Source organism: Dasypus novemcinctus, chromosome 4 (genome assembly GCF_030445035.2).
Source record: "Dasypus novemcinctus isolate mDasNov1 chromosome 4, mDasNov1.1.hap2, whole genome shotgun sequence".
Taxonomy (NCBI): Eukaryota; Metazoa; Chordata; class Mammalia; order Cingulata; family Dasypodidae; genus Dasypus; species Dasypus novemcinctus.
The window spans coordinates 102,920,555-103,042,450 of record NC_080676.1 but is presented as its reverse complement, the minus strand read 5'-3'; the positions used below and the strand labels follow the sequence as shown (position 1 = coordinate 103,042,450).

Below are 121,896 nucleotides of genomic sequence, written 5' to 3'. Positions count from 1 at the left end.
AGATTTTTGTTGCTGTCTTGTCAACATTTTTTCTTGACGGGTTTAATCAGTTCCTTAGCTTCTTTGTCTAGTCTTGGAGATTAATTAGCTGTTGTTTTTGCGTAAGTGTTATATCTTCTCTTTGTCACTTTGTTCTTCTTATTCCAATTTCTTATTGCTAGTTAGGCTCACTTTAAAGGAAAGTATTAGTGCTGGGGAAAGTCAATTGTGTAAGGAAGGAAAAAGTGTGAAGTAGTATTGGTGATATATGTTTACAAAGCAACAATATGAGTTCTGGGAGGATGGAGCTTAGATCATGTAAATTGTGTAGAGTTATAGTAGTAGGAAAGTACCTATAATGAGGTAGACGACTGAATATGGGAGGAATGTGGTACGTACTAAGAGGCTATTGTTTTCGTGAGAGAGGGAAAGAGAAAAGAAAGGTAATAGTTTCAGGGACGAATACCAGATGGAAAACTAAACAAAGGTATTAGAAATTAAGAGTTAGACACTTTGTGGATCAAAGAAAGGGAGATGGAATATAGGAGAGATAGCAGATGGTGGAGGATATCAAGTTGTAGGGGAAAGGGGATAGTGTAGATAGGCTAAATCTATTCACAGAGAAATGAGGCAGTGGAGGGTGAGAAAACCCAGCAAATGTGAGGTATTTCCTGTAGGACCTTCCCACCAAATCGATGTCCAGACACTTCCTGCCCTGAAAAAATCCTGAAAAAGCCTGGTCCCGGAGAACCTCCAGCGGTGCCCAGCTGCCTCTTCCCAGGAGAGACGGGAAGGCAAGCTCACTCAGCCACCATCTTGCCGGAAGTCTGCCACATATCTATCTTTATGTGTCTTTTGTCAGGGCAGTAGCTGAGGAAGCTTCTGGGGGTGGCAAAATCACTTTAGAGAATAATTTTCTGGTGGGTCTGCACATGGCGGTGGTATGTGGATGTCTGGCAGTAGCTTTCTTTGCAAAGGGAACACGTGTAGGGCGTACCTTCGGAGTGGATCCTCTCATGAGTTAGCGTTGGTTTTTAGCTGAAGGATCTTTCATGAGTTGCACCTGAAGGGCTTCTCTGCCATGTGAATCTTCTGGTGCACATGGAGGTCTGATGTCTGGAAGAAACGTTTGTGACACTCGGTGCAAACAAATGGTCTCTCATTCCTGTGTCTTCTCTGGTGGGCTTCTAGCTGAGAGGGATACCTAAAGATCCTGGAACAGTCCTCACATTTGTATGATTTTGGGGGACTGTGGACTCTTTCTTGGTGTATCCCACATCTGGATGTTCCATCATTGCTCTGGTGGGTAGGGATAGGCTCCGGTATGGCCTGGTCGGACCTGGGGAGAAACTGTGGTTCCACTTCCATAGGGACATCTTGATAAGAGGGTCTTTCTAGGGATCCTTCCTGGGATTTGGGTGAGCCAAGCTTTGTTCTTCTGGAGTTATGCAGGTTCTCCCAAGAAATACCTCCCTCTTCAGACTTATTGCAGTTCTCTTCCTGAGTGATAATTGGGGAAGGTACTTGATTGCTTTGACTCATAATATTGTCAATTTCTTGAGTAATTTTCCTGGAAATATTTGGGTCACCTTCTTTTAGTTCATCTTCTTGTTCTGTTTGCAGGGGAGTATCTTAGGCATACCAGCATGGCATCCTCCTGCTCTGTCCTGTTGAGCTTCCTGCTAATGACTGTCCCTTGAGCTGAATAATTACTTCTCTTAAGGACATATTCTCAGAGAAGAGGGCTTCCTGTCCCCGCATGTGAACATGGACAAAGCCAGGCGGATTCATGCAGTCATCAGTCACGTCTTCCATGAATCTATCCAGGTTTCTTCCACTTGACTCCCATTTCTTCTTCAAAGAGGCCCTGTTTCTGCTGTGTCCATTCAGCATAAACTGTTCCAGGACCAACTGAGAAATGATTTCATCCTTGGTGTGTTTTTCAGGCTGCAGCCACAAGTGGAAAAATTTATGGAGTCTTTGCACTTCCTTCCTCACGCATGAATTATCATTTTGAAATGAGTTGAGCCGAGTGATCTGGAAATCAAAGATCTCCTCTCCCTTCTGGACACCAGATCTTTGGGTGGGTTCAAACTCTATATTTTCTGATCCACAATCATTCCTGGATGGCTCACGTTGAAAGGAGGTCCTGAGATCTAAAGCCATTCTTAGCAAGGTTTCTCAGAGACTCAGCCTTGAGGATTCAGTCTCTGCTGACTTGAGATCTGCTTCAACAAGTCGGGGTGCTTAAAATCAGCAAGCTAGAAACAGTAGACCACCATCTCGTCTTAAGTTCCACCCCTGCAGACATCGGCTCATATCCTTCCTCCACCCTCCGATTTCCTGTAAGCCTATCGTTCAGTCTCTTGCTATCTAGGGCAGCTTGTTTATTTCATATCATTGAGGTCATGTAGTATTTGTCCTTCAATGTCTGGGTTGCTTCACTCAACATAAGGTTCTCAAGATTCATCCATGTTATCACATGTGTTTGTAGTGTGTTTGTTCTTACAGCCGAGTAGTATTCCATTGTGTGTATATACCACATTTTATTGATCCACTCATCTGTTGATGGGCATTTGGGTTGATTCCAACTTTTGGCAATAGTGAACAATGCTGCTATGAACATTGGTGTACATATATCGGTTTGTGTCCTTGTTTTCAGTTCTGCTGGGTATATACCCAGCAGTGGTATTGCTGGGTCATATGGTAAATCTATGGCTAGTTTTTTGAGAAACCGCCATACTGTCCTCCAGAATGGTTGGATCCTTCTGCATTCCCACCAGCAGTGGATGAGTGTTCCCCTTCCTTCACATCCTCTCCAGCACTTGTATTCTTCTGTTTTTTTCATAGCTGCCAATCTTATGGGTGTAAGATGGTATCTCATTGTAGTTTTGATTTGCATTTCCCTGACAGCTAGAGATTTGGCACATTTTTTCATGTGCTTTCTTGCCATTTGTATTTCTTCTTCGGAGAAGTGTCTGTTTAAGTCTTTTTCCCATTTTTTAAATGGGTTGTTTATCTTTTTATTTTCAAGATATAGGAGTTCTTTATATATGCAAGTTATAAGTTTCTTATCAGATATATGATTGCCAAATATTTTCTCCCACTGTGTGGGCTCCCTTTTTACTTTCTTGACAAACTCCTTTGAGGTGCAGAAGGCTTTAATTTTGAGGAAGTCCCATTTATCTATTAGTTCTTTTGCTGCTCGTGCTTTTGGTGAGATATTCATAAATCCATTACCTATTACAAGGTCCTGTAGATGTTTCCCTACACTGCTTTCTAAGGTTTTTATGGTCTTGGCTCTTATATTTAGGTCTTTGATCCATCTTGAGTTGATCTTTGTATAAGGTGTGAGATGGTAATCCTCTTTCATTTTTCTACATATGGCTATCCAGTTCTCCAGACACCATTTGTTGAATAGGCCACTGTCTCCCAATTGAGAGGGTTTGGTGGCTTTATCAAATATTATGTGGCTATATATGTGAGGTTCTATATCAGAGCTTTCAATTCAATTCCATTGGTCTATGTGTCTTTCCTTATGCCAATACCATGCTGTTTTCACCACCGTAGCTTTATAGTATGTTTTGAAGTCAGGTAGTGTGATTCCTCCAATTTCGTTTTTCTTTTTCAGTATGTCTTTGGCTATTCGGGGTCTCTTTCCTTTCCAAATAAATTTCATAGTTAGTTTTTCTAGTTCCTTAAAGAAGGCTGCGTTGATTTTTATTGGGATTGCATTGAATGTGTAGATCAATTTTGGTAGGATAGACATCTTAATAATGTTCAGTCTTCCTATCCATGAACAAGGAATAGTCTTCCATTTATTTAGGTCTTCTTTGATTTCCTTGAACAATCTTGTATAATTCTCGTTGTATAAGTTCTTTACCTCTTTAGTTAAATTTATTCCTAAGTATTTGATTTTTTTATTTACTATTGTGAATGGTATTTGTTTCTTGATTTCCTCCTGATCTTGCTCATTATTGGTGTACAGAAATGCTACTGATTTTTGCGCATTGATCTTATAACCTGCGACTTTACTAAACTCATTTATGAGTTCTAGAATCTTCGTTGTAGATCTCTCAGGGTTTTCTATGTATAGGATCATGTCATCTGCAAATAATGAAATTTTGACTTCTTCCTTTCCAATTTGAATGCCTTTTATTTCTGTTTCTTGCCTCAGTGGTCGTGCAAGTACTTCTAAGACAATGTTAAATAGGAGCGGAGACAGTGGGCATCCTTGTCTTGTTCCTGAGTTTAGAGGGAAGGAGTCTAGGATTTCTCCATTGTAAACAATATTGGCTTTAGGTTTTTCATATATACTCTTTATCATGTTCAAAAAATTCCCTTGTATTCCAATCTTTTGGAGTGTTTTTATCAAGAAAGGGTGCTGTATTTTGTCAAATGCTTTTTCTGCATCAATAGATATAATCATGTGATTTTTTTCCTTCAATCTGTTTATATGGTGTATTACGTTGATTGATTTTCTTATGTTGAACCATCCTTGCATACCTGGGATGAATCCCACTTGGTCGTGGTGTATAATACGTTTAATGTATTGTTGAATACGATTAGCAAGTATTTTGTTAAGTATTTTTGCGTCTAGGTTCATCAGAGAAATTGGTCTGTAATTTTCCTTTCTTGTGATGTCTTTGTTTGGCTTTGGTACTAGGGTAATGTTGGCATCATAGAAGGAGTTGGGTAATGTTCTTTCCGTTTCGATGTTTTGGAATAGTTTCAGCAGGATTGGTGTCAGTTCTTTCCGGAATGTTTTGTAGAATTCACCTGTGAAGCCATCTGGCCCTGGGCTCTTCTTAGTTGGGAGATTTTTGATAACTGATTCTATCTCTCTGCTTGTGATTGGTTTGTTAAGATCATCAATTTCTTCTTTCGTCAATATGGGCTGCTTATGTGTTTCTAGGAATTTGTCCATTTCCTCTAGATTGTCATTTTTGTTGGAATATAGTTTTTCAAAATATCCTCTTATGATAGTCTTTATTTCTGTTGGGTCAGTGGTGATATCGCCTTTCTCATTTCTTATTTTGTGTATTTGCATCTTCTCTCTTTTTTTCTTTGTTAGTGTTGCTAAAGGTTTGTCAATTTTGTTAATCTTCTCAAAAAACCAGCTCTTGGTCTTGTTTATCTGTTCAAGTGCTTTCTTATTTTCTATTTCATTTAGTTCTGCTCTTATCTTTGTTATTTCCTTCCTTCTTCTTCCTGTTGGGTTACTTTGTTGTTGTTTTTCTAATTCCTTCAAATGTGCAGTTAGTTTTTCGATTTTTGCTCTTTCTTCTTTTTTGATATATGAATTTATGGCTATAAACTTCCCTCTCAGTACTGCTTTTGCTGCATCCCATAAATTTTGGTATGTTGTGTTATCATTATCATTTGTTTCAAGGTAGTCATTGATTTCTTTTGAGATTTCCTCTTTGACCCACTGTTTTTCTAAGAGTGTGCTGTTTAATTTCCAAATCGTGGTGTGAAATCTGGGCTTCTGTCCCTTGCAAATCTCCAGCTTGACTCCACTGTGGTCAGAGATAATGTTTTGTATGATTTCAATCTTTCTGAATTCGTTCAGCCTTTCTTTGTGGCCTAGCATATGATCTATCTTGGAGAATGATCCATGTGCGCTTGAGAAAAATGTATATCCTGCTGTGTTTGGGTGTAGCGATCTATATATGTCTATTAGATCGAGCTCCTCTAATATACTATTCAGATCTTTTGTTTCTTTGGTGATTCTCTTTTGAGATGTTCTGTCCAGAGTTGATAGTGGTGTATTAAAATCCCCCACTATAATTGTAGATGTATCTATTCTTTCACTTAGTTTTTCCAGCGTTTGCCTGACGTATTTAGAGGCACCCTTGTTAGGGGCATAGATATTTATGATTGTTCGATCTTCTTGACAGATTTTCCCTTTCACTAAAATGTAGTATCCTTCTTTGTCTCTCACAATTGTTTCACATTTAAAGTCTATTTTGTCTGATATTAATATAGCTACTCCTGCCTTTTTTTGGTTATTGTTAGCTTGTATGATTGTTTTCCAGCCATTCACTTTCAATCTCCAAGCGTCTCTGGGTCTAAGATGTGTCTCTTGTAGACAGCATATGGATGGGTTATATTTCCTTATCCAATGTCCCAGTCTGAATCTTTTGATAGGTGAGTTTAATCCGTTGACATTCAGTGTTATTACTATCAAGGAATTATTTGTGTTAGCCATATTTTGATTGGATTTGTGTTTGTCATATTTTGTTTGTATATTTTTTTGGTCTTTTTTGTTGTTGTTGTTGGTCTTATACTCTCCTCCAACTTTGCCTTTCCTGTTTTTTCCTTTCTTCCTGCAGAACTCCCTTTAGAATTTCTTGAAGGGGAGGTTTCTTGTTGGTATACTCTTTCAGTTTCTGTTTGTCTGTGAATATTTTGAACTCTCCATCATGTTTGAATGCTAGTTTAGCTGGATAGAGTATTCTTGGTTGGAAGTTTTTTTCCTTTAGTACCTTGACTATATCATACCACTGTCTTCTTGCCTCCATGGTTTCAGAAGAGAAATCAGCACTTAATCTAATTGAGCTTCCCTTGTATGTGATGGTTTTCTTTTCTCTTGCTGCTTTTAGGATTTTCTCTTTGTCTTGAGCCTTGGATAATTTGATAAGTATATGTCTTGGGGTGGGCCTGTTGGGGTTTATGACTTGTGGAGTGCGCTGTGCTTCTTGGATATGTACATCTGTCTCTTTCAGTAGATTTGGGAAGTTTTCAGCCATTATTTCCTGCAACACTCCTTCTGACCCCTTTCCCTTCTCTTCACCTTCTGGAATGCCTATAATACGTATGTTTGAGCGTTTTGCATTGTCATTCAGGTCCCTAAATCCTAATTGGATTTTTTCTATCTTCTTATTGACCCCTTCTACTATCTGTTTGATTTCTGAGGTACTGTCTTCCACATCACTAATTCTCTGCTCTGTCTCTTCTAGTCTGCTGATATTTGCTGCAAGTGTATTTTTGATTTCTTGAACTGTGGTGTTCATTCCCATCATATCTGTTATGTTTTTGCGTATGTCTGCAATTTCCCCTCCAAGTGATGTCTTCATGTTGTTAACCTCTTTCATTACTGCATCAAATTTGTCGGTGATAAATGTTCTGAGTTCTTTCATTGCTTGTGCCAAGTTTTGCTCCCCTTCGTGATTATTGGTTTGTTGATTGGATTCAGTCATGTTTTCCTGATTATTGGTTTGGTTTGTAGATTTTTGTTGCTTTCTGGTCATCTCTTTATTTTGACGAATTTAATCAGTTCCTTAGCTTCTTTGTCTGCTTTTGGAGGTTAATTAGTTGTTATTTTTGCATAGGTGTTATATCTTCTCTTTGTCACTTTTTTCTTCTTACTCAAGTTACTTGTTGTTGGTTAAGTTCACTGGCTGTATGATCAGCTTAACCTTCCAAATCACATCAATGAAGCAAGCAGAGATGAACCTTCTTCCTGGCTGAACCTTCAAACTGGGTAGTCCTGGGCTGAACGCTGAGCTGATGTGTGACTCTTGCTGCACTGGGTTCATCTCCTCCATATTATCTATTTTGCTGTTGTTGTTGCTCATGCTTTTGCTGAGCAACATTCTGGGTATGTCTTAATCCCTTCCTCATTTTTGAAAGACAGTCTCACTGGATACAAAATTCTTGTTGGAAATTGTTTTCTCTTTCTTGCAGCTTTCAGAATTCTCTCCTTGTCCTTTGCATAACTAGCAAACCAGAGTTATAGATGTTGTAGCCATTATTGAAAGTTGTGTATTGAAATCTATTATGAATGCAGAACCATCTATTTCACTCTAACTATGTAATATTGCTTCATGTATTTTGGGTTTCTCCCATTTGGTGCATATATATATTTATAATTGTTATGTCTTCTTGTTGAATTGATCCTCTTATGAGTATATAGTGAACTTCTTTGTCACAAATAACTGTTTTTGACTTGAAGTCTATTTTATTTGATATTAGCTCTATATACTAGTTCCAAGTTTTTTTCCCCTCTATTCTTTCACTTACAACATATCTGCATCTTTCTATTTAAGGTGAGTTTCTTGTAAGCAGCATACACTTGGGTCATGCTTTTTAAATCCATGCTGCCAGTTTCTGCCTTTATATTGGAGAGTTTAATCCACTTACATTTAAAGTAACTACAGGTAATGCAAGACTTTCTCTTGCCATTTTGCTAAATGGTCTTTGTAAGTCTCATATGGTTTTTGATCCTTAATTCTTCTATTAATGTCTACTTTCATATTTATTTGATATTTTGTATTGTACCATTTTGAGTCCTTCTCATTTCTTTCTGTACATACTTTTCATACATTTTCTTGTGATTTCCATGTGGCTAAAATTTAATGTCCTAAATCTATAATAGCCACATTTTAATTTGATACCAACTTAATTTACGTTCAGGAGCATTTACCTGTCCTGTTCCTATACTCCACCCTTTTGTAGTACTTGTTACAAATTATATCATTCTACATTGTATTTTCCAAATCATAGATTTATCAATACTATTTATGCATTGCATTTTTGAACCTGTAAGAAGAAAAACTGGAGTTACATACAAAAAACAAGTAATACTGGCATTTATAGTTACCTATATGTTATCTTTTCTGGAGGTGTCTTACTTTCTGTTGCTTCAATCCACTATCTAGTGTCCTTTCTTCTCAGTAGGAAGAACTCCGTTTAGCATTGCTTATAGGGCAGGTCTATTGGTGACAAACTTTTTCAACTTTTGTTTCTGGGTATGTCTTTATCCCTTCCTCATTTTTGAAAGACAGTCTCAATGGATACAAAATTCTTGGTTGGAAATTGTTTTCTCTCCACACTTTAAGTATTTCATCCCACTACCTATTTGCCATCATGATTTTGAATGAGAAATTGGCGGTTACTCTTACTGGGACTCCCTTGTACATAATACTTTGTTTTTCTCTTGCAGCTTTCAGGATTCTCTCCTTGTCTTTTGCATTAGATCAGGGGTTCTTAACCTTATTTGTTCCATGGACCTCTTTGCCAGTCAAGTAAAAACCATGGACTCCTTACTAAGTCCACATTATACTGTGTATTTTTTAATAAGTACACCCACACCAACATGTCTGCACAAAGAATAGTGTTTTGTTTTTTAATTTCAGTCCAAGATCATGGGCTCCTTGTAAAGAACCCCTACATTAGATAGTTTGATTACTATATTTGGTCATATTTCTCTCATGTTTACCCTGTTTGCTGTTTGTTGGTCTTCTTGTATGAACAAATTCATGTCTTTTTAAATTTGAGAAGTTTTCTGTCATTTCTTTGAATATTCCTTCTGCCCCTTTCTCTTTCTTCACCTCTGGGACTCCCATAATGCATATATTGATATGCCTGATGGTGTCCCACAGATCTCTTATGCTATTTTCACTCTTTCTAATTTTTATTTCTTTTTGTGACTTAGCCTAACTCATTTCAGATTCTTTCTTCTGCTAGCTGGAATCTACTATACAAACCCTATAGGAAACCTCTCACTTCAATTATTGTGTCTTCAACCCCATTTCTGTTTGGTTCCTTTTGAAAAATGTCTTTTTTGAGATTCTTATATTGTCATTTATTGTTTTCCTGATATTCTTTAATTATTTTTCTGTATTTTCCTTCATCTCCTGGAACATATTGAAGATCATTTTTAAAAAAAGTCTTTGTCCAGTATGTCCAAAATCTGATCTTCTTCACTGATGTTTTCTGGATTTCTTCAGGCCTTTGGATTGGTCATCATATCCTGTTACTTTGTCTTATAATATTTTCTTGCACACTGTACCTTTTAATATATATATATTTAAAATTTGGATTTATTCCACAAATAATTAGAGATTTGAGGGCCCAACAGCATTTAATCCAATTATTAATATATTTGAGTTTATATCTTCATCTTCTTTTTTTTTTTTTAAGATTTATTTCTCCTCCCCCCCCACCCCAGTTGTCTGTTCTCTGTGTCTGTTTGCTGTGTCTTGTTTCTTTGTCCACTTCTGTGTCTCTTTTTGTTATGTCATCTTGTTGTTGTGTCAGCTCTCTGTGTGGGTGGTGCCATTCTTAGGCAGGCTGCACTTTCTTTCGTGCTGGATGGCTCTCCTTACGGGGCGCACTCCTTGCACGTGGAGCTCCCCTACATGGGGGACACCCCTGCATGGCAGGGCACTCCTTGTGCACATCAGCACTTCGCATGGGCCAGCTCCACGTGGGTCGAGGCAGCCCAGGGTTTGAACCGCGGACCTCCCATGTGGTAGATGGACGCCTGAACCACTGGGCCAAGGCCGCCGCCCCTGTATCTTCATCTTCTGATGTTTTTTCTATTTGTCTCACCTTTTAATCTTTATTTTCCTTTCTTGAATTCTTTCAGATTAACAATATATTTTATTATTCCATTTTCTAATGCATGTTAGTTTTACATTATTTTAATGATCTTTTAGCGATTACTTTGAAGATTACAATATGAATTAGTGTCTAACATAAATGAACACTTTCACCACTTCACAGACAAACCTAAAATCTTAGGACAATTTTCCTCTATATACTCCATGCCTTACTATTTTTGTCATGAATTTTAATTCATGTATTTTACCATCTATCATTATTTTATTTATATACAATTAGGCATGTATTTTCTACATAGTTTTTATTCCTGCATGGGTTTCTATAATTTCTATATTTTAAATAATTTTATTGATATATATTAATAAAACATACAATTCATCCAAAGTGTACAATCAATGGTATTTGGTACAATCACATGTTTGTACACTCACCACCTCAATCATTTTTAGAGCATTTTCATTATTTCAATAATAAACAAAAAACCCAAAAGCAAGAAAATTCTTCACCTCTCAATCTCTCCATGGTCCCCCTGCTGTACATAGTAGCTATTTCTGGCTATTCTTACACAATTATTTATTTATTTTAAGCAGGTTTGTTGAGATACATTCACATACCATATGATCTATCCAAAGTGAATAGTCAATGGCTTTTAGTATAATCACAATGTTGTGCATTCATCACCACAAAAAAAATTTTTAGAACAATTTCATTACTCCAAAAAGAAAAACTCTACATGCCTTAGCAGTCCTTCCCCAGCCCTATAAACCATGATCTCATTTCATCTTTATAAATTGATTTATATTTACATTTTATATAAATGGAATCATGCAATATGTAGTACTTTGTGTCTGGTTTCTTTCATTTAGCATAATGGTTTTTATTTTTTTGTCTTCTATTAACATCTTGTTAGTATTAACATATATTTGTTCCATTTTAAGAAAGACAGTCTTATATATGCAATTTTATCCATATTCATAGTTCACAGTCAGTTTTACTATGCTATACAGTCCCATGTTACATTTTTAGCTTTCCTTTTAGTGACATACATGACCTCAGACTTTCCCTTTAAACTACTTTCATACCCACATAATAGTACTGCTAGTTACAAACATTGTGTTTGGCCCAAGTACAATGGCAAAGACCAACAAAGAAGGATTTTCCAACAATGAGCCCTTGATACTGATGACTATGCTTATGAATTTGTGTACCTGAAATATGAACTAGGCCTTGAGCTGCAGGGTGCGTAAGGTTTACCTCCTGAGAGCCTCCAGTTTGCTCAAATGTAGCCATTCTCTAAGCCAAACTCAGCATGTAAATGCATTACATTCCCTGCAGCATGGGACGTGACTCCCGGGGATGAGCTTCCCCGGCACTGAGGGATTACTACTAAGAACCAGTTGGTGATGTAAATAGAAAGAGACCTTGAAAAAAAGGGTCCACTCAGACCAGCAGAATATCTCAGCCCACATGTAGGATCATGTGTTAAAAACTGCTTTTTGACCTTGAATAAAAGGGGGAAATGGCAAAGACAAATGAGTTTATATGGCTAAGAGTCTTAAAAAAAAGAGTCAGGAGGTCATCAGAGGGGTAACGCTTACACACTCCTCAAGAGGACTCCAGAAACAGCCAAAGTGGATACAACCCCAGGTACTGGTTCTCCTGAGGGCTATGGAGTCCCACAGGGATATGGTCATGGCAGATCACTCTGGAGCTCAGTACCATGTCAGTGGGCCTTACTTTGGAATTTGTGTCCCTGAGTGTGATGGAGTTGGACTCAGATGCCTACACATGCCTCTTCTGTCACTTTTACTGAACCTTTGGTTGTTGCTAGCATTGGTGTATAGTCAGGAGACTTGAACCTCTGGACTGTCTGCCCTGAACCTCAGCAGAGTTGCAACTCCTATTCTCTGGTTCATTGGATTTATGCAGGTCAGCTAACAGGGAGGTGAAGATGGTCAATCACCACCCCAGGGAACTGAGAGTGCCTACACCTGCAAGCAGGAGAATTGCATCCATTATCCATGTGGAATCTAAGCCCCATCTCGATATAGAGGTGGAGCGGATGTCACCATCCCAGGGCCCACAGAATGAATAAAATATGGATTAGTGCAGACTTACTGATATTCTACTATAAAACTTTTGTGGCTACTAATAGAAGAAATTGTATCATTGATGGGGAGAAAGTGGCCACAGTCAGATAAAGACACTACAAGAAAACAAAATTACAGACCAATCTCTAGTGAATAGATGCAAAATTCTAAACAAAATCTTGCAAATAGAATCCAACAGCATATCAAAAGACTTATACATTATGACCAAGTAGGATTTATTCCTGGTATGGAAGACTGTTTCAACATGAGAAAATCAATCAACATAATACACTACATTAACAAACTGTAGGAAAAAACCACAAGATAATCTTAATTGACCTTGCAATACCACTATTGGTTATATACACAGAAGATCTGAGACACAAAGAGACGTCTGTATGCTGATGTTCATAGCGGCATTATTCATAATTGGCAAAAGTTGCAGACAACCCAGTGTGAATATTACTTAGCTGTAAGAAGAAATGAAGTCGTAAATCATGTGAAAACATGGATGAACTTGGAGGACACTGAGTGAAGCAAGCCAGACACAAAATGACCAATACTGTATGACTGTGCTACTAAGAACTAAATATATTATGTAGCATATTGTAGGATTCCATTTATATAAAATGCAAATATAAATCAGGTTATAAAGATGAAATTAGATTAGCGGCTATGTACAGTTGCGGAAGGCATGCTAAGCATCATGGAGTTTTGCTTTTTGGAATAATGAAATGGTTCTAAATTTTTTTGTGGTGATGAATGCACAACACTGTAATTATACTAAAAGCCATTAGTTATTCACTTTGGATAGAGTGTATGATATGTGAATATATTTCAATAAAATGGCTAAATAAATAATTTTGCAAGAATAGGCAGAAATAGCATCTATGCACACTAAGGGAAACAGAGATATTGGAGGTGAGGAATTTTCTTGTTTTTTGTTTATTATTATTGAAATAATGAAAATGTTCCAATAGTGATTAAAGTGATGAATGCCCAATATGTGATTATACCAAACATCATTGATTGTACTCTTTGGGTGAATTGTATGCTTTATTAATATGTACCAATAAAATGGATTTAAAAAAAAATAAATTTAAAAAGATTTCTTGGCTGGTCGTTTTCTCTTTCAGTATCTTAATTGTTATCTTACCATTGTCTTCTCAACTCCATGGTTTCTGATGATAAATCTGCACTACTGTTACTGAGTGATCTTTATATGTTATGGCTTGCTTCTCCCTTGCTGCTCTCAGAATTTTCTCTTTATCTTTGGTGTTTGGCATTCTGAGTAGTAATTATCTTGGGGTAGGTCTATTTGCATTTATTCTGATTGTGGTATGCTGCACTTCTTGGACATGTAAATTCATTTCTTTCTTGAGAGTTGGGAAAATTTCAGCTGTTATTTCCTCACTCTTTCCCTTCTCTTCTCCTGGAACTCCCTGACACATATGTTGTGGTTCCTGTTATCATTCAACTCCCTGAGCCCTTGCTCAATTTTTTCCCGTTCTTTTCTCTCTTCAGTTTCAGCTGTTCTTTCTTCTATCATTTCAAGTCTACTGTTGTATGCCTGTAATGTTTTTGATTGCACTACTGTATCTTTCATTCCCATGAGCTGTTACTTTTCTATTCAGGTGTTCAAATTCTTCTTAGTGCTCACTCAGTGTCTTCTTTTTATTGAGATATACTCATATACCATAACACTCAGTGTCTTCTTGAGGTCCTTTATCTCTTTAGCCAGATTCTTTCAACGCATTAATTTTGGAAATTTATGCATAACTCTTTGATTAGGTATCTCTTATCTTGTGTCTCTTCTGGGGCTTTGCTATATTTCTTTGCTTGGGCCATTTCTTACATGTTTTTAGTATGATTTGTAATTTTTTGCTGTTGTCTAGGCATTTGATTAGGATGGTGAGATTACTCAGATGCTCAATTTCTCTCTTTCATAGGGATTTAGTGGCAGGAGGCTGTGTTACTGCCATTCTTTGATTCTTGGTTCAATGTGTTCTAGATCTTTAGGATGGTCACCTGGTAGTTGCTCATATCTGGGCCCTGTACCCAGTAATGGGTTGGAGACTCACTTCCTAGGGTCTTGGGAAGGGAGGATGTAAAGGTCAGAAAAAAGCCACTCTTAATTATTAACTTTTAATTTCCTCACAAGCACTTCCTTGGGCTGCCAGCAGATAGTGCTCTTTGGCAGACCTCTCAGTTAAATGCCTGGTCAGAGTGTGTTTGTTAAAACACGGTCGGGGTGATGGACTTGGCCCAGTGGTTAGGGTGTCTGTCTACCACATAGGAGGTTTGCGGTTCAAACCCTGGGCCTCTTTGACCTGTGTGGAGCTGGCTCATGCGCAGTGCTGATGCGTGCAAGGAATGCGCTGTCACGCAGGGGTGTCCCCCACGTAGGGGAGCCTCACGTGCAAGGAGTGCACCCCATAAGGAGAGCCGCCCAGCGCGAAAGAAAGTGCAGCCTGTCCAGGAATGGTGCCACACACACGGAGAGCTGATACAACAAGATGACGCAACAAAAGAAACAGATTCCTGTGCCGCTGACAAAAGCAGAAGCAGACAAAGAAGACGCAGCAAATAGACACAGAGAACAGACAACCGGGGCGGGGGGCGGGGGGCGGGGGGGGGGGGAAGGGGAGAGAAATAAATAAATCTTTGGGAAAAAAAACACAGTCGGGATCAATGTGACAGAGGATATTGCCTGAAGGCTAAGAGCCTCATAATTGAAACTTTCTCAGAGGCAGTTCCACAACCTTTGCTGGCAGCCCCATCCCTCTTCCTGGTTAGGAAATAATTCCACTCCCCTGAGTCCTCAACATTCAGTCCCATTTAATAGAGAGTGAGATTGGAAGGGTCAGATCTCTTTAGTCTCTTGACTGCTTCCAAGGTAAACAATGGTGTGCCTCCTCAACCCCCACAGTCTGGAAGTGTTTGTGGGACACAGAAGACCAAATTTATGACTCCAAAGCCGAATTACTGTTATGCTGTGTCACTTTCTCTTCCCTTTCCTGGATCTATTTCCCTGGGGACCCCTTTGTCTGTAGTCAATGGCCTTGAGGTCTGAGAATTCAAGTGTCCATAGGGTGGTCGAAGATGCTGGCAGTTGCAGCTGCAGTTTTCAACCATTTTGCCATTGTGATTCTTTTCCTTTGCCCCTCTCTTCTGGGCAGTATCCATCCTTCCCCTGGTGTTCTAAACCCTAGAGTATTTTTTTCCCCAGGCCTTTTTTGCCTGTCCTCTAGCTATTTTTCTGGGAGAGAAGTGACCCATGTCTTTCTAGTCTGCCATTGTCCCAAAAGTCCCAATTTCCTTTGAGATCTTTTTTTGGCCCTGAAGAAACTTCCCCTAATTCCCACCTCCAATCCGCTGTCGCATGTATCAGAACTCTGCAAGTGTAAATCTGCATGGGATTAAATTCTATTTTGGTCTTGAGAATTCTTTTAATTTTTGAAGGATAATTTCATAAGATATGAATTATAGAATGGCAGTTATTTTCTCTTGGCTTATTAATTTTCATTCTTTCTTTTGTGAAGTTTTTTGCTTGCCTAATTTTTGCTCCTTACAAAGGAAATGTGTAATTGAATCTGGTAGCTTTTAAGAATTTCCCCTTGCCCTTAGTGTGTGGTAATTTCATTATGATAGGTGTGATATTCTTTTTATATACCTGCTTGAAATATTAATTTTTAGGATGTACTGGGGATTGAACTCTGGACCTCTGATGTGAGAAGCAGACCCTCAACTATTGAGCTACATCCACTTCCTATTGAGAGTTGGTTTTTTCGTTTGTTTATTTTTAGGAGGTACCGGGGATCACACCTGGGACCTTGTACATGGGAAGCAGGCATTCAACCACCTGAACTACATCCACTCTCTTATTGTTTTGTTAGAGAAGTTGTGAGTTTACAGAACAATCATGCACTAACTTATTGTGTTCCTAAATGCAGTAGGGACATTGCAACACCTTGCATTGTCATGGTGCATTTTTAAAATTGGTGAAAGCACATTTTTATAAGTATACTACCAACTATTGCCCATGACTTAACTTATAGTTGTTGTACAGTCCCATATTTTTTTAAACAAAAATTTTAGTAACATATATATACAACCTAAAAATTTCCACTTTTAACCACACTGAAATATATTTCAGTGCTGTTAATTACATTTACAATGTTGTTCTACCATCACTACCATCTATTACCAAAACTTTTCCATTATCTCAAATATAAACTCTGTGCTTTTTTTCTTATTTTTTTAGGAGGTACTGGGGATTGAACCCAGGACCTCTTACATGGGAAGCCAGTGCTCAACCACTGAGCCACATTGGCTCTCCTGAGTTGGTTTTTTCATTTGCTTGCTTTTTTGTTTTGAGGCACTGGGAACCGAACCCAGGATCTTCCCATGTGCAAAGCAGGAGCTCAACCATTTGAGCCACATCTGCTCCTCAGAAGTTTTTAAAAAAAGATTTATTTATTTATTTATTTATTTCTCTCCCCCGCCCTGGTTGTCTGTTCTGTGTCTATTTGCTGCATCTTGTTTCTTTGTCCGCTTCTGTTGTTGTCAGCGGCATAGGAATCTGTATTTCTTTTTGTTGCGTCATCTTGTTGTGTCAGCTCTCTGGGTGGGTGGCGCCATTCTTAGGCAGGCTGCACTTTCTTTCCCGCTGGACGGCTCTCCTTATGGGGCGCACTCCTTGCGCGTGGGGCTCCCCTATGCAGGGGACACCCCTGCGTGGCAGGGCACTCCTTGTGCACGGGCCAGAGTTCAGCCCTCCTATTAAGAAGGTATGCGATTGCAAAGTGCAGGGCTCTGCCTCTTTCCTCTGAGCCCATGTCTTGTCCTGGACATGTGCTTGCTAGTGGCCTTAGGAATTCTATTTATATATAGTTGAATGCCCCTCTACTGCCTATGGTATAGACTTTCCGTCTTCTCTTCCCTCTACTGTAGGATTTCAAGCAGGTAAGTCTTTGTCCCAGGCTGCTTTCTTAGTTTTAGCCAAACCAAGCTTATTTTTTTGCCAGGAGTGAAAGATGGGGTTGGAGAGGGCCAACCTTGAGAGGTGCTATCTAGGTCTTTCCCAGCTGGAACAAGGTCATGGACCCACAATGGGAATGAAGGCTGGCTCCACATTGCACTGGGAAGGGTTGAGGGAGTCACCAACACGGGTGCTGGGAGCTTCTATTATGACTTTTTAAAGCCGTTTTTCTTGATTTGGTTCTTGACCAGTTAATGCAGTCCTTTATTTTCCATAGTTTTAAGGACGGGTACTGTCTTGAGCCCTCTACCAATTTTGCCTGAGGTGGGCTGGAACAACGGCCACTTTCAGAGTCATGTCCCCAACTGATCTGAAATAGCTGACCAAGAACAGTGACCAGTGATTGTACCATACACTCTCAGTACTTCGGAAACTAGTTCTATATTTTACACTCTGGCACCAGCACTCTACCGGGAGCTGGGGTTAAGGATCCTACTGTTGCCTTGCAGGTGAGAGATGTGAGCAGGTGTATCAGGGGGCTGTTCACTGTGTGTAAATTCACTTGTATTTACAATTTACAAGCCTGTTCAATCCACTCTTCCCTGGATGCTGCAATCTTCTAACTAGACTCTGGGATTTCAAACTATTCAGGCAGTTCCTAACTCATCAGGCAGAGGGACTGATTCCTAGAACTTCCTAAACTGCCATTTTCCCACAATCCTTCCTTGCATAAGTCTCTTAATAAGCTGTTGGATTCCATTTGCTAGTATTTTATTAAATTTTTGCATCTAATTGTATAAGGGAAATTGATAACTTGCTTTTCCTGTGGTATCTTTATCTGGTTTTGGTGTTAGGGCAAAGCAGGCCTCATAGAATGGGTAGAAAGAATTCCCTCCTCTTCAATTTTTAAAAAAATTTTGAGGACTCATAATAGTTCTTGTTTGTACGTTTGGTAGAATTACCCAGTGAAACCATCTGGTGTTGGACTTTCTTTGTTGGTGGGTTTTTGATTAATGATTCAGTCTCTACTTGTTATAGGTCTGCTGAGACCTTCCATTTCTACTTGAATCAGTTTAGGTGTTATGCGTTTCTAAGAATTTGTCATTTCTTCTAGATAACTAATCTGTTGTCATGTATTTGTTCACAGTATTCTCTTAGAATCTTTTTAATTTCTGAAAATTTTTTCATTTTGGATATGTTACTTGCATCTTATTTTTTCAGTCTAGCTAAAGTTTTGTCAATTTTATTGATCTTTTCAAAGAAGCAACTTTTGTTCTATTCTCTATATCATTTATCTCCTCTCAAATCTTGGATTTCTTTCCTTCTATAATATAGGCATTTATAGCTGTTTCCATCTGAGCACTACCTGTGCTTGCTGCATCCCAAGTTTTGGTGGTGTTTTCATTTTCACTCATCTCAGGATAGTCTCCAATTTCCAGTGTGATTTCTTCTTTGACCTTTTAGATTGTCTTAGTATGTTGTTCAGGAAACTGGTTTAAGGATAAATTTAGCCACAAGGTTGGGTCTGATTGGCAACTTTTGAGGCTGTTTTGCTTCATGTACTAGTGTTGGTATATCCCAAATTTTCAAATTTAGTTTGAACCCACAAGAAAATGAATGTGAATTTACCCAATACCATAATAAATAAACCACCTACTTTTCTATTTAAAAAATAGATAAAAAAGCTTGAATGTAGTATTTATTTGGTGAATTTACATGTGAGGTCATTTACAAAAGAAAAGATACAGACTGATGTAGCTTTCAGTGCAGTTTCAAATATTTTCAGAACAGGCAATAGTCCATGAGGATTGGAATGATAATATTGAATGGCACATGCTTCATTTTCTTTTGTGTGCATTTCCCTCCTCTTCAAACCCAAGGGGTAAGAAAGGAGAAAATTAGAAGAAAATGTCAATATTAATGTAAATACAGCCATGCAAATAAAAACTTTTTTTTCTCCCCCAAGTTAGAGCTCATTCGGAGATGAAGAACATTTCTGTATTCAGGGGTTATCATAGTAGGTGCATAATTTCAGAACTAAAAGAGCTCTCAAACTTTCCATTATTCAAGACATCTTAAATTGTTAACTGCCCCACTAATTAGGTAGATCATCCCCTCTCCCCCCACCATACTTTCTCAACACTCTGACTTTGGAGGGGAGTCATTTCTAATATTTCTAAAAAGATAGCATTCACAGACAATCTTTTTGGTTTCAATAGGATAAAGCACCCTTTTAAAGAGGGGTAAAATGCTCTTTTACTCCCAACACCACAAAATATAATTAGATTTCATTTCCAAAAAAGTAAAACTGAAGGTTTGTTCTTATTATACTCAGACTTAAATACCAACCCCTCTCCAAATATCCCAAAATAAGAGACCACTCAACAGCACAACCCTCCTCCATCAAAAAAAAAAAAAAAAAAAAAAAAAAAAAAAAAATTCCAGCCTATAAGCAAAAGGATGGTCTATAAAAGGGACAACTGGAAATTAACCATAAAGTGCTTTTTAAGTTGGGGGTACAGATAGAATGAAAACAAAACAAAACAAAACTTGCTACAAGTATTCCTAGTGAAGATCTAGACATGAGCAAATAGGCCTTAGAGACCAAAACTAAGAAGCACTTCACATGTCCTGAGCATCTTTCAAAGTACTGGTTCAAAATTCCTTAAGTACATGTAGCCGTAAGTTAATACACTCAAGCTGGTCATTTTAGGAAATATCTATACTTCTGGTTCTAAGACTTAGACTTACCTTCTTTTTAGAATTGAACTTTAACCACATTCTCGTCAATGGAAATTTTAAGCTAATTATATACGTCCACATGTCACACACATACCATCTTAGTTTAGGTTATATATATATATACAACCACCCTGCATTTTCTTTAAAAAGTACACTATTAAATCTAATACAAGTATCTAGTACAGAAAATAATAATGGGCAATTATAAACACACTTTCATTTAATCCATTTAATCTTACCTTTTGCCTTGTTCACTCTCCCATTAATACAGAACATAAAAACTGGCTATGGATTTTTAAGAATGATAAACATTATCCATTATAGTTGAAGGGAGTTAAAAAGATTGAGTCTAACTTTGCAGAATGAGAGAAATTGTGCATGCTGACAATGGATGAAAGGTCTCTCAGTTTTGCTGTCTTAACACAAAATCCCCTAATAAGGGATTAATTGAATATAAAAGAAATCTGTTTTATAGCAAATACTATATTAATTTAAAACCAACATACTCTAAAATACTCAAATGTTATACATATATATATATATGAAGACAAAATCATGTGGATCATAATCACCCTCCAGCCCACTCCCCTAAAAAAAAATAAATAAATCAACAAATCAAAGTTTTTATTTGCATGGCCAATTATTCTCTTTGCAACTTTATTTTTAACATCCCTTTAACAGATTTTAAGCTTTTGTTGCACAGGGAATAAAAGCTGCAACACTGCAAACTTCCTTCAACAGCCACTCCCACAACACCTAAACATGAAACAGATGTAACATATGACAACACCACAAACGGAAATACTAAAAGTTTCACCATTCAACACAGTTCAACACAGTTCATGACAGTGTCTTTAGGATTCAGTTGAAGAGGGGGTAAACTTCTAAAAAGAGGGTCATTTTCTCCATGGCCCTCTGTTTTATAATGTTGGTGGTTTTAAGCCATATTTCTTTGCAACTTCTGTCTGGGCATGGGCAGCATGACAAAGTGAATATAGATGAGCCATCTCCATTTCTGATTTGGCCAGATTAATAGCTTTGTTGAACATGTCAATGGCTTTCTCCATGTTTCCTCTAAAAGAAAAAAAAATTTTAAAAGTCTCAGATTCAACAAGCACTTCACAAAATTCAATGAAGTTTTTAAGTGATACTATCTCAACTATGATTCTAATAAAAGGCTTCTTTATAATAAACAAAATAGTGCCTAGGACACAGAAAGCACTCAATTCATTTTAGCTATGATCACTACCTACTATATACCTCCTTTTATATTCATTATTTACAAATAAGAACAGTGAGCTATATAAATTAAATGACTTCTTCAAAAATCGTAATTCTGTCTGGTTCCAAAGTTCTGCTTGTTTCTACCAATCATGAAGCTCCTTTAGAAAACAGTGAAAAACCGTCAGAGAACATTAATTACATTCATGGATCTTACCATCACAGATTCATGTAAGCCCACCTTCTCTCAGTCTCATCTTTTACCACTTTCTCCTCACCACCGGACACACAGGTGTCTATCTACAGGTTCCTGGTTGTATCACACATGCACACCTGCACATAATACTCATATTATTTGCCTCTTTGCTCTAATCTGGTCAAATCCTCACTTTTCTAACACCCAGTTCAAATATACTCTCTTCATGTTATTAATATTGTTCCTCTTCCCCACCCTAAGCAAAATTAGCTGCTCCCCCCTCAGTGTTCCCATTTCTATTGTCACTCTAAGTGTAATCAGATGGATATATATATTTGTTCATGCCATACTCTTACTAGCTCCTGGATGGACATCTCTCAATTCCCAGAACCTAGTACAGTGTCGGGTATTAGGATCTATTATTTGAGAAAAATAGATGAGTAGAGTTGGTCCAGAAGATATAATTTACTTCTAACAGTCTGTCTTTATAAAAGATCCTTGCCAAGAACCAAGAGCTGTTTTAAGTAATTAGTACTAACTACATGTACATGCATGTATATAATCATACAACAAATATTTATTTAGTCTCTAGTATAGTTCAGTTAGAATGTGAGACATTAAGACATACCTCTAGGTAATTGTACTTAATCTCTTACTGTAATATATGGCTATATGCTAGACTTATTGGGGGTCCTTAAACCAGGATCTATGAACACTTCAAATTAAATGCAAAAAATTATTAATCTCTCTTAGTCTAGTATGTTCAAATGAATACATTAGCAATTAAGGAAAAATCTAATATTTACATGCAACTGTAGGTACAAAATGGTTTAAAAGAACCACAAAAGTTTTCATCAGCCTATATATATATTATGCCTTTTGCAGAGCAGGGAAAGGGCCACAGAAGAGGATGAGTGATATAATTAAGAGAAGTCACACAATTCCTGAGAAGTAGTTGTCAGTGACTTTAGGCATCAGTAAGATATAGGCATATGGGCTCAAATTCTGTCTCCACTACTGGCCTATTGTGTAACCTCATTAACCCAACCAGTCTGGGTATCAGTGTCTATTCTCTTCAAATGATATAATCTCTACCTTTGTAAAGATGGGGCTAACGATCAATGAAATAACATTTGGAAAGCACCTAATATTCAGTATCTAGCCTGGAATAGTTCCTCAAATGCCAATATTAAGATGGTATACTGGGGGGGTACATGGGAATACTTTTGATGTAACTTTAATCTAAAACCTCTTTAAAAATAAAGTTTATTATATATTGGGGTGATGGTGGTGGGGAGACCGTATACTATACTGAATTCCCTGGAATGAACAGTTGTTACTTGTTTAATGGTGGATCTTAAGTGCAACCCTGGATAAATATTCACAAACAAGAAGTTACAGAAGTCAGAGTTGCAAAATATCTTATCCAACCCCCTTATTTTGAAGAAACTAAGGAGCTCAGAGATGTTACAACTTGTCCAGTCACTTGTCCAGTTGCTGGATCTTCTGGCTATACTAATTCTTGTGTAATATTACAATGCCCACGCATACTGCAGAGGCATTTATTTCCTCCAACAGATAAAGAACATACAATGGGTATTAGAGAAGTATCTAGTTTCTCTTTCTAATTCATCTACTTGGCTTAAACAACTTTTATGAATGTGACTTTTAAACTAGAAAAATAATGAGAAAGGCAAATCAATGTTATATAGCTTTTTGGAAGCTTGCCCCCAAGAGCATTAACATATCGAGACTTAAAACATGTAATGGATTTGTGCATCAATGTTCATAGCAGTAATATTCACAACAACCAAAAGATGGAAGAAACCCAAGTGTCCATCAACAGATGAATGGACAAATAAAACGTAGTATATCCATACAATGGAATATTATTCAGCATTAAAAGAAATGAAATTCTGATATATGCTACAACATGAATGAACCCTGAAGAAATGTCGAGTGAAACAAGCCAGGCATAAAAAGGAAAGATATTGCATGATTCCACTTTATATGAAATAACTAGAATATTAAAGTTCATAGAGACAGAAAGATTACAGGTTACTGGGGTGGGGGCGAGGGACAGTGACATGGGGAGTTAATGCATTAACGGGTGTGGCATTTCTGCTTAGGGTTATGGAATGTGTCAGTTGTGGATAGCGGTGATGGTAGTCAAATATTGTGAATATGATTAATGCCACAAAATGGTATGCTTGAGAGCGGGTGAGATGAGAAATTATGTTGTATATATGTTCAAAAAAAAAAGAGAAAGAGACTAAAGAATCAACGACATGTCCTCCTATGGCCCACTGGGTGGACTGTGGGAGAGTGTGGGCTATGATGTGGACCACTCACCATGAAGTGCAGCGGTGCTCAGAAATGTATTCACCAAATGCAATGAATGTCTCATGATAATGGAGGAGATTGTTGTTATGGGGGGAGGAGGGGGGTGAGGGAGGTGGGGGATATATGGGGACCTCATATTTTTTGAATGTAATATTAAAAAAATAAAGACAAAAAAATATTAAAAAAAAAAAAAAAAAGAATCAATGACAATTATATGAAACACAGGAGGAGAAAATACCCAAAAGGACATTATTTGGACAACTGAAATAATTGGAATACAGACTGTATGCTTTATATCAATGCTAAATGTCTTAAATTTGATCGCTATTCTTAGGAGGTTACATAAATATATGTCCTTGTTCTTAGGAAAAGTATATGGAAGTTTTAAGTGTTAGAGGAGCATGATGTATGCATCCTTCTTTTAAATGTTTAGAAAATAAACACAGAAAGAGAGAGAATGATATAATAAATGTGGTAAAATACTAAAAGTTGGTTAATCTAGGTAGCTGAGTGCAGTGGTATGTTGGAGTTCTATGTATTATTTCTGTAACTTCCTGTAAGGTTGAAGTTATTTCAAAATAAAAAGTGAAAACAAATTTTAATGGATATTGGTGATAACATGTTTGTAATGAGAAGGGAAAGATAAAAATCTATGGAGTTGCCATAAATTTCCTAAGAACAGATTCAAGAAGTTACCTTTGCACTTCAATAGTTCCCATGGTTTCATATGCAAAATCACATTTATTGTCGATTTCAATAGCCTTGCTGATAAGCTCCAAACCTCTATCCAGATCTTGCTTCCACTGAAGTTGAAGTAAACTACAAATGAAAAAGGGAGTCAGATGGGACTAGGGATCAACAGGAATAAGTGTGTAACTCAATTTCTGTATTTACTTAATTTATAAATTTAACTTAAAATGAAAATATAAAACTAAGAGTATGTAATCAGCATCAAATTGTGTTTTCTTCTCAATTGAATACTAGGTTTGTTATGTAAGATCCTTATTATGAGACAAGTGTCTAATGGCTCTATTACCAGCTCACCTTGAATCACTTAAGTTTTTATGTTGTATAATGAAGCGAACTTTCTATGACAATCCAAGTCCACAAAGACAAGAAAAACTTATACACAAATATAAGCAATATTTGCAAGGATGTTTAGAAAAGAAATTAAAACCTTAATCCTGGGGTGAAAATAGTACATTTACTTATTTCTAGGTAAGAATAGAATATAAGTAAAGTAATAAAAAAAAATAACAGTAAAGCACCCAAAAGCATTTAGATATTTGTCAATTAATGTCACTGATATTCCTCTAATACAGTGGCCAAAAGGAATCCATTTTATTACTATGCAAAAAATTTAGTTTCTTACTAGAACAGAACCACGAAAATACATACCCTTTATGAACATATGTTGTAGCATTATCTGGTTCCAAATCAATACATTTATCATACATTTCATCAGCTTTCCCAAACTGTTGTTGATCTGTTAATGCCTATGTGAAGAGATAATTTTATTAACTATCAACCTAAGTCTTTGAAAAATATATTGCTTAATAATATTGTTTATTCATTTACTCGTTACCAAATTTCATGCTTTAGGCATACAAATCACTTTAAAATTTAAATCTTAATTATTGGGGTTTTTAGGTAGCATTGTTTTTGGTACAGAGATAATCTGGAAAACTGTAGAATTCAGAAAAATCCTACTCTTAGGGCCAGTTCTAAGATCAGATCCTCAAAGGTATATTCCTGTCATTTATTTATGATTTATCATAATATATCCTAAAGAAATTTCTTTAGGGACAATACAAATTTGCAAGAATAGGTTAAGGTATGTGTATTAAATTGCCATTCCTTAAAAATGGCAAATAAAAGAAAAAAAGGAGTTGTTATCCATTATTTAAAGGCAAATCCCATGGGTGAAATGGAAAGGTTGGTCCTGTGGATACCAGGATCACTGTAAATACCAGCTCAAGTAGAAACACTGAGAGTTGGCCAGCATCTAAGCTAATGTTTTTAAAGTTAAAAGAACAAAGTTTCATATATTTATATTGGACCAGAATTTAGAAGAGGGATAAAAGGACAGAAATGTTAGTACAAACAGACTGTAGTATTATGCTAGTTCTCATGAGAAGACAGCTCAAGCAAACCAAAACCTATTTTGAAGGAAGCACAATGATAGGAAACTGCAATTAGGAAAGTTCTGCAGAAGAGTTGTTCCTAGTGTTGCTTTCTTCAAAATCTGTACAGTGGCCCTATCTTAGCTGTTAGAAAAAAAATCTGCAACAAAAAGCTCTTCTGAATTCATGACAGTGATGAAGGTGAGGCTGGCCTCACCTTCTGGTTTGTTACTAATAAAGTACAAGGTATAAACACAAGAGTATCCCCTATTCAATATAAATGTTATATGAAATAATGGGCATGTGTCCTATTTTGACTTCCATACATTCTATAAAAATTTACATAGTACAAGCTTTTATAATCAATTAGAGTGTAGTCATCAAACAATGTTTCACTTTTTTATCACCGCCACCCCATCTAGGAATTCTAAGAACAGAGGCAATAAATGAGATATTTCAGACTGATATTAAAGAACTTCTAGATTGTATTGCACACTCCATAATCTCAATTCCTAGTAATTCAGTGATAATGCAGGAACTGAGAATAGATTCAATGCAAATCAATCTTCTCATAGTCCCTTCTGTTAATAGTTTATTAATTCTCAAAGTCCTTGAGAAACTTTTCTTATCATCTGTCTAAAGATAACATGAAGGAAACAATGGTTTGCAGGGAAGTCTACCAGGGATGGTCATTTTTATGTTTCCTATTTTGGTATTTGGTGGAAAGAAACCCCTCATTTCTTTTGTAACAAAAATATAAGATAAAAAAGATATAGAGTATTGAGATGGCTGATTCATGTAGACACCAAAAGCAAGTTATGGAAGCAGATATGGCTCAAGTGGTTGAGCACTGGTTCCCACATGGGAGGTCCGGGGTTCAGTTACTGGTGCTTCCTAAAAAAACAAAAAATAAAAACAAACACAAGCAAAACAAATGAAAAAAAAAAACCAACCAACCAACTTGGGAGCTGATGTGAAGAGCACTGGCTTTCTACATACAAGGTCCCAGGATCAACTCCCAGTCCTGGTACATCACACATACACAAAAAGCAAGTTGTAACTTAAAGGCCAAGAAAGAAAACAAGACATTTAGAGATTTTTTTTTTTTTTTTTTGAGGGAAAAAGTTTAACTATGGCTGTAAGAAGCTAATTATTTTCAAGTAAATGAAGTGATGTTTAAAATAAATAAATTTCAAAGACTTCAGGCTACAATGAGAAAGTTAAAATAATTCTAATTTAAACCCTATTTTTCCATAGTTTTGACCCTAAACCAAGGAATGTTTCCAGAATAATTTTAATCATTTTCCTCCACAAGAGAGAGCAAAGAGAAATTTCAATGAGTGTTACAGCCTATCTAACCACTTAAAAGGACTCTGATCAAGAAAAAAAAAACCTTTTCTATGGTCATTTTTCTCCCCAATTGCATACAGTTCCTAAGGCAATAAATTTTTGAAAATCCAATCCAAATGTAAACATTAGAGAATATGTTCTGCTTAAACTTCCTCACATTATGAGTTTAGAGCTGAGGTTTACAAACTATGTAACATAGTAAAACACCTCCTGAGGTGATTCAGGATCATCTTTGGGACCAGGAGAGTCAAAGCAGAAACAAAGCCATTTGCTTTTATTGGAGTTGCAATTAGGGTCACACTGTTTTCTGATTTCCATACCAGATTCAGCATATACATTTATGTATGTATTTCTTTAAAAAAGGACCTATAACAGAAAAAAAGATTTAAAATAACATTTACCTGGGCATATAGTGCATAGCCTTCAGCACACCTTGGAAATTTCTTTATGACCTCTTCAAAACCTTTCATAGCTGCTTGAATTTGTGAAGAATTGTTTCCTGTATATGCCTGGCGATACTGTTTACAAAATCAAAACAAGCCTGTCAAATCAAGAACTCACTCATGGAATGTTAAATATTACAAAAAACAAAACTAAAAAATATTTCCAGAAAAGCAGGTGATCTGCTAACATAATTTGTTGATTTCTGGAACCCCAAGGATATATATCTCAGCAGCAGGGGCTCAAGAGCTATGTACAAATATGACTTCACTTCTACTCTACAATTTCAAGATGTTCAGTACTCTAGAGGAGGGCATACTAACTTGTAAGAAGTTAACTTTGAAGATAAATGGAGGAAATTTAAAATCTCCTAAGTTATTATCACTTTACTAAAAGTATTATAAAACTCCTTCATTAACAACATTTTTCATGTATAATACACTTCTTAACTGTTTGTGACCCAATTTCTTTCTTTAAAAGGAAAACCTTTTTTGGACTCCCGACTATGGGACTAACTAGAAATACCTCATTTTACTAGAAATGGACTTATTCTAGCTTCTCAGCTTGGTGTTTCTGAATATTGTTTGAGAAGGAGCATTATAAAGGAGAGACAGGAGAGTAGTTATGTAGTATTATGACTGCAGAGTATTTCCTCAAAAAGCTTTTGCTATTTGTACTGGCTTATGGTAGCCAGTTTGGAGAACAGGGCTTTCTAGGGGAACATAAAACCATGGACAAAGATGAACTCAATAAAACATCCAAGGAAATACAGTACTGGAGTAATGGTATCTCAAACAACATATACACTTACTAGTTCCCCACACTAAAGTACTTTTTGCCCTTTAGTCATCCTTTGGGGAAAAAAAATAAAATGATTTTGTAGATACTGAGATAATCATTTTTGTTAACAATGGGAACTAAAAATATTATTTAGGAAACTACAAAAGAAAATAGTACCTACCAAAGCAAAACATTTCTGAGCTTGTGCCAGAGCAGACTCAGGTCTTAATCTAATACATTCATCAAAATCTGCCACTGCTTCTTCAACTTGATCAAGCAGTATTTTCAGCTAAGGGAAAAAAAAATCAAAATAATAGGTGTGCCAGTTAAGTACTCACTATGTCTCTTCTATTACCACAAGCTCAATATAAAACATATTATTTGATATAGAATTACTTTCAAAAGACAGTGAATTAGAATATCCACAGTTACTTTAAAGGAACAATTCTAAAATTACTAGTATCATTGTGGTTAATAATCGAGAAAATGTGGCATTGGTGTGGAAAAAGTGGCCATGGTGGCTGCTGGGTGCAGGGAATGGGAGGAAGAGATGAGATGTGGAGGCATTCTCGGGACTTGGAGTTGTCCTGGGTGGTGCTCCAGGAACAATTGCCGGACGTGGTATGTCCTCCCATGGCCCACTGGATGGAACGTGGGAGAGTGTGGGCTATGGTGTGGAACATGGGACATGGGGTGCAGCGATGCCTGGAGATGTACTCACCAGACGCAATGGATGTGTCATGATGATGGCGGTGAGTGTTACTGTGGGGGGAGTGGTGGGGTGGGGGTGGTGGGGGTGAATGGGGACCTCATATTTTTTGAATGTAATATCTTTTAAAAAATGAATAAATTGAGTAGAATTTAGAAAAAAATAAAATAAAATTACTAGTACCTAATTTTTTAAGAGGCACTATAAACCCACCTTTGTAGTTTATTTTTTTTATTAGATTCCAAGTCCAGGTTTTATTTCACCAATACCAGGATACTGATTTGCCTACTGCTTTGGTCCTTGAAAGTCATTATGATTTCTCATGGAAAAAGAATATTCTGATTCTTTCCTTTCTATATAAAATTTGATATTCCTTAAAATAGTTTTGAAAGAAATCCTACAAAGCTCCACCTACATTAAGCCCACCATTTTTGCACAGGAATTTATATCCCTATTAAGCAAGAAATCCTTTTTCTAAAAAACTAAACAGGGAAGCGGACTTGGCCCAATGGTTAGGGTGTCTTGCTACCACATAGGAGGTCCGCGGTTCAAACCCCAGGCCTCCTTGACCCATGTGCAGCTGGCCCATGCGCAGTGCTGATGTGCGCAAGGAATGCCCTGCCACACAGGGGTGTCCCCCGTGTAGGGGAGCTCCACGTGCAAGGAGTGCGCCCCGGAAGGAGAGCCACCCAGAGCGAAAGTTCAGCCTGCCCAGGAATGGCGTCACACACAGGGAGACTTGATGTAGCAAGATGACCTAACAAAAAGAGACACAGATTCCCATGCCGCTGACAACAGAAGCAGACAAAAGAACACGCAGCGAATGGACACAGAGAACAGGCAACTGGGGTGGGGAGAGGAAAGGGAGAGAAATAAATAAATCTTTAAAAAATAAAAAAATAAAAAATAAACGAAACATTTCTGTGCATTCCAGTTTCAAGGCAGATTAGACATTAGATAATTACCTTTTAATTTAATCCTTTTTAAAAAATTATCTTATTTTTTAATGTTATATTAAAAATATATGAGGTCCCCATATACCCTCCACCCCCCTCACCCCAGTCCTCCCATAACAACAACCTCCTTCATCATCATGGGACATTCACTGCACTTGGTGAATACATCTCTGAGCACTGCTGTATCACATGATCAATGATCCACCTTGTAGTTTACACTCTCCCCCAGTCTACCCAGTGGGCCATGGGAGGACATACAATGTCCAGTAACTGTCCCTGCAGCACCACCCAGGACAACTCCAAGTCCTGAAAATGCCCCCACATCACATCTCTTCTTCCCACTTCCTACCCTCAGCAGTTACCGTGGCCAATTTCTCCACATCAATGCTACATTTTCTTCAATTACTAATCACAATAGTTCATGAATAGAATATCAGTAAGTCCACCCTAATCCATACTCTATTCCTCCATTCTGTGGACCCTGGAATGGTTATGTCCACTTCACATCTAAATTGAGAAGGGGCTTAGATTCCATAGGAATGATGAATGCAATTCTTCTGCTTTCAGTTGCAGGCACGCTTGGCTCCCTGGTGTGGTAGTTGACCTTCACCTCCATGTTAGCTAGCTGCGTTAAGTCCAATTAACCAGAGTGTAGGAGTTGCAAGTCTGTTGAGGCTCAGGGACTGGCTATCACATGGAGTATACACTAAACCCCAGAGCCAACCACAGGTCCAGAAAAAGTAATAGGAGAGGCTTGTGAACAAAGATCACATCTGAGTCCAACTCCGTCACACTCAGGAACACAAACTCCAAAGTAGGGCCAACTGACATGGCACTGAACTCCATCTGCAGTGACCGTAGAACCTGTGGGTCTCTGTAGCCCTCAGAAGAACCAATAGCTGGGGTTGAATCTACTTTAGTTGTCCCTGGGACTCTGATCTTAAGACACTGCCAGTAAGGGGCAAAATGCCTAATGACCAATGAAAGGAGGATGAGCTATCATAAAAGCCTAATACATTCAATGAAGTATATCTTCATTTAATATTCATGACTAATATCATATAACTGTGGTATTACTTCAGATGAGGAAATGAGTTCAAAGACCTTAAGTAATTGAAGGTAGTAATTTACTACATCTGGAATTTAATGTAAACTGAGACAAATATATTAGGTAAAATTATCCTTCAAAAGAACTTCAGGTTTTCTGTTTCTTTACAGATAGCCTATACATTCCACCTTAATTCAATCCAAGAAGCCATGTTAATCAGATTATTAAGTCAAATTTTTTAAAGTTGTAATTGGGAAATGTTTTCTTCCCAATATATTTTAACTAAAAAGCTAATATGCTTGTTATAAAACTCCATTCCTAGGATTTAGAGGATTTTTTTATACTGTGTGAAGAATCTAGCTAATATTTCTGTATAATAAGAAGTCCACAAAAATCATTGTATTGAATATTTTCAGTCTTCCTTTCCTCTTTTTTCATATCGAAATTATAAGGACAAATGTGCAAGATCAGACTAAATTAAGGTCAACCCAAAGTGTTGACAGCGATCAGAAGTGATATAAGAAAATGTTAAACAATTCTCAAAAACAGTTATCAAATTCCTCCATCCAAAGGTCAGAACTCTAAGTAAGAAAATAGATTTACCTGTCCTCGATGGTGATAAACATCAGCATTCTGAGGATCAATGTCAGCTGCCATGTTAAAATCTTGAGTAGACAGTAAAGGCTGCTGCTGTTGCATGTACATGCTGCCTCTTTTGATGAGAGCATTTGCTTGAAGCTACATTCCCAAAATGAGAAAAGGCTCATTATTTTCAATTTAGTTTAAAAAAAATAACAGCTTGGGATATAATTCACATACTCATAAAGCTCACCCATCTAGAGTGCACAATTCAGTGTTTTCTTAGTTATTCACAATCCAAAGAACTGTACAACCACTGGCACTAATTTCAGAATATTTTCCTTGTCCAAAAGAAACTTCTACACAGTAGCAGTCACTACCTATTTCTCCATTTTCCCTCAGTCCCCGGAAACCACTAATCTACTTTCTGTTTCTATGGATTTGCCTATTCTGGACATACCATATAAGTGGAATCATATATTATATGGCCTTTTATGCCTGTTTTCTTTGACTTAACAGAACATTTTCTAGTTCAGCCATGTTGTTGTACATATCAGTACCACATTTCTTTTTATTACCAAATAATATTCCATTGTACAGATACACCACATTTTAATTATCCATTCATCAGTTAGTGAACATTTGGGTTGTTCCACTTTTGGGATATTATGAATAATGCTGTTATGAACATTCATGTACAGGTTTTTGTGATGACATATGCATTAAATTCTTTTGGGTATATACCACCTAAGAATGTAATTACTGGGTCATATGGTAACTCCATATGGTAACTAATTCCTTTTAAGGAACTGTCAAACAGGTTTCTTTAGGGGCTACACCATTTTACATTCCCATGAACAATGTATGAAGTTTCCAGTTTTTCTACATCCTCACCAATACTTGTTTTTGTTCATCTTTTTTGATAATAGCCATCCTAGTGAGCATGAAGTGGGTATCTCTTTGTGGTTTTGATTTGTCTTTCTCCAATGGCTAATGACGTTGAACATCTTTTATTGTTCCTTTCTGGCCACTGATATATATCTTCTTTGGAGAAATGTATTCAGATCCTTTTGACATTTTTAAATTAAGATATAAGAGTGCTTTATATATTCTGGATACAAGTCCTTTATCAGATATATGATATTTTCTCCCATTCTGTGGAGCTGTTTTTAATACTTTCTTGATGCTGTCCTTTGAAGTGCAAATATTTTTTGATGAAGTTCTATTTATATTTTGTCACTTATGCTTTTAGTATCATATCTAAAGAAACACTGCTTAATCCAAAGTCATGAAGATTTTCTCATGTTTTCTTACATGAATTTTACAGTTTTAGTTCTTACATTTAGGTCTCATTTTGAGTTAATTTTTGCATATAACACAAGTTAGGCATTACTACTTGCAATTAAAAAATAAAACTCATAATCATAATTTGGAAATATGCTTCTCCAAAGTTTTGTTCAAAGCAATACTTAGTATGTCTTCCTTAATGAAACAAACAAGAATGCCCTCTGCAAATTAATAAAAACACAACAATATAATATTTGTAATCATCAGAAAATCAGGAAAATCAGCAGGAGATAAAATTCAAGACAGTATTACTAGGCTGTCTTCAATTTGAAAAATCCCATTTGAAAGGAGTTTTTAACAAATACTTAACTGTAATTACTTTTGTTTACAAGATGTTAGGATAATTTGTTAACAAATACTTAGGCCTTGAAGACAGCTTTTACATCCTCCCAAATACATGAATTATTCATTTGGAAATGAAAAGAGGCTACAGAGATTTTACCAAACAATTAAGAAATGGATCTCTTAGATTTTCACTCTAAGAATAATTACATCCAGATTAAGAACACTTGGAAAACGAAAAGCTGTTCTGACCACAACTACAAAGACTTTTAGTATATTTCAATATCATATTTTTAGAAGTTGGGTTTTCTATGTAACATAAAATCTTTCAGAATACTTTATTAAATGTTTCTACCTTTAGTAAATGCATTTTATAAACTGGTACTACATATTACATGCTACCAACAGCATTACCTATAGCACTGCCATATTATATTACCTTTACCACTACCCAAATATTGCCCAATACTTAAAATAGCTAAGAGGGGAAGTTGATGCTACCAGATGCCATAGGAAAAAAACTTTTCCTTTTCTAGCTAAGTATCATTGATATTTATGTTTTGGTTTCACTGCACTCACTCAATCATCATTAGGTATAGTTCCTTCCACTTTAAAAAGTCTTTTGGAAACCAACAATTGAATCCCTAAAAAGTTTGGCAAACATATCTAAAAGTATTATTTCTATTTATTTATAGTCACACATGCACTCTCTCACACACATACATTTTTAAATGTACCTTTACATTAGCTTCTTTCAAACTGATGACCTTATCTAAGTCTGGTTTGGCTGCATTGGCATTGCCAATAAGCAGGTAGAAAGTGGCTCGCAGTAATAATGCTTCTGCCATGTATTTGCCTTGAGCATCTATTTCCTTTGAGCATTCACTTATGATTTTATCATAGTTTTCTTCTTCCATATACTGTTTGGCCTTTAGATATCCAGAACTGAAAAGTAACATAGGAAATTAGTACACCAATTGAGTTAAGCAATTGTCCACTTCCCTTTAATAAGGGCCTAGAGTTCAGGGGAAGGATTAAGATTTTCGACGCAAGTTGGGATTTTCTTGATGGCTTGGGAATGGGTTTTAAAAAGGCAACAGAATTAATGAGAGTAACCTGGGGTAAATGCCCAGACTTAGATATTTTGATATGTTCAAAGATGAGGCAGACTGCATTCCTTCATGGCTAACAATCCTTCATGTGATTCTTACCATGGGTAAAAGTCTATAGTACATCAATGGCACGTAACAGTTGTTTAATGACAACAGAAGCAACAGAGAAATAGGAAACCAACATGTGAGAGAAGGGTCATAGAAGTCAAGGGAAGAAGCTTTGTAAAGATCACTCTGGCTGTGTTGTGGAAACTATACTGCAAGGGAGAAAGACTGGAAGAAGGAAATATCTGAAGGGCTCTCAAATGAAAGATTTATTAGTTGTTGTTTCACCCTAACAGATGAACATATTTAAGAAACAAATTTAAAGGTAGACTCTTCCATCACACAGGACTTTAAAAAACACTTCTCTATTTCATAAAAAGCAACGAGCATATTATCAATGTGCTCATTTGGTGGGGATTCTGGTTGAAGGGATTTTTTGTACTGGATGGAATTTTAGTCTAGATGACCTATGTATTAGTTAGCCAAAGGGGTGCTGAGGCAAAAGACCAGAAAATCTATTGGCTTTTATAAAGGGTATTCATTTAGGATAGCAGCTTACAGTTACCAGGTCATAAAGTGTAAGTTACTTCCCTCACCAAAGTCTGTTGCCACGCGTTGGAGTAAGATGGCTGCCAGTCTCTGTGAGGGTTTAGACTCTTAGGGCTCTATGGTCCCAGCCTCTTCCAATATCAGCTGTAGGCTGGAATAAATCTCCTCTCCAGGGGCTCATTTCTCTCTGGGAATATTAGATTGTATTGGATTCAGAAGCTTTACTTTTACTTGATTAAAAAATGATTAAGGCTTTGATTAGGCCACATCAGTAGGATATTGAGTTCCCACCCCCCCCACATCCCCTTTGTGTGTGGGGGCTCACAGAGAAAATAATACGGTAGAGGAGTTAAGTGGAGTTTTGATGCTGCAGTTTTTTGATGCTGGAGTCTCAGGAGGTATATGCACAAAGAAGGAGAACACAGAAGTAGATATGCAGGAAGAGAGGGTGCTCCACAGACATGGCCCCAGGAAGACAGCAGCTTGATAGTATATAGCTGACCTTGTGGAGAGAAAAAGCCTAGACAAAGAAGAGACTTATCCCAGCCTACAGCTGATATTGGAAGAAGTTGGGACCACGGAGCTTTATGAGAAAGAGGAAGGCTGAACCCTCACAGACATTGCCTGCCATCTTTCTCCAACACGTGGCCAATGACTTTGGGTGAGAAAGTAACTCTTCCGGTACCTTGAGTTGGACTCTTTAGGGACTTGTAACTGTAAGCTTCTACCCCAAATAAATACCCTTTATAAAACATACCAGATTTCTGGTACTTTGCATTGGCACCCCATTGGCTGACAAATATAACCTATAAGCGGCTTTCCATATGTAAGTTATTGTAATTTAAAGGACATTTTCTCACTTTAGTTATATTTTGAATAGAGAAAACTGGCCTGTGATATAAAATTTATGTTGGTCAAAATCTTTAGCTTTTCATATAATTACACTCTAAAGTCTCTGCACTTTAGTTTTTCTTCCTTAGGTCACCTAACTAAGAAAATACAAACAATGATTAAATCAGATTGGAAGCAATAATAGTTCCTACTTATTGAGAACATAAGTGCTAGGTGCTTACATATATGATCTCTAAACTTCAAAAATAACCCTGTAAAGTAAGTCTATTTATTAGCCTCATTTAAAATTTTTAAAAAAGTTTTGGTGAAGTTTAGCAATCATACATAAATATACATAAACAGTTAAGTGCATGGTGAAAGTTGTGAACTTACAAAACAAACATGTATAACATCATAGAAGGGTCCCATACATCAACCCACCACAAACACCTTGTAATGTTCTGAAACATTTGTTACAAATTATGAAAGAATATTGTCAAAACCTAACTACTAACTATAGTCCATATCTTACTCTTACATTTAGTATATTTTCCCAACTCACCCTACTATTATTTTAAAAATGTATTTTTATTACAGAAGTTGTGATCTTACAAAACAACCATGCAATGTGTAGAATTCCCTAAACTCCTTCACCAATATACCATATCATGGTGGAACATTTGTTACAGATTATGAGATAGTATCAGTCTATTACCACCACTATTAGCTCCATTTTAAAGATGATGACGCTAAGACTGAGTAAAATAGAATCTAAAAACTTAGATCCAATTCCAGTTAATGTTCTGGTGAGAGAGAGCTATTGTCTTGCCACCTCTCAGTATAGTTTTCAGAATAATGGTATTAAATATTATTGTAGTTTTTCTAGGACAAGTACTGTTTCCTAACTGGAAGAGAAAATATTGACAATGACATCTTTAAAAATATCTTTTTATTTTGCAGTAACCTCAAACATACAAGAAAGTTGCAAAAATCATACAAACTCCATACAGAGAATTCCAACACACTCCCCCACCTGGGTATCCAGATCCACCAACTTTTGATGCTTTGTATCATATGCTATATCATTCTATCTATCCATCTATTTATCTATATGACGTTTTAAACATTTACTTCCTAACTACGTTTTCTGAAAGACTACATATAAACTGGCTAAAATTTTTAATATCTAAATACCATTATGCACAGAACTCTCTCCCCTAACAGGTCGCCAACCATCTGTTCCCCCAAATGCTCCAATATGCTATAGATGCAAAATCCAGCTATGCATTGCTACAGGAATAATATTACCACTTCTTCCAAACTCATTATTAATGTATTGGTAACAATTTAAATTTAAATCACTTGATTTCCAGCTACAAACATAGCATCCTGTACTTCTGTTGCCACTCTCTACAGGACCAAACACACTAAGTCTCAAGAATGGCATTTTCCTAGACGAGCAGGAAAAAACCCTGAAGAAATTCACTATTTTAGGCATTCCTAAGCACCTGTCAGTTTATGTATTAAAAAGTTCCCTGCACCAAAACATTTGGATATTGACTTACACAATTAATTTTAAGTTAACATTGCTTATTGAAATGCAGTTAACAACTTGACTCACTGGGAGTCCTCTTGAAAATATCATATAAGATCTTAAAAGCAGAGTGGACTCCTAGCAGCAAAACTTTGAGTTAGCAGAGAAGTAATTCCAAGGGTGTAACAGATACATGCTAGAAGAGAAGTTTTAAAAATTACAGTATTACTGTTATTATATATATTATCTTTTATTATATCCTTGATACATGTGTGTTTTTAATGATCCGGAGCTTACATGCACTCTAGGGCAAGCGCACGGCAGCAAAAACCAAAACATTAAGCAGACACCATGCTTGACATACTTACTTTTCTTTCACTTCTAAAGCCTCCCCTTCCTTGTCTTTATCTTCATCAGACTTCTCTCCTTTAAGCATAGGCTGAGAAATTATATCATCCGTGAAAGAACTGAAGTAAGATTTGATAAACTGGGGTGATGGCATCAGAGGTTCACGATTCTGAAATTTAATCATGTTTAAGTATAACAGAATAAGAAAACACTAAAAAAGAAACAGGTACATTTTAGAACAATGATAATAACTGTTTTATAAAAATCAGAATCTCATTTTCAAGTAACTAAAGAACAGTAAGCTCAACCACAGGACAAAAGATAATGAAAATGGTGAAGCTGCCAGTCTCAGCTGTTCAAAGCAGGTTTTAAATAGTTTTTCCCCTCCAAAGATGCAATATATCAAAAGTAAAAATTGGAAAATTTGGAACACAGGAGGCAAATAATTGCTGAGGTAAAACTATCTACCTTTCCTAATCTCTCCTAGAGGACTGGCACCTCAATTTACCATTCAAGACCACTTCTTAACAGGTGCTGAAAATGTTAAATCTATTTCCCATGGGCTTTCATCTGTCCTCTACTCCTATTGAGAATACTACACCTGAAGATTGCATTGCAAGTAAGTGTCATTGAATTTCAGGCTGAAATCACATTTCCCGTTATAATTATTTCTTTTGGCATGGCAACCTGATTCATAATTATAGGAGTATTTTATGTTTCCTTAAGAAGTACAATTAGGATGACAGAGTTTTAAAGGAAGAGGGACTAATAGCCAAAGGGCTCTCATAATACACGTTAGATCCTTAATCTACAAAAACCAACCCGAAGAGTTTAAAATGAAAATATGGTGTTTTAAATTGTATGTAAAATAAATATCATTACTGTCAATTTCGGTAGATTCAATGTCTTTGTATTTGAAGGAGAGAAAAAACAAATCTGGCTTTGTAAGTAATTTTAAGTAAATCTGTAAGTAAATCTAAGATAGGTAAGAGTAGGATGAAAAAACAAGAAATCAAAGAGAAAATCTATATTTATTTTTGTGCTCTCTCTAGGGATTCAATTTGTCTTAATTTGGGACTATGTAAATAAATATTTTAAGTCAAACAATAACCAATCAACTGACAAATATGCCTAACTTTAGTTTTCACTAAAGATATTCCAAGTAGGAATATAATTTCACTTTAGAAGTGAAGCTATTACTTCCCTGCCTTTCATACAGAATTGCAAATTTAAAATGAAACCAGTATGTTACCAGCAATGGAATGAAGTATCAGAGTAACAGGTACAAATTCTAACTAACACTTATTAGCTATGTGACCTGTTCATATCATTAAACCGCTAGACTCAAGTTTCCTCATATCTAAAATGGTAAGAATACTTTATTTACCTTACAAGTTGTTGTAAAAATCAAAACGATAATATGAAAAGTATTTTGTGATTTAAAAAGTGCAAATACTAAAAAATATATCTGGAAAATTACTTAATATAGGTTATCTTACATTTTAACACTTTGCGATCCAACCAGCATAATGACTCAACGATAACATTATATAAGTATAAAAGGTTCCTTTGAGGTTCAATTTATGAAACTCTAATACTACAGTTTTCAGAAATACCAGTTCTATGAAATGCTCAAGAGAAAAAAAAGTTCTATAGTTCAGAGACTAACCACAATAGCTATATTCCCCTTGAGATTCACAACACATCTTAGTACATTGAGGTCCTGCAGTAAAGAAACCTGCTTAACTGTTTGAACTCAACTAACATTCAGAAATGTAAAATTAAAAACACACAGCTCATTAAAATCAATTTATCAAGAGAAAAGCAAATTATTATTGTAGGAAAAAAAAATGCCTCAATATTACTGAAATTTAGCATAAAAACCTCCAGCGATATTTAGCGATTCCTGTGGTACTTCCAAGAATTTGACTTACATTCCCTTGGACACTTAAACATATGATGCCTTTTATAGTAATTAACTGTCTCTCTCACTATAATTCTATAAGAGCAAGGGCTTATCTTTATATTCACCCCCAAAATGCCTACTATGGAGCTTTGTTCAATAAATGTTTAATTAAACCATACGTTACTTTTAAACCACGTTACTATCTAAAACAAACTCCCATTTGTACAGTACACTTTTAAAAACATAATGATACAGAACTGACCACAAATTAGAAATGGCTCTTCAAAATGTATATTCCCTCTATTATCCAACTCAGATTAATTTACCTTGTATTTCTCTTTGGCTTTTTCTTTCCCAAGAAGTTTAAGAACTTTATCAGCTAACAGCATGCTTTGCTGATTTTGGAACCCTTCTAATATACAGACAGCGGTGACATCTAGAAATAATAGAAAAAACAAGAATAAGTATGAAATTATTGCAAAGATGGTTAACAGCAAATAGGTACAATATGACCACAGAAAGTCAAACCTAAATTCATGGCCCTCTGTGGCTATCAGTTTCATTTCCAAAAAACTGATTCTTAATACTTTAATTTTATATATTCTATGACCAAGCTCAAAGGTCAGAAAGCCACTCCACTTTGCTGGGGATCACTTTCCTCAGTTGTGGAATAAAGGGGTATAGTGCATGGTTTCTGATATTCTTCACTGCTCTAACATTCTATATATACCACATAAAGTAAGGAATCCAGGAATATTTTCTTCTGGGCAGTAATTAAAGGCCAAATCGTCATAATGTGGCTCTCTCATGTCTTGTCTTTTCTACAGGCCTCAAAACTATTCCTTGCTTCCAAAGCCATCTTGTCACAGAGCACTCAAAGAAATCTGCCTCAAAAATCCCATTTTCATCTAGTTATGCCACAGTTGATAACGTAGTAGTTTGAAATTTAAAAGACTGGGTTCCTTAACCTCTCAATCTTTCATTCAATGTTCTCAGACAAGTGCTGTGCTCTCTTTTTTTTAACTCAATTTTTCACATTTCCACATCCTTTCTTCTCCAAACAAGCCAATCTGCCAAAACGTTCTCCCGATAGCCTGGCTAGTGTCAATGTCAATGTCTTTTTCCCCCATCTTATTTTTCTTATCAAAAATTCCATTCAACCTCCTCTCTACCAATTGTTATCTATTAGTAACTTTAAAAACTGGGCCAAAATTCAGGATTCCCTTTTCCAAAGCAACACTTCTTCCATCTACTACCAAAGTAGGTGATATTACAAAACCTCAAATTTTTCTAAAATGTTTTTCAAATCACCTTTTGTTTGGTAATCCAGATTCTTAAAAAAGTACTTGTTTTTCTAAAAAATGTTATTTTAAAAAGCAATCATTATAGCTACATACTATTATTACCAATGCTTTTAGAGCATACTTAAATATGTAGTGGAAAGGCCTTTCAACTTGTAGAAATTATGTTTTGGTTTAGCCCCATGTTACCAAAAAGAATGTACTTTAAAAATCAGCGGCCTATACTTTTAATTATACTTTTGGCAGTGTACGAGCCCAATGAAAGGCTGTACAATATTTACAGCATTTACTGAGAATGACAATAGGTATTGATGCTTTGTACCAATTAAGTACTTTCCAATTGGGTATAAAATATTTGAGTATACTAGGGGCAAAAAACCAATTTTTAAAATAATTCATCTCAAAGTTTCCTCATATTTATTATTAATGTAGGATATTAATTGAAAATATGGAGACTCTTAGAAACACTAATACTTGTTAAAACCTCTTTACTGATTTTGCTATTCATGGCATTACACCAGTACTTATTTTTTTTTTTTCCACCAGTACTTATTAATTGCCAAGTTTAAAATGTGTGGTATATAATCTCCAAACCGTAATAACTCATTTAATCCCACAGCTGGGATACCGATACCAAAGTATTAGCGATCTCAATTTAAACTTGCAAATTTTCAACTAAGGAAGAGTCCAACTTTTAAATGCAACTAACTGATTTCTCTACTCACAAGGCAGTTTCATAAATTTATCAGTGACTACAAAGTCCTTAGTAATTTTCACATGTAAACACAAAAATACCCTCACCTTCTAAACATTCCTTCTTATTGTCTAGCTTCTCGTGGGCTTTTGCACGTCTAAAGAGAGCTTTCACATATTTGGGATTAAGTTCAACAGCCTTTGTACAATCTTGGGCCACATCTTTCCATTTTTGCTGTAATTGAAAGTATTAAAAAAAAGTCACACTAAAAAGACTGTTCAACAGAAATCAATTTTCTAAACTTAGGCCTATTATTAAAGAGTCCAACAGTAGAAAAAAATATCCACAAGATCATACAAAGAGTTAGCATCCACAATACATTACAAAAGTTCATATAAACATCTGTAATAAAAAGAAAAGCAACCTAATTTTAAAAAAGAGGCAAAGGACATACACAGGCCATCTTTCTACCACCAAATCTACAAATCTACCTGCTTCTATGTGCTCACACTATCGCCCTCTTGCCTCCTTTTATAACTGAGGAAGCACTCCTCTTCATCAAAGTTCAGTTCTTCATTTGTGATCTAAATACATACCCTCTCCACTTTAAGGACTTCCTCATTCAATCTGCTTCTCTGCATCAATCTGCTTCTCTACCAAATCATTTCCATGAGCATAAAAACATTTGCTTTAGGGTTTTCCATCTTTTAAAAACCCTCAAGAACACATTAGGTTGAATGAAATAAGCCAGACACAAAAGGATAATGTTGTATGATCTCCTTTATAAGAAACATTTAGAATATGCAAATATATAGAGCCAGAAATTAGAATACAGGCTGGCAGGGGTGGAGGTGGGCAATGAGGAGTTAATGCTCAATCGGTACAGTTTCTGTTTTGGATGATGGAAAGTTTTGTAATGGAAGGTGGTGAAGGTAGTCCAACATTCAATGTATTAAAAACACTGAATTGTGTACTTGTAAGCAGCTAAAATGATTAATTTTAGATTGTATATATGTTACCAGAATAGAACAGTACACAACACAGAGTGAACCCTATGTAAACAATGGACTATAGTTAACAATATAATTAGAAGGTTTCATCAAATGTATTATCATGTTAAAATGTTAATAAAAGGGAGAAATGAGGGAAGTGGACTTGGCCCAGTGGTTAGGGAGTCCGCCTACCACATGGGTGGTCCATGGTTCAAACCCTGGGCCTCCTTGACTCATGTGGAGCTGGCCCATGTGCAGTGCTGATGCGTGCAAGGAGTGCCGAGCCACGCAGGGGTGTCCCCCATGTAGGGGAGCCCCACGCGCAAGGAGTGCGCCCCGTAAGGAGAGCCACCAGTGTGAAAGAAAGTGCAGCCTGCTCAGGAATGTCTCTGCACACACAGAGAGCTGACACAAGGTGATGCAACAAAAAAAGAAGAAACACAAATTCCCATGCCTCTGACAACAACGGAAGCAGACAAAAGAACATGCAGCAAATAGACACAGAGAACCGAAAACTAGGGTGGGGGGATGGGCGGGGGGGAAGAAGGGGAGGGAATAAAATAAATAAATCTTAAAAAAAAAAAGTTGGAAAAAAAAAAAGAGGGAGAAATGGTGGGGGCAGATGTATATTTGGGAGCTCCATGCTTTTTTCTGCATAATTTTTCGTAAACCTACCAGCGCTCTAGTAAAGAATAAAAACAAACCCCCCCACACACAAAAAAACCCACAAAAAAACCTTCCTTTGATTCTGTTCCATTACTCAGCTCCTCTTTTTTGCCAAACTTTGACAAAGAGTTGCCATCCTATTTGTTTTCTACCTACCCCGCTGGTTGTTTCTTCTCAATTTCCTTTTCTAAAGGTTTCCCATCTACCTGCTAAAAATTTAGACCTCATCTTTTCTTAGGTGATCACATCTATTGTCCTTGGCTTTATACAACATCTAAAATTGGACAGCTCCCAAATTATCTTTTTAGCCCAAATCACTCTCCTAAAATAGACATTTATTAATTCAGCTGCCTATTGGACAGCTATACTTAAGTGTTTCACTCCTTCATTGTCCTGTCCACTCCTTGCCCCTCACTATTATTAAAATTCCTCCTTTGCTTTCATCCTTCACATCCAATGCAATAGCAAGTTCTGTTAATTTTCAGCTTTCTTTCATGTCTTACCTAGGCTATTGTAACATTCTTAATTGGTCCCTGATTCTACTCTTACTTCCCTCCAAAATATATGCCTAACTAAAAAAGTGAAAGCAATCTTAGATAATGTCTGTACCCTGCTTAAAACGTAAATATTTTCCAGTATACTTAGAATCAAATCTAAACTACAAAACTGTGCCTCATCTGGCCCCTGCAGCTTCTCCAATTTTATCTCTCTATGCTCCAGGAACTTTTACATTTCTTTAAAGACTCCAAGCTTGCTCCTGCCTCAGAGCAATTGCATATACTGTTCCCTCTATTTATAAAACCCTCTTCTTGCTCTCTCTTGTGCACCAATCCCATCCTCAGTCATTCCTCTTTAATGGAATCTTATGTTTCTTCAAAGCATTTATCAATGGTTAAATAATGGCTCATTATTTAACTACCCTTGAGTTCTATGCTTATATTGCCTATATTGTTCACTTTTACAGCCCCAGGTCATACCACAATAATCTTCCATATATGAGTCAGTCAATAAAATTTAACGAACAAATAAATGTACAGAATACAAATGCCTAATAATCACGGAAAAACAGTCTCAAATTCAACTATATCTTAAAAGTATAAATTGAAACAAGACAGTATTTTCCTTCTACTAGAGTGGCAAAAATTAAGATGAATATGACTCAAAGTCCATAAGAATATGGGAAAGTAGGCATGTTCTTATATTATTAGAGTAGGTGCTCTCCCTTACCCAACCATAAAATGGCTACTACATATTACAGCCTTTGTAAGAATGATACAGAAATAGATCTATGTGTTTATGTGAGCAGCTGCACAATATATACCAGCAAATGGAAAAACACATCATAAACAAAATGTAGAGTAGGAGCTCATCTTTGGCCTTTTTCCCCCTGCATATGCAACTATCACACATACAGAGACAAAAGTTGAAGAAAGAGCCTTCAACTGTTGAGAAAAGGGTAACAAGAAACTCTCATTTTCTATATTATCTAATTCTTTAAAAACTGAAATAAATACAACTTTGGATTATATTTGTAAGTAAACTAAATTTTCATGTTTAAAAAAAAGCTATGTAATTAAAGGAAAAAAAATCCTGTAAATTTCAAAACAACTTTAAAAAAAGTCATTTACCAAATTTGTTTGAGTGGCATTAATTGGAACTTGAAGCAAATAAACAGAAACAAATGGAAAAGAAAAGAGCAATCTAGAATACATACCAACTGTTCAAAGGCAGCTGCTCTGTTCTGATAAAATGTGGAAAGGTCAGCGTTCTTTTCTGAAGGGCACAAACTGATAGCCTCAGTGTAGCACTGAATAGCTTGTTCATATTTTCCTGCTTTAAAATATTTGTTCCCTTTGTTCTTGGCTGCTTGGGCTCTATCAAGAGAGTTCTGAAATGAGAGAAGACAATTATTAAACAGTTATCAATACTAAGGAACAGACTCAGATTATAGCGATGAGATAAGAAAAATGGGAGGACAGAATGAATGCTTAAAGTGCAATCTGCTTCAAATAAATATCTTCGTGGGACAGATTCTTAGTAATAGGACTGATGAGTTAAAAGACTATTACATTTTTTTTATTTTAACACTCATAGTTTTCCAAAAAGGCTGTAATTCTTTAAAATATCATGTTCCCCCTCTATTTTTGCCAATCTAATGGGTAAAAAGTAGTGGTTCTCAACCAGGGGTAATTTTACTCTGTACGGCATATTTGACATAGCCTGGAGACATTTTTGATTGTTGTAACTCAGGAGGAAGTGTTACTGGTATCCAGAAGGTAGAGGCCAGGGATACTGCCAAACATTCAACAATGCACAGGACAGCCCAAACAATTACCAGCCCAAACAATTAGCAGTGCAAAATGTCAATAGCGCTGAAGCTGAGAGACCCTGGAATAAAGTAACATTCCAATATTTGCGTTTTCCTAACTACTAATGAACCTGAAAATCTTTTCATGTTTATTGGCTATTTGACTTTCTTATTCTAAAAACCACTTATTCATGTTTTGCCTATTTTTCTATTAATTAGGTTGTTTGTCAACAGTATAGGATAGTAGAAACATTCTGCCATCTTCATTATAATTTTTAACCCAAATCTATTGTTTGCCTATCAACTTCATTTATGGTACTTTTTGCTACACAAGTTAAAATTTTTTTTGAAGATTTATTTATTTATTTAATCCCCCCCCCCCGGTTGTCTGTTCTCTGTGTCTATCTGCTGTGTCTTGTTTCTTTGTCCCCTTCTGTTGCCGTCAGTGGCACGGGAAGTGTGGGCGGCGCCATTCCTGGGCAGGCTGCACACTTTCTTTCGCGCTGGGCGGCTCTCCTTACGGGGCGCACTCCTTGCGCTGGGGCTTCCCTACGTGGGGGACACCCCTGCGTGGCACGGCACTCCTTGCGCGCATCAGCACTGTGCATGGGCCAGCCCCACACGGGTCAGAGAGGCCCGGGGTTTGAGCCACGGACCTCCCATGTGGTAGACGGAGGCCCTATCCACTGGGCCAAGTCCGTTTCCCAAGTTTAAATTTTTTATAAACCATTTATAAATTTCCCATCTTGATTAAGGTTTTCTTGCCTGTAGCAGTTTGATATTATTGATGAATTCCAAAAATAAATATTGAATTATGTTTGTAAACCGATCTTTTCCCCTAGGCATATGAGATATATATTGGATTAAGTAATCAAGTAAACCTCTTGTGTCAGTAGGACATTCAGTCCCCACCCTTAGGTGGGTGGGGACTCACAGATAAAAGGCATGGCAAAGGACAGAGTTGAGGGTTTTTGATGTTGGAGTCTGATGCTGAAGCCTTAAGCTGGACCCCCAGGAAGTAAGCTCATAGAGGAAAGAGAAGCCAGCCCAGGAAGAGAGGAACCCTGAGCCCAGGAAGAAGCAAGCCCTGGGAAGAAAGGAACTTTGAACTCAGAGAGAAGCAAGACCCTGGAAGGGAGGAACCCAGGAAGCCTGAACCCTCACAGACATCAGCAGCCACGTGAAATAGACTTTGGTGAGGGAAGTAACTTAGGCTTACGGCCTGGTATCTATAAGCTCCTACCCCAAATAAATACCCTTTAAAAAACGAACCAGTTTCTGGTATCAGCACCCCTTTGGCAGACTAATACACTGCCCTTAGATTATATATGTGATTTCCTAGATTTTCTGAAAATTTGTTCTTTTATTCTTTAAAAAGTAAATCTTTAACTTATCTGGAGCTATTTATGTATATGGTGTAAGATGGAAGGACACTGTACCCCCAATAGTCCAGCTACGCGAGCAGTTTCTTTATTAGATTATCTTGCTTTATGAGTATGACACTTTGAATTATAAGTACTTTTGAAAAATGGATATGGATTTCCATAGGATATGAAACTAGAAGGATAATCAGTTTTTTACAGTTACAGAAGCTAGTGCAAAAATTAAATTCTCAAAACTAACAAAAACTTGGAAGAAATACAAATGAATATGCTTTCCTGAACATCAGTAGTGCATGAGAAAAAGAAATCAGTCTGAAATATTTTCCATTATTTTTGAAGTCTAGCACCTTCCAGGCTCTACTTTGGCTTCCTAGCTGAGCTCGCAATCATTCCATGCAGCCCTTTGGACTCCTCTACTGGATAATCTTTGCTCTGGAGCTCTCCTTATTAGGGAGATCCTATCCTATGTGCATCATGTTGGTGGTTTCTGCTACCCAATCTTGCTTCCACCCCTGTATGTTACAGCACTACTCCTCAATAAACCTCCATCTCAGTATTAGTTTCCTGAGGGACCCAACTAACAAACTGTATAGGTGCAATATAGGAGAGTTAGTAGTTAATAACCACGTAGACAGTTGTAAATCTGTCAATTAAGATTTGGGAAGTATCAGTGTAGAAAAATTCAGTTATCCAGGTTCCTGCCACTAGATCCAAGAATTTTGTGGTACATCTTTGCCCAGACTTAACTATTTGGCAACCATTCGACTTTAACAACTATGTGACTATGGAAGAATTCAATTTATCTCCAATAGATGAGGACTGACAAAGCAAAAGTAGAAAGAGCTGCACTACAAATAATTCAAAGGGGCTGGGAAAGCCAAGTAACTTAGGCTCAGGGTGTACCTTACTCACAAAGAAAATGTAAGATAGCAACATTTTCTTGTACCTACTTTTTTCATCCATACTCTTGCTTCACTTTCTTTCCTGATTTTTAAATTTTGCTTTTTATTTCCCATCTTCTCTAATCTGAGTTATAGTTATATTTTTAAGAATATAGTGTACATAAAAGGATTTGTAGGAAACCACCTACATATCTAATTTCAGAATATTATAAAGTATAAGATAAGATAACCAATGCCAACAATGAACATGTATGTGTATGGGATGTGGAAAGGGACTAAGAAAAGCAAAGTCCTAAATAAACAAAAAAACTTTCATGTCAATAGCCATAATATTCTTCTCTTTGAAATATAAGTAACAACCTGGAATCATATTTTACTAAATATGACTATATTTTACTAAATATAAATATACTAAACTAACAAAGAAAAATCTTGGCACAAAATATTCCCAGAAAACAACTAAGAATCCCTTATGCAGTTGTGGGCTTTCAGGGACAGCTCTCAGGGAGACTGCTGGAAAATTACATTATTAAAAAACCTCCCACTCTATTCCAGAGAAGCAGAAGTCAGCAGACGTGTCTGCTCTCAGACTAGAGTAGTTCTAAACAGGCTGTATCATTCAGAAGGAGAGACGATCTCCTATACTCCAGAGGTGACAGGCCCTTACCTGTTTCCAAAAGATGTGCCCTGAGTTAGCCAAACTGCAAAATTTTAGAGCACACAAGACTGCCCTTATACTTCTGACAACAACAATGAGTTTTGAAAAATTACAAAGTTAGAGGGAGCAGTCTCCAAGATTGCCCTAACTTTGACACCAACTCCAAGTTCGGGGGGTTCTTAAAACCACTGTCAGGTTTGATCATTCACTAGAAAAACTCACAGAACTCACTGAAGCTATTATATCACGGTTAGTTTATTACAGGGAAAGGACACTGGGCCAAAGGAAGAGACACATGGGACAGAGTCTGGGAGTCTTCCAAACACAAAGCTTCCACCATCCTCAGGATATGTTATTCTCCCAGCATCTATATATGACAATACACATGGAGTATTGCCAACCAAGGAAGCACGCGTCGTCTCAGTTTTCAGAACTCTTATTGGGACTTTACTATGTAGGCATGACTGATTGATACCCCATAAGGTTGAATTCAGTCTCCAGATTGATTGACACCACATGAAACATAGTCCCCAACCTAAATAACATGGCTGATTTTTCTGACAACTTAAAATATTATACCTGGTCAAAATAGCATTTCAGGTTAACACAAGAACTGAAATAAAAAAATACAACTTCTTAACCATTAAAAATTAACACCAAGACAGTGGGATGACCAATACAACAAAAAATAGGAAGGGGAGGGTAAAGGAAGAGTGAAAAATCAGGTAAAAACAGCAAGAAACACTAAACATGCCAATAATAACAATAATGTGAATAAGTTAAATCCCCATATTAAAAGACAAATTCTCAAACTGTTTAAAACAAAAAATAAGTACATGGTCCCTGTAAGGTATATGGCCCAAAACAAAATGAGATAGAAAGGTTGAAAAATCTATAGAAGACAAATATCAGACAAAATGTCACTTAAAAGCATCCAGTGGAACGAAGGTTAGTTTATACTGATAAAAGATACAATCTGCCAGTAAGACATAATAATCACAAACCTTTGGGTCTAAAAAAACTTGGAAATAGAGAAACTAAATTCTTTCTTTTTTTTTTTTAAAGATTTATTTTATTTATTTCTCTCCCCTTCCCCCCTCCCCCACCCCAGTTTTCTATTCTCAGTGTCCATTTGCTGTGTGTTCTTTTTGTCCGCTTCTGTTGTTGTCAGCTGCACGGGAATCTGTGTTTCTTTTTGTTGCGTCATCTTGCTGTGTCAACTCTCCATGTGTGCGGCGCCATTCCTGGGCAGGCTGCACTTTCTTTCGCGCTGGGCGGCTCTCCTTACAGGGTGCACTCCTTGCGCGTGGGACACCCCTGCGTGGCACGGCACTCCTTGAGCGCATCAGCACTGCGCGTGGGTCAGCGTGGGTCAGCTCTGCAAGGGTCAAGGAGGCCCAGGGTTTGAACCGCGGACCTTCCATGTGGTAGATAGATGCCCTGTCCACTGGGCCAAGTCTGCTTCCCCTAAGTTATTTGACATTACATTTTAAAAAAGGAAAATATTTCAATTTCTTACAATAAATTTACAATGTTTCTATGTCAGTGAGAATATGCTGAAACACTAGGGACCGTCTCCTTTATGTAGATATGTAGCATGTGGCATGTTAAATGCATGTGAGAAGTATGTTGACTCCAAACATACTGTAGAATTATTTGGAATTTTATTAAAGATTTTCAGATTAAACAAAAAGGACGATCTCATGGCAGAATAAATAACCTTGTTTCATTAGCACAAACAGGCAATGAAATTCCAGCCTGAGAAGTCTAAGCCTAAATGATATCACACAGACTAGGAGAGGATACTCTTTTTTATCTGTAATAAGTAAAGCCTAAATCACCCTAAAACCAACCAAGAGAATCTCTCAAGGAACTATTTCCTTCTATTTAGTCAAGCTTTGTAACAGTTTTTTTTAAAAAAATGTGCCTATACCACGAACTCATTAACTGTTTATGACTGCTTAGTTTCCTTCCCTTACTATACTGCAGAAAAATGAAACACCACAAATAACCAAATTTCAAATTTTTTTCCAGTGCTTCTTCACTGTTGCCCCAGAAAGTAACAACATTCAGCAGCACAATGTGGGGTAAGGAATTTTCTGGGTTAACATCCTCTATCACCTTTTGCTCACATACCCCAACTCCTATTACTTTCTGCCCAACTGCTCCCCCTCATCAATAAAAGTGCAGAGAAAGAACTTTTTCAATCAATACCAGTCTTCTCTTATGTCAGAAATTAGACATAGGGGCCAAAAAACTGGCAGAAATTAAAACAAGTTCACCAGAGAAAAAAGTCTGAATTAGAAAATATACTATATATTCTTTATAATAGAGGGGATTTTAATTTCATCTCACAGGAATCCTTTGCATTGCTTTTTAAAAAAAAATAAGTATATAAACACATATATGTATTACAGAAGTTGTAGGTCTACAGAAAAATCATGTAGAAAATTCAAAGTTCCCACACACCACCCATGCAGTTTTCCCAATTATTAATACTTTGCATTAATGTGGTACCTTTCTTACAACTGATGAAAACAATACTATTATATTTATACTAGTAACTAGTCCATAGTTTATATTAGAATTCAGTTTTATACAGCCCTTTTTAAAAAAATGTTTTATTCTGGACAACTTACAATTTCTCCTTTTAACCACATTCAAATACATAATTCAGTGGTGCTTCTTACATTCACAATGTTGTGCTACTATCACCATCACCCATTACCAAAACTCTTCCACCATCTCACACAAAAGATGTGCCATTAATCCCTATTCCCTAACCCCAACCGCCCCTGGCAACCTGTATTCTAGTTTTTGACTCTATAAAATTTGCTTATTCTAATTATTTCCTATCAATGAGATCATACAGTATATTTGTCCTTTTATTTCTGGCTTATTTCACTCAGAATGATGTCTTCAAGATTCGTCCACGTGTCCTATGTGTCAAAATATCATTCCTTTTTACGGCCAAATAATATTCCATTGTATCTATATACCACATGTTTATCCATTCATCTGTTAATGGACACTTGGGTTGTGCCCATCTTTTGGCAATTGTGAATAATGCCACTATGAATATAAGTGTGCAGTTATCTTTTTGAGTCCCTGCTTTCATTTCTTTTGGGTATATACCTAGAAGTGGAATTGCCAATCATATGGTAATTCTATATTTAATTTTCTGAGGAACCACCAAACTGTTTTGCACAGCACTGAGTTTAAGTTACTTTCCTCCCTCATTCTACTTTCTCAAGCCATACTGCTAAGAATTTTCAGAATTAAAGGTTGAAGTTGAAATATAAACCCCCAAACAATTCTGAAAGCATATTTTTATAAATGAAAAATGAAGACATACAGATCTAAAACATAATGGGAACATCCTGAAACACCAATATATTTTTATGTGCTCTACTTGCATATTCAAAAGCTACTAGGGAGATTTAAAAGACTATAAAGGCATTTCATGTTACGGGAAATAATTTTTGGTCTTGGTAGTATTTTCAAGGTTCTAAACATTGCCTAACATTTCACACTAAAATTCTAACTGTGAAAATGCTTTTTTTTCCCCTCAGTATTTTAAAAAAATTAATTTCTAATATATAGAAGATTTTTTAAAGAAATAAGCCTGGACCACATCACTGCCCTGCAACCTCCAATAACATTCCACTACTAGAGCCTACACACAAGACTCCCTGTTATTCTATTTCTGCCACTCTGGATTTGTAGATGTTACTTTAGCAGGTCCAAAGAATACTAATCTCTTCCTAAAATAAAACAGTTTCAAAGATTAGGTACTATGTATTTAATTTTCAGAGGCAAGTGGACATAAATTTAAACTTTGCCAATACTGGTAAGAACATATGTTATGAAAAAAAGTCATTGACTTCTGCCTACAAGTCACGCAATCAAAATGTACTTCAAAATAAAAAATTTTAAATAATCTATTCAATATTAAAATCCATTCAGGATTTGAATAAGTTTCATTTCATCAGAGAGAATGATTGTCTAGTAGAGTATAATCAACTAGCTAAGGGTCATTCTGCTAAATAAATTGTGTGGGGAGCCACCCGCTGTGAGGTCTGTTTACAGCCTCTCACAACATGGTGGAGTTCACAAATCTGCCCTGTCATTTCCTTATTCTTCTCCTCCCTGCTTCTTTGTTCTCCCCCTCCCGCCACTAGTCAGGTGACCACAGCAATACGCATGCCCAAGGCGCGAAACTCCGCAGACCGGTGCGAACTGTCAGCCAATCCCCTCCTTGGACGTCTACCACCCACAAGACCAGCCTATCACCTATGTACACGTTCCCTTCCCTCTCTATATATTCCCATGTTCTACCCCCAATAAACGAGGCTTGATCAGAACCCTGTCTTGCCGCCATTCTTCTCTCGACTCCTGCCCCTACCCCTGCTTCTTCCCACAGGCCCCTGGACTCGCCCCCACCGGTTTCTGGCAAAATTGAAAAAATATTTGGAGTCAAATCTCATAGGGAATCTTGAAGTTAATGAATAAACAAATATCAGCAAGAGTCCAAATTATTTTTGAGAAATTGTTAAAAGAGTACAATATTGGAGATATGGGGTAAATACTATTATTACTCCCATTTTACATATAAAAGGAAAGCCCAGAGATTGAGACACTTGCCCAAGGCAGGATTCAAACTTTGTCTATGACCATGTTTTATGAAGAATATGAATGGAAAACTACTAATGGAGAGAGTCTAAGTTATTTAGCCAAAAAATAATGGCATCCTAAACCAGGGTAGTAGCAGTGGGAATGGAATAGTCAGATATGTAAGACATTTATTTATGAAGCAGATTTTTCTGGATGTGTTTATAGATTAGTTGTATTAAGAGACAATATCTAATTTTCTCGCTTGTGAAACTGGATGAGGAGGCATAGGAGTCTCAGCATAAAATACTTACGAGGTAGTAAAGTGAACCTCTCTTTAACTTTGCGACTCCTGAAAGGTCTAGGCTGGAGAAAATAAATTGGAATATATAAGCATAAAGTGAAACTGCTGGAGGGCAAGCAAGTATCCAGGAAAATGTGTGTACCGTAAGAGGCCTATGATAGAAGGAGGGTCACCAAAATATAAGGAAGAAGCAGAGAAAAGGCCCAGAAAACAGACAGAAGAATCTGTAAGTGAGGTAATCAGGAACTTAGGGGGGAAAAATCAGGAAAATGTGGACTCTCTGAAGCCACAGTCAAAGTTATATTAGGAGAGGCAAAAGTGAAATATGCCAAGTTGATCAAGCTTAGATAAAGACTGAAGGGTGTTCACTGTACTTAATTATACAGGAATGTCATTGGTGACCCTGACTTTTCAAAAATGTCTGGAAACAGAGATCATTTGGGGAAGAAAATGATTTCATTTCAAAGAAGATGACTAATAACAGTAAGTTACTCAGTCCTCTGTTTCTTTGCTAAAATGTTTATGTACATTTTCCCCTTCACATTCTAGGGGCCTGGATTAGACTAATGGGTCCTAGTCATTTCATGTTGGATGACCTCTGTGGAACATTTAAAAGAAATTTGAACACTAGAATAAGTGTATATTTGATTACTAAATGAACAAAAAAACCTGTATATAAAACTGCTCTGGAGTCGATAATGCTTTTAAATTTAAAATTAAAAAAAAAAAATCACAAGTTGTTTGAAAAAAACAAATACCTAAGACATTTGTGTAGCCAGGATATTTGTGTGGGTGCAGTGGTCCCTTATGATAAATCAGGACCACAAATTGAGAAGCCATGTGTGGATAAGGTGGTCTTCAAAGAATGCTTCCAACTTTTAAAATCTGTAATTCACTAAATTTTAAAAAATTACCAAATTACAGACCAATTTCTTTAATGAACATGGATGCAAAAATCCTCAAAATACTTGCTAATCAAAAACTCATAAAAAAATTACACATCCCAATCAAGTGGGCTTTATACCAGGTATGCAAGGATAGTTCAACATAATAAATCAGTGTAATACAGCACATTAATAAACTGAAGAAGAAAAATCACACGATCATTTCAATTGGTGCAGAAAAGACATTTGACAAAATACAATGTTCTTTCTTGATAAAAAACACATCAAAAGACAGGAATAGAAGGGAACTTTCTCAATATGATAAAGTGCATATTTGAAAAACCCACAGCTAACATTGTACTTAAAGGTGAAAGACTAAAAGCTTTCCCACTGAGATTGGGAACAAGAAAAGGATGCCCACTCTCCCCACTGGTATTCAATATTGTGGTAGATGTTCTAGCTAGACTAATTAGGGTAGAAAAAGAAATAAAAGGCACCCACATAGAAGAGGAAATAGTAAAAATTTCACTATTTGCTGATGACATGAACCTGTACTTAGAAAATCCCAAAAATTCCACAGTGAAACTATTAGAACCTACAATTTCAGAAATGTGGCAGGATACATGATTAATATGCAAAAATCAATAGCATTTCTATACACTACTAATGAGCACACTGAGGAGGAAGTCAGAAAAAATTTCACTTAAAATAGTAACTAAAAAAATGAAATATTTAGGAATAAATTTAACCAAGGACATAAAGGACCTGTATTCAGAAAACTAAAATACATTATTAAAAGAAACCACTGATGATCTAATTAAATAAACTTAAGGATATTCCATGTTCATGCAATGGAATCATTAAGACCTCAATTCTACACAATCTGATCTACAGATTTAACATAATCCTGATAAAAATTCCAATGTCCTTCTTTGTAGAATTGGAAAAGCCTATCACCAAATTTATCTGGAAGGGTAAGGGCCCCTGAATAGCCAAAAATACCCTTAAAAAGAAGAACGAAGTTGGAGGACTCTCACTTCCAGACTTGAAAGTGTTATTATCCAGCTATAGTGGTAAAACAGCATGGTACTGGCATAAAGACAGAGAGATGACCAATGGAATCAAACTGAGAGTTCAGAAATAGACCCTCACAACTATGGAGTGATTTTTGACAAGGGTGTCAAACCCACTCAACGGGGTCAAACAGCCAGCCTATTTCTACAAATGGTCCTGCGAGAAATGGTTCTCTATACCTCAGAGACAGAAAGAGGACCCTTATCTCATACCTTATATAAAAATTCAGAATGGATCAAGGACCTATATATAAAATCTAGAACCCTGACACTCTTAGAAGAAAATATAGGGAAACATCTTCAAGATCTTGTGGTTGGTGGTGGTTTCTTGGGCCTTAAAACCAAAGCTCAAGAAACAAGAGAAAAAATAAACGGGGTTGCCTCAAAATTAAATACTTCTGTTCTTCAAAAGACCCTGTCAAGATGGACAATCCCATTCCAAAAAAACAGAGTTATCTACGACTACAAGCAAAACAGTTCCTTTCATCTGCCCCATAAGATCCAGCCCCCCTCTCAATCAGAAGCAGAGCAGGCATCACCATCCCCAAATCATTAAGACAGAGGAACAAACAAATAGAAGGGGAGAATGCAATCATGGATGGAAGTAGACTTATTATTATTGTTGTAATAGAAGAACTTGTAATATTGATATAAAGGTAGTGACTATCAGAAGTTCTGAGGCGAGGGGGAGGGAAAAATAAGAATTGTTTTGTATGATATTGCAACGATGGATACAGTCCATTATACATTTTGTCAAATCCTGTAAAACTATACAGTGAAAAGTGTAAGCCACAATGTAAACTATGGACCATGGTTAGTAGCAATGCTTCAATATTTGTTCATCAAGTTTAACAAATGTACCACAATGTTATTAATAGGGGGAAATGTGGGAGGGGGAGGAGTGGGAAACATGGGAATCCCCCATACTTTCAATGTAACTTCGGTGCAAAAACTTCTCTATAAAAAAAGTTTATTATATGGCAAAAATAAAAAAAATTAAAAGGCAAAAAAAAAAGATAAAAAACCAGATAAAAAAACCAGTGAGAAAAAAATCTTCAGAAACCTTATAACTGATAAGGGATTGATCTCCATGTTATATAAAGAGATCATACAACTTAATGAAAATATGACAAGCAACCCCAGTAAAAATTGGGCAAACGAACTTAGGTACTTTTCCAAAGTGGAAATACAAATGGCCAAAAGTCACATGAAAATATGTCCAAGATCACTAGCTATTAGGGAAATGCAGATCAAAACTACAATGAGATATTGTCCCACATCATACAGAACAGCTATTATTAAAAGGACAGAAGGGGAGTGGATGTACTTCAGTGGTTGAGTGCCTGCCGCTCACATACAAGGTCCTGAGTTCAATCTCTGATACCACAAAAAAAAAGAAAAAAGAAAAAAAAAGGACAGAAAACTTCATGTGCTGGAGAGGTTGTGGAGAAATAGAATACTCCTTCACTGCTGGTGGGACTGTAAAATGGTGCAACCTCTATGGAAGATGATCTGGCAGTTCCTCAGGAGACTTAATATATAATTGCCACATGTCCAGCAATCTTGCTACTAGGAATATATTCAGAAAAACTGAAAGCAAGGACACAAACAGGTATTTGCACTCTGATTTTCATAGTGGTATTAATATTTAGATGGAAACAACCTAAATGTCAACCAATGAATGGATAAATAAGATGTAGCATATTCATACGATGAAATATTACACAGCTTTAAGAAGAAATCAATTGGGAAAGCACATGACAACATGGAGGAACTCTGAACATGTTATGGTGGGTGAAATAAGCCAGAGACAAAAGGACTAACATTGTATGGGCTCACTGATACAAAGTAAACTCAATGATTACTTATGGAGTTGTACTATGAAGTATACATTGGTGGGAGATGGAATGTGGGATGAAGAGGAGAAAATACTGGATGTATGTAGAAAGTTTAATAAGATCAAATATAAGTGTAAATGGTTGGACTTGATGACACATTATATCGAGTGTAACAAAATTTATGGATGTGATTGTGACTGAAACAAGTAGTCTAGGAAGATTAATATTAGTTGGAGAACAGCTGGAAGATAATATTGGGAATGTAAAGCAATGATTTTAGAAGTAGACCAGGACTGTGGTTAATGATATAAATGTAGAAGAATGTTCTACTATAGGATGTAAAGAATGTGGTGATACATGGGAAAAAGATAACTAATGTAATTTATGGACTACAGCTAACATTGTAATGTTTTTGTAATGATAGCAAAGTTGGTATTATATTAATTTTAAATGTAAAAAAAAGAATATAGGGCTTGGTTTTGTGATCTATGAATACAATCAAGCATTTTTTTTTTTAATTAAAAGGAGGTCTTGACTATGTTCCTGTGTTCATCTGTGTATCTTTCTGAATACTAGAGGAATAACTGAGTTAACAGTTGGAATTAGATGAAAGTGCCTGAAGAAGAACTTTCTAGGAGTAATATTTCCATAACTTGCTGATCTGCCTTGTTCTGTTCTTTCATTTTTGTGAATTTGAAATAAAATTAATAAAATAAAGGAAATTCAAAAAAAAATTATTGAATCAAACTTGCATAACAGATTTTATTATGGCTCAAAATGGAATATGATTAAACTTTTAAGTACTTCAAACTCAAAAGCTACAAATTGTGATGTCTTTAGTGATACCCTAAAATTTCCATTATTAAAAAAAGCATGAATGTTTTTCAATTTTGCTTTACAAATTTTTGTTATCTCTGGAGTAATATATAAATTGGATATTGCATATACTACACATGAAAATCTATTAGTTCATTCTATGCTAATTTTTTGGGGGGAGGGGGCATTCTCTATTTATTTTTCCCTTTATGTATCTTCTTTGGCCATAATCCTTGACATTTGCCAAGTGGAATTTTGGGACTTCACCAGACTGTAACAGAAAATAACTAAGTCATGCTGATGTTACCTTCAAAATCTCTCCTGGATAAATTCCATTCATTTCATCAGTGTTACTCTGTCCCCCAGTTCAGGTCTTTTCATCTCTTGCCCTGATTATGGAGCAGTAACACTAACCATCCTTTCCAACTTCCCTCCATCACCACTCTGACCAGCCATCACCTATGTAAAACTCTTCTAATGAACTGATTAGTTTTTTTTACATTAAGGCAAATATTAACCAACAAAAACCACTATTCACTGACATGCAACCCTTAACAGACAACTTTTCTCCACTACTTCATTCCCTTAAAAATTATAGCTGGAAGCAGATGTGGTTGAGTGCCTACCTCCCACACAGAAGCTCCCAGGTTCAGGTCCAGTGCCTCCTGAAAAAATAACAAAAGCAACAAGCAAAAAAATGATAAAACCAAATCAGGGAAGCCAATGTGGCTCAGTGGTTGTGTGCCAGCTTCCCACATATGAGGTTGCAAGTTCAATCTCTGGTCACAGGTTCCACATACACACACATACAAAATATATATAGAAGTATATATATAGCCATTGCTCAATTTTTCCATCGGCTGAAACAAATGCTTCTCCCCTACTTACAAAACCCACTGAAATTGCCAATTTAAAAGTGCTACCTAAATATATACAAAATTCTCCAACCATACGGAATACATAAATTATTAGCAGTCAGTTATATTAAGGTAGTCTGCTAGTTAGTAATTCAGAGGGCTAAACTATATATATAAATATATATAAAGACTAGGATAGGCTTTCAAGTATTTATTGATCAACAGTAGCTAAGATACAAATTTTGGCAAATACACAAGATTACAGCTACAGCCCACAAATTCCATGAGGCAAAAAATGGTTTGTGCAAGTGTTTTACCCATTTTATTTTGGATCAAAGCAAATCATTTTATATTCCAAACAATGCAAGGTGTTGGTGGAGGGGGGATGTAGGGAAATTCTGACATTATACACATTGTTTTGCAAGCTCACTTCTCTAATTAAAAAAATTAAAAAATAAATCATTTTAATGAAGTTCAAGTTACTCATGGAATTCAATCTTAACGTCTAATTTTTAATGACAGATGAATAAAAAAGTTATTCTGATAAAACTGCAATAAACTATGGAATTTAAAGATCATCACAAGTGTTGACTCAGGCAATATTAAACTGAAAAGTGGATTTAAGGAAATCTATAATCTATAATCTGAAAGGTAAGTTGCTAAATTCTATTCAGTACAAAACAGGATCCCTGGGGTGAACTGAAGTAATGTTTAGACAAAACCTTTTATCACGTATAGAAGGTTTCTTTACTTTTGAAGATAATAGAATTGAGAAGTTTTATTATTTCTCCTTTATCCATTATATTCGTGATTAAAACTAACAAATTAAATAGAAATGACCAATTTCAGACATTTAAAATTGACCATGTGGGGAGATGGCATCAGACTAGGCAGGCAGGGCTCAACTCTCTCACAAAAACAAAGGAGAAAGAGCCAAAAGCTGTCCAAACAACCTGCATTGAGGGGTGAGCATAAAGGGATAGTGCTACACAACTCCTAGGAGGGTGAGGGGCAGATAGACAAAGAACCTGAAATAATAACTATGAGTTACTAACCTTCCCCTCATCCCCTCACCCCCTCATCCTGTGGAGGCGGGGAAGGGCGCCCCTCCCCCGCCCCCAAGATTTTTAACTTGGGTCACTGCAGCTGACTGAGAGGGGAACAGATATCTTCTTTCCTGTCAGGTGTTACAAGGGAAAAGGAAAAGGGAAAGGGAGTCGGGTGCTTTTCTTCAGTGAATTCAGCCAGCAGAGTCCACTTAGAATAGCAGCTGTGGCCAGACCAAAACAAAGGAAAACAGAAATTGAACACCTCTGCGGAAAGGTGCATTAATGGGCCCCATCTGCTGTCTGGTCTGGAAATTGCACGGGAAAAACTGCTTTTGGTTTTCTCTGTATACTAATTCCTAGGAGAGTTAGGCTGGGCAATTCTGAAGACAGTAAAAGTTGAACCAATTATCAAAGAGCTGTTAAAAAAAAAAAATGGGCAAGACAGAGAAACTGGCCATCAGAGTAAATTCAGATGCCTAGACATCAGCAAAAAATTACAAGTCATACAGAAAACAGGAAGAGATGGCCCTGCCAAAGGAACAAACCAAATATCCAGAGGAGATACAGGATTTAAGACAATCAATGATAATTCCACAACTTTCCTAAATCAAACCAAAAAAGTGAAAGAAAATATGACTAAAGAGACAAAGGATATTAAAAAGACACTGGGTGACTGACAACCAGCAAGATGGTGGCAGAGTAAGGAGCTCCTAGAGTCAGCTCGTGCTATGGGGCAGTTCATCTAGTAAGCCAGAAAACATGAAGGAGTTGAAACTAATTATAGAAGTTCAAACAAATCTCCTTAATAAATTCAATGAGATGGCTGAAGAGATTAAGGATATTAAGAAGATGGTGGATGAGCACAAAGAATTTGAGAAAATTCTGAGGAAGAAGTCAGGAAAAAATATTCCATTTACAATAGAATCAAATATTTAGGAATAAACTTAACTAACAATGTAAAGCACTTGTTAAAAGAAAATTTAAAAAGTCCTAAATAATTGGAAAAACATTCCATGTTCATGGATTGGAAGACTAAATCTAAGGTATCAATTCTGCCCAAATTGATACACATTCAATGCAACCCCATAAAAATGCCACCAGCATTTTTAAAATAAATGGAAAACACAAATATCCAATTTATTTGGAAGGGTAAGGGGTTCTGAATAGCCAGAAAAATCTTATAAAAGAAAAGCGAAGTTGGAGGACTCTTACTTCTGGACTTTAAATCATATTACCTAGTTACAGTGGTAAAAACAGCACAGTACTGGTATAAGAGAGACATATAGACTAGTGGAACCAAACTGAAGGTTCAGAAACAGACTCTCATATATATGGTAAAGTGATTTTTGACAAGCCTGTCAAACATATCCAGCTGGGACAGAACAGTCCTTTCAACAAATGGTGCTGGGAGAACTGGATATCCATGGATTACGGACTGAATAACACAGTAAAACAGAGGTGGATGAAAATTATGGTTGATGGTGCAGATGCAAAAGCGTCCTAGTGAGCCAGAGCAGATGTACATCATTATTGCAGGATGGCGGGAATGTGGAAAAGCGTGGGAAAACTACAACTGGAGTAACCTATGGACCATGGTTAACAGCAATAATATAATATTCATGCATCTATGCCAAAGATTTACTGTGTTGATAACGGGGTATATGGAAAAAGTTTACTTAATGTACGCTCGATGATATTATCTCAAATCTGTAACAAATGTTTCACTATATTGTGGTGTTTTGATAGAGGGCTATTGTATGGGAATTCTGTACATGTGCCTGATTGGTTTGTAAGTTCACAACCTGTGTAATAAAAATATATTTAAAAAAATAATAATAGGTTGGGTTGGGGGAAAATAAACCAAATATAAGATATGGACTAGAGTTAGTAGTAAGATTTCAACAATATGCTTTCTTTTTTTTTCTTTTTAAAGATTTGTTATTTCTCTCTCCCCTTCCCCAGTTGTCTGCTCTCTGTTTCCATTCACTGTGTGTTCTTCTGTGACCGCTTCTATCCCTGGCAGCAGCAGCACCAGGAATGTGTTTCTTTTTGTTGCATCATCTTGTTGTGTCAGCTCTCCGTGTGTGCAGCGCCATTCTTGAGCAGGCTGCACTTTCTTTTGTGCTGGGTGGCTCTCCTTATGGGGTGCACTTCTTGTGTGTGGGGCTCCCCTACGTGGCAGGGCACTCCTTGCGTGCATCAGCACTGCACATGGGCCAGCTCCACACGGGTCAAGGAGGCCCGGGGTTTGAACCGCGGACCTCCCATGTGGTAGATGGACGCCCTAACCACTGGGCCAAGTCTACTTTCCACAATAATATGCTTTCATAATTTGTAATAAATGTCTCACAACAATGCCGGGGTTGGTGGTGGGTTGATGTATGATGTCAAACATGTTTGCTTTGTAAGTTCACAACTTTTACTATACACGTACTGTTTATGTATATGCATAAATGATAAAATAATAGTAATAATAGGGTAGGTTCAGGGAAGAATACACCAAATGTAAGATACTTTGGTCAGTAGTAATATTTTCAGGATGCTCTTAAAAAATCATTAGTTAAAAATGTTTCACGAAAATGTAAGGCATTGGTGGTAGGGGGAGGTATGATACTCCTGTATGGTTATGTATGTTTGATTTGTAAGTTCACAACTATTACTATACATTTACTGTTTATGAATGTTTATGAATGAATGATACGCTTCAGTATTAAAAAAAAAAAAAAGAAAAAAGACACTGGGTGAGCATAAACAACAATTTGAGAGCCCTCAAAGAAAAGTAACAGACCTTATGTGAATGAAAGAAACGATGGATGAGATTAAAAATACATTAAAGGCATATAAGTGCAGATTTGAATCATTCGAAAACAGAATTAGTGATTTGAAGACAGAACATCTGAACTGGAAAAGAAAGGAGAACAGAAAGAGAAGAGAATGGAAAAAATGGAAAAGGGCCTCAGGAAATTGAATGACAATGCAAAATGCACAAACATATGCATTATTGGTGTCCCAGAAGGGGAAGAGAATGGAAAAGGAGAAGAATATTTGAGAAAATAATGACTGAAAACTTCCCAACCGTTATGAAAGACATAAATATCCAAGAAGGACAACACACTCCAAAGAGAATGAATCTGAACAGACCTACCTTGAGAAACTTACTATACAGAATGACAAGTATCAAGGATAGAGAGGATTCTGAAAGCAGCAGGAGAAAAGCAAAGTATCACATACAAGGGAACCTCAATAAGTTTAACTGTCAATTTCTAATCAGAAACCATGGAAGAGAAAAGAAACTGGTATGATGTATTTAAAAGAACTGAATGAGAAAAACTGTCAAACAAGAATTCTGTATTTGGCAAAAGTGTCCTTGAAAAATGAGGGTGAGTTCAAAGTTTTCACAGACAAACAAAAACTGATAGACTATGTTACCAAAAGACTCAAATTACAAGAAATACTAAAGGGAGTGCTGCAGCCTGAAAGTAAAAAACAAGGTTGAGAGACTTCAAGAGTGAAGACTGAAGATTATTAAGAAGGGCAAATTAAATAAAAAATAGACAATAGTATGATAGGACAACAGAAAGCCAAAGGACAAAATAGATGAAGTCAGTAATGCCTTTTACAGTTACAACATTGAATGTTAATGGTTTGAACTCCCTAATCAAAAGACATAAACAGTTTGAGTGGGGAAAAAAAATGAGCCATCTCTGTGCTGTCCATAAGAAACTCACCTCAGTGATAAGGTCACATTAGGTCAAAAGTGAAAGGTTGGAAAAAGATTTCCACACAAATAGCAACCAAAAAATGAGTTGGAGTAGCGAAACTTATATTGGACAAAATAGATTTTAAATGCAAAACTGTTATAAGGAATGAAGAAGGTCATTATATACTAATAAAAAGAGAGGCAATTCACCAAGAAATAGCTGTTCTAAATATTTATGCATCTAACTTGAGTGTCCCAAGATGCATAAGGCACACACTGCAAAGCTGAAGGGAGAAAAAGAAAGCTGTCTCCACAATAATATCTGGAGACTTCAATACACCACTCTCAGTATTGGTAGAACATCTGGACAGAGGATAAAGAAACAGAGCTTGAATAATATGATAAATGAACTAGACCTACTGATATCTATAGAGCACTGCGTCCCAGAACATCAGGATATACAATCCTTTCAAATGCTCATGGATTCTTCTCTAAGATGGGCAACAGAGCAGGTCACAAGAAGAGTCTTAATAAATTTTAAAAGATTGAAATTACACAAAACACTTTCTCTGATTAACAGAATGAAGCTGTCATCAAAACCTCCCAAAATGAAAGGGACTGGATGGCTTCACAGTGAATTAAACCAATCACTCAAAGATGACCTCATACCAATTTTGCTCAAGCTCTTCCAAAAAATTTAAAAGGAAAGAACACCTCCAACCTCATTCTATGGAGGCAACATCACCCTAATACCAAAATGAGATAAAGATACTACAAAAAAAAAGAAAATTAAAGACCAATATCTCTAATGAATACAGATGCAAAAATCCTAAACAAAACATTTGCAAACCGAATCCAAAAGTGCATTAAAAGAATTATCTACCATGATTAAGTGGGTTTTACCCCAGGTACGCAAGGGTGGTTCAACACAAGAAATTCAAGTGGTGTAAAAAACCACACTGATAAACTGAAGAAAAATCACATGATCCTCTTGATTGATGGAGAAAAGGTATATGGGAAAACACAGCACCCTTTCTTGATAAAACACTCCAAAAGATAGGAATAGAAGGAAGCTTTCTCAATATGATAAAGTGCATATATGAAAAAGCTAGCTACAGCTAGCACTATACTCTATGGTGAAAGACTGAAAGGTTTTCCATTGACATTAGGAACAAGACGAGGATGCCCACTGTCACCACTGTTATTCAGTACTGTGCTAGAAGTTCTAGCTAGAGTAATAAGGCTAGGTAAAGGGAAAAAAGGCACTGGAATAGGAAAGAAAGTAGTAAAACTTTCACTAATCGCTGATATGATCCTGTATCTAGTAAATCCTGAAAAAAGTCCACAACAAAGTTACTAAAACTAATAGACAAGTTCAGCAAAGTGGTGGGATACAAAGATTAATATGCAAAAACCGATAGTATTTCTATATACTACTGATGTGCAATCTGAGGCAGAAATCAGGAAAAAGAATACCATTCATGGGAAACGGACTTTGGCCCAGTGGTTAGGGCGTCCGTCTACCATATGGGAGGTCCGCGGTTCAAACCCCGGGCCTCCTTGACCCGTGTGGAGCTGGCCATGCGCAGTGCTGATGTGCGCAAGGAGTGCTGTGCCACGCAAGGGTGTCCCCCGCGTGGGGGAGCCCCACGCGCAAGGAGTGCGCCCGTGAGGAAAGCCGCCCAGCGTGAAAAGAAAGAGCAGCCTGCCCAGGAATGGCGCCGCCCACACTTCCCGTGCCGCTGATGACAACAGAAGCGGGTGCCGCTGACAACAACAGAAGCGGACAAAGAAACAAGACGCAGCAAACAGACACCAAGAACAGACAACCAGGGGAGGGGGGGAAATTAAAAAAAAAAAAAAAAGAATACCATTCATAATAGCAACTAAAAAAATCAAGTATTTAAGAACAAACTTAACCAAGGACATAAAGGACCTGTATTAATGAACTACAAAACAATGCTAAAAAAACCTTAAGATTTAAATAAATGGAAGGACAGTCCAGTGTTCATGGATTAGAAGACTAAATATCATTAAGATGTCAATTCTACCCAAGCTGATTTACAGATTCAACACAATCCCAGTCAAAATTCCAAAAGCCTTTTTTGCAGAAATGTAAACACCAATAATCGAATTTATTCAGAAGGGTAAGGGGCCCCAAATAACCAAAAATGTCTGTTTTTTAAAGAAGATCTATTACATTTTTACTTACATTTTTCCTGCAATCTGGACCCTAATCTCCTTTATTTCAAAATTTCCTAACACTCTCTACCCCCACCAATCAACAACTTCCCCTCCCCTCCCCCTTTTCCCTAGAAACCTCCAATCCACTTTCTGTCCTTACAACCAAAAATGTCTTAAAAAAAAAAAGTTGGAGGATTCTCACTTCCTGACTAAAGCATATTACTTAGCTAGCATAAAAGCAGCATGGTACTGGCATAAAGACAGAAACACTGACCAATGAAACTGAATTGAGGACTCAGAAATAGAACCTTACATCTACAGTCAAGGGATTTGTTTTACAAGGCTGTTAAGCCCATCCGGCTGGGCCAGAACAGTCTAATCAATGAATGGGCTGGGAGAACTAAACAGCCATATCCAAAAGAAAGAAAGAAGACCCATATCTCACACCTTATACAAAAATTAACTCAAAATTTATCAAGGACTTAACTATAAAAGCGACAACCATAAAACTCCTAGAAGAAAATGTAGGAAAACATCTTCAAGATCTTACGGTAGGCAGTATTTTCTTATACCTTATACCTGAAACATGAGCAACAAAAAGAAAAAATAGAAAAATGGGACCTCCTCAAATTAAATACTTTTGTACATCAAGGGACTTATCAAAAGGGTAAAAAAGGCATATGATTCAATGGGAGAAAATATTTGGCAGTCACATATCTGATAAGGGTTTAATATCCATGATATATAAATAGATCATACAACTCAATGCTAAAAAGAAACTGATTGAAAAATGGGCAAAAGACTTGATGACAATTGGCCAAAGAAGAGATAAAATAGAGATGAAACACATGAACAAAATATTCAACATCACTAGTGATTAGGGAAATACAAATCAAAACTACAATGAGTTATCATTTCACACCATTAGATTGGCCACTATTAAAGTCAGAAAACTAAATATTGGAGAAGATGTGAAGAGATAGGAATGCTTATTCACTGTTGGTGAGAATGTAGAATGGTACAGTCATTGTGGAAGACTGTGTGGCAGTTCCTAAGGAAGTTGAATATAGACCTGCCATATGACGTGGTAATACCAATACTAAGTATATACCCAGAAGAGATGCGAGAGTGACACGAATAGACATCTGTACACTGATGTTTATGGTGGCTTTAATCGTGACTGTCAAAAGTTGGAAACCCAGGTGTTCATCAACCGATGAATGGCTGAGCAAACTGTGGTATATACACATGATGGAATATTATGCAGTGGTAAGAAACGATGTTGTGAACATATGGTTGAACGTGGTAGACATTACATTGAGTGAAACAAACCAGACAAAAAAGGACAAATAACGCATGATTATGCTTTTATGAACCAAATATTTTATGTTAAGTTATGGAACTAATAAACAGAACACAGGTTACCAGAAAACAGAATGAGGGTAGAGAGTGGAAAGTTGATATGTGCAGAATTGGTTAAAAGGTTGTTTGTAACTTTTGGGAAATGAATAGAAATTGTGAGAGCACATCAGGCTGTCTGTGACTAGCAGAACTATAATATGGGTATGCCAGAGGTTGAAAGGGAAAGCCTAAGAACATTAATATTAGAAGGAAAGCTAAAAAAGGTAACATGGGACTGCATAACATAGTGAAACCTCATATAAAACAAATATGGGTGCACAATCTTGCATATATAAAATTGTCTTTACAAAATATAAATACAGATAAACTAGAGAGAAGGAAACAAGAGCAGCTATGTACAGGAGGCAAAGTACAGAGAGACGGAGGTGATGAGCTTTTTATTATTATTACTGGAATAATGAAAATGCTCTGAAAATGATTGAACTGATGAATGCACAACTCTGTGATTATAATGAATACCACTGACTGTACACTTTGGATAGATTTATGCTTTATTAATATCAATAGAATTGATTTGTTAAAAAAAAACTGACTAAAACAATCATGTGTTAACTAATGCAAAGAATTCCATGATAATCACTCTAAGCAGCCCATTCTAATGCTAGAAGAAATGAGATTTAATATTTTAATCTTATTTTACAGGGATGTCATTAAGGTCAGGGAGGAAAAATTACTTTCCCCAAAGTAACAAAGCTAGTGCAAATCTCCCAGTTCTCACAGTCCGTTGGTGTTTCTACCACCCTGTAATGTATCCATTCTGCATTATTATTTTTTTTCTTTTTTAAAGGCAATGTTTTGTCTCACATAAGAAAGATTATCAGGATCTTCCATGGTCTAACACTATGCCTGACATACTGTAGAATCTAAACTATGCTAGTTCCTTCTCCCATCAAAATCTCACTTAAAACTAATTTGACTATTCTTATTAAGGTCAACCTTAAGAGTATAAAATGGAAATGACTTGCATTTGACATAAACAAGTGATTCTCAAATTGGGATTTATCTGACCAAAGATTTCTCTTATTTACTCTGGAACTACTATAGTTACAACCCCAAAAGAAGAAAAAATACACACACACACCATCCCAGTATTGTTAAATAAAGCCAGGTCAGACACCTAAAGGATTTAATTGTGTCATTTCAAAGTCAGTTTTAAAAAACCATATAAAACAGCTAACCAGATATTCTAAGAAATCCTGTAAAAATTCAGGCTGTAAAAAAATTCAGGCTGTAAAAAATCCTGTAAAAATTCAGGTTAGATGCTTGATCTAACATCGGAGAACCTAGATCATGCATGTTTCCAGGTAAAACAGAAAAATGAGAGATGTTCCAGCTAAAAAAAGTTTAAGAACTACTTCCTATTAAAAAGTAAATACCATTAGACAGCATTTTATTTTTTAGAACCTTTCTGATATATCTATCTCCATCTAATCAATTCTTTTGCTTTTGTTAACAATTACTGTATTTGCCTATGCTCCCTTCCCCCAAATCTCTTAAAAAACGTGGAGTGGCTCGTTATTAGAGGTTCTTATTGATTATAAATCACCAAAGCAATTCAAATCACAACATACCAATCGCTAAAGGAATTTCGCTTCCTTCACTAGTTAATTAAATGCATTTATCACGTCTGCAAATGTTCCCCGTACCTACAACATTAGGAATAAATGCTGTGTCACTGAGAAGAAAATCAGATGTTTTTCTGATACCAAAAGGAAACTGAAAGAAAGTCGCTAACCTGCGCCCTCGGGCTACCCCATTCCTTACGAAGGCTGCCAGACATAAATATTCCAAACCCATTCGCTGTCGCATGGCAGCTTCCGACTTCTGAGAAGCCCCTGACCCACACAACCTGTCAAAGAAAGCCTGCATCCCCTGGGTTCCACCTCCATGGCCCAGTACTGCTCACCATTTCCAGGTGAGCGCCGGGGCCTTCGGGGTGTCCGCTGCCGGGTGCCGGACTGGCCCTGCCTTCCGGGGTCTTCCGTTCACTGTTGCGCTTCAGGACGCCTGCATCGCCCCGGCCTCCGGCCTCCCGACGCCGTCGCTGCCGGTTCCAGAGATACATGGCACCTGCGCCCAGAAGTAGGGGCGCCCCGACCGCCAGCGCCAGCTGCCATCGCGGCAGGCCCCCGGTGCTAGAGCCCGCAGTCCCGCCGCCGCCGCCCACCCCACTCCCGGAGCCAGGCGCAGCCGCCGCGACCACTGCCGCCTCCACAGGCTTAGAGGCGGCCATGACGAGTGTCCTCCGCCACCGTCTCCCTGCCGGTCGCGAGTGCCACAGTCACCAGGCAGCGTGCGAAGGAAGACGGAAAGGCAGGAAAGCAGTGAGCGACCCACCACGCTAGACAGCGCGCGCGGACGACAGAAATGGGCCAGAGGTCACCGGAAGCCCGGGGAATGCCGGGCCAGACCTGATAGTCCTTCTCCTCCTTTCTCAACCGTGGAGTGGAGGAGGAGAGAATTGCTTCCGGGTTAAGGGACACTATTGGGTATGAAAAAGCATCCTGCTGGAGATCTTTCCCTTTCTTTTCGCCTTACAGCTGTTTGCGACAATCACTGCTGGGGTCTTGGGCTTCCTGTACTAGCCGCCGTCGGGTCTACGTCTTCAGAAAAGAAGGGGAGAATAGCCGTCTTGCCTAGCGAAGCGGAGAAGGGAAGCGTATACAGCGCGCTTCTGGTGCGCTAGCCGTCAGAACGCAGAAAGCAGCTTTGCAGCGGCGCTGTGAATAGGCGGGAGTGGCTGAAGAGTTGTGAAGCTTATTGGCTGGTAGGGCTAGTGGGCGGGGCGCTGGCCGAGCTGCTAATTTTATTGGTGGGTTTCTGACCCTTCGTTTTCCCGTTACAGCCACGTTGGCTCCTCCGTGAGCCTGGAGTCCGTTAGCTCAGTTGTCCGCGCGTGCCAGGGAAAAACCGACGGGTTGGAAGGACTTAGATGGGTGAAGAAGGAGTTCAGAATTAAGATAGCCTGCAATATCACAGATTTTCTTGTCTACCATAGATAGTGTTTATTTTGGATGAATTTGAGGTTATTGGGGGCTAAAGCAGATAACAGAAATGAGACTATGGAAAACTGGCAAATCTTGGTTGTTGGTTCAAGTCGAAAAGACTTGAACAGGGTCACTGCGGATCACCATTTACATTACGAAAGCGATGACTCTTTGTATTATCAGGTTCTCAAACTAGTGGGTAGCAATGCAAAGCCCAAGGGTTCGTACCTGCTTCCAGCGTTTTGTATGTGTTTGTGTTTTCAGCTGGATTCGGCCAGACAGCTCAGGCCACACCTTGGGGCCTGCAGCGCTCTGATCTGCCCCACTCCCTTGTTTTACACCAGCTTTCATTCGCCTCTTTCCCACACCATAATTTCAATGCCTGGCTTTCAGACAGCTATTAATTTTATCAAATATAGGGTCACACATCTCACAAATCTTCTAGATTTATCTAAGAATTTCATTTTCTTTTTTGTTGCATTGTTCTCTTGCCCAGTTACTAATTAACAGCTGTAGAGTTACTTTACGCTTAGTGCTGTTGAATCCAGGGGCTGGAGGACAAGCCAGAGGAAGGGCCTCTTGATTACTGGTGACTAAATTAAAATTAAACAGATTTTTTTTGAAAAGAAACTAAATAAAAACAGCCCTTTCCCCACCCTCTGTACCAGAACCCTTGCAAGACATGGTTTGGAATTCACAGACAAGAAAGACAATAATAGAAAATGAGAATCCAGAATTTATGGCTCCGCATTTAAGATAAGCTGGTTTTCAGACCCTTATATTAAAATTTTGTAAAGTATTACTCTGCTTTTTGGTACAACAAAGGCTTCTCAGCGTTATAACACTAAATAAAGATTGAAAGATCTTTAAACATAATGAATTGATTGAATTAAGTTTCAGCATCATTGTTTTTCTCTTGCTGCATGTGGGTTCCTATTAGTAAATTGCTTTCAGGCAATAGGTTTCCTTAGGAACAGAACTAAAGATGTGGGCTAAAAATAACAATGAAATTAAGTAGATCATAGAGTGATTGTTGCAGGCAATCTGACCTCTCTCCCCTCCTAACGCCCCCCAACTTGCCTCTTCTAACATAATGTCTGCCTCAGTGTTTCTGGGGCCCCTGAGAAGTCGGTAGGATGCCCTTAATTCCAAACTATTGGTAGGAACTAAAAGATTTACATTTTAAAAATTTGTATTTGTTTAGTTATTGGAATAGGCTGTTATGCTAAAATCCAAAAGCTACAAAGTATTTACTCTGAAAAGTCTCCAACTAATCCCTGCCCCCAGCCTCTGATTGATACAATGTTAGAGTTTCTTGAAACATTTAAAAAATTAATATTATCTAAATAGTTTTTTTTTTTTTTTTTTTTTTTAAGATCAGCATTAGTAAATAATTTAGTTCTGGGTTCTTTTATACTTTATTAAACATCGTTTTGCTCTCCTAATTGATTATAATGTAGAACAGATGAGGGTCACTTAAATAGCTCTCATCTTACTCACCTGATGCGTGCTCTTCTCGGCTGTGAAATGGGAAAACACACACTTCTGAAGTTTTAGTAAATATTTAATTAGGTAATATTTAAAGCCCATTTAGTGTGATGTTTGTTATGAACTAACATATACTTAATGCTCAGTATCTTGTTTTTCTAAATTTTAAAGGAAAGAAGTAAACTTTTTTTTCTAAAAGTTAAAGTTTTGTATATAGGAACATAGACCTTTTATTTTTCTTGGTAAATTAATGAAACTTAATAGAAGAAGCTTTCTCTACCTCTTTGCTGGTCTTAGCAGGCAGCTGAATCAGCTAAGAAGTCTAGTGACCTGGGATGTGGAAAACCTGAAGTCTTAGTCTAGATTTTTTTCACTTTTATTTATTTATTTTTAGCTTATTTGGTATTCTTTTTTTTTTTTTTAAGATTTATTTATTTATTTAATTCCCCCCCCTCCCCCGGTTGTCTGTTTTCTGTGTCTATTTGCTGCGTCTTGTTTCTTTGTCCGCTTCTGTTGTCAATCAGCAGCACGGGAAGTGTGGGCGTCGCCATTCCTGGGCAGGCTGCACTTTCTTTCCCGCTGGGCGGCTCTCCCCACGGGGCGCACTCCCTGAGCGTGGGGCTCCCCCTGCGTGGCGCGGCACTCCTTGCGCGCATCAGCACTGCTCATGGGCCAGCTTCACACGGGTCAAGGAGGCCTCGGATTTGAACCACGGACCTCCCATGTGGTAGACGGACGCCCCAACCACTGGGCCGAGTCTGTCTCCCATTATTTGGTATTCTTTTATGCTAGGTTTTAATACTGCTGTTTGTGTTACTATGGGAACCTCTGCTTTCTATATAATGCGGAGTGGATTAGAGGATTTCTAAGGCTCCTTATAGATTTAAAATTGTATGATTCTGTCCCCTCAATTGTCATTGCATGTGAAAAGCTTTGCAGATTGGTGGCCTTGGCAGATAGCTGATCAGTGCTGCATAAATAGCAAAATGTTTATTGAACAAGTTCCTGGCTGCTGCTTTCATCGCCTTTACTGCTGTCAACTTTAAAGGTCTGGGGACACCACTGCTGTCATTCTTTAGTGGTATCAGCTGGGCTACCACCTCAGCTGCTATTGCTACTGCTACTTCTGCTGACCCTAGAGATAGTCTACTCCCCTGACCCCTGCCATTATAGATTCTTAACATTGTGTTCTTAACCCAATGTGGTGGTCACTGCTGCTACCTCCAACACTACAGCTGCTTCCAGTGGGAACTTGTTGGTTTGTGCGTTGTAATTTACTTATGACATGTAGAAGCTCCTGTTTTCCTCTGAGCCCTCATGCTGCTACTCTTCCTTCAATCTTTCTCCTGATAGTTTCTGCCTTATTTAAATTCCATCATAGCATCGTTTGAGTGGGTGGTTCTGCTTTGCTTCTCAAGAGGAATGTCACTTTCTGATTCAATCAAGTGTCTACTGTTGTTGCTGTTAGAAGGAGCCTCTAGATTTATCTTCGGGGAACAATCTACAGTAACACTAGTTCCTTTCTGCCCACTCACATGGATTTATAAGATCTTTCTATCCTCAATTAACTTAGTTCGTTACCACCCACAAGAGCTTGTGTCATTTGCGAATGTAGAAATGTTGACTTGCACTTTCTTTTATAAAGATATTGCATACAGGTTGTGCTTATTGTGCCCTGAACAAGGATATTGGGACAAGTAGAGACTGAGGTCCACTTGTACTTTGCTCACCTCAGCCTGCTCTCAGAAAGGAGTTTTTTTTTCCCCTTCTGACTTTCACAAATCCCCTGTTCCATCACTGTCATGCAGGGGAGCACTCATCCATAAAGGGATCCATTTTCTAATCCACTCATATTAGACTAGTAGCTCTGATTATGTAGACCTGATTTTAACATTGGTCTAGCACCGAACCTGAGAGCCTTTAGTCTGTGCACCCCTATCTTTTCCTTTTGTTTTTCCTAACCAGTGGAAAAGTACCATCAACTTCAGCAATGAAAAACATTTAAAACCAGAGAAAACAGTTTCTGTACCTAAATTCAAGTTATTTATTGCTGCTTATCAAACTACTCCAAAACTTAGTGACTTAAAACAACTACTACATCTCATGATTTTGCTGCCTAGTTATTTGAGCAAAGCCTGATTAGACAAAGCTGGATTGATTCTTCTATTCTGCTGGTCTCTAGAGAGATCACACAGTGGTATTCAGCTGGTAGAGTGTGTTCAGCTGATCTGAAGGGTGGTCTTTCTGGACTCATCTAATACTATAGACCAGAGCACCTTCTTGTGACTTTTCCAGCATGGCAGTTTCAAAGTGGTCTCACTTCTTAGGTAGGTCAGGGCTCCTAGAGACTGTTCAAAGAGCCCCAGGCAGAAGCTGCAAAACTTTAAAAAAAAATCACTTCTACCACATGGTGGGCCAAGTATGTTAATAAGGTCAGCCCAGATTTGTGGGGAGGTAGAGTCCAGTTCTCAATGTGAGAAGTAGCAAAGTAGTTGCAAATATTTTTAATCTACCACAACCTTCCACCAGGAATTAGCCACTGTTAATATTTTGCCGTATTTTTTGTGATTCAATTAAAAAAAACTTGCGTTATAGAACATTGACAAAAATAATTAGAAAATTTAAGTATCATACCTAATCATGAAATGTTAGTAGTTTTCTCAAAGTCAGGAACCAATCAAGGATGCCAGGTAGCCCCATACCCATTCACAGAGCACTGAAGGTGTTAGCCTAAAATAATAATAAAATAAATGTTAAAAGGAGAGTAGAAGGAAAAAATAACTTTTCATTATGAACAATATCATTTCCATAGAAAATTCCAAGATAAATCTGCATTCTACTAGAACCAATAGAATAGCTCAGCAATGTTGCAGGGTAAAATGATTGGCATATAGAAACCAATAGTACAAAATGTAAATATTTATAAATAGCATAAAATATAATGAGGTTTTTTTCCTTCTTTATTTTCTTTTAAATGTTACATTAAAAAAATATGAGGGAAGCGGACTTGGCCCAGTGGTTAGGATGTCTGTCTACCACATGGGAGGTCCGCGGTTCAAACCCTGGGCCTCCTTGACCAGTGTGGAGCTGGTGTATGCACAGTGCTGATGCGCGCAAGGAGTGCCGTGCCACGCAGGGTTGTCCCTGCATAGAGGAGCCCCATGCGCAGGGAGTGAGCCCCGTAAGGAGAGCTGCCCAGCATGAAAGAAAGTTCAGCCTGCCCAGGAATGGTGCCACACACATGGAGAGCTGACACAACAAGATGATGCAACAAAAAGAAACAGATTCCCGTGCCGCTGACAACAACAGAAGAGGACAAAGAAGAACATGCAGTGAATAGACACAGAGAACAGACAACTGGGGTGGGGGGCAGGGGGGAGGGAGAGAACTAAATAAATAAATCTTAAAAAAAATAAAAAAATATGAGATCCTGAGCACTGCTGCACCACATGGACAGTGGTCTACATTGTAGTCTACACTCTCCCCCAGTCCACCCAGTGGACCATGGCAGGACACACAATGTCCAGCATCTGTCCCTGCAGCACCACCCAGGACAACTCCAAATCCTGAAAATGCTCCCACGTCCCATCTCCTCTTTCCTCTCCCTATCATCAGCAGCTACAGTGGCCACTTTCTCCACATCAATACAATTTCTTCCCTTACTAATCACAATAGTTCCCCAGTAGAACACCACTCTAATCCATACTCTATTCCTCCATCCTGTGGACCCTGGGATGGTTATGTCCAGTCCCCCTCTACATTGAGGGGGGACTTAGATTTCACATGGATGATGGATGCAATTCTCCTGCTTGCAGTTGTAGGCATTCTTGGCTCCCTGGTGTGATGGTTGACCTTCTTCATCTCCCTGTCAGCTGGCCAGGGTAAGTCCAATGAAACAGAGGGTAGGAGTTGCAAGTCTGCTGAGGCCCAGGGCCTGGCTGTCACATGGACAGTCCAGAGATTCAGGTCTCCTGAGTATACACCAATCCAAACACCAACAACAGGTCTGGTAAAAGTATCAGAAGAGGCATGTGTAGAAAGGTCATATCTGAGTCCAACTCCATCACACTCAGGAACACAAATTCCAAAGTAGGGCCAACTGACATGGCCCTGAACTCTGGAGACATCTGCCATGACCATAGAACCTGTGGGTGTCTGTAGCCCTCATGAGAATCAGTACCTGGGTTTCTATCTACTTTGGCTGTCTCTGGTACCCTGCTGAGGCATGCATAAACATTACCCCTCTGATGACCTCCTGATTCTTTTTTGGAGACTCATAGCCATATAAACTCATTTGTCCTTTCCATTTCCCCCTTTTATCCAAAGTCAAAAAAGCAGTTTTTAAAACCCGATATTACCTGTAGGCTGAGATATTCTGCTGGTCTGAGTTGACCCTTTTATTCAAGGTCTTTTTCTAGTTATATCATCAGCTGGTTCTTGGTAGTAATCCCTCAGCACCAGGGAAGGTAATGCATTTACATGCTGAGTTTGGCTTAGAGAGTGGCCACATTTGAGCAACATGGAGGCTGTCGGAGGTAACTCTTAGGCACCCTGCAGTTCTAGGCCTAGTTCATAAAATATAATGAGATTTTATTCACAAGAGAAACTAAGTTTTAAGAGATAAAGACTTATATTGAAAACATTAAAAAGCTTATTGAGGGCAGCTATGTAGCTCAAGTGGTTGAGCACCTGTTTCCCATGTGTGAGGTCCTGGGTTCAACCTCCAGTACCTCCAGAAAAACAAACAAATGTGAGAGACATGAAAAAAGGAACCATCCTATTCATGGATGGGTCCAATATTTTAAATATGTCAATTATTTTATCTATAAATTCAATGGGATTTCAATCAAATCAATCCCAACATTATTTCCAAGGAATTTGAAAAGTGAATTCTAAAATGCATCTATAAATTAAAAGGCTAAGAAAAGCCAAGGAAATCCTGAAGGAGAAAAACAAAAGGTGCTACTGATGGTGTGATGCACTACCCTATAGCACTCCCAGGATTATGTTGGTTTCATATTGAAAAAGGGATTTTGCAGATGTAAGTAAGATCCCTAATGAGTTGACTTAATTAAAAGGGAAATTATACTGGGTAGGCCGGACCTGATCAAGTGAGTTAAAACAGTCACAGAGATTGGAAGCTTGAGAGATTTTTCCAGCTGGCTCTGAAGAAGCCAACAATCGCATTGTAAACTTCCTATGGAGAGGCCATATAGCAAGGAAACCTACGAGCTGAAAGTGGTCTCTGGCTGACAGCCAGCGACAAGTGTCTTATGACACAAGGAACTGAATTCTGCCAACAACCACTGAACTTGGAAAAAGACCTCAAGCCTCAGATGAGATTATAATCCTAAATGACACCTTAATTTTAGTCTAATGAAACCCTCAGTAGAGGACCCAGCTAACTCATGCCCAGACTTCTGATGCAAGGAAACTTTAAGATAATAAGTTTGTGTTGTTTTAAGATAAGTTTGTGATGATTTGACACCAACAAAAGAAAATTAATGCAGTTAACTAATTAGCAAAAACAAAAGAATCCTAATTGATGCTATATACAAAATGGCAAATAGATGAAAGTTCTAAATACAGAAAATCAGAACTTGAACCTTTAAGAATAAAAAGAAGAAAATAACTTGATGACTTTGTGCTTAGAAAAATATACATTTGGCTTCATTAACAATTTAAAGGTTATATAAAACAAATGACACTACAAACAAAGTGGGAAGACAGGACATACTGGAAGAAAATATTTGTGGTGCATAAAACTAACAGAAGATTAATACACAAAATATATGAAGATCTATAGCTCAATAAGAATTAGACAACTCCAGAGAAAAATGGGCAAATCATATGAACAAAGTATTCATAGGAGAAATGCAAATGACCGATAAACATATGAAAAACCCTTAATCTCATCAATAAGTGAGGAAATACAAATTTAAATAAAAATGAGATTTATTTGGCACCTATAATGTTGTCAACAATTTTAAAGTTTGCAATACCACTGAGGCAAGGATGTCAAAAAATGGAATTGTAAGTTGGTTGAGCCATGTCAGAGGGCAACTAATAGATTTACTTTTTGTGTTTCTGGGCTTGTTTATTCAACTGTTATTGTTTAAAAGAAATTCAGATGCCTGCAATTCAAAAATTCTACCTCTATAGAAAAACACAGTGCTTAAGAAATGTTCAGGGAAGCGGACTTGACTCAACGGATAGAGTGTTCGCCTACCACATGGAAGGTCCACGGTTCAAACCTAGGGCCTCCTTGACCCATGTGGAGCTGGCCCATGTGCAGTGCTGATGCCCGCAAAGAGTGCCGTGCCACATAGGGGTGTCCCCCGCGTAGGGGATCCTCATGCACAAGGAGCGTGCCCCATAAGGAGAGCCACCCAGTGCGGAAGAAAGTTCAGCATGCCCAGGTGTGGTGCAGCGCACACGGAGAGCTGACGCAGCAAGATGATGCAACAAAAAGACACAGATTCCTGGTGCTGCTGACAAGAATAGAAGCGGACACAGAAGAACACACAGCGAATGGACACAGAGAACAGACAACTGGGGTGGGTGTGGGGGGGGAGGGGAGAGAAATAAATAAAAATAAATCTTTAAAGAAAAAAAAGAGAAATGTTTAGTGATGTTTGGGGCACCGTGACTTGTAATAGGAAAAATTGGAAACTACCTAAAAGCCTTTCAGTATGTGAATGGATGGATTATAATAAAGATAATTCCTTTGTAACCACCACACAAGCCCAAAATAGAACTTTGCTACCACCCCAGAAGCCTCTTCTATGTGCCCTATCCAAAATTACAATCCTCCTTCCACCTATCATCAGTAATCGTCACCCTGACTTTTTCTTTTAGAGAAGTTGTAGGTTTACAGAAAAAAGATGCATAAAATACAGAGTTCTCATATAGCATTTATTAGTGTGGTACATTAACTATAGTCCATGGCTTACAACAGTGTTCAATGTTTTTAAATTTTTATTTTAGCAACATAGGTGTAACCTAAAATTTCCCCTTTTATCTACATTCAAATATATAACCCAGTGCTGTTATTTGTGTTCACAATATTGTGTTACTATCACCACCATCCATTACCAAACATTTCTATCAACCCAAATAGAAACACTGTATAATATAAGCATTAAATCCCCATTCCCTATGCCCAATCCAGCCCTGGGTTACCTCTATTCTAGTTTCTGCCTTTATGGATTTGCTGATTCTAATTATATCATATTACTGAGATTATATAATATTTTTCCTTTTGTGTCTGGCTTATTTCACTCAACAGGATTCTTTATATTACCCATGTTGTCAGGTGTAACAGAACTTCAAACCGTTTTACTACTGAATAATATTCCATTGTATTTATGTGCAACATTTTGTTAATCTGTTCATTGGTTGACGGATACTTGGGCTGTACCATCTTTTGGTGATTGTAAATATTGCTGCTATGAACATCAGTGTGCAAATACCTGTTTGAATCCCTTGTTCAATTCTTTTGAGTATATTTTTACATGTAGGATTTTTGTGTCATATGGTAATTCTATGCTTAACTTTCTGAGGAACTGCCCAACTATTTCCCACAGCATTTTACATTCCCACCAACTATGAATGAGTGTTTCTGATTCCCAACATCCTCTCCAACACTTGTAATTTTCTACTTTTTAAAAAGTATGAAATGGTATCTCATTGTGGTTTTATTTTGCATTTCTGTGATGGCTAATGATGTTGAGCATATTTTCATGTGCATTTTGACTATTTGTATATCTTCTTTGAAGAAATATCTATTCAAGTCTTTTGTCCATTTTTTAATTGGGTTGTTTAGTTGTAGGATTTCTTTATATAGTCTGTATTTTAAACCCTTATCAGATATGTGGTTTTCAAATATTTTTTTCCTATTGTGTAGGTTGTCCTTTTCCTTTCATGATAAAGTTCCTCGAATCACCAAGTTTTTTATTTTGATTAGGTCCCACTTATTTCTACTTTTGTTGCTTGTGCTTTGGGTGTAAAGTCTAAGAAAACATTGCTTAACACAAGGTCCTAAAGATGCTTCCCTATGTTTTCTTCTAGGATTTTAATAGTTCTGGTTCTTATATTTTTATCTTTGATCCATTCTGAATTGGTTTTTGTGTGTGGTATGAGGTAGGAGTCCACCTTTATTCTTTTACACATGGACATCAGTTTTCCCAGCACTCTGTGTTGAAGAGACAGTTCTTTCCCAATCTAGTGGAGTTGGCACTCTTGTCAAAAGTCAGTTAGCCATACTTGCGAGGATTGATTTCTGAAATCTCATTTGAATTCATTTGGTTCATTTGACTGTCCTTGTGTGAACTCCTTGGTGTTTTGATTACTGTGGCTTAGTAGTAAGTTGTAAGATTGGGGAATATGACTCTTCCAACTTTGTTCTTTTTTAGGTTGTATTGGCTATTTGAGGTCCTTTACCCTTCCATGTAAATTTGATGATTGACTTCTCCATTTCTGCAAAGAAGGCTGTTGGAAGTTTGGGATTGCATTGAATTTATAAAGCACTTTGGGAAGAATTGACATATTAACAATATTTAGTCTTTCAAACCATAGACACAGAATGTCCTTCCATTTATTTAGGTCTTTGATTTCTTTTAGCAGTGCTTTGTAGTATTCACTGTGCAAGTCCTTTACATCCTTGGTTAAATTTGTTCCTAGATATTTAATTCTTTTGGTTGCTATTGTAAATGTTATGTTTTTTCTTGATTTTTTCTTCAGTTTGTTCATGACTAGTGTGTAGAAACACTGCTTATTTTTGTGTGTTGACCTTGTATCTTGTTACTTTGCTGAATTCATTTATTTGTTCTAGTAGCTTTTTTGGTGGATTTTTCAATATTTTCTGTATATAGGATTATGTCATTTGCAAATAGGGAAAATTTTACTTCTTCCTTTCCAGTGTGGATGCCTTTTGTTTCTTTTTCTTGCCTAATTGCTCTGGCTAGAATTTCTAGTACAATGTTGAAGATCAGTGGTGACAATAGACATCCTTGTCTTGTTCCTGATCTTAGAGTCTTTACCATTAAGTAGGATGTTAACTGTGGACCTTTCGTATATACCCTTTCTCATGTTGAGGTAGTTTCCTTTGAGTCCTAGTTTCCTAATTTTTTTATTTTAAATACAGAATGGGTGCTAGATTTTGTCAAATGCCTTTTCTGTATCAATTGAGATGATCATCTGGGGTTTTTCTCATTCATTCTGTTAATGTGATATATTCCATTAATTGATTTTCTTATGTTGATTATCCCACTTGATCATGGAGTATAATTCTTTTAATTATACTTTGGATTTGGTTTGCTAGTATTTTGTTAAGGATATTTGTATCTATATTCATAAGGGATATTGGTCTGTAAATTTTCTTTATTGTAGTGTCTTTATTTGGCTTTAAAATTTTTAAAAAGGAGCTCTAGATTACATGAATGCTACATAAAACTGTAGGGGATTCCCATATGCCCTACCCTCTGCCCCTTCCACATTAACAATATCCTTCATTAGTATTGTACATTTGTTACAATTGATGAACACATATTGAAGCATTGCTACTAATCATGGGCTACAATTTACATTATAGTTTACACTCTGTCCTGCACAATTTTGTAAGTTATGACACAATATATAATGGTCAGCATATAAATACACTACCTCTCCCCTGGTGTGGAATATGACTCCTGGGAATGAGCCTCCTTGGCACCAAGGGATTATTACCAAGTGCCAAGTAGCAATGCTTCTGGAAAAAGATCTTGACCAAAAGGGGGAAATATTAACTACAAATGAGTTTTTATGGCTAAGAGATTTCAAAGTGAGTCTGGAGGTCATTCCAGAGGTTGTACTTATGCATGTCTCAGCAAAATCTCATTGATTGTCCCAGTAAACAGTGCCTCAAACAGTGGGACTCCTGAGGGCTCTAGAGACATCCAGACACTATAAGAAGTACAGACAAGCTTAGGAATTCAGCACTCTGTCAGTAGGTCTCACTTTGGAATTTATGTTCCCCAGTGTAATAAAATTAGACTCATTTATATTTTCCTGACACATGGCTCTTCTGCCCCTTTTATTTGAACCTATAATTAGCACTATACTTATTAAATATATGTCCCAGAGACTTAAATCTTCGGTCATTCACGTCCTAGTTGAGCCCTGAATCTCAGCAGAGTTGAAACACCTACTCTGCATTTCATTGTACTCATCCACGACAATTAACAAGGAAATGATGATTGACAACACCTATCCCAAGGAATAAAATGTGTCTTTATTTGGCTCATTACAAGGGTGATGTTGGCCTCATAGAATGAGTTAGAGAATATTCTCTTCTCTTCAATTTTGGAAGAGTTTGAAAAGAATTGTTTTTCGTTCTCCTTGGTTGTTTGATAAAATCGCCTGTGAAACTTGTTCCTGGGCTTTTCTTTGGAGATTTTGGATTAGTGACCCAATATCTTTACTAGTTATTGGTTTGTTGAGAGCTTCTATTCTTTATTCAGTATAAGTAGCTTGTGTATTTCTAGGAATTTGTCCATTTTGTCTACATTATCTAATTTGTTTATAGTATCCACTTATGGTCCTTTATATTTCTGTGGGGTTAGCATAATTTATCCCTTTTCTTTTATGATTTTAGTTATTTGTGTCCTCTCTCTTGTTTTCTTTGTCAATCTAGCTACAGGTTTGTTGATTCTATTGATATATTCAAAGAGCCACTTTTGGTTTTGTTGATTGTCTCTCTATCTTTTTTTAATATTGTTCTCTAATTTATTTCCACTCTAATCCTTCTCTTTGCTTTGAGTTTAGTTTACTCTTCTTTTCCTAGATTCTCCATGTGTGAGGTTAGGTCTCTGATTTGAGATCTTTCTTCCTTTTTAATGTAAGCATTTAGAGCTGTAAATTTGCCCCTCAGCACTAGCTTTGCTGTATCCTATAAGTTGTGGTATGCTGTGTTTTCATTTCATGTTGTGTATTTTATGAAAATGAAATATAACCTCTAGATATTTCCTAATTTCCCTTGTGATTTCTTCTTTAACCCATTGGTTGTTTAATACTATGTTGTTTAATTTCCACATATTTGTGAATTTTCCAGTTCTCCCTCTGTTATTGATTCCCTTGTGATTGGTGAAGGCACATTGTATGATTTCAATATTTTAAAATTTATTGAGACTTGTTTTGTCACCTAACATGTCTGTACAGTATTGAAAGTAGTGTATTGAAGTGTCCTACTATTAATGTAGACCTGTTTATTTCTTCCTTCACATCTGTCAATATTTGCTTCATTTTGGGGGGATCTCTGACATTATGTGCATATGTATTTATACTGTTATATCTTCTGGATGAATTTATCCTTTTATCAGTATATGGTGACCTTTCTTGACCTTCATAACAGCTTTTTACATAAAGTTTATTTTATCTGAGATTAGTATTGCTATTCTCCCCCAAGTCTGCCACAGTCAGTTTTGCTGTTTATAAAATCCTCAGCTCACAGTTTCTTTCCTTCTGTATCTTAAATAGGTTGGTCTATTTTATTCTGACATAAAGCATTGCATTAGAAAGTCTTATGGTAATTTAATTTTCTTTCTTTATAACTCATATTCTATACTTTCTCTCCATAGAATCCCTCAGGAATTTTTCTTGTTCTTTAAAATCCTATAAATAGACCAGCATATGTTTTGGCATTGTTACTTGGGTTCATATTCTAAAGTATGTGGTATATTTTTTCAATATGTAGTTTTAAATATTTTTTCAAGAAAATTTTCTGAAATTGTAGTTTTAAGTAGTATGTTCTATGCCCTTGATTTGGCTTTCTTTATCAGGTGTCTATTATCTGTATGTTGACTCTTCTCTGCATATCTTCAGTATTTGTTGGTTTGTCTTGAATTCTATTTCTTTTTAAAATTTCATTTTCTTTTTATTTAAAAATTCATCTTTTTCATCCTCTACTTCTGTGAAGACATACTTGTTTTTATTTATTCACTTTTGTGTTCCTTTTAGTTTAATCTTCATTTCTGAAGTGACTTTTTTTTAAACTTATACTTCTTTTCTGAGTTTTGTCATGTCATTTCTGAGTTTTCCTTTCTGTTTTATCTTCTTTTATGTCTTATACAACTTTGCTAATATCATTTAATTCAGTTTTAAATAGTAGATAAGAATGTTTATCTGTTTTGTGAATATACATTTTGGGCATGTTTTCATTATAGGGATCTTATTCAATTCTATGTTCTCATTTTTTTCCTACAAAAATGTTGCGTGGGATGTTTACCAATATTTTCTGCTGCTCATTTTTATGTGAATGTTCAGAACTTTTAGAATGACCGTGGGTTCAGGAAATTTTTTTTTTTTTAATACTTCAAAGAGTTCCCTCTTCTGTTGTATTTGTGTAGTGTTTAAAATTATGGCAGCTTGCTTTCTAAGATTTGCTGACTATGCTTCCCTACACAACTTTGTTCTAGACCTTCTCTTTTGTTTATCTCTCTTGTCCATACCACTTCAATTTTAATTACATTCCCAGGAGCTTCTCCTCAGTGTGGGGCCCCTTCATAGAAGCGAGCTCTGAAAGCTCAGTTTTGAGAGGTCATGGTAGCCTGGACAGTTACATCCTTTTAAGCCTTTCTTACCACAGCTCCTTATATTCACTCAGTATTGGAGAGGATAAACTCCTCCCAGTTTCAGATACTATTCTCAAATTGGTCCCCTGTGTATTCCAGCCTATTGTCTATATTGTGTTTCTCCTGTTCTCAAGTCTGTTAAATGCCCTATTGTTTTCTTTCTATTCCTTTTGCATGGACAACTATACCAGGTTTTTAGTTGTTTTGGTTTGGCCCCAAACTCTCCACCTTAATTTTAGCCTTCATGGGGACATCTTGTCACCTAGCATTCTTGTAAAAGTTGTCCATAGGCTTTTGTTTCTCTCTACAGTTTCTCTGTTGTTTTTTATTTGGGGATTCAGAGAGATTGAAAACCTATACAGTCATCATTGCTATCTTTCTAGAATACCTCTAGCTCAATAGCATTTTGATCCTGCAGTTACCCATTTCAGGAATTTTTTTGGCACCAGTCATTTTTCTTTTTTAAATTTTTGTTTGGAAATATTATACTCCTGGGAAGGTACAAATAAATTTACAGGGAAGTCCCATGCACCTTTACACCAGCTCTCACAATGTGGACAAATTGCATAACTAGTATAATATCAAAACTAGGAAACTGACATTGGTAAAATCCATGGAACAAACTCAGATTTTACCAGCTATACATGCACCCATGTATGTGTGTGTGTGTGTAGTTCTGTGTAGTTTTATCACATGTATAGTTTCTGTCACTACTACCCCAATCAAAATAAAGAACTGTTTCATCATCATAGACTTCCTAATGTTAATCTTTTATACCAGCCTCCCCAATCCTTAACCTCTGGCATCCACTACTTTGTTTTTATTTCTATAATTGTGTTATTTCAAGAATGTTTCATAAATGAAGTCGTATCGTATGTGACCTTTTGAGACTGGATTTTTTCACTTGGTGTAATTCTCTTGAGGTCCATTTAAGCTGTGTGTATCAAACCTGCACATTCATGTACAGGTGTTTTGTTTTTTTTTAAGATTTATTTTATTTATTTCTCCCCACCCCCTTGTTGTTTGCAGTTGCTGTGTCTATACCTGGTGCCTCCTTGTTTCTTTTGGAGACACCAAGAACAGAACCTAGGAACTGCGACATGGGAGGGAGGCACCTAATCAGCTGAACCACCTCTATTCCCTGCTTTTGTTGTGTCTTTCCTTGTATTTTTCTTCTTGTTGCATCATTTGCTGAGCCTCCTATCATGCCAGTTGGCTGTCTTCTTTACAAGGCACATGGCACTGAACCAGGGATTTCCCATGTGATAGACAGGTGCCAAATCACTTGAGCCACATCTGCTTCCCATGTACAGGTTTTTGTATAAGCACAGGTTTTCATTTCTCTAGTATAAATGCCCATGAGTATAGTTGCTGGGTCATATGGTAGCTGCATTTTTGGCTTTAGGAAAATATTGCTGAATTTTTTGTAAGCATATCTGCGAAAACAACTTCCTCATATTTTCAAAAGTGGTAGAAAAGGGTTTGACTAGAAAGAAATGAAATTAGGATCTAATTTTATATAATATATTCCAAATTCTTTTTCTTTTGGAGTAAATTTTTACCTTGTTACTTTGGGAGAATTTATGACCAAAGATTTCCTTGCAGTATTGGGGGTTCCCAAGATCATCCCCAATTTAATTGAATCATTGAAAGGACCCACAGGATTAATCATATAGTGGTACTCATGGCCAGGATTTATTACAGTGAAAGGATATAACAGAAAACAAGTAAAAAGAGAAGGCACATGGAGTGAAGTCTGGGGGAACAAGGTGCAAATTTCATAGTCCTCTTGTAGTAAAATTGCTCAGAATGTGTTTAATTCCTCTAGAAATTATTTGTGACAGCATATGCAACATATTGTGCCCAGTGAAGCTTGTTAGATACTTAGTGTCCAGGGTTTTAATTGGGTGCTAGTCTTCTTGGCACCTCTTACCTAACTTATACCAAAATTCCAGATTCCCTGAAGAGAAATAGGTATTCAGTATAAACCACATTGGTTGTGCAAACAATTTAGGCCAAACTTATCATTTAAGGCAAGTTTAGTATCAGTGAAGGGAAATATTTGCCATCCAAATTCCCCGACAGTAGCTAAGAGCAAGTCTTTGCAAGCAGGACTATCTGGGAATAGGCAGTTTTTTGGACCTACTATGTTAACCCCTTTCTGCAGTCTACCCCCTTGGCCCTTGGTCAAGGCTTATTTATAGCAAAATTGTTATCAGTAGAACTGTATGATGTAGGGTGAAACCAACCTGTAATATTGACTTTAACTAAAACCCCAGGAATCCTGGATTTAACCAATGAAAACAAATCCCATTAACCAAAAGTCAGGTGGATTTCTCCTGAATTTTTTGTATTAATATTTTTTACTTGGCCTCAGGCATCACTTCAAACATAGCACCACACTGGCCTGTAAGTTGAAGCTGACCTGCATGCCTTCTACAACTGAGGCAGTGCATGATAGTCCAGGTATGCACACTAGAGTATATCCTAGAGGGTAACCCTGGAAAATAGAGTTTACAATTGTTAAGTCACTCCAATCAGGACATACATTAGTCAGGTAGTACAGCTTAACAGGGTGTGTCTTCCCACTGTGGACCTTTCTGTCCTAGGGTTCCTAGTCTACTCCAAATAATTCAGTTGAGTCCTTGGTTTTAGAGAGATTGTAGAAAGGTAATCAGTTTCAATCAGTTTTGCTTGTCTATGACATTGATTTATTCCCTTGAGGAGTGTGGATGACACCTGGAGGTGTTCTACATGAAAAGTGCAGGAGCTGTGATGCCTGTCAAGTATGTTTGTAGCTCTGCAATCAGTTTGAATTCAAAGAGCTCACAGAATCTTGGAAAGACAACATAAGTAGTTTTTCTTAGGGAGGAGAAGAAGGCATTCAGGAATCCTGAAAAACAAAGATCATTAATGCCCTTCCCTTTCCCTTTAGGTGCCAGGCTTTTGTGTTTTTTTCTCTGTTATTACAAAATCAGTGTTTCTCATTCAATAATAAAAACTTTTCATTTCTTTCTAGTCATTTCTTATTCTCCTCCACACCTTTCATCTGGAAGGTTTGGTGCTAAAGGGACAAAAGCATGTTCATAGAAAAGCATTTTTTGATATAACTTAACTGGTAAGACATTATGTTCAGGAATAGGTTAGGACAAAATTCTGAATTTTAAAAACTTTCAGAATGGATTTACATAATCCCCTTATCCTTTTATCCTTATCATTTATTCAGTGAGTGGCCTGCATGTGATCAATCTCTGTCTGGGGTCAGCTGCATTTAATGATAATCTCCTTTACCTTGGGAAAAATGCTTACCGAAAGATAGGGACTATAATGTTCATAGAAACTTCATTTATAATAGCCCTAACTGGGAAGCAGACTTGGCTCAGTGGATAGGCCTCCGCCTACCACATGGGAGGTCTGCCGTTCAAACCCCGGGCTTCCTTGACCCGTGTGAAGCTGGCCCACGCACAGTGCTCATGCGCACAGGGAGTGCCCTACCACGCAGGGGTGTCCCCCCTGTAGGGGAGCCCCACGTACAAGGAGTGCACCCTGTAAGGAGAGCTGTCCAGCGCGAAAGAAAGTTCAGCCTGCCCAGGAATAGCGCCACACACGGAGAGCTGACACAACAAGATGACGCAACAAAAAAAGAAACACAGATTCCCATGCCCCTGACAACAACAGAAGCGGACAAAGAACACGCAGCAAATAGACACAGAGAGCAGACAACTGGGGTGGGGGGTGGGGGGAAAGGGAGAGAAATAAAATAAATAAATCTTTATTAAAAAAAACAAAAAACAAAATGACCATCAGTGGTAGAGTGGATAAAAATTGTGACACATTCATATAATGCCATACTATACAGCATGAATTACTGCTACTGAAAAGACATGGATAAATCTCACATAGTGTTGAATGACATAATACATACTGTATAATTCTATTGATAGGAAATTAAAAACAGGCAAAATTAGTCTAGGTGTCAGAAGTCAGAAGTGCCTTATGGAGGGCATATGTACTGGAAGGGGGGAAGAGAGAGCCTGCCTGGGGGTGGCTATACAAGTGTATACATACATAAAAATTCATCATGCTGAACACTTACGATTTGCACATTTTGATTTATGTAGGTAATACTTCAGTAAAAAGGAAAAACTTTTCTCTTTGCCCTTGGAACTGGATTTAGTATCATTTTTTTTTTTTAAGATTTATTTTATTTCTCTCCCCTTCCCCTCATCCCCGCTAGTTGTCTGCTCTCTGTCCATTTGCTGTGTGTTCTTCTGTGTCTGCTTGTATTCTTGTCAGTGGCACTGGAAAACTGTGTCTCTTTTTTGTTGTGTTATCTTGCTGCGTCAGCTCTCCATGTGTGCGGCGTCACTCCTGGGCAGATTGCACTTTTTTCACGTGGGGCAGCTCTCCTTATGGGGTGCACATCTTGCGTGTGGGGCTCCCCGACATGGGAGACACCTCTGTGTGGAACGGCACTCCTTGTACGCATCAGCACTGTGCATGGGCCAGCTCCACACGGGTCAGGAGACCCTGGGTTTGAACCCTGGACCGCCCATGTGGTAGGCAGATGCCCTATAAGGTGAGCCAAATCTGCTTCCCACATTCATTTTTTATATTAGAAGAATATCTACCCTTGGATGTACTTTCCTGTGCATATCATGTATCAAGAGCTGGCCACCTTGCTGGTTACAGCCTGTCCCTTGTATGTGAGCCCACTTCAGAACTGGCTTAGAGCTGAGAGATGTATTAGGAGGGTCATGCTTCATCATCATTGACAGCTGGAAATGCCATAGGCAGCAAAGAACAGGGAAAACCAGGCAGTGAACTGTACTTCCCACCCTTAGGATGTGAGGTACAAGCCTCAGCAATGGAAGGATTCAAAAGCCTCTCTCTATAAAAAGACAAGGGGGAGGGGAATGTAGGCTGCACAATTTATAAATAGACATTGCCTGGGGCTGCTTGATGGTGTGGTGGTTGTTTGGTTAATCTTTTTCCTTTAAAGAGTTCACTATCAGAAACCATTTGAAAATACCACTTTCATTTTGGGGTGGTGGTGGAGGAGAGATATCCTGGATGATATTTCTCTTTGCCAGATTCAGGGATAGGCCCTTAACATTTTGAATCATTTTTACAGGGAGCACAAAAATGATGATGATGATGATGATTCTTTTGCCCATTTGATGAGCAGCTTCTGGGGTCTCAGCTGGATAGAGGAGGGTGAAAGAGGACTCCAGGAACACCACCAATCACAAGAGAGCAGTTTCAGGAAAACTTTCTTGCCCTGCCTGGTGAGTTATTATGATAAAAAATGAAGAAATATTTACCTAATAGATGAAAATTAGGTCTCTTGGAGGTTAAGAGAAATGATAAAAAGGATTTCTGTCCGTATAAAAAAAGGTTTGGAAGCATGGGTTTTAAGTCAAAGACAACTTTATGCCAAAGGAATCTTCAAAAACATTACTCAAGAGAAACCCCACTCCCATATGCCAGCTCTCCCCTTGGTTCTATGTGAAGTGTACACTCAGTGGCTCTCATTTTCATCACAGCATTGTGCTGAACTTCAGTTTCCTTAAGTTAATCATAAGGAAGTTTGGACTGGATGATCTCTGAGAATCTTTCTAGCTCAGGCTTTCCATGATTATATTATTCATTCATTTTAATCTTTTATATTTGCATTCCAATAAGTAGGGTATTCATAATGTGTGAAGTAGGAATATGGTAAGTTTTAATATCCCTAGTTTCTAGATAGTGAGAACCAGGCAGAAACAAAGAGATAAACTGTTATTTACTATTTATCTCAAAAGCCCTCAGAGCTACAACAAATATGAAAATAAAAAATCATGGTTTATAAAATATAGTTTCTTTAATAAATATTAACCTCTACCAGACTTTTAAAACTGTGGCAATGCAACTGTATTAGAGTTCTCTAGAGAAAGAGAATAAAAAAGAGATATCTGTCAATAGTATGTGATTCTTTAAGAGTCTCTCACACAACTGTGGGGATGCACAAGTCCAGGTTCTGCACGTAGGCTGCAACCAAGGGCTGCAGTGAAAGTCCCTTGAAGGTTCTTGACGAGTTCTGGGAGATGTTGGCTGCCCAAAGAAGAGGTGGGAATTCTCACTCAATGCTGGAATCACTTCCCCTTTTAAGGCATTCAACTGATTGGATTAAGGGTCACTCATTGCTGATGGCAATCTCCCTGATTGATGTAATTATAACCAGCTATCTATGATTTACCACTGCAGTAAAATCAATAAATACCTTTGTATTACAGTTAGCCCAGTGTGTGCTTGACCAAACAACAGGGCACAATTACCTGGTTGAGTTGATACAATAACCTAGCCATCACAGCAACCTATTTAGAGAGAGCTACTCTTGGGTTGCAATGTTGTTTGCCTTAAACTACTGCAAAATAGCAGAACTTGCTAGCGATAACATTCCTAAATGGTTTTCACCTGACATTTTTTTCTGCTTGACCCTGCTTTAGGCAGTTGCTCTGAGTTGACCTGTTCAGATTCTTTGAGTCAATGCTAAATTCCATATTATCAGATGTTTTCGTTTCCTAAAGGCTGCCAGTGCAAAATACCAGAAATGGGTTGGCTTTTGTAATAGGAATTTATTAGGGTAAAAGCTTACAGTTCCAAGGCTGCTGTTTCACCAAAGATCAGCTGTAAGTGAACCTGAACTCCTGCTGTGTAACAAGGCAAAATGGTGGCTGGTCTCTGCTCTTTCCTTCAGGTTCTCTTTCTCCCTGAGCTCAACTGTGGGTGATCAGGCATGTGGCATGTCTCTCTTTGGGTTTATCTCTTTAGTTTTAAGCTGCACTGCTGATTCTACTCCAGCACTTCTCTCATCCTCTTGGAGGTTCTCTGTCTTTTGTGACTGTAGGTGATCCTGGAGTCCTCTCCCACATGGCAGGGTAAAATGACAATTGTTTTTCTCTGTTTCTGCTTTCAGTTCTCTGTTTATATGACTCCAGCAAGAGAGCTGAGACCCACCCTGAGTCATGTCTCACTGATGTAGTCCAATCAAAGACCCTAAAGCTATCTAATTAAAAGTGAGCAGCTAATCAGGAGTGGATGTATAGCTCAGTGGTTGAGCACCTGCTTCCCATTTATGAGGTCCTGGGTTTAATCTCTGGTACCTCCTTAAAAAAAAGGTGGTCTAATCAAAAGTTCCCTTAATCAAATCTAACCCAAATTTCCTATATACAATAGACTTACATGTATAGGAATGGGTTAGCTTAAGAACACAATTTTCTGAGGATGCATAAAAGATTCAAACCAGGACATCAGACTAATATTCAAAAAGCATATGTTTATTTAGAGAGTCAAAGCATGGAATAAAAATTATGATCTGACAAATAGAGTAGAAAATGCACTATCATAGAACACAGATCTGGGGACCAGACCCATGGGCTATATTGGGCAGAGTCCTGAAAACTAGTCAGGGAGTCTGATTCTTTATTTTCTATTTACATAAAGTGAATCTGTACTTGGATATTTAATTTTTTCCTATCTTTAAAATATTTTCAAATTTTTCTTACTTTAGAGATATGAGAACAATTATATTTTCAATTTTTGTATTTTGCTTAAATTGCAATAAAAAAGAACTTAAAAACTCACCTTTTTCTTCTCTCCCAACTGCTCCAATCCAAGGCCCTACCCTCTCTCAACTGTTAATTTACATCCATCAATATTACATGTATAAGGAAAAAGGAGCTTCCATCTTTTTGTCTATTTTGAATGTGCTTTTCTAATGTGGCTTTATCTGTCTTGTGATTCATGCAAAACTATAGTAATAGAGAATTGATTCATTCAACATATGTATTGAACACCTATTATATTCCAGGCACTGTGGAAGGCACTAGGATTTACAGGGTAAAAGAAAGCATACATGGTCTCCATGCTTGTGAAATTTTCAGTCTAGCTGAAAATTCAAATTTGGCAGGAAAGAACAAGATATGACAAAGGGTAAATCTTACTCCTCAGAGAACACTACATCTTGGCCAGGCTCATTGTAATATGTAGTTGCTATTTAAAGTAAATTAAAATATATATATATATTTTAAAGGTTTTATTTGTTTCTCTTCCCTTCCCCACCCCCCCCCAACCCGGTTCTCTGCTCTCTGTGTCCACTTGCGTTCTTGTCAGTGGTACCAGGAATCTACGTCTCTTTTTGTTGCATCATCTTGCTGCATCAGCTCTCTGTGTGGCACCACTCCTGGGCAGGCTGCGCTTTTTTCACACGGGGCAGCTCTCCTTATGGGACACACTCCTTGCGCGTGGGGCCCTCCTATGCCAGGAACACCCCTGTGTGGCATGGCACTCCTTGTGTGCATCAGCACTGCGTGTGGGCCAGCTCACCACACAGGTCAGGAGGCCTTGGGTTTGATCCCTGGACCTCCCGTGTGGTAGGTGGATGCTCTATCAGTTGAGCCAAATCTGCTTCCCAAATCAAAATATTTGACTTTACTGTCCTGTTGTCTTTAAAGAAAAAAACATAAAGTAAGTTATTGAACTGATCTGCCTTTTCTGCCATCACATGATTAATCTAAATGTAATGATTTTAAGGCTGAGGTAAAAAAGTTTCCATATAACTTACCTATTCTGCTCACTGCAAGTGCTTTAATACCTTAGTAGATTCAGCTTTCTAGTCATCTCCTTCAGCTTAACAAAGTTCTCTTTACATTGTCTTATACAGACTGGGTTTAGTGGAGGGGAGGATTATGCTAATTGGAGACCTCTTTGAGGAGGAACTTGAATTCACTGGCCTAGGGCTTTAGTAACTCTAAAACAGGGGTTCTTAATAAAGGGTCAATGAGTTGGAATTGAAATTCAAAAAAACATTTTTCTTGTGTGAACATGTTGGCATGGTGTAATATATTTATTAAATAATATACAGTATAGTGTGGACTTAGGAGCCTGTGATTTTTACCTGGCTGGCAAAGGGGTCCATGGAACAAAAAAGGTTAAGAACTTCTGCTCTAAATACACCTTCTCAGTGCCTCCTCTATGCTCCATTGTAGGCACAATACGAGGCTGCCCACATACAATTTGAGGGGATACAAAATAAGCCTCTACACCCAAGGTTGCTTTTTTTCCCCCCATTTTTCTTTTTATATTCTCTCTCCATGTTCCCAGTTTAAAGCAATAGAAGATATTTTTAATAAGTTAACATTTTAAAAAGAGGGATCTTCTCCCTAACCAATTTAGAATGCTCTTTAAAGTTTAGTCACATACCAAAGGTAAGACAGTCACACATCAAAACAAGCAAACTGTAAAACTTATCTGATATAAGGGGATATTAAGTGTATACTTTATCTATAATGTGATCTAAAAAATTCTTGGCATTCTTTTCAGACCCCTTAATGGAAAAGGACATTTGTTCAAACATGCATCCTTAAATCCCAGTCTCAAAATTTTCAAGTATCATTATTTTTTACTGATAATATAATACATGATCATTGGGGAAATGGAAAATACTAAAAAGGAGAAGGAATACAACAGCACCAGAGACAACAACAACAGAGAAAGCCTTTGATATCATTTTTATATCATTTTGCTCTCCTTTAAAATTGCCAATCTTCTGATATTACTCTACTTAAAATACCTCAATGCCTTCCTAGTCTGGCCTTCCTCACTCCTTTCAAGCCCACTAAATGCCCAGTCCCACCAGATTTCTCGTCCATCCACCCCAGTAAACTTCTTTTGTGGCAGGTCCTCTGCACATACGGTGTTCATTCTCAGGTAGAAAAACATTTCCTGACCCCTATTTAACTCCCACTCATCCTTCAGATTGTAGCTTAATCATCACACCTTGACAGAAGTCTTCCCTGATCCCCCCCACATCCTACCGCCCACCCAAATATATATATAGTTTTACCCTGTTACACTTCTCATTGCACCCTGAACTTTCCCAGCATTTAGCCATAATGTAGGTGTAGGCCATATTTGATTAATGTCTATCTCCCATCCAGACACAAGCTCCAAGGAAGGGAGGCACTGACCCCCTTTTGGCCTCCACCTTATCCATAGCCCCTAATAAAATATCAGATCTACAATAAATTGACAAATACATATATAGATTTACCTTATTTATTTTAGTAGCTTTACAAATCTTTAACCACATTTCTGATTATTGTTTCAGAGTAAGATTTTAGATGTTAATCACTGGGTCTGGGGAGATCAATATTTTAAGCCTCCAGACAAATTGAAGGAAAAATGTCCATCTCTCCTTAAGCCAGCCAGCTTCTCCTTTTGAATTCATTCAAAACCTTCATTGTGATTCCCACCTTGAGGTCTGCCCTATGGAATTCGGACTTGCCTATCCCCATAGTCACATGAGTCAATTCCTGTCATAAATTTCACAATATTTACATATTATCTCCTGTTGGTTCTGTTTCCCTGGAGAACCCTGAATAATTGGAGAGATGATGAGACCAGATTTGGACAAGTCAGATTGTGTGCCCAAGAGAAACTAAGAGGACATGTTGAGTGGGCTGAAGCTCAGAGTATAGGTTTGGGTTAATGATATAAATTGGGGAATCATCATAGTATATTTAGAAATTGAAGCCCAGGGATGAGGCATTTAAGGAGATAGTGATGGACGATGATGACTGAATACCTGAAAGTAACTTGTTTCTCTTCCTGTTGCTAGGATACAAAGGAAAGAATTATATGTAAATAAGTAGGTAATGAGATGCAACCCTCTCTTGGAGCCAAATTCCACTTCTGGTGGTCAAGAACATCCTGTTGAAGCAATAAAGTATGAAAACCGCTCCAACCAGTTGACTGCACCTGTGCAGAAGCAGCCCCTTGCTGTCCTCACTTCAACTTGCTTAATTAACATAGTAAAATTCCCACCCGGGGGTGGAGTTATCTGCCCCTTGTTTGATCATGCAATGTATGTGTAAGCATGATTTCCTGAACATACTAATCATACAATTGTATAACTAGCTATGTATGTTCATCCTTATGCACAAAAGCTAGTGCATATTCAAAGCAAATGCTAAGTAGTAACTTAGGTATTTAAGCAAGAGTAAAACTGCAGCACGGGGAGTCACATCTAAGTTGCGTTAGACTGACCTTGGCTCTTCTCTGCAGACATAATGAATATAAATTCTGCCTAACTTTCGTGTGAAAGTGTGAAAGTTTTTTTCCTCTACATCTCTGGTTATCGCCTAAGGCCCAGCTTTGGGGCCTAACAATACTATAACGTGAGAAAAGAAAGAAGGAAAGGAATAGTAGTTTGGAACCTTGGGGAACTTCAACAGTTATGGACTAATAGAAGGAAAGAGTGAACAAAAGAGTCTAACGAACAGTGGCAGAAAGATCAAAACAAAATCAATAGAGTACAGTAGTACAGAAATCAAGGAAAAGAGTCTTTCTAGAAGGTCTCTTAGGGCAACTGAGTCAAATGCTACTGAAAGATTAAGCAAAATAAAGAAAAAAGGGTGTTCACAGAATTTGGCAACATGGAGACCAACATCCTAACCAAAAGTAGCTGTGGATGTAAAAGCTATATTGGAATGGACTGGGAGTGAGAGAAACTGAGAGAAACTTTAAGAAGTTTGACTTTTCTGAAGTGTTTGTCCTTTGATTCTTTCCAATTGGGATTTTAGCTTTGCTGCTATTGTATTATATAACATCTATATTTGCCTGTAGGTGAGCTATATTAATTTATTTTTAGGATATTTACTAACATTAGTAATATGTAGCAATTCTTTTTGTTTTTCCATCTACCTTTTAATTTTTGTTGCTTTTGATGTACATTAGAGGTATTTTCATGTAGTTAAATTTTTCTTTATGAGTTCTTCCATTGCCCTTTTACTTAGAAATTTTTTCTTATATAGACATCAGATAAATATTCACCCTCATCATATTATTTCTTGAACAATTATGGTTTCATTTTATTCAAAAATTTTTTATCATTTTGGAATTTATTTTTAAATATTTATCTAAGTCTTGGAAAACTTCATTTTATTGCTGAAAATTAATGGTGGGGTTACAACAAAGTTAGTTTGGGAATGTTCTACTTAATTTTTTAATCAATTTGCTCTACTGCCTTGTTGTAGAAGGTCTTACTGATCAAGAAGAGCATGTAAGTTCAATATGAGATATACTTATTTAGTATCTTATGGACATTCTGGCTCTGTGTTAATATAATTCCTTTATAGTGTGAAAATTATCTTTCTGTGTTCCTAGGTTCCAGTGCTTCCCAGAATTGCATCATCTGACTACCACTCTAGAAGGCATTCTCATGAGAACCAGGAATTCCTATGCCATAGTTTATAAATGATTACAGAAAATGCTCAATGGATGGATGATTCAAGGAGCCGCTGGAATCAAAAGGACAATTCCATTCCAAAATAAAGGAATTTTCAGAATCCTTTGAACAACAACTATGTTTGTGGACCAAACTCTTTGTCTCTTTGGTATATATCAGAATTACTGAAATTTTAAAACATTTTAGGAAAAGAAACCTGTAGCAGTTTGATATGGTTATGAATTCCAAAAATAGATAATGGATTATGTTTATAATCTGGTCTGTCCTGAGGCATGATTAAGTTATGATTAGGGCTTTGATTGGGCCATGTCATTAGGGCATTGAGTCCCCACCCCTTAGTGGCAAAGGACAGAGTTGAGGGTTTTCGATGTTTGAGTTTTGATGTTGGGGTCTGATAATGAAGTCTTAAGCTAGAGCCCCAGGAAGTAAGCTCACAGAGGAAAGAGAAGCCAGCCCCAGGAAGAGGGAACCATGAGCCCAGGAAGAAGCAAGCCCTGGGAATAGAGGAACCCTTAACCCAGAGAGATGCAAGACCCTGGAAGAGAGGAACCCAGGAAGCCTGAACCCTCACAGACATTGGCAGCCATCTCGCTCCAACATGTGAAAATAGATTTTGGTGAGGGAAGTAACTTATGCTTCTACTCCAAACCCTTTGTAAAAACCAACTAATTTCTGATATTTTGCATCAGCAACCCTTTGGCTGACTAATACAGAGTCACACAGCTGGGTGTGAAAAAGCTCAAGCTTTCATGTCCCTAGATATGACAGTCTGTTTTCCAACCATCAATTCTGTTCCATTGATCTATGTATCTGTCTTTATGCCAGTATCATGCTGTTTTCACTACTGTAGTTAGGTAATAAGATTTAAAGTCTGGAAGTGAGAGTCTTCCAACTTTGCTTTTCCTTTTTAAGATGTTTCTGGCTATTCAGTATACCTTACCCTTCCAAATAAATTTGATAATCATGTTTTCTATTTATTTTTTAAAATGCTGTTGGAATTTTTATCAGGATTTCATTGAATCTCTATATCAATTTGGGTAGAACTGACATCTTAAGGATTTAGTTATCCAATCCATGAACATGGAATGTTTTTCCAATTATTTAGGTCTTTTAAAATTTCTTTTTCCAGTAAGTTTGTAGTTTTTGGAATATAAGTGCTTTACATGGTTGGATAAGTTTATTCCTAAATATTTAATTCTTTTAGTTGCTATTGTAAATGGATTTTTTCCCCTTGACTTCTGTAGTAGTTTGACATAATTGATGAATTTCAAAAAGAAATATTGGATTATGGTTGTAATCTGATCTGTACCTCAGCATGATTGAGTTCTGATTAGGGTGTTGTGTTCCCACCTCTTGGTGGGTTGGGACTCACAGATAAAAGGCATGGTGAAGAACAGAGTTGGGGGGTTTCTTATATTGAAGTTTTGATATTGGAGTTTGATGCTGAAGACATAAGCTGGAGCTCCAGGAAGTCAGCATGCAGAGGAAAGAGAAGCCAGCCCCAGGAAGAAAGGAACCTTGAATCCAGTGAAAAGCAAGCCCCAGGAACATAGGATCCCAGGAAGCCTGAACCCTCACAGACTTCAGCAGCCATCTTACTCCAAATAGACTTTGGTGAGGGAAGTAATTTATGTTTTATGGCCTGGTATCTGTAAGCCACTACCCCAAATAAATACCCTTTATAAAAACCAACCAATTTCTGGTATTTTGCATTAGCACCCCTTTGGCTGACTAATACAACTTCCTCCTCAGATTGTGCATTACTAGTGTCTTTTATTTATTTTTTATTTTTTAAAGATTTATTTATTTATTTATTTCTCTCCCCTTCCCCCTCCACCCCAGTTGTCTGTTCTCTGTGCCTATTTGCTGCATCTTCTTTGTCCGCTTCTGTTGTTGTCAGCGGCACGGGAATCTGTGTTGTGTCATCTTGTTGTGTCAGCTCTCTGTGTGTGTGGCACCATTCCTGGGCAGACTGCACTTTGTTTCGCGCTGGGCGGCTCTCCTTACGGGGCACACTCCTTGAGCATGGGGCTCCCCTATGTGGGGGACACCCCTGCATGGCATGGCACTCCTTGCGCGCATCAGCACTGCGCATGGGCCAGCTCCACACGGGTCAAGAAGGCCTGGGGTTTGAACCGCGGACCTCCCATGTGGTAGACGGACCCCCTAACCACTGGGCCAAGTCTGCTGCCTACTAGTGTCTTTTAAAGCTTATTTCATCTGATATAAGTATAGCTACTTTGACTTTTTCTTTCTTTTTTGTTACTGCATGCATGGAATATCTTTTTCCAGCCTTTCAATTTCAATCTGTTCTATTGGTATCCTTTGGTCTACTGGTGAGTTTTTTGCAGATAGCATACAGGTGACTTGTATTTTCTTATCTATTCAACCAGTCTGTGTCTTTTGATTGTGGAGTTTAATATATTAACATACAATGTTATTATTGTAAAGGCAGATCTTATTTCACACATTTTGACCTTTGGGTTTTATCTGTCCTATTTTATTTTCACCACTCTTTTGAGAATTTTAGTTACTTTTCCTGGTAAAAATCTTCATTTTTAGTCTCTCTTCCAAGCCTCTCTCTTGACTTTTCTTTTCAGATTGTAGCATACCCTTTAGTATGTCCTGTAAAGCTGGTGTCTTGGTTACAGACTCTCTCAGTTTCTGTTTATCTCTGAATATTCTGAACTCACCCTCATTTTTGAATGACAATCTTGTCGGATATAAGATTTTTGGCTGGAAGTTTTCCTCTTGCATTATCTTAACTATATCTTACTATCATCATGTCTCTGTAGTTTTTGATGAGAAATTGGCACTTAATCTTACCAGGTATCCCTTATATGTTATGCATTGCTTTTCTCTTGCTCCTCTCAGAATTCTTTCTTTGTCTTTGGCATTTGACATTATGATGAGTATGTGTCTCAGAGTTGGTCTATTTGGATTTTTTTTGGATGGGAGTACATTGTGCTTCTTGGACATGGATATCTATGTCCTTCAATATGGTTGGGAGATTTTCTACCATTATTTCTTCAAATATTCCTTCTACCACTTTTCCTTTCTCTTCTCCTGGAACATCCATGACATGTATGCTTATATGCCTCTTGCTGTCATTTAGGTCCCTGAGAACTTGTTCAATTTTTTCCATTCTTTTCTTCATTTTTTATTTCATTTTTGGAGGACATTTCTTCAAGCTCACCAATCCTTTCTTCTCTCTCCTCAAATCTGCTATTACATGATTCCAGTGTATTTTTAATTTCATCTATTGTGCCTTTAATTCCATTAGTTCCACTATTTTTCTATGTATGCTTTCAAATTCTTTTTTCTATTCCTCCAATGTCTTCTTAATATCCTTAATCTCTTTAATCATCTCATTGAATTTATTAAGGAGATTTATTTGAATATCTATGATTATTTGTCTTAACTCCTTTATGTCATCTGGAGGCTTATCTTTTTCCTTTAATTGGGCTGTATCTTTTTGTTTCTTGGTGTGGATTGTAATTTTTGGTATCTTAGCATCTTACTTACTAGATGCATTTATTCTGGGTGCAGTTTTTCTTTTTAGTTTAGGACTTCCTGCCCTTTCTCCCTTCCTAGTTGTGCAGTAGGAGCCAAGGATGTAGTTGGTGCTACAAGCTGTGGAGCTCATGCTGCCCTCATTGACCCAGTGACCAATGAAGCTTCTCACAACTTTCTCCTTCACCAGGGGTTGAGACAGAGCCACACCCTGTGTAATTATCCAAGTCATGCAGGCCTAGCTCCTGAGGTGGCTTGTGCCACCAGTGGGGGATTGGCACCAGCCTCCATGTTGTAGAGTGATTTACTTATTAATCTTCTCTGCAGATGGGCAGTCTCCTCCTTCCATTCTTTTAAGGATGTTGCAGGATGTTCTTCTGGTCTCCTGGAGCCCCCAAAGAAGTGCCTTAGATAGCTCTGGGTTATTACTAACTGCCCTGTAACACGAGCTGACTCTAGGAGCCACAATTTTGCTGGTTATCAGTTCCAGGTATTTAAAAAAATTATTCTATTGCCATCTATATATATATAATCTAACATTTCCCTGTTCAATAACATTCAAATATATATTTCAGTGCTTTTGATTACATTCACAGTGTTATGCAACCATCACCACTATTCATTACCAAAACATTTCCCTCATTCCAAATAGGAACCCTGTGTATTGTAAGACTTAACATCCCATTCTCTATCTCCACCCCATTCTATGGTAACCTGTATTCTAAATTATGGCTCTATGAGTTTGCTTATTATAATTATTCCATGTCAGTGAGCTCATTTTGTATCTGGCTTATTTCACTCATTTTGTATCTAGTTTTGTTTCTGGTTTATTTGTCATTTTGTATCTGGTCTATTTCACTCAACATGATGTCTTCGAGCTTCATCCATGTTGTTGCATGTATCAGAATGTCATTCCATTTTATAGCTGAATAATATTCCATTATATGTATATACCACATTTTGTTTATCCATTCATCAGTTGATGGACACTTGGGTTGTTTCCATCTTTTGGCAATTGTGAATAATGTCCTTATGAACATTGATGTGCATATGTCAGTTTGAGTTCCTGCTTACAGTTCGTTTGAATATATACCTAGTAGCAGGATTTCTGGGTCATATTGTAATTCTATAATTAATTTTATGAGGAACCACCAAACTGTCTTCCACAGTGGCTGCATCATTTTACATTGTCATAAGCAATGAGTGTTTCTATTTCTCCATATCCTCTCCAAGACTTGTAATTTTTCATTTTTTTAAATAGCAGCCATTCTAATGTGCATGAAATGTATATCATTGTGGATTTGATTTGCATTTTCCATGATGGCTAATGATGTTGAGCACCTTATTATCGTGTGCTTTCTGACCATTTGTATATCTTTTTTTTTTTTTTTTGGTACCAAGGGCCAAGAATCGATCCAGGACCTAGTATGTTGGAAGCTGGTGCTCAGTCACATTGGCTTCCCTGAGTTGGGTTTTTCTTTTTTTTTGCTTGTTATTTGTTCGTTTTTTTTCAGAAGGCACCAGGAACTGAACCTGGACCTTCTATGTGGAATGTGGGTGCTTAACCTCTTTAGCCACATCTACTTCCTGTAAATCTTCTTTAGAGAGTCATCTATTTGAATGTTTTGCCCATTTTTGAATTGGGTTGTTTGTCTTTTTGTTGTCAAGTTGAAGAACTTCTTAATATATTCTGGATAGTAAATCTTTATCAGATAATGTGGTTTCCAAATATTTTCTACTTTTATATAGGTTGTCATTTTAATTTTAGGATGAAGTCCTTTGAGGCCCAAAGGTTTTACATTTTAATAAGTTCCTATTTTCTTATTTTTCTTTTGTTGCTATAAGTTCCTGTAGACGTTTCCGTATATTTGATAGTTCCAGCTCTTATAGTTAGGTTTACAATTAATATTGAGTTATTTTCTTGTAAGGTAGGAGAACTTCTTTTCTTTTTTTTTTTGCAACTGGATCTATTTTCCCAGCACCATTTATTGAAGAGACTATTCTTTCTCAATTGGCTGGTGTGATGGTTTGAAGTTGTATGTATCCCAGAAAAACATGTTCTTAAATTTAATCCCTTCCTGCAGGTGTGGACCCATTCTAAGTAGAATCTTTTAATAAGGCTACTTCAGTTTAAGTGTGACTCTCCTCAGTCAGGATGGGTCTTAATCCTCTTACTGGAGTTTTTTATAAGAGAATGAAATTCAGACGAAGAAAGTCACAGAAGCCAACAGACTCTGCCACGTGCCTTGCCACGTGGCAGAGGAGCCAAGGATTCCCAGCTGCTGTTCTTCTGGAAGAAAGCATTGCTTTGATGATGCATTGGTTTGGACATTTTCAGTCCTAAAACTTTAATGTAATAAATTCCCATTTTTCATGCCAGACTATATCATGGTATTTGCTTTATGCAACCTAGGAAACTAAAATAAGTGGTTTTTGCTCCCTTGTCAAAAATCAGTTGGCAATAAATGTGAGGGCTGATTACTAAGCCCTTAATTTAATTCCATTAGATTATGTGTCTGTTCTGCCAGTACCATGCTGTTTGTTCACTGTGACTTTGTAATAGGTTTTTTATGTTGTTTTTGAAAATAATTATTTACTTTATTTTTTATCTCCTCCTCCCCCATATGGTTTTCTCATCTGTCTGCTCATTGTTTGCTCACCTACTTCAGAAGGCACCAGGAACTGAACCCAGGGCCTCCGACAAGGGAGGTGAGTGCCCAATGGCTTGAGCCACATCTGCTCCTTGTAGGCTGCATCTGCTGCCTTGTGTCATCTTCTCATTTAGGTGTCTAGCTCATTGCTGCATGTATGACATTTAGCACATTTTCTTTAGGAGGCACTGGGACCTCCTTTGTGGTAGGCAGGCACCCAACTGGTTGAGCCAGGTCCGCTTCCCTGTAATAGGTTTTTTAAAAAAAATTTTTATTGTTTTTTTGAAAAAAGATAAATAGGTGACACAAACCATTACATTAAAAAACATAAGTGGTTCCCATATACCCCACTTCCCACTCCACCCGTTCCTCCCATATCGACATCCCCATTTGTCATAAGGCATATTCATTGCATTTGGTGAATCACGATGGAGCACTGTCACACCATATAAACCACAGTTTACATTGTAGTTCACACCCTCCCCCAGTTCATCCAGTGGATTATGGCATCTGTCCCTGCAATATCATTCAGGACAACTCCAAGTCCTGAAAATGTCCCCATCACACCTCTTCCTCCCTCTCCCTGCCCTCAGCAAATCCCATGGCTACCATCTCCACATTAATGATACAATTTCTTCCATTGCTACAGTCACAACAGTTCTATAGTAGAATACCAGCAAGTCCACTCCAATCCATATTATATTCCTCCATCTTGTGGACTCTGGGATGGCAATGTCCACTTCACCTCTAAATCAAGAGGGGCTTAGATCTCACATGGCTGATGGATGTGCTTCTCCTGCTTGCTGTTGTAGACCCTCTTGGTTCCCTGGTGTGGTGGTTGACATTCTCACCTCCCCATCAACTGAACTGGGTATGTCTAATGAACTGGAGAGTACGTGTTGCAACTCTCCTGAGGCTCAGGGCCCAGCTAGCACATGGACAGTTCAGGGATTCAAGTCTCCTGAGCATACACTAACTCCCGCACTAATCACAGGGTCAGTAAAAGTGACAGAAGAGGCATGTGTAGAGAGGTCACATCTGAGTCCAACTCCATCACAATCAGGAGCACAAATTCCAAAGTAGGGACCACGAGCAAGGCAATGAGCTCCAGAGCCATCTATTATGACCACAGTACCTGTGTGTCTCCGTAGCCCTCAGGAGCACCAGTATCTAGGGTTGTATCTATTTGGCTGTCTCTGGGATCCTGCTGAGATGTATGTACGCACAACCACTCTGATGACCTTCTGACTCATTTTGAAGTCTCTTAGCCATATATACTCATTTGTCTTTCCTCCTTTTATTCAAGGTTTCTTTCTAGTTGCATCACCAGCTGGTGATGGTATTAATCCCTTGGCACCAGGGAGGCTCATTCCTGGGAGTCATGCCCCATGCTGGGGGAAGGTAATGCATTTCCATGCTGAGTTTGGCTTAGAGAATTGCCACATTTGAGCAACATGGAGGCTCTCAGGAGGTAACTCTTAGGTACCCTGCAGCTCTAGACTTAGTTGAAATTTCAAGCACACAGGCTCATAAGCAAAGTCATCAGTATCAAGGGTCCATCATTGGACCATCCTTCTTCACTGGTCTTTGTCCTTGCACTTGGGGGATTGTTGCTGTTCCATTGGGGAATGTGACGGAGCTCCCCAGAATGGGAATTCAACACTCCCTCAGTTGTCATGTGTAGCTCTGTCCAATATGACAATACCAATGAGCATCCAAACCTATCTATATACCCTATATGCATGCCCTAGAGAACTCCCTCCCATGCATGCATCCCCCATCAATGAACCCCATACCAGTGTTCCTCCCCTGCCAGTTGAACCCCTCTGTGATCCAAAATTTCTTAAAAAAAAACACCTAATATATATTCAAATTCAAGTAGTAGGAAAATGAGAGTATTGTCAGGTTTAAAGATTAGAAATAGAATACATAATAATTTAGAAAAACTAAAATAAAGTATAAAATAAATTGGGGTATTAAAAAAAGAAAAATACCATTAAACTTTGTTTTTAATGTTTTGCCTTTCATCACAGTAATAGGTGTTGCCCTGCATTTACAGTGGCAAGGCAATCTCCTCCATTCCTTCCTCAGTGTCTACATCCTTTTTAAAAAAATTTTTGTCTTCTAAAATGTTTCAGATTACAGTAAAGTCACATATACTGTATAGGGGACTCCCACATACCCAATGTCAAACCCCTTTCCCCCTTCCCCAGCAATGATCTTTTTCATGTGGATGTTATATTTGCTACAGCTGATGTACAGATATTGAAACATAGCTACCAACCATGGTTCCATTTTGGCTTACATTATGGTTTATATTTTAGACTGCACACTTTTCTGAATTTTTTATTACATTATGGGTTTACATTTTAGACTATACCCTTTTATAAATTTTTGGTGAAATTTAACGTGGCTTATATCCATTGTTGCACGAACTTGTGGAGCACTTCCATAGCCCCCCAGTTACCCCCACTTCCACCCATTCTACTCCTCTATTCCTCTCGCTCCATCCCCTCAAGGCCCACAGTGACAATCAAGCTTCACTGCTTGAAGGACAAGATTTATAGATACTTACAACAGTGCTGAGGGCTTGACACTCTAGTCTGTCCTCCCTCATTGGGAGCCACCCATGCTCTTGAGAGACCCCTTCTTCTCTGTTTGAGAACATCTGACTGCCCAGGATGGGGATAAAACACTTTCCCACTCATTGTATGTGTCTCCACCCAATGATATAACAAAATATGACAAGATGAGCACTCACACACTCCCTAGAAGTTTGCCCCAGGTGCATCCTGGGCCAGATGCCCCCCAACAAACACCCCAAACAAGTAACCCTTCCTTATTATATTTTCGAAAGAGTTTTCTCAACCTTATTATTTCTACCGCATACCTGACAATCTCCCATGTTCACCCACTCACCCCAAACCCTCCTCCCAATTCCATGGACCATCTGACCCATCCTCCCAACCCTAGCCCCGCTAAGGCCTGCAAAGCCCCACCCAGTGGTATCCCTATGACCACATCTTATCCCTTCACTGCACAACTACTTACCTTCACTTCATCATAGATTTTGCCCATGTAGGCATCAGCTCACAACCTTCCTCTGCCCCCCTTTTTCCTGTGAGCCTGTCTTCCAGTCTCTACCTCTCTGAGACAGCATGATTTACTTAATTCATATCAGAGAGGTCATGTAGTATTTGTCTTTCAATGTCTGGCTTGCTTCATTCAATATAAGGTCCTCAGGATTCATCCATGTTATCTGCATATTAGTACTGTATTCCTTTTTACAGCTGGATAATATTCATTGTGTGTATATACCACTTTTTTTTTTTTTAACCATTCATCTGTTGATGGGAATTTGGGTTGATTCCAACCTTTGGCAATAGTGAATAATGCCACTCTGAACATTGGTGTGCATATATCAGTTCGTGTCCTTGTTTTCAGTTCTTCTGGGTACATACCAGCAGTGGAACTGCTGGGTCATATGGAAAATCTATAGCTAGTTTTTTTTTTTGAGGAACTACCAAACTGTCCTCCAGAATGGCTGGATCCATTTGCTGTATCTTCTTTGTCCACTTCTGTGGTTGTCAGCGGCACGGGAATCTGTGTTTCTTTTTGTTGCGTCATCTTGTGTTAGCACTCTGTGTGCATGGCGCCATTCCTGGGCAGGCTGCACTTTCTTTCGCGCTGGGCATCTCTCCTTATGGGACGCACTCCTTGTGCATGGGGCTCCCCTATGTGGGGGACACCCCTGTGTGGCATAGCACTCCTTGCATGCATCAGCACTGTGCATGGGCCAGCTCCACACGGGTGAAGGAGGCCCAGGGTTTGAACTGTGGACCTCCCATGTAATAGATGGATGTCCTAACCACTGGGCCAAGTCTGCTGCCTGTAATAGATTTTAATATCAGGAAGTGTGTGTGAGTACTCCAGCTTCATTCTTCTTTTTCAAGATTTTTTTTTTTTTTTGCTATTCAAGGTCTTCCATATAAATTTGATGATTGGCATTTCTTCAAAGAAGGTTTCTGGAATTTTGATTGGGATTCCATTGAAAGTATAGATTGCTTTGGGGAGGATTGACATCCTAACAATTTTTAGTCTTCTGATCCATTAACGTGGACTTTCCTTCCATTTATATAGGTCTTCTTTGATTTCTTTTAGCAAGGTCTTGTAGTTTTCTGTGTACAAGTCTTCTACATCCTTGGTTAGATTTAGTCCTAGGTATTTGATTCTTTTACTTGTTATTAAAAATGGAATGTTTTTTCTTGATTTCTTCTTCATTGCTTGTGTATAGTTTGCTGGTGTTGATCTTGTACCCTGCTACTTTGCTGACTTGATTTATTATCTCTAGGAGCTTTGTTGTGGGTTTTTCAGGATTTTTTTGAACTACTGTCCAGTGTCATTTATTTTCAATCAGAACTCCCTTTAGCATTGCTTGAAGGAAGGGTCTAGTGGTGATGAACTCCCTCAGCTTTTGTTTACCTGGGAATGTCTTAATCTCTCCCTAATTTTTGAAAGAGTCTTGTTGGATATAAAATTCTTGGTTGGCAGTTTTTTACTTTCAGCACTGTAATATTTCAACCCACTGCCTTTTTGCCTCTGTGGTTTATGAAGGAAAATCAACATTCAATTTGATTGGGATTGCCTTTTACAGAACATGTTGCTTTTCTGTTGCAGCTTTCAGAACTCTCTCCTTTTCCTCTGCATTTGATAGTGTGATCCATATATAATGGCATGTATCCTTCTTCCTGTTTATGCTGTTCAGGGTTCTCTGGGTTCTTGGATGTGCATATTCACATCTTTTGTGAAGTTTGGGAAATTCTCTGTCATTATTCTTTGAATATTTCTCTGTCCATTTTTCTCTCTATTCTCCATCTGGGACTCCCATAATGCATATAATGATATCCTTGATGGTCTCTCATAGGTGTCTTAGACTATTTTCACTTTTTATAATTCTTTCTTTTTCTGCTCCTCAGCCTGACTCATTTCAAGTGTCTTGTCTTCAAGTTCATGAATTCTTTCTTCTGTTATCTCCAATCCATGGTTAAAACCCTCTTGGGAATTTTCATTTCAGTTATTGTGGTCTTCTACACCAGTAGTTCTGTTTGGTTCCTTTTTAAAATTTCTTTCTCTTTACTAAGATTCTCATTGCTCATTCATTGCTTTCCTGATATCCTTTTGTTCTTCTCTGTATTTTCCTTCATATCCTTGAGAATTTTTAAGATCGTTTAAAAAAATGTTTTGTATGTCCACATTCTGGTCTTCTTGGTGTTTTCTGGATTTTTATCCTCTTCCTTTAGATGGACTATATTGTTTCCTTGCTTGACTTGTGTTTTTTGTACACTGTGCATTTTGATATTTTAAAATGTTAACTATGGGATTTATACCCTGGGGTGTCTCTTTCTTATTTTTGTAACTAGCTAGTCATAAAGACAGATTTTCTTGAGATTCAGCCCTCTGTCAGGAAGGTCTACCAAAAGAGAATGCACTATGCAGGGTCCTCCCTGTCTTTTTCGGTCCCATATCTTGTTGTGCTTGCTAGTTGTTTTGAAGTTCCCCTGTTTACAAGATTTTGATTGGGCCCTCTGTTTCCCAAGATACAGACCTCCATCTCTAGGCAATTTAAAGCAGGGCTTTGCCTCAGACTACCTGCCTCTACAGTTTCTTATACTCCTTTAATTGTCTCTATGCTTTGGCCTGGAAGGCAAAAACTGGGGGCGTGAGCATGACAGAAAGAAGTTTCCAAAGTCACTCTTTCCCTTTTCAACTTTCCAATTAATGCAGCCTGTCAACTAACTGTACCCTACTGCCCTTTGGCTCCAGTTTTTGTCTGGGGTGGATTTGAAAATGACCACCCTCAAAGCTGGGCCCCAACAATATGAAGTTGCTATTTAAAAGGCATGATCAGTGACCAGCCATGCCCATCCCTGCTCTTGGGGGAGAGGATTTTTAGGTCCCTTTCTGTCACCAGCAAGCTAGTCAGGAGCTGGACCCCACAGTGGCCTGCTGTCAGAGTGGGGAATGGGCAGCAATAACCACTACATGGAGGAAGCAATTTACTGGTCTTTACCGTAATTTAACAGTGTCTTCCTTCTGCTCTTCCCTGGATGTTGTACAGTGTTCTCCTGGGTTCTGAAGTTTCAGAGTAGTTGTTTCAGACAGTTCCTGCCTATTTAATAATTGTACTGATGGAAGAAATGAATACTGGAATTTCCTACTCTGCCATCCTCCTCTAATCCTGACATTGACATTTTTTTGGGGAAAAGTATAGACCAGTTTCTTCACAAGTATATTGAGATTATGAATATTTGACAGGAATAATACAGAAGTGAGAGTCCCTGTTTCAAAAGTGATATGTCCAAATGCATATTAATATAGGATACTTACTGCTTTTAATCCTCCCTAAAACAAGGTAGGGAATATTTATTTTTAAAAAAATTTTAATTTGGTAAGTTTTTAAATTATTATTATGACCTCAGGAAACCATTTATTATGACAACTCAATCTTATATGTTTTTTATATGAAACCCACACACTTACTAATATTATTATAAGCCCAAATATTGTGTAACCATGAAATCAGATTGCCTATTTAAAAAGTTATTCATCCTGGTATCCCAAAAACATAAAATACACTTGTTCCATTCACTTTCTGTATTCTTCCTTTTGGGTACAAGATAACAAAGGAGAGTTTTCAAAATTTTGATTTAACTCTTTTCTATTTTGTTTTTTAGAGAAGTTGTAGGTTAACAGAAAAATCATACAGAAAATAGAGTTCACATATGTGTCCCCCCAGGCAGTTTCCTCTATTGTTAACACTTTGCATTAGATACAATTGATAAAACAATATTATTATATTATTAATTACTATAGTTCATAGTTTACATTATGGTTCATTGTGTTGTAGAGTATAGTACTATGGTTTTTATTTTTATTTATGTAAAAAATTAAAAAAATTTTTAAATTAAAGTTAATAGATCACAAAGAACATTACTTTAAAAAACATAAGTTCCCATATAACCCACTCCCCACCCCACCCCCATCATTTCTGTAAATTGTATTTTTTTGAAGATATATACATCTCAAAAAATGTTACATTAAAAAACATAAGGGGTTCCCGTATACCCCCCACCTCTCCACTCCACTCCTCCCATACCAACAACCTCCCCCATCATTGTGGCACACATTTTACACTTGGTGAACACATTTTGGAGCACTGCTGTTTCACATGGATAATAGTTTACCCTGTAGTTCACACTCTCCCCCAGTACATTCAGTGGGTTATGGCAGGATATATAATGTCCAGCATCTGACCCTGCAATATCATTTAGGACAACTCCAAAGTCCCAAAAATGCCCCCACGTCACATCTCTTCTTTCCTCTCCCTGCCCTCAGCAACTACTGTGGCTACTTTCTCCACCTCAATCCTACAATTCCTTCTATTACTACTCACAAAAGTTTTATAGTAGAATATCAGTAAGTCCACTCTAATCGATATTGTATTCCTCCATTCTGTGGCCCCTGAGATGGTGATGTCCATTCCACCTCTAGATCAAGAGGGGCTTAGATTCCACATGGATGATGGAGGCAATTCTTCTGTTTGCAGTTGCAGGCACTCTTGATTCCCTGGTGTGGTGGTTGACCATCTTGACCTCCCTGTTAACTGACTTGGGTAAGACCAATGAACCAGAGAGTAGGATTTGCAACTCTGCTGAGGCTCAGGGCCCAGCTGGCACATGGGAAGTACAGAAATTCAAGTCCCCTGAGTATATACCAACACTAGCACCTACCACAGGTTCAGTAAAAGTGACAGAAGAGGCATGTGTAGAAAGGTCACATTTGAGTCCAGCTCCATCACACTCAGGAGCACAAATTCAAAAGTAGGGCCATCTGACATGGCACAGAACTCCAAATCCATCTGCCATGACCATATATTCTGTGGGTCTCTGCAGCCTTCTGTAGAACCAGTACCTAGGATTGTATCTACTTTGGCTTTTTCTGGGGTCCTGCTGAGGTGTGCATAAGTGTGACCCGTCAGATGACTGCCCAACTCTTTTTTGAAAACTCTTAGCCATATAAACTCATTTGTCTTTGCCAATTCCCCATTTTATTCAAGGTCAAAAAGCAGTTTTTTATACATGATCCTACATGTAGGCTGAGATATTCTGCTGGTCTGAATTGACCCTTTTATTCAAGGTTTCTTTCTAGTTGCATCACCAGCTAGTGATTAGTATTAATCCTTTGGCACCAGGGAGGCTCAGCCCTGGGAGTCATGTCCCATGCTGGGGGGAAGGCAATGCATTTCCATGCTGAGTTTGACTTAGAGAGTGGCCACATTTGAGCAACATGGAGGTTATCAGGAGGTAACTCTTAGGCACCCTGCAGCTCTAGGTCTAGTGCATATTTCAGGCACACAGGCTCATAAGTATAGTCATCAGTGTTAAGGGCTCATTATTGGACCATCCTTCCTTTTTGGTCTTTGCCATTGCACTTGGGGGATTGTTCCCTTGGGGAATGTGACAGAGCTCCCTTGGGTAAGGTCTCAGCACTCCCTCAGTTGATGTTTGTAACTGTAACTACTATAAAAAATACCCAACATGTATCAGAACATTTTTATGTCCCCTATATAAATGCCCTGGAGAACTCCCTCCCACCCATGTGCCCCCATCAATAACACTCCACACCAGTGTTCCTCCTCTGTCATAGTCGAACCTCTCTGTGGTCCAAAACTTCTTCAAAATGAAGTCTAATATATTGCCAAATTCAATTAATAGGAAATTGAAATATAGTGATGGGTTTAAAGTTTAGAAATAGAATACATAATAATTTAGAAATACTAAAATAAAGGAAAATTAATGTGTTAAAAAATGAAAAATATTATAAAGCTTTGTTTTTAACATTTTGCCTTTCATCACTGTAATAGGTGTTGCCCTATATGTACAGTGGCAAGGCACTTTCTTTCATTTCTTCCTCAGTTTCTACATCCTTTCTTTTTTTTTTTTCTCTTCTCTTATTTTTAGTTTTGTCTTCAAAAAAGTTTTAGATCACAGTAATTCACATATAAATATAGGGGACTCCCAGATATCCAGCATCAGACTCTTTTCCCCTTTCCTCAGCAATGATCTTTTTACATGTTCATGTTATATTTGCTGCAGCTGATGTACCAATTTTGAAACATAGCTATCAAACATGGTTCCATTTTGGTTTACATTATGGTTTATATTTAAGAGTGTACACATTTTTAAATTTTCAGTTTCCTCATGTTTCACATTATGGTTTACATTTTAGCTTATAGACTTTTATACACTTCTGGTGTAAGTTAACATGTCCTATATCCAATTACATGATCCTGTGGAGCACTTCCATTTCCCCCAGTTGCCCTGCTTCCATCTATTTTATACCTCTTTCCCCGTCCTTTCAGGGCCCACAGTGGCAATCAATCTCCACTACTTGAGGGACCAGATTTACAGATACTTGCAGCAATGCTGAGGGTTTAACATACTAGACTGCCCTAACAGATTGGAAGCCATCAATTCTCTAGAGAGAAACAATTCCCACTGTTTGAGAACATAAGGTCTCCCCAGGATGTGGGTACACCTTCAAACTCATTGTTTGTGTCTCCACCCAATGATATAACACACTATGAAAAAAATGAGCACTCACACACTCCCTAGAAGCCTGCCCCTGTACCAGATGCCCCCCCCCTTAAGCACCTTAAACACGTAATCCTTCCTTATTATATTTTCTAAAGAGTTTCTCAACATTATAGTTTCAAACATATACCTAACCGCTCTCATATTCAATGGTTTCCCATAGCCCTTCCCCCAATTCCTTGGGCCATCTGACCCATTCTCCCAGCCCTAGCCCACCTCAAGCCTGCAAAGCCCCACCCAAAGGTATCCCTGTGTCCCCATCTTATTCCTTCCCTGTACAGATACTTACCTCCAGCTTTTCATAGACTTCACCCATGTAGGCGTCAGCTCACAACCTTCTCTCCCTCTGAAATTCTTTTAAGCCTATCTTCCAGTCTCTAGCTCTTTGAGACAGCTTGGTTTGCTTGTTTCATATCAGGAAGGTTTTGTAGTATTTGTCCTTCAATGCCTGGCTTGCTTCACTCAACATAAGGTCCTCAAGATTCATCCATGTTGTCATATGTGTTTGTACTGTATTCCTTCTTATAGCTGAGTAGTATTCCATTGCATGTATATTCCACACTTTATTTATCCATTCATCTGTTGATGGACATTTGAGTTGATTCCAACTTTTGGCAATAGTGAATAATGCTGCTATGAACATTGGTATACATATATTGACTTGTGTCCTTATTTTCAGTTCTCCTGGGTATGTATCCAGCATGGAATTGCTGGGTCATATGGCAAATCTCTAGCTAACTTTTTGAGGAACTGCCAAACTGTCTTCCAGAATGGCTGCATCCTTCTGCATTCCTACCAGCAGTGGATGAGTGTTTCCATTCCTCCACATCCTCTCCAGCACTTGTAGTCTTCTGTTTTTTTGATAGCTGCCAGTCATATGGGAATAAGATGGTATCTCATTGTAGCTTTGATTTGCATCTCCCTAATAGCTACTTATTTTGAGCATTTTTTTTTTTTCATGTGCTTTTAGCCATTTGTGTTTCTTCTTTGGAGAAGTGTCTGTTCAAATCTTTTTCCCATTTTTAAAATGTCTTTTTATTTTTGTGATATAGGAGTTCTTTATATATTCTGGATATAAGTCCCTATCAGAAATATGCTTACCAAATATTTTCTCCCATTGAGTATTCTCTCTTTTCACTTTCTTGACAAGCTCCTTTGAGGTGCAAAGGGCTTTAATTTTGAGATAAATTAACATTTATCTTTGTTCTTTTGGTGCTCATGCTTTGGATATGAAGTTCATGAAGCAATTTCCTATTAAGGTCCTGTAGATCCTTCCCTACATTGTTGTTCCAAGGTCTTTATGGTCTTGCACTTACATTTAGGTCTTTGATTCATCTTGAATTGATTTTTGTATAAAATATGAGATGGTAATCCTCTTTCCTTCTTTGCATATGGATATCCAATTCTCTAGGCACCATTTGTCGAAGAGGCCATTCTCTCCCAGTTAAGTGGGCTTGGTGGCATTGTCAAATATCAGATGACTGCATATATGAAGATCTATATCAGAAGTCTCAATTCCGTTCCATTGGTCAGTGTGTCTATCATTTGCCAATATCATGCCGTTTTCACTACTGTAGCTTTGTAGTATGTTTTGAAGTCTGGTCGTGTGATTCCTCCAGTTTCATTTTTCTTTTTTAATATGTCTTTGGCTATTAGTGGCCGCCTTCCTTTCCAAATAAATTTCATAATTAGTTTTTCTAGTTCATTAAAAAATGCTGTGTTGATTTTTATTGTGATTCATTGAATCTGTAGATCAATCGTAATATTATTTATATTAGTAATAATAGTTAGTCTTCCTGTCTATGAACAGGGAATATTCTTCCATTTATTTAGGTCTTCTTTCATTTCCTTGAACAGTGTTGTGTAGTTTTCTGTGTAAGTTTTTTTTTTACAGCTTTAGTTAAATTTATTCTTAGGTATTTGATTTTTTAATTTGCTTTTATAAATAGTATTTGTTTCTTGATTTCCTCCTCAGATTGCCCCTTATTGGTGTACAGAAATGCTACTGATTTTTGCATATTGGTTTTATAACCTGCAATTTTACTGAACTCATAAGTTCTAGAAGCTTTGTTGTAGACTTCTCAGGGCTTTTATATGTATAGGATCATGTCATCTACAAACAGTGAAATTTTTACTTCCTTCTTTCCTGTTTGGATCCCTTTTATATCTGGGTCTTGCCTCAGTGCTTTAGCAAGTACTTCTAGCTCAATTTTAAATAGAAGGGGTGATAGTGGGCATTCTTGTCTTGTTCCTCATCTTAGAGGGAAAGATTTTAGGATTTCACCATTGTAAATGATGTTAACTGTGGATTTTTTCATATATACCCTTTATCATGCTCAGAAAGTTTCCTTCTATTCCTATCTTTTGCAGTGCTTTTATCAAGAAAGGGTGCTGTATGTTGTCAAATGCTTTTTCTGCATCTATAGATATGATCATGTGATTTTTTTCCCTTCAATCTGTTTATGTGGTGTATTACATTAATTGATTTTCTTATGTTGAACCATCCTTGCATACCAGGATTGAAACCCACTTGGCTGTGGTGTATAATTCATTTAATGCATTGCTGAATATAATTAGCAAGTATTTAATTGAGGATTTTTGCATCTAGGTTCATTAGAGAGATTGGTCTGTAATTTTCCTTTCTTGTTGTGTCTTTGTTTGGCTTTGGTATTAGGGTAATGTTGGCATCATAAAAAAAGTTAGGCAATGTTCCTTCTATTTTGACTTTTTGGAAGTGTTTAAGCAAGATTGGTGTTAATTCTTTCTGGAATGTTTTGTAGAATTCACCTGTGAAGCCATCTGGCCAGGGTTCTTCTCAGTTTGGAGGTTTTAAAAGACTGATTCTATCTCTTTACTTGTGATTGGTTTGTTGAGATCATCAGTTTCTTCTATTGTCAATGTAGGTTGCTTATTTGTTTCTAGGAATTTTTCCATTTCCTCTAAATTGTCTTTCTTGTTGGAATATAGTTTTTCAAAGTATCCTCTTATGATAGTCTTTATTTCAATGGGGTAAGTGGTGATATCACCCTTCTCATTTCTTATTTTGTGTATTTGCTTCTTCTCTCTTTTTTCTTTGTTAGTCTAGCTAAGGGTTTGTAAATTTTATTGATCTTCCCCAAGAACCAGCTCTTTGATTGGTTTATTTTTTGAGTGCTTTCCTATATTCTATTTCAGTTAGTTCTGCTCTGATCTTTCTTATTTCCTTTTTTCTTCTTTCTTTGGGGTTATTTATTTTTTACAAATTCCTCCAATTTTAGCAGTTAGTTCTTCAATTTTAGCTCTTTCTTCTTTTTTGATGTTTGAGTTTATGGCTATCAATTTCCCTCTTAGTACAGCTTTTGCTGCATTCCTTAAATTTTGATATGTTGTGTTATCATTTTCATTAGTTTCAAGGTAGTTATTGATTTCTGTTGAGATTTCCTCCTTGACCCACTGTTTTTCTAAGAGTGTGTTGTTTAACTTCCACATATTGGTTCCAAATCTGGGCCTCTGGCCCTTGCAGATTTCCAGCTTCATTGCACTGTGGCCAGAGAAATTATTTTGTATGATTTTGATCTTTTTGAATTCATTGAGACTTTCTTTGTGGCCTAGCATGTTATCTATCTTGGAGAATGATCCATGTGCACTTGAGGAGAATGCGTATCCTGCTGTATTTGGGTGTACTGTTCTGTATATGTCTGTTAGGGCCAGATCCTCTAATACATTGTTCAAAGTTTTGTTTCTTTATTGATTCTCTTTTGAGATGTTCTGTCCAATGGTGAGAGTGGTGTGTTACAGTCCCCCACTGTAATTGTAGGTGCATTTCTTCCTTTTCTTAGTTTCTTGAGCATTTGCCTCATGTATTTGGAGGAATCTTTGTTATGGGCATAAATATTTATGATTGTTCTTTCTTCTTGAAAGATTATCCCTTTCACTGATATGTAGTGTCCATCTCTGTCTTCCACAATATTTTTGCATTTAAAGTCTACTTTGTCTGGTATTAATATAGTGACTCCTGCCCTTTTTTTGTTATTGTTTGCCTGTAAGATTGTTTTCCAGCTATTCACTTTCAATCTCCTTATATTCCTGGGTCTAAGATGTATTTCTTATAGATAGCATATAGATGGGTCATATTTCCTTATCCAATCTTCCCATCTGTGTCTCTTAACAGGTGAGTTTAATCCTTTGATATTCAGTGTTATTACTTTCAAGGAATTACTTATATTAGCCATATTTTCTTTGGATTTGTGTTTGTTATATGTTGTTTGATTTTTTCTCTTTTTGTGGTTTTAGTTGTTCTTACACTCTCCTCCAACTCTGTCTCTCTTGTTTTTTTTTTTCTTCCTGCAGAACTTCCTTTAGTTTTCCTGAAGGGCAGGTTTCCTGTTGGCATATTCTCCTAGTTTCTATTTATCTGTGAATATTTTGAACTCTCCATCATTTCTGAATGCTATTCTTGCTGGATAGAGAATTCTTGGTTGGAAATTCTTTTCTTTTAGTACCTTGACTATGTCATACCACTGCCTTCTTGCCTCCATGGTTTTGGATGAGAGATCAGCATTTTATCTTATGGAGCCTCCCTTGTATGTGATGGTTCTCTTTTCCCTTGCTGCTTTTAGTATTTTCTCTTTGTCTTGTGCTTTGGATAACTTGACAAGTATATGTCTTGGGGTAGGCCTGTTGGGATTTATGCTGTTTGGGGTATGTTGTGCTTCCTAGACATGTACATGCATCTCCCTCAATAGGTTTGGGAAGTTTTCAGCCATTATTTCTTCCAATACCCCTTTCCCTTCTCTTCTGCTTCTGGGATGCCTATAATGTGTATGTTTGTGCATTTTGCATTGTCATTCAGGTCCCTAAGTCCCTGCTGGATTTTTTTCTATCTTTTTATTGATTAATTCTACTATCTGTAGAATTAATGTCAGATGTACTGTCTTTCACATCACTAATTCCTCTGCCTCTTCAAATCTGCTGTTATTTTCTGCAAGTGTATTTTTGATTTCTTGGATTGTGCTATTGATCCTCATCATATCCATGATATTTTTGTGCATCGTCACACTTTCTTCTGTATGCCCTCCAAGTGTTTTCTTAATATGCTTAATCTCTTCTTTCACTTCATTGAATTGGTCCATGATACATGTTTTGAGAGCTTTAATTACTTGTTCAATGCTCCACTTCTCTTCCTGGTTTTTAGTTTGTTCATTGGCTTGGGCCATGTTTTCCTGTATATTGGTATGGTCTGTAGTTTTTTGTGCTGTCTGGTCATCATTTTTTCTTGTTGGATTTATTCTGTTGATTATCTTCTTTGTCTAGTGTTGGGGTTTAATTAGGTGTTGTTTTTGTGTGCATGTTAAGTTTTCTCTTTGTCACTTTGTTCTTCTTATTCTATTTCCTTGTTATTGGCTAAGTTCCCTTGAAGGAAAGTATTAGGGCCAGAGAAAGGAAAAGGGGTTAGAAAATAAAAATATAATAGTAGTATTGAGAGTGAATTTTAGCAGAAGAACCTTGTGAGATCTAGGAGAATGGATATTGAACTCATGTAAGTTGTGTAGAGTTATAACAGTAAAAAAGTGGAGTACCTATAATGAGATAGCAAACTGAATATGGGGAGGAATATAGTATGAGTTAACAGGCCAGTGTGGTCAGGAAAGAGGGAAAGAGAAAAGAAAGGACAATAATATAAAGAGTGAACAAAAGATATTAAACAGGATGGAGGTATTAGAGATAAAAAGTCAGAAATATTGGGGGCTAAATGAAGGGAGGTGGAATGTAAGAGAAACAATAAATGATGGAGGATAGAAAGATGTAAAAGAAAGGGGATAGCATTGGTAACCAAAATCAGTTACACACAGAAAAAAGGAAATTGAGGATGAGGAAGCACAGCAAATAAAAAGTGTTGCCTGCAGTACCTAATATAAAGAAAGAAAAAAGAAGAAAAAGAAAAAAGGGAAAAAGAAAGGGGAAAAAGCAAGCAGGAAAAAGAGAAAGGGAAAAAAGAAAAAAGAAAAGAAAAGGAAAGAAAAGGGTTGTGGGAGAATAAAGAGGAAGGAAAAACAAGAAAACAAACCAACAAAGAAGATTAGACAAGGAATCTTCAGGCAAGGAATCCTTGTTGTGATGGAATATACTGCTTAGGAGTCTGACCTTTCCCCTTTTTCCCTTCCTCATTTCCCTCTCTCCAAGGGCAGTATGAAGGCTGTGTGACGGTTCCCGTAGGAATTTCAAATGGGTCCCTGGTGAACCAACTCACCTCAGAAAAGAATGTCTCTTAATTTCTTAAGAGAGAGCAGCCACCGCTTGCCAAGAACCCTAAATGTGCTATTGGAAGCCTGCAAAGCATGTCCTACTGTCTCTCTCCCTTAGGTGTGTTATAGGGGAGCTGGTTAATTTTCTGACTCTACCTTCTCCCAGACCAAGTTTCTATCCCAGGGCATTTAGGTAAATTGGTCTCTCAGCAGATTCACCTTTCCTCTCCTCCTAGGCTCTCCCCAAGTCAGCTGATATGCTCCTCCAAGCTCAGTAAAATGGGGGGACCAGAAAATTGAACCTGCACTCTTTTGGCCCCTCTGCACCTCCCACCTAAACCCTCTCACTCTTGGAGTTAGTCCGGGACTGGAGGGCTAGGGCAATGCTGGATTTCCAGGAGTTCTGGGCTTAGGAAACAGAGGCCCAGGAGAATGTGGACTCTGTGTACATAGGTCTGTGAAATGTGGGTTGCAGGGGTTCAGGAAACATAGGGTTGGGGTTTATTCATTTGGGGAACATAGGATTTGGGAATGCTGCTGTGCAACTGGCAGTTCTCAGGGAGCACTGTGGCCCTTAGTCCTAGGGGAAAGGGGTTAACTTTCCCACAGCTTCTGAGTTCAGTGCTAGAAACCCACAGTTTTACTTTGAGGAAGCGCTAATTTTGTTGTAATTTCTCCAGATCAACATCCAGACTCCTGCTTTGTAGGTTCCTGAAACAGCCCACTCTGGCAGGATTCTGTCACCGCTTAGCCGGTCCTTTGCAGGGGAGATGATAATGGTATACTCACTGAGATGCCATCTTGCCACCTCTCAGTACTATGGTTTAAAAAATTTTTTTAAATCCAGTATCATATATGTGAATTAAAATTTTCCCATTTAACCACATTCAAATATATAATTCAGTAGTGCTAATTATATTTACAGTACTGTGCTACCATCACTACCATCCATTATCCAAAATTTTCCATCACCCCATGCAGAAACTATATGTCAATTAAATATTGACTTCCAATTAACCCACCCTTATTGCTTATTCTAATTATTTCCTATCATTGAGAACATGGAGTATTTGTCCTATGGTTACTGGCTCATTTCACTCAGTATGATGTCTTCAAGGTTCATCCATGTTGTCACATGTATCAGAATGTCATTCCTTTTTTACTGCTGAATAATATTCCATTACACACACACACACACACACCACATTATGTTTATCCATTTACCTGTTGATGGACACTTGAGTTGCTTCCATCATTCCATCTTTTGCAATTATGAATAATGCTGCTATGAACATTGGTGTGCAATTATTTTTTGAGTCCCTGTTTCAATTCTTTTGGGTATATACCTAGAAATGGGATTGCCAGGTCATATGGTAATTATATACTGAGCTTTATGAGGAGATGCTAAAGTGTTTTCTATGGCAGCTGTACCATTTTACATTGCCACCAACAATGACTGAGTGATCCTATTTTTCCATATCCTCTCTGACACTTGAATTTTCTGTTTTTTTTTTAATAGTAGCCATTCAAAGGATGTGAAATGGAGTCTTACTGTGAGTTTGATGTGCATTTCCCTAATGGCTAAAGATATTGAGCATGTTTTCATTTGCTTTTTGACCATTTGTATATCTTCTTTGGAGAAATGTCTATTCAAGTCTTTTGCCCATTTGAAAAATTGCCTTGTTTGTCTTTTTGTTGTTGAGTTGTAGTACTTCTCTCTATATTCTGGGCATTAAACCTGTCAGATATGTGGTTTCCAAATATTTTTTCCACTCTATTTTCTTTCTACTTTCATTATAAAGTCCCTTGATACATGAAAGTCTTAAATATTGATGGGGTCATATTTATCTATTTTTTTTTTCTTCTGTAGCTCACTATTTGGCTTTAAAATCTCAGAAGCCATTGCCTAACATATGGAACAAGATGCTTCCCTATGTTTTTTTGAAGGAGTTTTATAGTTTTGGTTCTTACATTTAAGTCTTTAATCCATTGTGTGTTGATTTTGTGTATGGTATGAATTAGTTATCTACCTTCATTCTTTTGCATGTGGACATCAAGTTTTCCCAACACCATTTGTTGAAGAGGCAATTCTTTCCCAATTGAGTGACTTGACACCCTTGTAAAAAATTAAGTGGCAATACATATGAGCATTTATTTATGAACACTCAATTCCATTCCATTGGTCTGTTTTCTCTCCTTGTGTCAGTACCATGCTGGTTTGTTTACTATAACTTTGTGATAAGTTTAAGATAAGAAAATGTGAGTCCTCCAACTTAATTTTTCTTTTTCAAGGTGTCTTTGGCTCTTTGGGGGCAACTTACTCTTTGATACAAATTTAGAGAGTGGTTTTCCATTTCTACAAAGAAGACTGATGGAATTTTGATTTGCATTGAATCTCTAAATGTCTTTGGGTAGAATTGACATCTTAACAGTATTTAGTCTTCCAGACTATGAATGCTGAATGTCCCTCCATTTATATAGGCCTTCTTTGATTTCTTAGCAATATTTTATAGTTTTCTGTGTACAAGTCCTTTACATCCTTGGTTAGAATTATTTCTTGATATTTGATTCTCTTAGTTGCTATCGTAAATGAATTTTTTTCCTTGATTTCTTCTTTCAGTTTTTCATTACCAGGTGTTTTGATACACTACTGATTTGCATGTGTTGATCTTCTACCCTGTCATTATGTGGAATTCATTAATTACTTCCAATATCTTTGTTTTGGATTTTTCAGGATATTCTATGAATGGGATCATGTCAACTGCAAACAGGGAAAGTTTTACTTCTTCCTTTCCAATTTGGATTTTTTTTTTTCTTTCTCTTGCCTAGTTGTTTTGGCTAGGACTTCCAGTACAATGTTGAATACCAGTAGTGACAGGGGACATTCTTATCTTATATCTGATCTTAGAGAGAGCTTTCATTCTTTCATCATTGAATATGATTTTAGTGGTGAGTTTTCATATATGCCCTTTCTCATGTTGAGGTAGTTTCCTTCTATTC

At 37.4% G+C, this 121,896-nt stretch overlaps 1 protein-coding gene, 1 long non-coding RNA gene and 1 pseudogene across 2 annotated transcripts; 1 reads left to right on the top strand and 2 right to left on the bottom strand.

Moving 5' to 3' along the window:
* Positions 1 to 881: 881 nt before the first annotated feature.
* LOC131278350 (zinc finger and SCAN domain-containing protein 4-like) lies at positions 882 to 2,154 on the bottom strand (annotated as a pseudogene).
* A 16,932-nt stretch (positions 2,155 to 19,086) lies between these two features.
* Positions 19,087 to 70,218, bottom strand: TOMM70 (translocase of outer mitochondrial membrane 70). The gene is made up of 12 exons (XM_004479239.4): positions 69,390 to 70,218; positions 45,210 to 45,383; positions 41,945 to 42,071; positions 40,169 to 40,278; positions 37,957 to 38,105; positions 34,255 to 34,462; positions 31,913 to 32,047; positions 28,778 to 28,885; positions 27,777 to 27,893; positions 25,301 to 25,398; positions 24,599 to 24,721; positions 19,087 to 21,216 (listed from the first exon to the last, which is right to left on the bottom strand). The coding sequence occupies exons 1-12, from the start codon at positions 69,714 to 69,716 to the stop codon at positions 21,063 to 21,065; spliced, it is 1,830 nt and encodes a 609-aa protein (XP_004479296.2). The 5' UTR covers positions 69,717 to 70,218; the 3' UTR covers positions 19,087 to 21,062.
* LOC131278268 (uncharacterized) lies at positions 70,083 to 97,003 on the top strand. Its single transcript, XR_009185583.2, has 3 exons — positions 70,083 to 70,250; positions 89,701 to 89,854; positions 96,774 to 97,003. It is a non-coding gene; the product is annotated as an uncharacterized lncRNA (long non-coding RNA).
* The last annotated feature ends 24,893 nt before the right edge of the window (positions 97,004 to 121,896 follow it).

Coding starts and splice junctions, on each gene's coding strand:
- TOMM70 (XM_004479239.4), bottom strand. CDS start 69,716: ATGGCCGCCTCTAAGCCTGTGGAGGCGGCAGTGGTCGCGGCGGCTGCG. Junction 38,106..40,168: donor AAGCCAAAGAGAAATACAAG/GTAAATTAATCT, acceptor ATTAAATTTCAG/AATCGTGAACCTCTGATGCC. Junction 34,463..37,956: donor GCTTTAGAAGTGAAAGAAAA/GTAAGTATGTCA, acceptor GTTACTTTTCAG/TTCTGGATATCTAAAGGCCA.